This window comes from Stegodyphus dumicola, chromosome 1 (assembly GCF_044657685.1).
Source record: "Stegodyphus dumicola isolate Sdum_Otavi_A_Nest chromosome 1, ASM4465768v1".
Classification (NCBI taxonomy): domain Eukaryota; kingdom Metazoa; phylum Arthropoda; class Arachnida; order Araneae; family Eresidae; genus Stegodyphus; species Stegodyphus dumicola.
The window spans coordinates 117,806,349-117,940,389 of NC_140768.1; the positions used below are offsets into that span (position 1 = coordinate 117,806,349).

Genomic DNA, 134,041 nt, shown 5'->3' on the forward strand with positions numbered 1-134,041 from the left:
TTACTTGTACATTATGTAAACTTGTATTTTATGCCAATCAGTCCCCCTTCCCACACAGGTTGATGTCAGCATTTATTCGTATTCCTTACATTTTACAGCAATGATTCATAAGTTTGTCTAATGGATTTCTGAGGTAGGAAGGAATATGTGAAGAACACGTTCCCCCCCTCTTCGGCGCCGAATTTTGAAAACGTTTGAAATTGGTTTTTAGGTATTCATATTCCATACATTTTAAAGCAAGAATTTTATGTACATCCGTTTCTTCCTTATATGAAAAAACATAAAAACACGTTTTGCCCGCCGAATCTTAAAAAATCGCTGCTTAAATGACATCTTCGGTACAAAAGGAATAAGCTCCTAAGTTTTGATACCTGTATCTCTAATAGCTTTGGGCGATGATCTGTAGGTGAATAAATGAATAAATCAGGAATTCTTCCTTTATGTATAGATTTATAATAAAACATCTGAACAAATAAATATGTATGCCATTTAAAAAGAAAACTATTTCAGAAGAACTAATAAAATAAATTAATTTACATTCAGTAATGCGCACCAAGTTCGTAACGTTTTAAACGCGTGGCGTTTTAAAAAAATCGGCTTTGATCACGCCTAGCTCCTTAGAGTAAACACGCTGCGCGTGAATCTGCGCAAATGATCAGGGAGGAAACTAGCATCTGAGGGGCTAGACGCTTCTGACAAAGAATGTCTATGTAAAGCAGGAAAGGTTCCATAGACGTAATGTAAACCGGTTTGCCTTCTGCGCCGCTATGAAGTAGAGGGAACATTCGCCAAGAGATTTGGCGACGGAACCTGTTGGCGAGAATTTCCCCCTCTGTACCAACGACTTCATATAACAGGTAGACGGCTCACCCACAGAGAATTCGTCTGCTAGGATGTCTCCAACATATACCACGTGACTTAAGCTCTTGGCGCTCTTGGGGAGTGATAGCTTAGGCTGTTTATCGCCAGTTTTGCGCGCTTCTGATATGGTTAGTAGTGCTTTTTATTTCCCTTTGCTGGCAGTCGGCAGACAACGGCCTCGAATTAGGTTATTCGATTTTTTACAATAATTTTTAGGTATAACTTAACCCCTTTTTTCCTGAATATTTTATCTATATTTTTAATAATCGCTTTAAATTATTTGCGCCATTATTAAAGATGTTTAGGTTAAATAATTTTAGGAAGAAAATCTAAAATAAATAATAAAAAATTGAGAGGAAACTTTAATTTTGAATAATGTTTAAAAATTAATTGAACTACTGTTATAATATTTGAGAAGGTAAAAAATTCTCGTTTATTTTTAATGCATTGCATCCTAAAGAGAAAAGAAAATCACATTGTATGTATTTATGCTATTCATGAAATATATACTTACAGACTGTTAACTTTCAGCTGGAACTATAAACTATTACTATCCAAAGTTATAATATAGTTTATGATACAAAAAGATAAATTATACTGAAATCTTATTACAGAAAAATATTTTACTTTCTTATATTTAAGTAAACATAATTTTACTTAATTTAAAGTCAGAAATAGTTTTCGGAACAATTTCATTTACCTTTGACCTTTCAGTGTTACCAATAGTACTTGCATTTTGGAAATTTACGATAGTAAATAAAATGTTTAGTTTTAAAAAAATCTTTCACTGATTGTAAATGCCCATTTTTTTTTTTTTTTTTTTTTTTCAGTTACTTGCATATTGAAGTGCTTATAAACTTAGCAATATCTAGAAAATAATTTCATGCAAACTTGGAAGCTACTGCCTTAACTGTATGCTGCTATACATTAAATTTAGTAAGATTTCATATTTTGCACATCAGCTGTAAAATGTACATTTCCAAAATAAAATTTTATTACAGAATTATAAATTCAAACATGAGAATACATATTATATTTTATTCCTCTATCCCAATTAAATAAACAGATTACGAAAATGTGCATTTAAATATAGTATTTACTATAAATATATCGGGAACAAATACCAAAAATCACCTACTCAAACTGGTAGTCAAGTATATTCCAAATTTCCTATTTTTGATACGTGAATAAGTAATGAGCTTTTTAAAACAAAAACACACAATTTGGCTGAAATATAGAAACTACACATTATTATATACTACATGAAGAACTTTATGAAATACAATACCCTATATAAGGCTCTGATATGAGAAATTTGACCTTTTTTTTTTTTTTTTTTGAGATAATATAAATTTTTTAAAAAAAAGTTAGCTTGTAAAACCATGGAAATCTTTATAGATATATAAAGAATGTGACATTTACTTTTAAAAAATCAATACACAAAACAGTGTAAATAAAATACAAACTACAAATTAAAAATACATGCTTTTATTTTAACAAATACAGGGCTTTAATAAAACTGACTGTTTCACAAGAAAGGAAAAAAAAAAAAAAAAAAAAGCTTTTATGAATAGAAAGTAAAAACTAGTAAAGATATAATGATGAAAGCCTCATTCAAACCTGCAAAAGTTCACTCAGATATAGTTTTGATGGGTTTTTTTTTGACAAACTATATATATATATATATATACTGTTTGTATGCAACAAAAAGTTAAGGCCTGTTTTCAAGAATTTTTTTTTTTTTTTTTTTTTTAATTTAACTCCTACTAAATATCTTAATACACACGTAATCCTCATCATAAATTAAAGAAAATTCTATAGTTATGATATATTTATGTTGCTAAAAAATAGTTTTAAAGGAAAAGGTTTTTAAAAAATCTTAAAATTAAACAAATATTACTATGAAAGCAAAAACTCTGCAATCAAATATTGAAGTGATTAATTTATAAATAGGTAGCACTTTTAAGTATACGCAATCTGTTGACATTAACGAGTTAATACCATTTTATTCCTTATAATGTTTGGTAAGTTCGAATTCACTGCCACTTTATTCCTGCTTTACCAGATCATTCTTATGCATTAGCTAAATTAAAAAAATTTAGGATTTATTCATGCATTATTAGCTAAGATATACTAGTATACAAATTTTCAGCTCATTTATAGATTTTGAATTAGCTTTTCTTTTTTTTTTTTAACAAAGTAAACATATCGCACAATCTTATCGCAATAATTTAATAATAATAGCATTTTTCTTTCTTTCTTTCTTTCTTTCTTTTCTTTTCTTTTTTTTTTTTTTTTTAATTGCAGGCAGTACTTGTTTATGAAACCAAAACGCGTACGATTTGGCGAAAAAAGGTTAGCGCCAATTGGCGCAGCTTTTTATTTCAACGGAGTACACGGAAAAAGAACATAAAATGCAATTATTTGTAAAAGGTGATTCCAGTAAATAATGTCACAGTATTTATTACATTTTGATGCTATTAATACATGCTGAAAATGTCATATACAGCGGCAATTTTCTTATACAATATGGCTGAAACTTTCCAACCAATTCAACAGAGATAGTAAAATGACAAAAATACTGGAAATAAAATAATAAATCATGCAGTTTTAACTTAGCTATGAAAGGTTACAGGTCTTCCTTTTACAAAACTTTCTTTACATCCATAGGCGCTGCAGCGGGTAACCATTTTTTATTAAATTTTATGTGACCAAGCAGAGCAGGCGTCTCTCGCTCGTCCCATAGAAATGAATGTAAAGTATTTCCGGACTTTCGGAATTCGACCAGCAGTCACATGACATTAATGTTGGAACCAGTCGGAGGTTGCTATAAGCTCTCTACCAGTATATATCTCGTTGCTCTGTACAGGTTAAGATGAATCGTTCTTTGACAAAACGTTTCTTTGACTTTTCGCGATAATTTAAACTCGGATTTTCGTGCCTTTTTTTTTTTTTTTTTTTTTTGCTCAAAATAAATAATCCATTAATTAATTTAGTGCGAAAAATATTTTATTTACCTTTACACAAAACGATATTCGCGTCAATAGTATTGTAACTAAATGCACTTAGATAATTTCATATAAGAAAATCTTTTATATTAATTCAGATTATTTTATAAATTTATCAGTGTTTTTTAAATATACTGAAGGGGATTTTTTTTTCACGATTCGCATTGTTTCTTTAAATATTTTCAAGTTATAGAACATACCAAATTACCTCATATCAAGTAAATAATAAAACCTCCAAATTTTAGAGTAAATTAAGTTTTGATACAATTAAATATTATATATTACATATATTTCTTTAAATTCTGTTCATATTTATATATATCTATAACAAAATCTTCTCTCTTTTTATGTAACTCTACATAAATGTTTTCTCACAGATGTTACTTTTAACACTCAGACAGACTTACAAAACTTTTAAAAAATTTCACAATTTTTTAAGCAATACTGAAGTTATAGATGAAATGCCAAAAACTATCATACCTTATCTCACATTCCCTATTTGCATATCTTTTTTCTGTATGTATACACACACACATATATAAATTTATACATTAAGTTTTGAATGCCTCGTTTGATATATTATGCAGACCGTAAAAAGATTCTCAGAAATATTACTACTGCAACTATATGTAATGTCAATCATTTATACTTCTAATATTTAATATAATCTGAAATTAATTGCAGAATTAATATTAGACTTTGCGCCCACTCCTCCTTTCTAAACTTCTGTACATATTTCCCCCTCATGTCGACATATTCTGTTTAATTTAAAGATAAACTTCATTTGGACGCCATTCTGTGTTATCCTTCACAGGATCTGTGCGTCTAGCGATGAAATCTCCATAGCTGGGAAGTTAAACGTGAACATCACGTTTGGAAGTGCCGCATACCATCACATGGCATATGTGGCGGATATTACGAATCCATGCATACTCAGATTGGCCTTTTTAAGGAAATACAATTTTTCTTTAGACTTCAAAAACAACAAACTGCTTTCAGCATCCGACATGACTATCCATCATCAGAAGGAATCCTCACCTGGAAACGCTGACATCTCGTTTAAAAGACCCTGCTCAGAAAGTTGCCAAAATCATACTGTGGTCGAAGAGAAACACCAGACTACTGCCCTTCTCCATCCCAGATGCTCGTCGGTCGAGAATTTCGTCTGCCTTCTGACCTCTTGTTTGATTGCCCTCCGCATGCAACTTCATCGCCTTCCAAAATGTTAGGGCCCGGTTTGAAGTGATGCACTGTTCTGCACAAGAACCGAGTCAACTTAGCGACGGAAAAGGTGAAGACCCGATACGACACCAGTACTGGACATCAATTCAACGAAGGAGACAAGGTGTGATTGCGGAACCCGATTCGACGAAAAGGGCTTAGTCCAAAACTACAGTTACCTTGGGATTATCCTTATCCGGTTTGAAGTGATGCACAACTTTGCACGAGAGCGAGTCAACTTGGCGACGGAGAAGATGAAAAATGAAGACCCGATACGACACAAGAGCTACTGAACATCAATTCTACGAAGGAGACAAGGTTTGGTTGTGGAATCCAACTCAACGGAAAGGACTCTGTCCGAAATTACAGTCATCTTGGAATGGTCCGTACACAGTCCTAAACAGACTGAACGACGTCATGGTTCGTATCTGTAAGTCATCGAACTCTAAACATAAAGTCGTTCATTACGACAGGTTAGCTCATTACTAAGGCCATAGTACGTAGTGTAAATAATTGCAAATAGTATAAAACCATGGTCCTTTTTGTTTCTAAATGCGTATTTAATTTGACTTGTATTTATTATTTGATAGCATTTGATTTGTTTTAGTTACTGCATTTATTGTTAATGTTGTTTGTTATTGCAATGTAATGTTTATTATTGCATCTATACCTTAGTTGCAAGTTTGGCTTCCTGTCCAGGTATTGCACTGCCCAGGACGTGCAGTCCTTGAGAAGGGGCCAGTGTTATGGTTTTTGTATTGATTTATTTAGTTTGCTATTTTTAATAGAAATGTTATTAAATTGTTTCATTTCCCCGTGCAATGCTGCACGCGACTTATTTGAAGAGAAAGCTACGCAGGAAAAATTAAAAATACAGGAGCACGGGCATTTAATAAATAGATATCTCGTAATTGTACTCTTGTGCTTTTCGGGAAAAATCGAGAAAACACCATACTATTCTCGTGTTGAATAAAAAGCTTATAAAAAGCCAGAGAAAGAACATCTCAGCTCAGTTGTTTTATGAGTTCGTTTAGAAAACTGCTGTTGTTTACAGTGGCGAATTCGCGGTGAAATCGGATTAGCTTTCTCTACTTTGAATTAGTTCTGGTGAATGTTTTTAGTAGTTTAAAAGATAACTACTGTGAGATATTGCAATATTGCACGAATATCTGAGGAAATTTAAGCATTTTGTTTTATTTGTTGTGATAATAATACATTTTTATTCACTTTTCATCGGAGTTGTGCATTCAATTTATTACGAACCCGTACGCACGCAACAATATATAAGCTAATTTTTGCTGTAAAGCCTGATATTCAGCGAACTTGACGAAGCAATCATACCTTCTAAAAATTAGAAATCTGCAGAATAGTGTTTTTTTTTTTTTTTTTAATTAAAAAAAAGTGTGGCTAAGTGCATAAAACTGTTGAATTTCAATGGCTTAACTCAAATTTAATTTCTGGATGGCTTTAAGGAGTATTTTCGGGTATAATGCGAGTATAAACCAGTATAAATGAATCCTTTTTATTGAAAATATCTGATACTAGAATATCTTACTAGAGATTTTTTGACGTACCCTACATTTTCTATATTTGACTAATCTCAAAATTTATCACTAATTATTCTTTTTCTTTCTGATACGGAGAAACATAGTGAAGCCATTCATTTCTTAGAATGCTCGAAAGTGTTTACTCAAACATATTCACAGATATCGACATGAACTTATTCTAATATTTCCGAATTAACGTTGTAACAATGTTTATGTTGATTTAAGCTGATGCTGATGTTGGGCTGAGCTCCGCCGGGACGTCACTGAGGCATAAACATGGACCTTATGCAAGGTCCTTTCTTATGTTTCCATGTGCATAAAGTCACCGCCAAGTGACTTCCCCGCGTGTTTGGGGATTTAGCACCAACCTTCTTGAGCTAGTTTTCCTGGAATTGGACTATTATCTATCCATACTTATTATATACACCGGCCTGGTACATAGATAAACTACTGCAAGATTCACTTATTCTCTCGATGAAGGAAATTAAGTTAACGACTTTTAGAACTTTAGTTTAATTTAGTAGTACCATTATCGTTTACGATATTTAGAAACCCATTGGCTGTCGCGAGTAATTTAAAAATGTTCGAAGTTGTATCTTATATGTTGAGCTTGCTAGGTAAGAACTTTTTTTTAAATAAAGATTCAATGTTATTTCTTTCATCCTTCCACGTAAAACAACATGACGTAAAAGTTAAACTTCCAAGTAAAGCAACAAGATATATTTTGAAGAGTAAAGCAGTTGCATATTATATAAAGTAATAATTGTGAATCCCCCTCAGAAAACATGCAGCATCCAAACATCCAAACCTATTAACTAGCGCACGTAGTGCTCGAAGATTCCTGAGGCACCATGTTCTCTCGTCGTAACATCGAAAGGTAACTGCTTCTGAGTCAATACAGAACAGAGGTGAAATTACTCAAATTGATGCCCTGAGAAATTATCGCCGGTGGAACATTTTGATGCCCTGGAGAAATTATCACCGGCGGAGCATTTTGATGCCCTGGAGAAATTATCACCGGTGGAAAATTTTCTACTTCTAATCCAATCTAAAATTACTAATTACGAATTAAATACAATTGCAAACAAGTATTAAGCCTCTGACTCATCGAAGGAAATAAGTGCTCTCAGGTTGGTCGACAGACTGATGAGGTGTGGCGATTTCTGGAAGATGTAGAATCCTACAGAGCGTAGGTTAAAATCCCAACCTGCCTTTTTACATGTGACAAATGAACAGTCTAATATTTTGATATCCCTTCTTTTAACAGAGAGCCACTACTTGAACTGGTGTTTTTCTAAGACATTTGAACTCGGCAAATTATAATTTAGACTTGATTTTGCCAGCCAGTAAAATCTTTTACACAGAGACAGAGGTTGGCTGCTTTATCCACTATTGGAGAGAGATTTCCAACAATGCATTGGTTGCATGTGTGCACCAATGGTTCTGCTATAAGTTTTAATAGTAATGCTGGTGCACGAGCTTACTCTCGGCACTTTAGCTTTAGCGGGCATTTTGGTGCAAATCGTGCCAACTATGATGCTGCTGTCCAACTGGCCTTGACTGAAATCAGTAAACAAGATGATCAAAACATTGCAATATTTATTAATTCACAGGCCACTATTAAAGCAATTTCTTCAAACTTGCAAACAATGGGTCTGTTCTAAATTGTCAGCTTGTGATAAATTTTCTAATAAATAATGGTCGCAATGTCACTCTGCAGTGGATTCAAAATCATTATGGAATCACAGGTAATGAGTTTGTTGACACTCTGGCCGAGGCGGGATCTGTCCTTCCAGAACCCAGTCCTCTCCTCCTGTTTGCTATCAAAGTGCTAAAAGAATCTCTGGAGCCAGATGTGGAGCTCATCTTAGAGAGAAGAATGGAGACTCTGTGAAGGTGAATATTTGAGGTTCCCTAATGGAGAATCCCATTCCTTGCGACCTACCTAGACCTGTCGGTGTCGCTAACTTTAAATGAAAATCTGTATATGACTACCTCACGAAACACATCCACAGATTTGGTTTAGCAAACTCTTCATCTTGCCTGTTATGTGATATTGAAGACACGTGCGGTGACCATTTGGACACTTACTCTGGATTTAATGACGTGGCAGCGGCTAATGCTGTCAAAAAGTATTGCACCTTTTTTAATGTTTTTGAATTGTATTAGGCTGTCCATCAGAAACTAATGGTGGTCATGCTTAGGTCTTGCATAAAATTAAAAAAAAATATATTTTATGTTAAAAATCGTCTTTTAAATAGTTGAGTAACATAAAGCATGTGTTATAAAAAGAATGTCAGTTTGAAGTTTTTTTTAAATGTCATCGCCGCACAGCATGAAAACCTTCCAGAAACTCCTGGTTTTTCATATTTCAAGATTGGTAGCAATGCATTATATACTGTCGATTCTTGTCATATTGAAGTTATCTCTTTCTTTGCATTTAGTCATTTTGTGCCATACCATGAGACTGGGCTTGTGGATTATACATGCTGTGGCAATATAATCAGGGCTTAATTTCTAAAATTAGAAGTGCCGGAGCCCTATGAAAGACCATCAGCAAAGAGGAACAAAAGTAAATAAATAAATAAAATGACTATTAAAATCATTAATAATTAAAAAATTAAATAGATAATTATTACTAAATTAATCAATTATTATTTAATTAATATTAATAATTAATATCTACCAATTATTATTTAATTAAATAAAATTAATTACTTATTATTAAAATAGTTAAATTATTAAAGAATTCAATAATTAAAATTAAAATTAAGTAAAATGTAAAGAGATAACTTTAACCCTTTGTAGCGTACAAATAATCTAGAGAAGTTAAACGAAAATGTTTGTATTTTTCTACTTAAAATAACTTTAGAGTAATAATAAAAAAAAATTATTTTATTCAAATTTCGTTTTAAATAATTGCTACAGTTTGTTCACTACAGTGGACCGCATGCATATACGTACATGCATACAAATCTATTCCCAACGATTTACGGTCATTGCATTCGAAATCATTTTGTTGTGAGTGTTTGTTTGCAGTGATCATTACCATCTTCTAAATGGTAAATCTACAACTGACATGTACATACAGATCCCCCAAAATACCTTCATTTCGTCGATTGTGATTGAATTCATTTTGCTACGATTTTGTAACCTGTACCTATTGGACTCAAATGTCAAATGTTCTAGAAATTCCTTGCCAAACATAAACATTTCCAGTGGTGTTTTGGCTTGATAAGCAATACATTTGAGTTTCAATATACTCTTTTCTGTAGATCTTTATCTACCCACTCCACAATTTTCTCAAACTGATATTTAAAATAAAATGTCTAAAATTACTAATTACGAATTAAAAGTGGCAGTATAAGAAAATGTAAGCAATATTATATAATGTTTACTATGAGAAATTGTACTAACTTGGAAACAGAAGTAGCAGCCATTTTCCAAATAGCAGTGCTTTACTTAGTGATGTTATACAGCCATCTATGATCGACAGTTGAAAGTTCTAATAATATAGAATGAATAAACACAGGAATGGAATCTGTTAAGGCATTTACAGAAGAATACACAAATTTAAACTTTTGTCTACTAGAGTGAGCATGATGCAACAAAGGACTAAATTTAATAAGCGATTTGTAATACAATTTTATTGCAAAAAATAAAATTTTCGAGATCAAATTTCTATTGAAATTGTTCTTCAGTTTCATAAAAGAAGCGCTGGAGCCTTCTTATTTTAGGGCTCCAGTGAGCTCCGGCTAGAATTATGATGTATCCCCAAAACTAAGAAGTACCGGAGCCGGTGCAATTTAAGCTCTGAATATAATGGGATGTAATAGCTACAAAGAATAGAAAGATTAAGATATAAATGTTTCTAATGATAAAAAGAATTTATTGCCTTTTCATTTCTCGTAAACGATATAACACATATAGCATTTACTTCTTTGGTTACATTTACTGTGGATGTTTGATTTTTATAATTTTTTCCTCCATTCTCACGCTATGTATCACTGTAGCAATATCTAAGCATACTTTGCCATATGCTTGCTTTCCCCTTGATCTGCCATGTATTACGAATAACAGACCAAAGTATAAAATGCATGTTCAAGTATACAACAATATTTCATTATTTGCATTTTATTTAAAATATATGCAGAAAATACAGTCATATAAATGAAATGCTACTAATTCTCAATTTTCGTGCAGGTGAAGTGAGAAACAAGGGAAGGAAATTTGTAGAATCGTTGCACTGTTCCATTAGAGTTGTCTTTCTGTGGCAAAGAAAGCGTTACTATGCTGTCAATAGAAGCACTTCCAGCAGAAAGATGAGTACACCAGGGGTATAGTGATCGAACTGAGAACAGCAAGTTGATCCCTGTGCCAGACAAGCATCTACGGTGCACTATCTGTGGCGAAGATGGTTAAAAGAAGGGAATGTGGTACGTTCCATACGTAGTGATGCTGCCAGAGTGACTTCAACACGCATGGACCTATGCATCTACAGGTCCACTTCCAGTGATATTTTACAGAAGGACACTACTGATGTTCTCATATCGACCAGGACCATTATACACCGATTTAGCCTACACACATGGCGTCCGTTAAGAAGACTACCACTGAGACAACGGCACAGGCGCCTCTGTTTGCGATGGTATTGAAAGAAAGCTGCAGGGACTTTATCACTGTAGCAATATCTAAGCATACTTTGCCATATGCTTGCTTTCCCCTTGATCTGCCATGTATTACGAATAACAGACCAAAGTATAAAATGCATGTTCAAGTATACAACAATATTTCATTATTTGCATTTTATTTAAAATATATGCAGAAAATACAGTCATATAAATGAAATGTTACTAATTCTCAATTTTCGTGCAGGTGAAGTGAGAAACAAGGGAAGGAAATTTGTAGAATCGTTGCACTGTTCCATTAGAGTTGTCTTTCTGTGGCAAAGAAAGCGTTACTATGCTGTCAATAGAAGCACTTCCATCAGAAAGATGAGTACACCAGGGGTATAGTGATCGAACTGAGAACAGCAAGTTGATCCCTGTGCCAGACAAGCATCTACGGTGCACTATCTGTGGGGAAGATGGTTAAAAGAAGGGAATGTGGTACGTTCCATACGTAGTGATGCTGTCAGAGTGACTTCAACACGCATGGACCAATGCATCTACAGGTCCACTTCCACTGATATTTTACAGAAGGACACTACTGATGTTCTCATATCGACCAGGACCATTATACACCGATTTAGCCTACACACGTGGCGTCCGTTAAGAAGACTACCACTGAGACAACGGCACAGGCGCCTCTGTTTGCGATGGTATTGAAAGAGAGCTGCAGGGACTTTGTAGTGGCATAATGTGGTATTTTCCAATGAGTCACGCTTTTGATTAAGCAGTGGTAGTTGCATCATTTCAGCAGCTGTATCATGACAGGTCCAAGCTAGCCGCGACTGTGGATTGCCACATTGCCCAACATCACACCAATATGGTTTGGGGCACAATAGCCTGCAATAGTAGACCACCACTAGTCTGTAATGCTAGCAGTATGATGGCTCCAACAGTACGTGGAGTACATGCGCCATCTGGTAGCACTACCCTTTCTTCAGGGGGTGCCAAACGCCATTTATCAGCAGGATAACCCCAGACCAAACAAGGTGCACATCAGCCAACATGCCGTACAAAGTACCAAGGTACTTCCCTTGCCACCAGTCTCCTTGGATCTCTCATCCATTGAACATGTCTGAGATGTGACTGGATGTCACTTTTGTGTGTTGCCACCGCCGTGTTCCGAAGACAAATTGTGGTAAATGGTTAGCAGGAAATAGACATGTATTCCTCAGGAGATATTTTCCAAGCTCTTTGCATCTGTACCTAGATGAATTGCTGCCTGTATTTTCTACAATTAACTGAGCGTATTGTATTTTCTACAACTTACTGAGCGTATCTCCTAACAAATGTATCATGTTGCAATGAATATCACTTACTGTTCGTCGCGGTGTCTTTCCTTTTGGCGATTTCCATCACTTTGTGCCCATCACTTGCATTCATTAGTGTTTTATTTTCATTGTCACGTAGTATATATACCCCCCTTACATGGCTTTTACTTTTTTCATTGTTGGTTGTAGACATATATTTCCAATTACAGAAGTGTTTTAAATGATGAAAATATTCATGTTTTGGAAATTCCAAATAAAAAAAATAATAATTTAAAAAAATTGGACAAATAACGAAATCTAACTTTCAATGCAGCCTCTTGGTTCCTATGCTTTTATCTTTTCCAATGGCAGGTACTAACTACCATTGGCCACTACTTAAGGCCGGAAGCAGTGGTCACTTAATTATGCAGATACCTAATAGGTGGGCCACCATTGCCTCCTATAAAGTGACAGACAATTTACACCCATGTCTTCTCCGGATTAGAAACCAGGCCCCTCAGTATGGCAGTCAGCGTCACTTTCCCGTCTGTGTGATTTGGTTCCTAATCGTATATTTAGGAAAAATATTATATTACTTATGAAAAATAAAAATACAAGAAGTTTGTCACCCACATGACAAAAATGACGGGATATTTAATTTCAAAATTTGCAATTTTTGATTTCATTTTCAGCTGGCCTTGAATGATCGGTTAAAGGAAGTGCAGAAAAAATTTACATAATTTAATAGGCACACAAGAAAGTCATGAGATATCCACATCAGATTTGTTAGAATATGTGCATGCGCTTGATAGTTCAAAGATTAAAAAGCATTGTAAAAAAATAGCAAATTTTTATAACGACAATTTTTAAAAATGCTATAATTTTTATCATGCCTGGAAGTGAATAACAAGTTTGTCAAACCAAAAGCAATCAGAAGTGCAAAAATTATTTAAAATAAGGCATACTATCAGTGCTTTTTTTTTTTTCCATATTTTCTCATTATCCACTATCAGTTTCAACATATGGTAGAATCAGGGTTGGATTAACCGCTAAGCTATGTAAGCACATGCTTACGGCATCAAGAAAAAGAGGCACCACAAAAAGGTTAACAGCTTTTATTTTTAAGTGTCATTTTGCAGAACAATATTTACTAGGCCATAAAACATAAATAACAACCACACAGATTACAAATTTTTTGAAAAATTTGCTTTTTTAGCAAATTGTTTGTTTTATATTATTTATGAGCAGTTCTTAATCTTCAAAATAAGCATATGAATACATGCAGGATCAACTAGGTACCCTTTTTACGTTCATAGAACTTTCGAGCTGCATGCAACTCGAACCTCCAAGTGATAGTGCAGACCTTGAAAATGCACTGGGAGCTGCTGCCCTGTGATGGCCCCATCTTTTATATCACGTGCACAGAATTTTATTTCGTGCTTTTGGTAATGGTTCAGAACTCATCTTATGTCCTCTGTAGCATCAGTGCCAGAAGGTGAGTCTTCATGAGCACCGAGAGGATTTATTGCATGGGATGTAGATGAAAAAAAAAACTTTTAATTTTTATTGTGTCCCTGTAGGATGCACCAACAGCATAGGGGCCGAGCTGTTGGTGCAGCACTGATAGACATTTTATTTTTGTACAACTTTCAAAATGAAATTGCATACACTGTCTATTAAATCAGATTAACAACTTCATTCTTCAGAACACTAAACTTGAAGAACATAAGATTACCACTTCCACAGTTTTGCTAATATTATAAGGGATTGTGGCCGCTTTGCTTGGAACTCTATCCTTGATCAGAAATAAATGTGATTGCTCGAGTGAAATCCCATTTTCCCTCTCTTATTTCGAAACTGAGCTATGAGCAAGAGCGGGCTTGGGTTCTAAGTGCTTGTGAATATTTCAGTGATGTCATCATGATATCCCATCATAATATCGACAGTTTGAGTGTGAAGTGAAACAAAGACACACTTCAGTTAATTTTTTTACTTAGGTACAATAAAAGCCTAACTATCCTGCATTTAACTAAACCAACAGTTCTCAACCTTTTTTCCCTATGCACTCCTTTCACCATTGTTAGAAGAACATCCCCCTCAAAGTCAAAAAATACATATACACTTATTTAAATTTAAATTATTTTTAATGCGTTTCATAAATTAAAAAGAAAATGTATAGAAAATGTTGATAAACACCAAAACTTGAATAAGAGTATTTTTTCAAACTAAATACTTAACACAGGTAAATAAGACTGACTACATTCTTGTCTGAAACTATGAACTGAAAAGCTCAAATAACCAGAACATATTTGAATTAAAAAAAAATGTGAAAAACATTAAGCAAATAAAGGATTTGTAACTCCATCATAAAGCATGAATAGGAGGACAACTCGAATCAAACAGAACTGCAAAACTGTTTCCATACAGTGTAATTTAGCACCAATAACAGGTAAGCGTGATGTTGCTACAAACAATCATATGATCTTTGTCTTGGCTTATGCAAACCTGATTAATTCTCGATAAGGCAGTTTACTTTTTGTAAAAAGCTGCTATTTATCTGTTTTTAAATCACATTTTGAAAAAAGGATCAAAATTTAGGACGTGCCTTCAATGGTAGAATATTTTCAAAATTATGGGTTGTGATTTAAGTTTTTTATATGCTACATCTGTAACTTGTATATATGTTGATTATCTAACTGAACAAAAAGCAATCTGTGCCTTGTAACTTCTGCTGGAAAGATCAGTGCAAGTTTGGCGAGATCTCCGTCAATTTTCAAGGCCTACAGAAGCTTGTAATGAATGCCGTATTTTAGCATTTATGTATGAAATGTTATTGTCTTTTGAAATCTCACATAATTTAAATGTAAATATTTGATATTCAATCTGACAACGAACAAAATGACTCTTTGTAATTTTAGGCAAATTTTTACTTCCATTCCTTTCTACTGATTTTTCTACCATGAATTGCATTTTTTATACGCTCAGTAATCTGGAATTTGGCATTTTCCAAGCTTTCTGGATAGAACAGCTTTTACTGTATTTATGTATTGATATTTAGAATTATTCACATCGAATACAATTCAGTTTAAAGTGTTTTAGTTGTTTACTAATAGGAATTTTTTAATTACTTGTTATGTTTTTACTGGCAATAGCAATATACAGGAAGTATATTTCACATGTTCACGTTAAATATAGAATGTAATTTAAGAGAATAATTCTGTGAATTTCTGATTCTCGTATATATATGTATTTTAATTTATTTTTTTGGCAATGTGTTTTATATGCATTATTAGTTGAAAGTAATAAAACTAATGCTTTTAATTCTGTTCTTGAATAAAGTATTGTCATAAATGTCTATAAATGTTTAAGCCTTTTATATTGCACTGATGTCTTCACTTCCATCTGTTGAATTACAAGTACTACACTTTTGAAAAGATTTTAATAGTCTCACTTTTAACTTTCTGCCAGGAATTCTTAATCTACTCACAAATACTAGAAATTGACAGCCATTTCATCGTTCCCACTGGTATGACATCATGAATTGGCACCCCGATCCACTTTATTCATTCTCCATATATGAATTTACCATTTTTTTAGGAAGTACTGTTAAGGAAATATTAAACTGCTGCCTCCTAATGGCTCAAAACCTTAACACTTTTATGACTTGCAATATAGCCATCTATTTTCTATGCCTAATGCAGGAAAAAGTATTTGATACAATTTTTCCTGGCAAATCAACTTGCATTTTAGGGGAGGAAGTTATACACTCTGCCCATAAGATGCAGGCTAATTTTAGGGTACATTTTCGAGTAAAAAAAATGCATTGAATGGGCCAGGAAGAAAAGTGCAATATAAATGTTCAATGCTTGTACAACAAGATATTTCCATATTTTGGGTTTCGCTTGAGTTGTTTTTACAGTTTCAATGTTATTGTACTCAAAATTGAAAGAAATAACATTCTATAAAAGAAATACATACAAATCATGCTGCCACAAGCCTACTTAAACAAACAAACCTCAAACTATCATCTCACAAGCAACAAATAAACAAGTACAATACTACGAAAACAGCGCCATCTTGTATCACGTGATGAAATGACATCATCAAACTTTCGTTTTTATTCTGTGGCAACGATTTTATGTTTTCAAAGTTTTTATTTTTTGTGGCAACGAGCTCAGGAGTCACATGTTTGGCATGACATCACTTTTAATTTATTATTTTTAATTATTTAACACGTGATTTATTATTTAATACGTCATTAATTTTTAATTATTTACTCTTTTTACTTTCTTGTACGAAGTAAAAAGGAAGTATTGTAATCGCGAAAAGTTTCAGGCAGCATATTTCAACGAAAATATCCATTTTGACCGCTATCGAATGCAATTTAACGATGTTTTTGCGTCATATCTGTACGTAAGGACAGAATAAAATACTCTTTTCCTTCAAAAAAATTATAAAACTGCTTTAAAATTAATTCTGAAGAGAATTTTTCGTGGCGTCTGTACGAACGTATGTACGTACGTGCGTACGTACGTATCTCGCATAACTCAAAAACGAGTAGCCTCCGAACGTTGAAATTTTGTATATAGGACTGCTATAACATGTAGATGTGCACTTCGTATTTTGGTTGCAATCGGCCGCACCAAACGTATATAAATATGTTTATATATATATATATCCACTCTATTACCCGGCTCAGTGATCTCAGTTTCTTTACTCTTATATGTTTGTAAATTGTACATTTTTTGCTTTAAAAATGATTGAATATGTTGTTTTTATCTTCCAGTTAAGGATTTTATGCCTTTAGTAAATCTGTGTGCAATATTTTTAGAATTATCAGCAATTTTAAAGTTGTTTAATTGCCGCTAGGCCTGTTTTTAATGGCGGCCATTGATGTTTACATTTGAAACAGGAGACTAGTGGATTTGCTGCCAATCTAGAGAAACTTAGCTTCGCAACAACAAAGATAACGCCATCATTTATTATTGCCAATTAAATCATGCTTAATTCTTTCTGGAATTTTTTCGTTTGAGATTTACTTCGTAATTTTTAATATAGATATTTTGAGTTTTTATGTATTTTTGCCTTCTCGCGAAGTGAGAACTGAATTAATTAAATGAGAAATACTCAATCGTCTGTGAAAAACTGTTTCTGTTTTGTTTTGTTTGCTTAATTTCTTTTATACATCATTCTAGCTTTATTATAGTATTTGAATAGAACATGTAGCAACGATTAGATAATTCTTTAAATGATATACATTTTGTGCATTCTGAGTTACAATATGAATGAAATATAATACTGTTAAGTAAACCTAGCGCCAGAGTGTCGCTATGGTAAACAAAGTGAATTTTAAAGAATACATTTATTCTATTGTGGTTTATGCGCTGTCGGCGAAGTAGGTTTAATTCAATCTAATAAGTTTAAATAAAATGCGTATAATTTATTATTCCGTACAAGGAAGTCATGTGGTGTACACATCAGATTTTTTAATAAGTATCTTAGTTATTTAGTACGTCGTTATTTTAATTATTACCTTTAATTAAATTTTATTGAATTTAATATTATTTTTCCTGAATTTTAAAAATAACTCCACGAGTGGGATTCGAACGTTACCACACGTCTACCCGGTTGTTTCATCAGACTTGTTATTTGCAACCCTCTTTGTCCCTTTGACTTATTTGCACCATTGATGTCATAAAGGCTGAAAGTCTGCGCATGCGCTTTGACATGAAAACCGCGTCACACATTTGTTTCTACACGAGGGCTAGGATTTCTTTGGGCTTCATAATCATTACTGTTTTAAATGTAAGATTTTCTCACAGTTTAATTTTTTCATCTCATTCTTACTATTTTTTACGTTATTAGTTAATTTATTAATTTTTGATTTAATATGTTTTTCTTTTCCCAAACATAAATTTTATTTTTAACTTTCGCAAATTGACGTTTATTTCTACAAAAGTGAATTTACATTTTCATCTTAACATTTTTACTTTGCAAAAGGTTTTTTTTTTTTTTTTTTTTTTTTTTTTTTTTTTTTTTTAAATTTATTCGATTTCGCATTTTTACTTTATTTCTTTTATATTTAATTTTCTTTTTGGTTTTACAAAAGTAATATTTATTTTTACGAATTGAATTTTTCCTTTTCACTTTTTTATTTTACAAAAGTTTTGTTCTCCAAAATTTATTCGTCGTATTTTTACTTTACTTTATTTTAATTTTTTGTTTAAACTTTTTTTTGTTTTACAAAAGTAATATTTATTTTTACAAATTTAATTTTTCCTTTCCGCTTTTTATTTTAAAAAAAGGTGTTACTACATTTTTAATTTTATTTATTTTTACAAAAGTAATAGTTGTTTTCATAAATTTAATTTTTTTTTCAGTTTTTTTGTTTACACAAATGCAGTTTTTTGTTTTTTTCCCTAATGTATTTTAATTCCAACGTAAATTTTAGTTTTTTTTCTTTCCTTTAAAATTTTTTTCTTGTCACATTTTTATTTTACCCTTAACTTCTTCCCCTTGTTTTAAATACTATATGATGTTACATTTCCATTTCTCCAAAAGTAAACTTAGCTACATTTCTCTGTCTTTGAAATTTTAAGCTGGAATTTACATGCATACAACTTCACTAGATAATATATTCTGTAACTTTAAACCAATATGCACAATGTTCATTCTATATAGTTTAACTGGAATACCAGATTTCTTACTTTTTTAATACTAAGTTGGAGATTCTCAGAACTTTTCCTTCTAATGTATCATACTAACTATTAATGACAGTATTAACTTTTTTGGCCAACTATACAAAACTTTGTTGATTCCCTTTTACACGTCTTACTTTTATTCAAAGGATTCACCAAACTATGTCTGACAAATGTAATTTTTACACTTTCCATTTACACATTTACCCTTATATTTAACTTATAAAACATATTCATGCTGTAGTTCTGATTCCTTTTCCCCATAATAAATACAGACTTACACATGTTTCTTTATTGTAAGACCTACTGACTTTAAACAAATCTCATAAGGAGCAATAAATTTTCATGGTATGAAGCCCACTCAAACCAATGCATGCAGCATTTCAGCCCATTTGAGTTTAGATACGTACCAGTAGTACTTCATTTCTTCTTATTTTACTCTACAGACATTTATACATATATATTCAGAACACTCCCTTTTATTCAGCAAGATTCATTCATACTACTAACACAAATTTTTCTAACTCTTTGAAATATTTTACAAAAATATCTTGTATTTTCTTGCACACATCCTACTTAAATCACAAACATATACTGAACCTTGATTTTTCCTTCATGTGAAAACGTCACTCGGATTCTTAATATGATTCCACCATTTACCGCAGAACTTTATAAACACTACTCTATTTGAACTTATGACAGCCTTACTCTCTTAACAAGGTACAGAAGATTGAATTATATTTTAACCACAGAGAAGAATATCCACATTATAACGTATTATTTTAAATTTGAACTATAGTCACATTTTGTGAAGTTCTCCTTCACAAAATGTCTATAAGACACATGGAATTAACATTCAGCCATGGAAATGAAACTTTATCGGCTTTTTCGAAACTTGGAATATAAAAATTTGTTAACTTGCAATATTTTTAATGTATTCATTGTAACTTAACTGAAAAATACCCATATTACACATTGTCAATAATTTATTTAGCACTGAAGTCTTACAGCCTTTTGAGAACGAAATTTAATTTATCATACCTGACAAGACTCCTACATAGTTATGATACATTACACGAAATATTGAGTAGAGTTCCAAATAATGATCTAACATAGTAATTAACATAAAAGACCTAACACAAATATTTTTAAGATAGAAATTTCAAACTGACATTGCTTAATAATGAATTTTTACAGCTTTCTTGACATTTAACTTCTCATAGATAGTAAATAAAATTACACACAAATAATTATACAAAATAGGTAATAATGACAGAAAGTCCATATAATGATCTACTATAGTCACCAACTTTTAAAGCATTTTAACATGTCATAAGAAAGACCACACTTTTTTGAAAAGCATTATTTTAATTAAACATTGAAACCACACAGTCCTGCGCACATGTAAAACATTTTTATTTATCATGAGCATGACACATAATAAGTAAATAAAGTTTTCACAAAGTACGAAACACATTTTTCTTTTAACTGACTGTACTCTTAAGAAAAATGCAGTAAGGAATGCTTAGAACACTCAGTGCCACAGTTCCTCATTTCCCTACGCATTGACCAAAATATACATGTACTCTAAAATCAATTAAACAAGTTCAAATGTTAGTATTCAAACAGGAATGCTTCACAAATTAGATAAAAGAGAGGTACACAATCATCTTGAGTGATAAATACAGAAAAGCATGTAAGGACCGAGAAAAAGATGTATTCGTGGAGAACTATTTAAGATAAACTTGCTCTATTTTTGCACATGGGTTATATTTTGCATTTCAGATTAAGGAAACATTCAAGATAATTCCTGTATAACTAGGGATTTTATTCACACTTGTTAGTAATGTAATTTATTAGAACATTCGCAGACGTATAGGACAAGTATGCCATTTCCAAGGAAAACAATTTTCCCAAGCCAGACTTTAACAGTAAAATATAAAATGGAATAAGAAAATATCATATTTCCAACAAAATTAGTATCTGAGTATGCAAAAACATGAACAAGAAACGAATATTTTTTCTGAAAATGTTCCGAATGGGATAAGTCAGGACTAGTTTCATGAACAGAGCATGAAAAATAATGATGAATTTTTAATTTTATTTAGTCTATAGTACATTTACTTATGCTAAAATTTTCCAGTTAGTTGACTGTACTCTGCATTTAGGCACAAGATGATAAATCAGAGTGATTTTGTATTTTAAAGCTTCAGACTCAGAAATACTACAACTCAAAAGAAAAAAGATTAAAACGACAAGAGAATATACTATAAGCAAGCGAACGTGATAAATGACTTTTTTTCGCTGATTTCCATGAATTCATAGATCGGTAGCAAAGTTTTAATACACTGTATATGAACTATTTTTTTCAAATATAACGATCACTGTTTTCCATTTACATAGACGTTAAGGAAACATAGACCTTACATAGACGTTAAGTTAAATGTTAATTTACCTTTATTCATGAGATTTATCTACGTATATACTTAATTTTTGCATTTTGTTGACAATTATAATACCGAAAAAACATAAGAGAATATTTTTCTTGAAAATATCCATATTTTCCCCCAAACGTTATTTTTTTCATAGTTTTGAAGTAACCTACTACACACATAGTTATCTTGTATTGCCCTGACAGCCGTTGGTCTTGCCAAAGTCTGAGGGAAGTCACGAAGCTAAAGAATTTAAGTAATATTTTACCAGTACGAAGAACTTCTTACGGCTTCTTCTTTTTGATGAAAATTGACCGAATTTAGTAGTTCATTACTAACCTAGGAGCCTTTAACGATTTTTATTCGAAAAAAACACACTCGGAAATTGTAATCAAGATTTTCCATACAGATATATTTTTTCTACTTCTCATTTCCAGCGAAAGAAATATGCAGACAATCTCCTGAAACTCTAAGTGAGCACCTGATCTTTGCTCTTACAAAAGTTAAGTAGAATTGTAAATTCTACGTAAGAGCGAAGATCAAACGCCCACTTAGAGTTTCAGGAGATTGCTGGCATGTTTACTTTGTTGAAACCACTTTTTGTGGAAAACCGCCTTATAACTAATTTTGTTTAATTATCGTTCAGATTTTGCAATGTACTTGATTTTCATTATATCTCTTTTTATTAAATTTACACTTTATATGCTATGTAATTCCAAAAATAAGCTTGGAATAGGGTGACTATTTGCACATTCTACTGATTTGCCTAGATCTGAAGAATTTCTTTTACTTCCAGATTTTTACCTTATGTCTGCATAACCTGCATGTATTCCATTCGTCTTCCTACTACCGATAGGAAAAATTACAGTTCCTTGAGAGATTTGGAATACTGAAGTTCATATGAATGTTGAATACTGGGAACAAATCCGTCATTCTGTCATAATTGAGTAATACTCTGAATAATAAAATTTTAAGAAAACATCAGTTTTATTCACGTGAATAAAATAAATACATTTTCCAAAAACACTTCCAGGAAATCTATCACAAGTGTCAACATTAACGATCTACAAATATATTTTTAAGTATTTAAATAACTCATAAGTTGAAAATAAACCAAGAGAAAAAGTATATTCATTGGTAAAGGTAAAATAGTTTCCAATAGCAAAGAGAAAACAGTTTCAAAATGTCTAAAAGACTACCGAGAGCACACTCTCAAAACTTTTGCGAAAAAAAGATGACATCACAAATACAACAATTTTACGGAATATAACATTAGTTAAAAATTTTCGTTCGAAATTTTAGTTCTGATATAGGAAAATACACATTAAATAATTAAATGTGGGTATTCGTGTAAATGTTTGTAAAAAAAAAAAACAAATATATAAATTTTTAGGAAAATTTTGCATGTTTTCTATTTTGGTAATGATACTGGTAAGTTAGGAAAATTTTCTGTACTGAACATATATATCTACGAAATTCTTTGGAAAAAGCGGAAAGTAAATAATCATTTCGATACTTCACTAGAAATCAAGTTTTATAGTTGAACAACGATTTAAAAATTAACCAAGAGCACAAAGAAGTACATATATAAATTATTTTGCTAATCGGTTCTGAACTTTTAAGTAGGATATATCCAGAATCTTCAAAATTAGTAATGAAACGTTCAATTTAACACGTGAGATTTTACTAAAGAAGTCTCTGTAATAGTAAAATGTTGGTTAAAATTGTGCCAACAGAAGGAAAAAAATATGCTTTTTTTTTTTTTTTAAATATTTGCATGATATGTAATAAAAATGAAAGCATGGCCCCGGTTCTGCATGCAATAATACAAGGTTTTAAGTAAAAACGTTTCTAAACGGAGTTTTGTTTTGTCACGTACGAAAATTAGCAATATATTAGCAGTGGACTAGGACAAAAATTTTCAAAGATAAATACTGTGGTATGAAAATTAATCAAAAAGTATAACATTTTTCTTCGCAATAAGTTATGAATGTTTTCGTTTCAGTAGAATGAAGTCAGAAAGTACAAATTTGGTAAAGAAACAAGCGCTGATTTTCTTATGAATGTGAGATATTTTCTTAGATATGTTTCTAATGAAATTAATATATAAACTTCTTTTAAGAAAGAAATAGACTTTATGAGAAAAATCTATGACAATGCAATTTTTGGTGACTTAGAGAAAATATTCAATGTCTGTATGATCTGTGTTAAAAGTCTCCATTATCTACTACATTCGAATACATCAGTGCTAGAAAAAATTAATCTATTCCTGTAGTATACTAAGATAAAAAATTCCATTTCGTTTTTTAATTTCTGATTCAGTGTGGTAGTGTTGTTGAAGTTAAATCTTCCAAACGTGTAAAAAGTTATTAAATCATACCATATAACTATTTAATAAAAATTTGTTCCCAAATTTTTACAAGGACTTGTAAAAGATAAATAAGAAAAATATTTGAAAAATTAAATGATTTTCAGTGGCCGAAATATTCAAAGTTTCAAAAGGTACTTCAGAAAAAAAAAAAAAAAAAAAAAAAAAAAAAAAAAAAAAAAAAACGGTTTATGAAAACACGAACACATCACAACCACCCACAAATAACTTCCGTCACAACTGAAAATTTTATACTCAAAATTTACATTGAATGCAGAAAAAGAAACATTAGGGGTTTCAAAATGAAAATTCTCATGTAAACTTTCCGGAATGAAATGTACAGTATTTCAGGAAATATTCATTTAACTTCCAACTTGTTTGCAGTTTTGTTAAATCATATGTAATGAGCGTATGTGCACGAAATGCATTCGTATGCGAAAAAATAACAAACATTTAACTATCTGACAATGAATCAAATTTCATTGGAATTGTAATGGCATGAAAAGTAGTACAATATATCTGTATGGAAAATCTTGATGATAATTTCTGTGTGTTTTTTTCGAATAAAAAAATAGTTAAAGGCTCCTAGGTTAGTAATGAACTACTAAATTCGGTCAATTTTCATCAAAAACGCCGTAAGAAGTTCTTCGTACTGGTAAAATATTACTTAAATTCTCTAGCTTTGAGACTTCCCTCAGACATTGGCAAGACCAACGGCTGTCTGGTCAATACAAGATAACTATGTGTGTAATAGGTTACTTCAAAACTATGAAAAAATAACGTTTGGGGAAAAAATATGGATATTTTCAAGAAAAATATTCTCTTATGTTTTTTCGGTATTATAATTGTCAACAAAATGCAAAAATTAAGTTATATACGTAGATAAATCTCATGAATAAAGGTAAATTAACATTTAACTTAAAGTGTATGTAAGGTCTATGTTTCCTTAACGTCTATGTAAATGGAAAACAGTGATCGTTATATTTGAAAAAAATAGTTCATATACAGTGCATTAAAACTTTGCTACCGATCTATGAATTCATGGAAATCAGCGAAAAAAAGTCATTTATCACGTTCGCTTGCTTATAGTATATTCTCTTGTCGTTTTAATCTTTTTTCTTTTGAGTTGTAGTATTTCTGAGTCTGAAGCTTTAAAATACAAAATCACTCTGATTTATCATCTTGTGCCTAAATGCAGAGTACAGTCAACTAACTGGAAAATTTTAGCATAAGTAAATGTACTATAGACTAAATAAAATTAAAAATTCATCATTATTTTTCATGCTCTGTTCATGAAACTAGTCCTGACTTATCCCATTCGGAACATTTTCAGAAAAAATATTCGTTTCTTGTTCATGTTTTTGCATACTCAGATACTAATTTTGTTGGAAATATGATATTTTCTTATTCCATTTTATATTTTACTGTTAAAGTCTGGCTTGGGAAAATTGTTTTCCTTGGAAATGGCATACTTGTCCTATACGTCTGCGAATGTTCTAATAAATTACATTACTAACAAGTGTGAATAAAATCCCCAGTTATACAGGAATTATCTTGAATGTTTCCTTAATCTGAAATGCAAAATATAACCCATGTGCAAAAATAGAGCAAGTTTATCTTAAAAAGTTCTCCACGAATACATCTTTTTCTCGGTCCTTACATGCTTTTCTGTATTTATCACTCAAGATGACTGTGTACCTCTCTTTTATCTAATTTGTGAAGCATTCCTGTTTGAATACTAACATTTGAATTTGTTTAATTGATTTTAGAGTACATGTATATTTTGGTCAATGTCTAGGGAAATGAGGAACTGTGGCACTGAGTGTTCTAAGCATTCTTTACTGCATTTTTCTTAAGAGTACAGTCAGTTAAAAGAGAAATGTGTTTCGTACTTTGTGAAAACTTTATTTACTTATTATGTGTCATGCTCATGATAAATAAAAAAGTTTTACATGTGCGCAGGACTGTGTGGTTTCAATGTTTAATTAAAATAATGCTTTTCAAAAAAGTGTGGTCTTTCTTATGACATGTTAAAATGCTTTAAAAGTTGGTGACTATAGTAGATCATCATATGGACTTTCTGTCATTATTACCTATTTTGTATAATTATTTGTGTGTAATTTTATTTACTATCTATGAGAAGTTAAATGTCAAGAAAGCTGTAAAAATTCATTATTAAGCAATGTCAGTTTGAAATTTCTATCTTAAAAATATTTGTGTTAGGTCTTTTATGTTAATTACTATGTTAGATCATTATTTGGAACTCTACTCAATATTTCGTGTAATGTATAACTATGTAGCAGTCATTTGTCAGGTATGGTAAATTAAGTTTCGTTCTCAAAAGGCTGTAAGATTTCAGTGCTAAATAAATTATTGATAATGTGAAATATGGGTATTTTTCAGTTAAGTTACAATGAATACATTAAAAATATTCCAAGTTAACAAATTTTTATATTCCAAGTTGTGAAAAAGGCGATAAAGTTTCATTTCCATGGCTGAATATTAATTCCATGTGAGTAGTATAATTTTAGGGGTTCTGGAACAGTTGAGTTGTTTTGCTCCTGCTGCATGGGAGTTCTGGAACAGTTGAGTTGTTTTTTCCTTCTTCTCGATGCGAGTGACGTCAGAGACCACGCCCCTTTTCAGAGTTGAGCTGTTTTCTGCTGGTTATTTTAGCGGAAATGACGTCATAAAGCATACTCATTTCCTAGTTTAGTTGTTGTACGATAGCTTCTATACCGGAAATGACATCACATCGGCATGGTATGTTTTTCGTTCATTATAATTCTGGTGTATGGTAACAATAGGACTTAATGAAATTTTACTTTGGAACAATGCTCTTGCTCTATAATTAAACATTTCAATAAATAATATGCGTCATTGAAGCAGATAAATTTTAATTATTATTTATATAAATTATTTAATTTATAAATATGAATTATAATTTGAATTGTATTCGAACATAAAAGAATTCAGCGGTGGAGCATGACGACATTACTTTTGCGGGGGAGCATGACGTCATTGTTTTGCGGTGGAGCAAACGATGGAGCATGACGCCATTACTTTTGCGGTGGAGCATGACGTCATTGTTTTGCGGTGGAGCAAACGATGGAGAATGACGTCATTGTTTTGCAGTGGAGCAAGCGATGGAGAACGGTGGCATTCATTGTTTTAGCGGTGGAGAACAAGGTTATTACTTTAGCGGTGGAGCATGACGTCATTGTTTTGCGGTGGAGCAAGAGGTTAATGTTTTAGCGGCGGAGATTGATGTTATTATTTTTGCAGTGGAGCAAGTTGTAAAGAATGATGCCATTGTTTTAGCGGTGGAGATTAACGCCATTATTTTTGCGGTAGAGCAAGCTGGGAGAATGAGATCATTGTTTTAACGGCGGAGGACGATATGATTCATTCTGCGGTGGAGCAAAGTTTTCAGCGTACAGATGCTCTGAGAAATGACGTCATGGATTTAGCGGTGGAGCAGAGTCTTCCAGTAAGAAATTCATCGCGACGTCATGAGGGTTTGTCCCACAGCCAACTCTATAATGGCCTTGAAGCGCAAAAGTCACGTGATCAAGATGGTCGATGTACTTTTGTGGTAGTTTGTGGTTGTGAACTCGTGGTCGTGGATTTTTTGGATGTATATTTTGCTATTAAGTGATTTTTAAATCACTTATGCTAAGGTAAATAATATTTTTATCTATACTTCGTTTTATACTTTTTTAATTTTTAGATTTATTTGGGAAAATTTGTAGCTGTTCTCAATCCTATTCAAGTATTTCGTTTTAACATAACATCAAATACATTAGTTTGGACGTTTCGCGTAGTATTGTTTTGAATATTTGTTTGGAATAGTAAATTAGGAATTCCTTGTTTTGATTATTTCTTTCTAATAGCATATTTGACATTCTGCCCCAATAAAAGAAACTTTATCACCACAAACGTTTCAGTCATTAATAACAATTACAGATGCATTCAATTGATTCCATGTTTGTTACAAAAGTATGAAGCTGAATACATATTGTTAGGAAAATTTCAATGCTCCTGAATCAAGTTTTGAAATGTATCGGCAAATGTCAGGTTCAGATTATTAAATAAATGACCTACAATTATTAGAAAATGAGAAGAAGCTTCGTTTTAAAAACAATATTATAATTTCAATCAAATATGAATGTCCCTTTTACCAGATTATGATAAGGATTCTATCTTTACTTTTGCGAATATTAATTGATTATTTAAATTTACTAATTAATGATTTTTTTATAGAAAATGTTTCTTCTGATATTTTAGCAGTGCTAGTTTATGTTTCAGGTTATGATGCCATGAAAAAATTAAGGGTGATAAAATGCAATATTTGACGGGACTGGTTGCAAAGTATTCATTCAGTAGATATAGCAGATCATATTTTTGGTTTTCTTAAAGAATTAGATAAGGGGGAAATTAAAAATTTTCCATCTGAAGTTACTCTATTAAAATCTTCAATTGTATATTTCTTGTTTGGTGAAATTCTTAAAAACATGGAAAATACATTTCTTATGCCAGGAAAGCAAATGGATATTTTATATAAGTTATCTTGGATACGATTAGTACACCATACAGTTACTTTAATTTAACAGATTTTTGCACTTGTGGAATGACTTTACAAACTCGGTTAGAAAATATGTTTGATAACTTGTAAAATAATGTTAAATAATTATGCAAAATATAAAATGTTCATATAAAAATGTTAAAAAATTTAATTAATTTCAGTTAATAACTCAATTGTTTATTTTGATTTATGCTTTGTTTCTGCATAGATTATGTAAAATATGTAGCATGTATGTATATGGTACAGCTTCGAGTTTTATGAATTTATTTTTAATAGTGGAATAGACCTGTAATTTGGAGAAATCAGTTTAAAAAAAACCAAGCCTAATCACTTACCTCTTGGATGGTTTGGAAAAAGTGATTTTGATTGGAATTTGATTTAAATTGGAACTAGTACAAATAGATGGCTGTCCTTTTTTATGAATGCAATTAGCATTTAGTTCTTTGATATTATCTTGAAAGATTTATTTATAGTACAACATGCATGTAAGTTCATCTTTATATTCAAATTTTCTATCATTTAAGGAATTTTAATTCATTTTCCTGTTTTGATAAAATTGAGATATGCAGATTTTATTAGTGAATGGAGTGAAGAGAGATGACTATGGGTATTTGTCTTCTAAAAATTTATATAACTAATGCGATGGTAGCGGCATGGAGTTTTACAAAATAATTCTTCCCTTAATATTTATTTACTAGTATGAAAATCTAAAATTTACATACATAAATCTATTGAATTCCCCCCCCCTATGTGGATTTTATATTATTTTGACAATAAATTTGATTCAGATTACGTAAATGGATTTCATTTTTATCAAAATTACATAAATGAAGTTTGCATGTAGTGATTCTCAATGATATTTTTAGTTACATAAACGAAGTACAAATTGTTTTAAAAATTATTGAAGATATACATTTTACAAGTTATCAAATATGTTTGATAACTTGTAAAATAATGTTAAATAATTATGCAAAATATAAAATGTTCATATAAAAATGTTAAAAAATTTATTTAATTTCAGTTAATAACTCAATTGTTTATTTTGATTTATGCTTTGTTTCTGCATAGATTATGTATAATATGTAGCATGTATGTATATGGTACAGCTTCAAGTTTTATGAATTTATTTTTAATAGTGGAATAGACCTGTAATTTGGAGAAATCACTTTAAAAAAAACCAAGCCTAATCACTTACCTCTTGGATGGTTTGGAAAAAGTGATTTTGATTGGAATTTGATTTAAATTGGAACTAGTACAAATAGATGGCTGTCCTTTTTTATGAATGCAATTAGCATTTAGTACCGCCTTTAAAATATTGCAGTATGAAAAATTTAATGTAAATCATACGACCTACTCACGTTTATTAATTTATATTTATTCTAAGACAAACTATTATTTCGGTAAACTTTAATTCCGGGATTATGGTAAAGAGAAAGAGATCGACTATTTCGATCACGTGACCTTCCGAAACTGATTTCGCTTCAAGGCCATGATACAGTCAGCTGTGGGTTTGTCCGAACATGTTATGATTACTAAATAACGTCATTGCTTTTGTGGTGGAGAACCTTTTTCCAGCTGAGAGGGTTTCTGAAGATCGATAATGTCACCTTTGGTGCAGATTGGGAAAGAAACTCTTCCCCCTCCCCAGGGAAAATAGAAACTGTTGATATTGTGCACTTAGCTCTTTGTGACGTCAGGAAGGATTTCTTGAATATAGTACATTACTTTGTTCTCCCTTCCTCCAAACAGATGTATAAAAATAAAGGAATAAAAGAATGGCTTTCTCACAGTACAATGCTTTGTTCTCTACTCCTTCAAGCAGGTGTGTAAAAATAAAGAAAAAGGAAAGGTGCCATTTCATGGAAGCCAATACCTTTGAGTATAGGCTGCTGAAGACACTATAAGAGATTCCCTAGAGATTCTTTGGTTATAACAAAGCCAAACTGCAGCGGTATCACACGAGCGATATCACACGAGAGCCAAGTATACTTATTTTGGCGAATCTAAATAATTAATTTTCGCCAAAAATGGTAAACTTGTACAGATAAGATCTAGTGTTAACTCTGACCACGTGACGTATCTGTCCACCTGACCACCAATCAGCATATGATAGAGCAATTTCCTTTTCTGACCTAAGATGCCTGTAATTTCAACCGCTGTTGACTGTACGACTGAACCTGGTGCTGAGAGGCGCTTCAAAAGGCTGTTGTCCCTGTGCTTTCGGTGAAATACAAATGGCTGGTAAATATTTTAAGTATTGTAATCTCTTCTGCGTTATTTGATTAATATATTTTGATATTTTTTGTTTCTTATTTTAAGACTGGAATCTTTTTAACCAGCCAGCATGTGTTTAATGTAATATTTGTGCAATAATTAATAATCACAATACAAATACGAGATAAAATTCTATACATATTATTATTATTATTATTTTTTTTTTTTTTAATTCTGTATAGAGATTTTTTGCGAAAATGTGTCTCTGACTCTAAAGAGAATCATTTTAAATGTTTAAAAGTACGATTTCCCCCCCCCCTACGAAATTTTGATGTTTAGCACAAATATAATGTTGATATATTTTGATGAAGTTAAATGATGAATTTTTTGGTTTATTATTCATGAATGTGCTCGAAAAGTAAATAATTATTTAAAAATTTTTATTTTAGTATCCCCACAAGAAGCTTTGAATTTAGCCTTAATTTAATACTATTTTTCCCAGCATTTTTAAAATTTACATAATTTTTCAGTACATTACAACAAGTAGAAAATACCAGTACTTTTAATTGTTTATCTGTTATTTGATATTTAAAGAACTATCGGCATAAACATAGTTAATCATTTAAGTTTTTCATCTAGTGTATAATTTTTATGCTTCTAAATTACTTCGCTAGTCATAGTTCGTTTTATTTTTTAGTTTACGAAATAATCGAATTGTTTTCGAAAATTTTAATTTAGTAATAATTTTCTTAACATGCAGATAATGTATGTTATATGATATGATATGAAATGTGCAAAAGACGATAGGAAAGAAATTAAACACATTTTTTAAACCATCTAAAGCACTTCACTAAATTTTTTTTTGTCTTAATTTTTGAATTATTTCATTTTTTTTTTATCAAGACAGGTACTGAGTTCAGAAACGGGACATTTCATATACGTGAAACGGTTTATGAAGTTTGAATACGTGAATGGGTTTGCGTAATCAAGAGATGATAAATAATCGAAAGTTGGTGGCCAACAGATTAACAAGAAGAACAATCTAACATTTGTTGGCCAGCTATTTTTAATTTATTTGTTATCATTTCATTATTTAATTTATTTGCAGCGTACTGCGAGATTTTAAGCATTAAAAAATTTTTAAAAAATTGTTTAAAATCTGAAATTTTTCAGATTTTATATTACGCCCAAGGGGTTAATTTTTTTTTTTTTTTTTCATTTGCACATACATATGCATTTCGAGAGCATCTGGGCTAAAAATATTTAAAAACAGCATATCTTTAGAATGTGCAATAGACAATCTCGCGCGCTGGAGGTAAAAATATTTTTTTCTATAGTGTGTGGCCATTGCTCACTTCGAAACCGTTGAGTTCTAGTTCCCCATATTCGCGTGGAGGTCTACGTTATTCAGAATTTGATGGCTCTAGGTATCGTTGTGTTTTCATAACTCAAGAAACATAAATTCATGAAGATACTTTATTATTAATGTCTTCATATATAATACTTGGCGATAATATTTGGTGGCAACAATTTGAAAAGTGATACAGCCATTTATAGTGATTCGACGCAAATGCCGTTCGAGAGTAATAGCCCTTCTTATCTAACGCCCCTTCGGACTAATCTTAATTCTGAACTTTCTAAACTTACATATATATATATATATATAAATTACATAAATAAAAAAATTTTCAACTATCATAATCAAGTAAATATTTAAAATTATAAAAAATATGGCGTTACCTTAAATGGAAGGTAGCTTGTAATGAGATTGGAAATTAAACTTTGAAAAATAAGATACCTCGAATCCTAACTTTATCAAAGGGGAGGTTGAGTAAAATTTAAAATTAATATCTATAGTAATATAAAAGTTAATACCTTGTTTTCATGAAATTATGGTAATTTGTTTTCTATTAGTTCATTAAATACTTTGTGAGTTTTAAATAAAAGTTAATTTTGTAAAAACTTTTAAAAATATTATTTATTGTATTTTAGAAATATGTATAAGAATGGTCTTTCCTATTGCGCATGTAAAATTAGACAAAATTCAATATTGGATTAGTATTAAGTTTTATATATAAGCCCATTATGCACAAGGAAATCCGTGATTAATTTTTTTCTGATTTTAAATTTTATATTGATATATTTTCCCCTGTGAAATTCTGTCAAGTTTTAGCATCCTAAAATCTAAAATAGCTTTTCAAATGAAGATTTAGGTAGACGCTGATATGGCTACTCGTGTAGCAGAATCGTTGCAATCGAGCAGGTATGATGAAATAATCAGTTTCTACATTTCAATAGGTCTGTAAAAGCGAGTCACTCTTTGTGGTCTAACATTCAAATCTGTATTCAGATGAGCTAAGTACGTACCTGAAAAAAGAATGCAGTTTCTTTATGAATATCTTTATTTGTAATCTAAAAGACTTGAAGCCCTTTTGTTGGCCTTAATCAGAGGAATTCATCTATGTCATAGTGTCTCACATGGAGGTAAGAAGGGAAGGAGTGGCCAACCGGCACTAGAAGTGAAGCACTGCTTCGAAGCTTCGGTCACCAGATGGAGTGTTCTTTGTTCACATTCAGAAGCTCGCTTGACAGTGTTCTGATAGTATTTCGACACACGACAGTTCCATACAAATCGGAAAAGGGACACTTTCACATGAAAGAAACATTCATAGTGTGATGGATAATAGCAATTTGTATAGTTTAGTGACATTTACGCAAAAATCACATCTTGGTTATTTTTCGATAACTAACAACAGCGATTTTGATTATGAATTTGTGTTATAAAATTCTAAGCTGTTGAACTACAAAAATATAAATTTTAACAAAAATGTTATGCTTAAAGAAAGAAAAATACCTTACGGTACCTTTAAAATTGTATACGTCTTTCGATACCCTTTATAGAGTATTCGCTACTTTTATTTTATGTTCCAAATACCAAAATGTTTTAAATAAAATAAATTTTTTTCACATCCATATATTATTGTAACATGTACCTTCTAAAATTTTTTAGAGGAGAGGCCTCCATGCTGTTGCTCATTTTAAACTCATCATTTTAATTTTATATATCTGAAAAATAATCCCTTTAGGCTTACACGTTTTACTTATGTCATTATATTACACGTTAATTAAAAATAAAATATAGTGAATGCATAGAAATTAAAGATTTGCACATGCCGGAAATGAAAAATATGAAATATGTATGGGTATTTATGCATGTGCTAGCAAAAAGCATGTATCTGCCTTTAAAAAATACATAAATATTTATTAAATTATTTATAAATGTATTTGAAACGAAGAATTTATTCATTTATAAACAATTGTGAAGAAATCTTAATTAGTAAATGTATCTAACTTATAATGATTATAAATGTTATCTAAATATATAATAACCTTAATATTGAATTGTAAACATAAACTGAAATCCTGTTGACAAATACGTTATAAAACTATTTAAGCAAGAATTGTTCGTATTGGAAAGCAATCTCTTAAAAAGTATTGTAAAGCAAATGCTATGAGATGCGCACTTCAGAAAGTAATAAAGCGTTTTGGAATATGTACTGTTGAAATTAATGGTAAAAAAAAATCTGGTAAGTATAATTGTATAATTGGCACAGCTTTAGTATAGCCCACCCGGAATTTTAAAAAAAAAAAAAAAAAAAAAAAAAAAAAAAAAAAAAAAAACCACCAAGAGCGGCGATAAATGATATGATCTGGTAACCCATACTATTCGCCAAACGCAATGTAAACAAGAGGATGGAATTACGGTTACAGCTAATTTAGTAGTCAGTTACATTTATTCAATTTCAATACAAATTACCGACATATCCGTTTACTCAAAGTTTAATGCACGTGCCCTGTATTCTTACTTTTCCGGTATAGATTTCTCTTAAAATTTGTCTCACGCTGCGTTGTAGGAGGAAATACAACATTTTAAATTAGAACTCTACTAAAATTAATATCTAAATACACAATTCGTAGCACTGTTATTGGCGATTGTTTAACGCTCAGATACCGTGAATACTATTTTGTATATATATTTTTGGCTACTTGAGGTGATATTTTTGCGTTTAGTTATTGCTTGCTCTAAAACTGCTGTTAGTGATGTTGTAATTAAATATCAGGAGATTATAAAGGAAAATTTAAGGTGGGAGTTTTCAAACAAGCGTAAAATTTTGGGAACAGATATTTTATGTATGAATTAACAATAGTATGAACTTTTTAGAGGATTTTTGATGGATTGTCGATTATTGAAGGATAACGTTTTCTGTGAAAAATGTAAGATACCATGCTGGTTAGTTAGTCAGAAAAAGTCATCGAATGGTAGTATTTGCAAGAAATGTACGGCTGAGAAATCAATTAGGCTAGGATCTTGATTCGCCTGTAGTAAACTCAATTTTTCTAGAAACTTTTTTTTTTTTTTTTTTTTTTAACGCGAATCAATGGAGTTGCTTATGCGCGAATTTCTGCAATTCTCCGATTTCTTTTAAGTGAAAGCAGATTTCTTAGTATATGAGCAATGCAGAGTTTCAATTTCTGAATTTTAAGTAAAAAGAGATCGCCATATACATGGGCAAAGCCAATGCAGTGCGCAATGCCGAGGTTGTGCGCGGTGCCTAGTTTCTGCAATTCTAAGATGTTTTTTTAAGTGAAAATAGATCGATGTGTACATGGGCAGAGCTAATGTAGTGCGCAATGCCGAGGTTGTGCGCGATGCCTAGTTTCTGCAATTCTAGGATGTTTTTTTAAGTGGAAATAGATCCATGTGTACATGGGCAGAGCCAATGTAGTGCGCAATGCCGAGGTTGTGCAATTCTAGGATGTTTTTTTAATTGAAAACAGATCGATATGTACATGGGCACAGCCAATGTAATGCGCAATGCCGAGGTTATGTGCGGTGCCTAGTTTGCGCAATTCTAGGATGTTTTTTTAAGTGAAAATAGATCGATGTGTACATGGGCAGAGCCAATGTAGTGTGCTATGCCGAGGTTGTGCGCGATGCCTAGTTTCTGCAAGTATAGGATGTTTTTTAGGTGAAAATAGATCGATGTGTACATGGGCAAAGCCAATGTAGTGCGCGGTGCCTAGTTTGTGCAATTCTAGGATGTTTTTTTAAGTGAAAATAGATCGATGTGTACATGGGCAAAGCCAATGTAGTGCGCAATGCCGAGGTTGTGCGCGGTGCCTAGTTTGTGCAATTCTAGGATGTTTTTTTAAGTGAAAATAGATCGATGTATACATGGGCAGAGCCAATGTAGTTCGCAATGCCGAGGTTGTGCAATTCTCTGATATTTTTAAGGTGGAAATAGATGGATGTGTACATGGACACCGAGCTTTGATGTTTTTCGGGCGAATATGGATCGTTGTGTACAAAGGAAAACGAGATAATGTGTGATGACGAGCTGTAATGTAACGTATTTTATATGCAATGTTTAACATATCGTTTGTGTATTTTAAATTTGTATTTTTGTTTTAATTGTGAATTATATTTAAGACATCATTTTTCATTTAAATTGTATTTTTAATTTTTGGGTTTTGATATGTTTATAATGCTTTCCGACTTACTATATATATCGATAGCCCGACGATCTACTCAACAGTAGCAAAACTGTAAACTTTGACCCTATAAGTAACTTTTATCTCATTATTATAATACGTAGTTTTTGCAATCGTAATCGCACTTGATAATATGAGTTCTTTGATAATACAGTGTCTCACAAAAGTGATGGGACACTTGTGCTTTACAAAAGGAAACTGTAATAAAATAAATTAAAAAAACATGTAAACATTTTTTGTGGGTGTGTTTCATACTTAAATTTAGTAACAATTATTACATCACATACATTTTCTCAAAATATTAATTTAATAAAAATTTAGAACGGAGCAAAAAATGGTTCACATAAGTGGTGGGACACCATTAGATACTACTACGTACTATGCAACAAAAATCGTCTGAAGTAAGCAATAAAAATATTTTTTGGGGTTTTTATTTTTACTCAAAAGCTATTGGCAATAATTTATCGCAATCGTCTGCAGTATTTCTCTCCAGTTTGTTTTGGAATTCTTGTGTTTTTTATCTCTGTGCAGCCATGAATGCTAAACGAAAAGAAACTTTGCCTGAAATTCGAAAATTAGTTATTAATTTGCATATTGAACGTGGAAATTCTATTAGAGAAACTGCTGAAACCGTTAACCTGAGTCATTCAACAGTTTTTAATATCATTAAACGATATAAAAAGAATCAAATGATTCAGGATAAAAGAAGACCTGGCCGACCATCAAAGCTATCCAATGGACTAAAGCGAATTATCGTTCGAAATATTAAAAAAAATCCGAGAATGAGTGCTCCCAAAGTTGCTGCCTGATTTACAAGCATTATATGGAGTAATTGTTAATCCTGAGACTATTGGAAGAGTAATTCGATCTGCTGGATATCACGGTAGAGCAGCCAGGAAAAAATTCTTCGTGAGTGAAAAGAATAGAAACCTCAGACTGGCTTTGGCAAAATCCAACATAAATAAGAATTCTGATTACTGGAATGAAGTTATATTTGCTGATGAGAGTAAATTTAATATATTTGATACTGACGGTAGAATCTTGGTGTGGAGAAAACCCAGGGAAGAATTTCGCAAACACACCATTTCTTCAAAACAACAATTAAAATCGGTGCTTCAAGAAGAATGGGGTAAAATCACTCCAGAAATCGCAAAAAAATTAGTCGAATCCATCCCAAGAAGATTAAATCATGTTTTAAAAGTAAAAGGAAATCCAACAAAATATTAAAACCTTTTATAAAGTAAAATTTTTGGATAAATATTTGATGGAAAAGTAAGTGTCCCATCACTTATGTGAGATATTTTTGGCGCCTTTCTAAACAATTGTATTTTTATTAAATTCATATTTTAATATTTTGAGAAAATGTATGTTATGTAATAATTGTTACTAAATTTAAGTATGAAACACACCCACAAAAAATTTTTACATGTTTTTTTTTTTCATTTATTTTACTACAGTTTCCTTTTGTAAAGCACAAGTGTCCCATCACTTTTGTGAGACACTGTATGTGTGTGTGTATGTGAAGCATTGCTTAGTGTTCCTAATTTGTAGTATTTATTTTCTTATAATATTTTCTTTCATTGCGAGAAATTAAATTTTTTATTTATTTATGTGTAGAATTCTAGTATGCCTGCCTACAGAGAATATAATGTGATTTAGAAATTTAAGAGCCTGTTTTTCATTAATGTGAAGTTTAAAACTTTTAGAAAATAATGAGTGAGTGAGTGAGTGAGAGATTATGGCGCAAAACCATTAGAAAATAATGAAAATTGTGTACTTACTGGTATATAAGGGATTATGTTGTTACGTAACAAAACGTTAATTTGTAAATATGATAAAATTGATATGTTCCAGAGTATTAATTAAAAAAATCTGTTTTTATTTGTATAAATGCTAAAGCTTAAAAATCTTTGAAAATATGGAAGCTGTATGAAATACAAGTATGAGAGACTGCGACGTTCTTTATCGTTGTAATAACTGGTAAAATTCGCTTACTGTATCATGATAATAATATAAACAATTTATTATACTTATTTTCAGTTACGCCTTAGCTCAGAAATGTAAATTTAAAGAATTTGATGTTAATTTACAATAATAAATAATTCATTATTTTTTTTAAAGAGAAAATACAAATTACGCGTAGCATGGAGAATACATTGTGACGTCACACCAAATTATTTATTAAAGGTGAAATAGCTAAAGGTTTCCGGTATTGTTTTTAAAATTACATCCTTTTAACCTTAATCATTTTTATTAATCATTTCTTAATATTTCTTTCTCTTAAAATCGTGTATAATAGTCGTAAACTTATTTCTATTATCCACGATTTCTGGTGAAATCAAGATTGCCGCCATTTTTTGAAACATGGAGTTTCGTCGAAAATCTGGATGGCAACCATTTTTCAAAACAACGTATTTCATGTGCTTTGGCGCCAAACCAAATTCGCCAAACTTTGAAGGTGGGCTATACTAAAGCTGTTCCGTATAATTAAAAGAATTATTCCCCTTATATTTTATAAAAACTCAGTTACAAGTTTTAAATAATACTTAAAAAAATCCTTATTTTATTCCCTTTCAGAAATGTTCAGAGAAAGTGAAGTACTATTTAAAGTATTTCGCTAATTTCTAATAATTCTCTAATGTAAAATGAACCGAATAGAGCATTAATTATAAATTGACTTATATTTTTTGATTTAAAAGATGCCTCAGAAGCCAAAAAATCATGTCATATTTAAGAAAGTATTTTAGGAAGAAGCTCTATAAATAGAAAAGAAATAATGCATAATTTTAATATTAATAATACATTAAACTTTGATCTTAATTTTTGTACCTTAACCGAATAAAATCGAATTACCTTAGTTATTTTTCCTAATGTAATTAAAGAAAACTTGTGAAAATATTTCATTCAAATTAAACCATTCTGAGAAAACTGTTCTGCGAAAAGTATAGCATTTAATTCCGTTCAGGATGAAATGTTGCTTAAAAATATGTTGTTTTCATATACCTAGGACTCTGAAGTGTTGTAGAAAAAGAAAATATATACATTTATATGTATATTTACGACGTAATTACAAAATATTTACATCCGATCTCGTCAAAACCTATTGAACTTAATGGTAAATGATCCAATGGTAAAAGTTTACAATTGGGTGCTTCTTGTTTATTGGCGATTTTTTTTGACGCCAAGATAGGCGCCAGGAAGTCACAATTTCAAGATGGCCGCTACACAAAACCAAAATAAGAAGTCGAAGAATTGCATAAGATCTGTGTCCATGGTACACATCGATCTGTTTTTACTTAAAAAAAACATCCTAGAATTGCACAAACTAGGCATTGCGCACTGCCTTAAATATGTCCATGTACACATCAATCTATTTTCATTTAAATAAAATCGGTAAGCTAAAACAAAGTTAAAACTATCGTTTAACTTCAGAAGTGAGGTTTCATCGCCAAAATAATTTTAAAAATATTTTGGCGACATTTATTAAAAATGTCGCCAATCGAAGGGGCACCCAATTCTACACTAAATCTGACCCAATGTTTCGGTCACCACGTAGGCATCACCAATGCTTCAGAGCAGGGTACGGGAGAAACCTGTTTAGGGCTACTCCATCTTACTTCCTACCTCCATGGTGTCTCAAGACAAGTAATATAGCTGCCGGAGGGTGTTCCGCCTCGGGCAGCATTGTTTGTGCGAAACATCATTTATAGCGATCAGGCGAAGAATAATTAGCTTTTAAATTGCCATACTATTGCGAAGAAAAAGAATTTTACTCTAGATAATGTTGTAACGCAAATATTATCAAAAATACCAAAAAATCAGAACTACGCCGAGGCTACCCGTCAACGGTTGTTCTGCACAGGTTCTTAATATACGTGTATAAACCTTAATAATAATTAGACACAGTGAGTCTACTATTAGATTATCTGTTTACAATTTCAATATTTATAGAAAAGAAATAAATCTTATCTACTTGAATTCTGCACATGCTTCTTCGAATAAACACTTTAATACTCGACATCAGCATTTTCACAGTTTCTTTGAAGTAAAGCAGGAACTAGGATATTATTCAATGAACAGAACACAAATACAATATAATAATTCAATTCATATCAACATTAAATTCATAGAACACTTCTATTACTAAGCAAACACGGATCAGAACGTGCATGGCAACACCGAAAACTGATGCCATCCACAAAAACTCGCGTCATTAAAACATTAATACATTAAAAGTCTTGTGTTCATTCAATAAAGTTATTCATAAAACAGTCTCGTGGATATCTTCCGAAGTTTATTGACGGCATTACGTAACAAATGTATTCAAAGAGTCACCACGTAATTTCATACGTTGTACCTTTTTATTCCGTCGAAACTTTAGAGCGCCAGTTTCGAATATCAACTAAATTAAGATCACGATGACATTAATAAGGAAGAATTCTTCGTTAAGAGAGAGACATATTTTGGGTTTTATTTCCATTATTGGTAGGGAAACCGAAACGAAGGGCGGTCTTTTTGAATTTTTTGCAATTTATTCTTTAATACAATTTTCAGAACAAAATTCCAAATATTGTAATACTAGAGCAAGCTTTCCTTTCAGTTGCTAAGTGTTGCTAGCCGTGAAAAGCTTTTGCTAAATATTCATTTCAGAGCTACAAGTGTATATTTTTTATTAAAGAAATCTTTCACTACTGTCGACATAACAGCAAGAGCAGTCAAATAGATCTCCAGAATATCATGGATGGTTTTGCGAATAAAAAAACAAGCAAATTAATTATATAATTCTAAAATGCTATAATTAAACTTTGTTTCCAGAAATAAAAGTAGTTTTATTTCCCAAACATGTCATTTTGACATTTTTAACAGGCGTTTGTTTCTATATGGAGAGCTTCGCAAATTCTGGGATGGCCCAGAGCGGCAAATGGTCTGTAAGTTCTACGCCACTGGCTCTAAGAGCATCTGTTAAAAGTACAATGTCCTGGGATATGTGAAGTTGTTGATTTTTAGATGTCTTCAATTCCTATTAGGAAATTCTGGAACAAAAGTCGAATTACGTCCCGTGATGACTTTTGCCTGCCCTATACGTGCGTTTTCTTTGCAGGCAAATAGGAAGGTTCTTCAAACTGCACAAAACTCTCTGTTAGACAGATTTCAAACAGTCCTTGGCATGCCCGGATCAATAAAATATACGAAGAGCTTAATATCCTGCAATTACATATCGATTATATTAAGAAGCTCAGAGAGAGAGCCAAAATAGCATTAATTCAATTTACAACAAGTTCCTTTACAACATTAAGCTACGTATGGCTATTCTGTATAATCAGCTTTAAAGTGTGTTATATAAATATATATTTCATTGCTTAAATTGTATTTTTCTGCATTATTTTTGTATTATTATTCTCCACTGTAAAACACACTTACATCAGAGGCTCCCAAAGGGGTCGTTACTGAGCCTGAAATTTTTAAGGGGATCAAAAAGTCAACTGCAATGTCGATAGCCGGCAGTGGTTCAGTATAATCAAAACCCATTAATTACAAAAAATTGTGATAAAAGTGGATAATTAAATGTTTATTGATATCATGTAGTAAGGAAGAAATCATGTAAAATAAATATAATAAAAACAATATACTGAAATTATTTAATATATTTAAAAATAATTAACATTCTTAAAAATATTTTAAAATAGTAAACTTCACCATACTTTAATATTTTTTTAAATGTGCACATTTTTATACAATAATTGCAATATAAGAAAGTAAGATGAAAACATACCTAAAAAAAATCTGATGTGTACACCCCATGACTTCCTTGTACGGAATATTAAATTATATGCATTTTTTCTTGCATTTCATTTAAACTTATTGGATTGAATTAAATCTAATTCGCCGATAGCGCATAAACCACAATAGAATAAATGCATTCTTTAAAATTCACTCTAGTATTTGTTTACCATAGCGACACTCTGGGGCTAGATTCACTTACAGTATTATATTTCGTTCATATTATAACTCATAATGCACAAAATTTATATCATTTAAAGAATAGAATTATCTAATCGTTGCCACATGTTCTATTCAAATACTATAATAAAGCTAGATTGATATATAAAAGAAATTAAGCAAACAAAACAAAAAAGAAACAGTTTTTCACAGACGATTGAGTATTTCTCATTCAATTAATTCAGTTCTCACTTCGCGAGAAGGCAAAAATACATAAAAACTCAAAATATCTATATTAAAAATTACGAAGTAAATCTTAAACACTTATTTCCTCGAAAAAATTTCGGAAAGGATTAAGCATGATTTAATTGGCAATAATAAATGAAGGCGTTATCTTTGTTGTCGCGAAGCTAAGTTTCTCTAGATTGGCAACAATTCCACTAGTCTGCTGTTTCACATGTAAACAATCAATGGCCGCCATCAAGAGAAGTATTAGGCTTAGCGGCACTTAAACAACTTTAAAATTGTTGATAATTCTAAAAATATTACATACAGATTTACTAAAGGCATAAAAACCTTAACCGGAAGATAAAAACAACATAATTCAATCATTTTTAAAGCAAAAAATGCACAATTTACAAACATATAAGAATAAAGAAACTGAGATCACTGAGCCGAGTAACAGAGTGGATATATATATATATATATATATACTTTTGGTACGGCCGATTGCAACCAAAATACGAAGTGGACATCTACATGTTATAGCAGTCCTATATACAAAATTTCAGCGTTCTGAGGCTACTCGTTTTTGAGTTATGCGAGATACGTATGTACGTGCATACGTTCCTACAGACACCAGGAAAAATTCTCTTCAGAATTAATTTTAAGCAGTTTTATAATTTTTTTTTTGGAGGAAACGAGTTTTTTATTCTGTCCTTACGTACAGATATCACGCAAAAACATCGTTAAATTGCATTCGATAGCGGTCAAAATGGATATTTTCGTTGAAATATGCTGCCTGAAACTTTTCGCGATTATAATACTTCCTTTTTACTTCGTACAAGGAAGTAAAAATACGGAGAATTTAAAACTACAATGAAAAGCAAGCACCAGGTTGCATATTCTTAAAACACGTGATTTAAATTATTGTGACAAAAATTTAAATTAAGCAGTTCTAAGCTAAATATTAAAAAAATACTAAATCGTCTGTGAAAAACTTTTTTTTTTTTTTTCGTGTGTGTGTGTTTGTTTAATTTCTTTTATATATCGTTTTAGATTTATTATAATACTTGAATAGAACATGTGGCAAATATTAGATAATTCTTCAGATGATATAAATTTTGTGCATTCTGAGTAATAAAATGACTGTAATAGTTCGGTAATTAAAATATCTAAGTTCTAAGTTATAAAATGAATGAAATGTAATGCTGTTAAGTGAACTTAGCACCAGAGTGTCACTATGGTAAACAAGTATAGTAAATTTTAAAGAGTGCATTTATTCTATTGTGGTTTATGCGATATCGACGAAATAGATTTAATTCAATCCAATAAATTTTAAATGAAATGCAAGAATAAATGCGTATAATTCAATCTTCCCCTTAGAAGGAAGTCATGTGTCACATCAGATTTTTTTATTTAACTTACTTGATTCCTTCTTTCTCATTTCAAAATTTAGGCTCAATCCAAATAAAATTCATACATTTTTTATGATTTGTTCTTAAAATTTATATATTTAGTAATGTTTATAAATTTTTCGAAAAAAAAATTGAATGATAACCTGTGAAAGTTTTACCATCCTTTTAAAATAGATATATTTCTAAGCATAAATGCAGAAATTTAGAGTTTTTTTATTCAACATTTCCCAAGATATACGTGAATTTATACATTGGCGAGTTTTGAAATTCGGCATATTCGTTATAAACGATAACAACATCAAATGTGGTTTACGCACTTTGTTAAAAGTACTTGAAAGAATGAACGATGCACCTTTTTTGTCCGCTTAGGTACAATGAAAGGGAAAGGAAAATAATTTACCAAAAATTAAGAATTTCGCTAAGCGAATTATTCTTGGCGCAAGCTGAAAAAAGAGCGCCAAGGTAAGTTTTTAAATTTCTCGGTAATTTTCTTCTCAGATTTTACAAAATTTAATATTTAGGTACAATCTGAGTCCAATAATCGAAATATGGGAAAAAAAAAAAAAAAAAAAGAAGAAGAAAGAAAAGAATTGGTATGCCATTTCAGGAAAATATTGATTTTGTGTCAAAATATCTATGTTAGGACAAAGGTATATATAAATCTAATATATATCCTAAATCGTGCTTTCGAGACATGAGAAATCTAAATTAAATTTCATCAATCGGCCCAGTAAAGAGAGGGAGATATAAAACTGCCCCCCTTTTCGCACAGATTGTCCGTACGTATAGACGTCACACAAAAATCCCCTTTGAATCCATTTTATAATGCGTTTTAGAAAAGGGAGTCTTTTATTCTCTCCGTACGTACAGATATGACACGAAGTAATCCCCCAAATGGATTCGGAAGTGGCCAAAATGGATATTTCCATTGAAATCTGAAACTCGAAGCTTTTCGAAATTACAATACTTGCTTTACATCGTACAAGTAAAGGAGTAACAAAAAAAAAAAAAAAAAAAAAAAAAAAAAAAAAAAAAAAAAAGCAACCCCTAAAAGGGAATTCAAAAGATATGCAACTTTTAAATATCTTACGATTTTGCTCTTGAATTGTGTGTGACGTATGGGCGAAGAAAGCGATGTTTAGTAATACAGCTAAAAAGAGAAAAGTCGTGTTAGCAGGAGTGAGCCCAAGATCAGAATGATAACCACAGATGCTTAGCGAGTGCATAAAAACCTTAACAAACCCTCTGATACGACGTTAAAAATCTCAATCCGTTTAGGAAAAAAAAAAGTATTTTTCATGCACCTGTATTTACGTGGAAATCTATTCATAAATCTTGCATTTTCTTTTTCAGATAAAATGATTTCGATGCGGTTGGAAGATGTTAAGGAGAAGATACGAAGTGCTCTTCCTCTTGGCAGGAAAAAATGTTCGCTGGATGAGTTCAATCGTCGCTTCCGAAGCATAATCGGGCACAGATTACCTTTTAAAGAGTTCCAATACCAAACAGATGTGGAATTCTTAAAATCCATTCCAGACACCGTTTCCATCAACCGTATTAAATCCGGAGAATATTTTGTACAAGGAGTTAAATTAAAAAGGACAGATAGCTTTGGTTCTGATTTGTCTACACACTGCAGGCTTTATGGTCTTACTTCCGCACATTGCAAATCAAGCGGTAAGTACTATTTTTGTTTTATCCACAATTTCCTCTGAAGCTAAAGAATTAAATGTACTTATGTATTATCCTGTGGACCGTGAATCTATCCCCAAGCAAGGCGATTTCTCATCAGTTGTGGATAAGCGTGAAGTAACAACAACACACTTATAATATCTGTGCTTTTATTTGATGTGACACTGATTGATTAGCGATATAAGTCACTTTTTTTTAATCTACAAGGAGGCAAATAAACTTTTATTGCCTTTTTTTTCTTGCATTTTTTGGGGGGGGATATTAAAATTTGCGGCTTACTTTCCACAGAATAGCAAGCAGTGCATTATTTACAAAGTTATAGGTTTGGTTTATTTAGTTATGGCAAAGCACTAGAAGGCTATCTTCCTAAAGGGAGGGATGCCTTTGTGGAGGACTTTCTAAGAGAAACTGGCTGACAAACACGTTACACGTGAGAAAAGCCACAAAAACGTCCATGCAGCCAGCTCGTTCGCCGGGATTCGAAATCCAGAGCGAACTAGCAGTGTTAAGCGACTTAACCGCTCTGCCGCTGGTGGGCTCAAAGTTGTAGGATCATACTATCCAAAAATTTGTATATTAATGGACACGATGTCGGCAGTTGCGTAAGACAAAACAATAATAAATTTGAACAATTACTTGCAGGAAATTTGTACTCACAGCGTTCGAAACATGGTAAAATAGAAGGACCTAACAAAATAGTAGATATCAATGCCTTTTAATGAAGCGCGAAAAGGAAAGGTCAATGAAGGGCAAGCCTTTTAATGAAGCGCGAAAAGGAAAGGTCGAATACTGATTGTTTATTAAATAAACAGGCCCCAGTTTCTTCAGAATTCCGCAGGAACGATTGGCGCATCTATGGCGGTTCGCAGCCAGCTTGCATAATACGGTGGCAGCTAATTTTCCCAATCGATGGGCTAATATGTAAGTGGCAAATTAAATTTCTGATTAAAGGAAAAAAAAAAAAAAACTAATATTATTTCCTTGCGTATTCCTCCCCCCTCCCTAGGTTTTTTTTGAAATACAGGTTCTGAAAATTTTAAAAAGGTTCATGTTATATTTCCTCCTCTCCCAATACACTCACAGAACGAGCTCTCTTAAATTTTAAAATTTATTCGTCCACCTAGCGCTTGTCTTCATCTCACCAAAAAAGACAATCCTCGCAAACTATCTGTGAAGATCACTTCGAAACTGTCGACTAACTGTTGAACTTTATGTCTGCATAATACAACAATCGACCCAACACGGCGAAGAAAACACGAACTGGCATTCAGTCTATGATTTCGCTGAATAGGCTGCGCATTCATCTTCGCTAATTATTTTTGGATGAATGGAGGCCTAAGGAGTAGCAGAGACGATAGTAAGAATGGAGCAAGATTCAAGCTACAGAGAAGTAGAAATGAAGATATCTTATTAGATTTTCTAATGTTAATATTTCGATATATTCTTATTGGAATATAGGTTTCTGTTAAAGAAATAAAATTGTGATCCTATAGTTTATCCATGTTATTTTCCTACTGCAACTGTGTTCTTCGGTAGTTAAATGATTCACCTAATTTTCCCCTTTCGATTTTCGGACGATAAAATTAGAAAAAAAGGGCGGAGAAATATTGTATTTATGCATAAAGACTTTCTAAGTTACACGGTTTTAAAAAGATAACTATTTTAAATTTTAAAACTGTGTTATGTATCGTGCATTGAAATTATTAAAATATATTTTTTTTAGCTGTGAAAAAATTCTCAAGCAAATAACATTAAAAAATAGACAACTGGGTTGCTAAAAATAGCGCATTTTAAAATGAAAATTGTGAAGTGAAATTTTGAAACTTGTAAATAATCATTCTTACATATCGTATTTCCTGGAGTAATCCCCCCTTTTTTTAAGCTAATTTTATCATCCAAAAATTGAGAGGGGAAAATGAGAATAATTTATTTTCCAAAGAACGCAGTTACAGTAAGAACATAGCAAATGAGAAGTAATTATGGATAAATGCTGGTAAATTTCGCAACACCATTTCTTAAAAAAAAAAAAAAAAAAAAAAAAAAAAAAAAAAAAAAAAAAAAAACTTGTATTCCAATAAGGATATATAGCAATATTAATATTGTTATATCTGACGGATATTGAGCCGATGTCTGACGGTAACTGATTGGGCTCAATTATCTTGTAAAGCTCCAGAAGCACCTCACACGAATAGGGCTTGATCGCAGTTTCCGAGAAGGACATCGGAGGAATGAAGGGGGGGGGGGTATTGTTCTTTGTTTGTACATAGACGTTCTTTGACTACAGTGAGCTGGAATGTAAACAACAGAATTAAGATGAAAACACATTTTGTAAAGTTTCTTGAGTGTGAGAACACCTGCCATGTCCGGGTAGCTTAACGAAGAATCTGTACAAAATACGATTAAAAAATAAATGCAAGGACAAATGAAATGGACGAAATACTTATACAGAAATGCAAATATAAATTAAATGCACTGAATAAAAGTAAAAATAATAGAGGGAATACAATTTGCCAATACACTAATCCTTAAAGGGAAAAACTATGTACAATAAAAGAAAGGGAAAATTATGCGAATATTTGAAAAAAAAATTAGGATCAAACGATAAAAAGTTAGAGAAAGAATATACGCAATCAAATCTTGAACTCTCTTCTCGTAAGCAAATCTTAGATTCGAACCTCTGGAATACGCGCTGAGTGGTATCATTACAACAAGAGGATATGCTGGAAGGAGAGAGAAAATACCTAATATACTCCCCCTTTTAAAGAGCGACTGAGGATTAGGAGACCTAATCTCCAATTCCTAGTGGTGATGAATTTTCGTCCGCCATCTTTTAGTTCGAACGCCACTGTGGTTCTTGACGCACTATTTCAGTTTGTGTCAAGAATAATTCCCTTTGCGGAATTCTTTATTTATTGTAGCCTGTTTTCCTTTACTTTTTTCATTGTGCACGAGCGGAAAAAAAGAAGCATCCTTCATTCTTTCAAATAATTTTAACAAAGAACGTAAAGGACATTTAGCCTTATTATCGCTTATAAAATATATGCCAAATTTAAAAAAAAAAAAAAAAAAAAAAAAAAGCCAATATATAAATTCGCGTATATCTTAGAAAATTTTGAATAAAAATCTAATTTTTGTGCCTAGAAATACATCTACTTTACGAAGATGGCAAAAATTTTGTGGGTTAATGATTTTATATGTAAGAAACAAAAATTTATAAAACTACTAAAAAATAGAAATAAAAATAAAAATAAATATAAAAGACCTGAAAGTTTTCAGATTTTATAAACGCCCAATGCGACTTTTTTTAACGTTTTGCGTGTTACCTTTATTTATTAAATATCATGTTCTTTGCACTTAAACCATAAAATTCAATTCAAGAGCAATATCTCAAAATAATTTTAAAATGAGCATACTTTTAGAATTTCCGATACACAGTCTCGCGCGCTGGAGATAATCTCCCCCGTAAAGTGTTGCCATTGCTCACTTTGAAATCGCTGAGTTTTTTAATCAAAAATTCGTTAAAGTTTTGCAAAATATGAAGAGATCTTTAGAGGTATGAAATAGATAATAAAACAAATTATAAATTTTCTCTTCCAGATGCCCATATTTGGGTGTAAACCTACGTTATTCAAAATTTGATGGTTCTAGGTACCGTTGTTTTATCGCAATGTGAGAAATATCCATTTATGCAGATTCTTCATTATTTAATTTCTTCAAATATAACACAGGGCGACAATATTTGATCGCAACAATCTTCTGGGCTAACGCCCTTTGGGCTAAAAATAAATCAGAAAATATTCGCGAGTTTTATATGGGTGTAATTTAAATTTTGAATCGTCAAAGAAAGAATCGTGTTAATTTAATAAAAAAAAAAAGAATAAATAATAAATACATACCAAATTCAATCAACATATAGGAATTAAAATTTTGAGAGCTAATTTTTGGAAAACTATTCATGCGATCTTTACGAAACTTATCAGTTAATTTGAGTTGTAGAATTGAAATAGGGAAAGCAATCGGTAATGTCATTTCAGAAAAAGTCCGATTTTGTGTCAAAATACCAATGTTTGAATAGTCTAAGCCTCACAATGTCGTCTTTATTATTATTATTATTGCAGAGTGTACATAGAATAGTAATCTTCGAAACGTTTGCAGTCTTTTTTTAGTTTTTTGAGGAAGAGTCTCCATATTTAAATTTCAAAATTCAACCACAACGGCTTTGGGACAACTAAAAGTTAAACTTCAAAACATCTGTAATACACAGTAGTAAAAGCAGAGAAAATGAATGAAAACCTTGTCTTTTTCTGTAATGCTTCAGGCAAAACTTTGTAAAACTCTTTAGAGGTCTGAGCAAATTATACAACGTGCAAAAAGACATGGAAGTACGTTGCACCAAAATTCCTATAAGTTCAAGTTTTCAACGAATAGAAAGACATCAAAATGGCGCACATAATACGTTTACACTGAAAAGTTCAGTAGTTAACAAACATCGCCCGTTAAACCAAGCTTAACTTCGAAAAATAAAGTGTTTCTTTCTAAAGCTAAAAGCTTTTATAAATCTAAAAGTAAGCAGGTAAAAATTAAGCGTATAGTTAAAAAATTGAAAGGCGCAAAGAATAAGCTATATGCACTTTTAGAAGAAAACACAGTGGAATTATCTAAATTTGAAATTTAAGTAAAAACATTTTATATCTTCTTGATATAAAAGTTACGAACGTTTCATAAGAAATCTTTTGCATTTTTGCATGTTATGAGAAGTATGGTAATTTTCTCACTCCTTCCATCCTGACTTCGTGGTGTAACGGTTACCACACTCGCGCCCGAAATAAAAATGATGGCGGATGATGATTCTTCACCACCAGGATTTGGCGAGTGGGTTCCTTAATCCCCAGTCACCCTTTAAAAGGGGATGTATGTAAGGTATTTTCTTCCTCCTTTCTGCATGCCTTCGCAGTGTAACTGTAGCACAGTCGGCGCGTATTCGAGAGGTCCAGGTTCGAGTCCCGGCGAAAGCATTGCTCATTTTTCGTCTTTCCAGCTTCTAAGAAATGTAATAGTCTCTGCAATTATTTTATATTGAAGTAGTTAAATTCCACTGTTGTTTTGAAGGATATTTTTTCCCCTTGTTTATTGTTAATAAAATAGCTTGGGCAAGCATGATCACATTAAATAGCGCCTTCTATAATACATTCCGCCAATGCTGATATAGTAGGATTGTGGGAATTTCTTAGAAAATTAGCTATATAACCTTGCAGAAGCAATATGTTTGTGTATTGTATATGTTAATTTTTTAATATTGCAGATTTTAAAGACAGCACGAAACCTCCATTTGCTTCTATTCATAAATCAGTTGCATCATTTATGAGCGAAGTACCTGAGGAACCAGAAAGTTCTAGTGTTGTTCCAGAAGATGTGAGAAGAAATCTTCTAAAGGTAATTGCTAATTTTAAGTACCTTTGAGATAATTCTAATAAGAGCACACATAAATACAATCCAAATACAACGTTATCTCGGCACACGTCATTAATCCGTTCCAGATCCTTCGACGTATATCAAATGAACTTTTCCTGTAAGAAATAAAGGGAAAATAATTAATCCGTTCTTATAAAAAAAAAGTCCTATTGTCATAATTATAATGCTGCTTAATAATACAATACTAAAATAACAATGCAGTTGGTGATATACAGGGTGCTTCAGCAGTTCGGTTAACAAACTTTCAGGAAAGGTAGAGAACACCTAAACGATGGAAAATCACATAGCAGTGCATGGTCGGAAACGCTTTCCTGGCGCGGTAGTGACGACAAAAAGCACAAGAAAGAATGGACACAAATAGGGTGAGAAAACATGTTTATTATGTTAAGCGCAGCTAAAATGTTGAGAATGTTAAATTTTTGCATACGTGAACAGCCTTGATGTGCGTCTCCACTTTAATGGAACGTATCCTTAACATTGGATCGGCAGGCGTGGTCCGGTGTATTGGCCAGCAAAATCTCTACACCTCACTTGCATTAACTACTATACGTCAAGACAATGGTGAACGAAAGCCCGTTTAACAGTGCATATGAACTTGTCGCACGCATCATGGCAGTTGCTGAGGAAGTCCGAGAGCCAGATATTTTTCAGAACATCAGATCTTCCATGCGCCGGAGATGTTAGGCCTGCATCACGATCCGGGGCCTTAATTTTGATGTCGCAAAATTTAATTCTTCTTTTATGACAATTTTTGTTTTTATTTTTCTTTTCATTTCTTGGTTTCTGCTGCACTGAGCATAATAAACATGTTTTCTCACCCTGTTCTTGTCCATTCTTTCTTGTTTTTAGTGTCATTACCGCGCTAGGACAGCGTTTCCGACCATGCATTGCTATGTGATTTTCCATTGTCCAGGTGTACTCTTATCTCTCCTAAAAATTTGGAACCGAATGATTGAAACACCATGTATATAAATGAAGCATTACGTGTAATACTGTACATCAGTGCTAATCCAGACCAAAAGCAATTTCCCAACATGCTTATATTGTCTCTGAGCTTTGTTTGGTTCTATTTTAATAGCGTCTTTGGTTTTTATAATGAGAGATAGCGTCGTACTCGGCATACGGTATGCAACAGCCGAGTCCTGGATACGCATGCCATCTTTCTACTTTTCAGCAATCTTTTTTTTTTTTTTTTTTTAAACCCTTTATATTACTGTAAACCTTGCCGGTTTCATTGGGAGACTCCCGCTTTTTCATCACATCTCCCGATTTCCCAGTTTTTAATTTTTTAGCCTTTGCTAAATGTTTCTCAGCAATAAATGAAATTTATTAAAGTAATGAAACTTAAATTAGTCAAATTCCAGCTCTCTACCCCTACTGATTTTCAAAATAATTTTCTTAATTATTTTTTTCATCTGAACTGTATATTTTCTTATTAAATTTTATTGATTTTCTTAATTTTTTCATCTTAAAGTTTATTTGATGTGAGTTGTCTTAATTGAATGCAGACATCTGTAGATTTTTATATGAAGATTCAAGCAATGTTTAAATAGTTAATATTTGCATTGAATTTTCTTTGCTTCAGTATATGTACATTGCCATGTTTACCCACACAGATATTATATACATTAAATATTAATTTTGTTTACATCGCATTTAAAAGTTCTTTGACAAATAAAAGCTTCCCTACACTGCTCATTATAAAAAAAATTTTCAGTGTAAAAATGTAGGGAAATTAAAAAATAAAATAAGCTAAAGAACTTAAAATCGAGAATATCCAATTAAATGCCAATATATTTACATCGGAATTTACTTGCAAATAGTTCAATTCAATGACTTGAATCATGCATTATAAAGTGAGCTGAAATCAGTTTGGAGTTTCTTGAAATGGTGTTGTCCTGTAAGCTTCCCGGTTTTCTCGCAAAATTTTTTTTTTTTTTTTTTTTTTTTAAGATTTCAAGGTAAGCAGCTATGGCTTTAAGATGATTCTAACAATTTTCTTCATTCCTTGACATTTCTGATTAAATTTCTTTAAACTCATTGTTAATAAATTTACAAGAAATTACAAATTTACAGAACACATAAAATCACTTTATTTTACTTTATCACATTTAAATTCTGTGCTTTATCACGGGGCGTTTAGAGAACATTAGCAAACAGGAATACTGATGCTCATGAGCAATCGTAGCGTTGTCTCGAAAAAGTGAACAATCGTAATACGCGCGCAGTCGTGATTCATCAAACTCGAGCTGTATTCCAAACCAGAATTTTTACGTCTACAACAGGAACGTTGGATATACAGTAAATTCCCCTTCATACGAACTCGCTTAAGGCGAACGCTCGGTTTCGGTCCCGCAGCGATGTTTATAATCTTGTAAGAAGTTTTATAAATTAACGCGAATTTAATGACTGGGAAATCCTGAAATGAGACGTAATCAACACTATTGCCAATTGAAAGAAAAATTTGTCAAATGTCAATTTGGAGATCGTATAAAGTCAATAACACTGTTTTTGTAGAAAAAGTTTCACCGTGAAACTTATCGCTAATCTATAAAACTCAGATGTTTACGGTATTTTCTCGCGTATTTTTGCTCTTAGCTTTTCTCACGATTGTAAAATTTTTTTTTAAATAAACGTGTTATTTCCCCTTCCTTCATGCTTTCTGAAAATGACCTACCCTAAGTTTTAGAATTCTTAATAACAAAGACAAACCCTCGCAAACTACCTGTGAAAGTCATGCCTAACCTTTTCCCATCTATACCAGCCGAATAGAAGAACCGACACATCACAGCGAAGTAAACACGAATCCACATTCAGTCTTCGCCGAGTCGGCTGCACGTTTACTTTCTCTAACTATTTATGGAGGGTTTGAGGGCTAAGGAGTAGCAGAGGCAATAATAACAACGGACGAGATTCAAGTCACGCGGAAGAAAAAAATGGAGATACCTTATTAGAATTGTAATGTTAATATTACTATGCATTCTTATTGTAATGTATATTTCTTCTAAAGAAATAATATTGCGATAATTACCTGTAGTTTATCCATGGCTACTTTTTATTTATTCTTTTTATTTGTTATGTTCTTTATTTGTTATGTTATTATAGTAACCAGGTCCTTCGGAAATTAAATTACTTGAACAATTTTCCCGTTTCGATTTCGGACGATAAAAATAGTAAAAAAAAAGGGGGGGGATATATGAAGAAATATGGTAATACAAAATGTGCATTATTTTGTTAACTTTGTAACCGATGAAAATAATTCTAATATGATTTTTTTCCCTTTTATATAGCTTCTTGAAATGTACCCCTGTGGGATGTGTGCTTCCGATTTTCCTTCGCTTTATGAAGTATGTTTTCGTAATTTTTGTGATTCTTAAAATATTATTTTTCTGTTATATGTTCACATATGTTGTTTGTTTCTCTTGTTGTTTGTTAACATGAGTCTTTTTCTTCTATTTTTGTTCATACAATTATAACGTCAAATTTGGTAATGGCAACAGTGCTTATTACACGAGCTCCTCGATCTATCTCCACCAATAATTGAGTGGGTAAAACCGCTGAAAATTGGTAATTCATCCTTGTTTAGGTTCGAAACTAAGCGACCCCGAAATCAGTTAAACTGAGAATTAAGTTTTCACAAATGTTACACTAACTTGAAACGTCAGTTGCTTTAAGATCCTCGGGGCGCGGATAACCGAAATAATAAAAGAGAAAATTACGCAAATATTTAAAAAAAATCTAGCTCAGGTGTAAGGTATTTGCTCCTATTCCATATTTTACAATGGAACATAATTTAACACTTAATAATAAATCTTAGGATATTTTCTAGTTTCGAATCTAAAAAAGCACTTGAATTTTAAAACTTATCATTGCTAATTGACTTTTTTGTTTCCTCCTATTTTAAGCACATTTAATTGAACTTCAAATTGCCTTGTCATTTGTTTAACGCCATTCATTCTGGCTAACTTCAAAGTTAGTACTAATATAAATTTTGCTCTCAAAAAAGTTAGAAACAAAAGAATTGTCTAAAATCGTGAATGTCGTTATCACAGATGTTACGCTTGTCCCGGGAACGGATATATAGATAATAGTGCATTATCATTCCTCCCTGTTGTGACTTAAGACTGTAATTGAACTCCTGCAAGAAGATAAAAGAATAACATTCAATCCTTGCAACTCTTCTCGCGAGGAGAGGTATTCATTTTTGCGCAATATAAAGACTTTTATGAACACATCCTGAAGATTAAATCTTCATAGGATATACTGTGTATATTTTCTGCATAATTATTCCACAGACTTGCTTACTATTGAGTGTGACTCCTACTGTTAGATTTGAGAGTATTTGGGCTCGTATTTTACAGCTAGCTCTGTGGATTCTAAAATAGAATCTGTACTTTTCAAATTCGTGCGTGTCAGTCTGTCTGTTTGTTTGCTTGTTTGTGGCATCACCTCCTCCAGAAAGGCAGAGAGAGAGTTGAGTTTCGGGAGAGGAACCCCGGATTTAAAAAATTCGTGGGAACCTATTTCGCTCATTCTCATCTTCGTGCGACTTTAATTAGTTGAGATATTAATAAAAACTCTGAAAACGGTAGTTTTCCCACTCATTTTTTCAAGTGGCAACAGTCTTGGCAGTCGCTGGAGATAAAAAAAATCTGCTTTATTTCGAAAAGTGTTGCCGCCGCTCGCTTTCAAATCGTAGAGTTCGTTAGTAAAAATTTGTAAGTTTGTAGAGACATTAGGTATATTTTTGGTAGCAGGAAAGATGAAAAATAGCTACCGCCCTCACCGGGAATCGAACCACGGACCTCTGAAACGAAGGCACGCTAGGAAAGCGGTTGAAATACCTTACATACTCCCCCTTTTAAAGAGCGATTGGGGTTTTTAGCGAACCCAATCGCCAAATCCTGGGTGTGGAAAGTCATCATCCACAACCCTTTTAGTTCGGCCGCCACTGTAGAGACATTAGGATTTTTTTTAGAAGCAGGCAAGAATGAAAATCTGCAACTGCCTTCGCCGGGAATCGAACCGCGGACCTCTGGAATACCGGCTCAGCTGCAGAACCACTACACCACGAAGGCACGCTAGGAAAGCGGGAGAAATATCTTACAAGTTTTACAAAATATGAAATAAAAATAGCATTTCCAAACATTAAACGCATTATTATTATTTAAGGTCATGTTCTGACGTTGAAGATAGCACACGATTTCATGTGACGTCATTTTATGTCTACAATTTTCTTTAATGTCAGAATTTGGCAACTTTTTTCTTTCATATTAAGATGACTAAAATGGCATTTTATTGTGACGTTAATTCTTTTAGTGTTCTGGGGAAAATGTTGTTATATTAAATTTAATTTAACTTGTGATATCATCTATATACGTATTAACCTGAAGTATCCAAAGTTTTATTTCCTGGTTTGACAAAAAAAAAAAAAAAAAAAAAAAAAAAAAAAAAAAAAAAAAATATTTACGAATTGGTTGTTGCTTGGAATTTAAAATGAACATAGAACTCATAAATTGTGCTTTGGTCGCAGCTAGCAACTTTGTATACAGTATGTAGGATTTATATTTATTTTAACTAATATTTATTTTAAGTTTAAACTATCTTTCCTGTCAAGCCTTACTTTTCCCTGGAATTGCCAATGCCAGAGTATGTAAATTTTAGTAGAACGCGCAAGGATTCAAATTATCAGCGGAAGTATTCTGAGTTAAATAGAAAGGAAACGAGTTCGAAAGGGTGCTTTCTTGCTTCACGAGTGTGGAGGTGGCTAGTTAGAAATTGAAGAACCACGCGTTTCGGCTTGTGTGCTTGCCTCGGCCAACGTAATATTCAGAGTTTGCTGAATTATTGCGGTATTTTAGAACGCGGTGAGGTTAGTTACGTTTAGAGAGCCTCGTAGTTAGTCACTTGTTAGTATCTCTTTTTAGTTTCTTATTTTTATTTTACCGCCGGGTCGGCGTAGTTTGTGAGCGTCAAGAGCACGCATTTGTAACTTCTAAAGTTGAATAAAAGGGATTTAAACCCTTCTCAAGACTTTGGGCTGTTTCTAGTTCTCAGCAGTCACCACTTTGTTGCGTGCAGGTTGGAAGCGCGCAACTTTGAAAGTATATTAAACTAATAGTTCATTTTATTTTCAGTGCATAGAACTTATAAATATTGCTTTGGCCGTTGCCCGCTCAGCCGGTGGGCTTGCCCGCTAGTATGCCAGTAATTTCTGCAAACGAGTTATAGTGATGGAAAAGAAATTTCAAGGTTCATGCAGACAATCACACAATAAAATTAAACTTAAATTATAAAGCGTCTGTACTTGAGGATTAGCATAAAAGTATAGGTAACTGTTTGCTTGATTAAATACTCGTTTCAGTATAAAATATCCATATCTCAGTTTTGTTCTGGGATGAACCACAAACAGGATTCTCCGGAACCGGTCAGCAACATTCGCCAACAGCTAATTTCTGGCGGATTCTAGCTGCGCTCGCTTGCTTTACCAGACATAGGTACAGGCTCGGACTGACACTCTTCAGACATATAACAGCTAATTTTACGGTTCCAATTAACCTACATAAATCATATGCTAGTTTCAAAAATCTGTATAACCATCCGTAGAAAACGAGCTGCAATTGTGGAAGTAAGAAGTAATAGTAAAGGTGCAAATTAAAACCCAACTTGTTAGTAAAATAAACTGAATTGTCACAAGGGTATCCCAACCGAATCTCCGGATCGCTACACAAGGGAATAGCGAGTTTTTATTGTGAAAACTCATTACAAGAATGGTATGATAAAGCAAGTTCAACAGCAGACATTAAATCACCATGCTGTCGATTCAGGCGGCTTATAGAAAATATTGCTATTGCCCATTACAGTGCTATTGGAAGTCCCAAAGAATTCGAATTTAAAGAGTAAAAAAATAAGAACTTAATAAGGAGATTCAACGTGTCATTAGTACCTCGACAGGCAGATATATGAGAACGTGATCACGTATTTCGTCGAGAGAGAGCAGTGCTGTTGAAGTTGTGATAGACATATGCATGGCATTATTTTTCATTCTTAAATCCGAACATTTGCCTGTTGTAAGTATATAAAATTATTTTCCACATTCTAAAGACTAATCTATTACCTAAAGACTAGTTAGTGATATACTATCACTTGAAGCTTCGTTTCGCATTTTTTGATCCACGAAGAGAGAGATATTCTTGCTTAAATTTGAAGTCAGAATGAGCGGGATGGAAATGCATTTGCAATTTGAGAAGTTAAAGAAAATGGTCGTTCTTGCAAAAGAGAAATTACGTGGGGAAAAAAGTTTGCAAATAGTATGATAAAATACCAGGCGGAAAAATATGTAAGTCAAATATGGTATTTAAAAATAGTTTAATATTTATATTTTGATTTAAATACTATCTAGATGTATCTTCTGGATGTAGCTTCATTTCACTTTTGCACAAATAATTAACACGTATATCATAATTCTAATATACTTTGATATTCCTAAAGCTTGCTCTCAAAACCTGCACGCACCAGCTGCGACTTTATTTGATTGCCAAGCTGTTTGTTGCAATAATATTTATTAGCCTTCAAATTATTTTCGCCTGCATTTCTGTAGTAAATTTCCTTGTAGAGTTTTTTGAAACGGGGGACGTGAAAAATGTACAGTACCCTCGCCGAGTCTCGAACCCTGGAACTCTAGAATGCCCGTCAAGTATGCTTCAAATTACTCTACAAAATCATGCGGAAAGGAAGGGGAAAATACTGCATATTCTCCCCCCCTTTTAAAGGGCGACTAGGCATTAATGGACCCAATCGCCGAATCCTGGTGATTATCGTCCACCGCTTTTAAGTTCGGGTGCCACTTAGTTTTTTTATTTATTTATTTATTTATTTTTAAGCAGGAGACATGAAAAATGTGCAGTGTCCTCTCCAGGACTTGAACCCTAGAACTCTGGAATACGCGTCGAGTAGGCTCCCAGCTATGCCACCAAGGTATGCGGAAAGGAGAGAGAAAATACCTTATATCCTTAAATCACAAATCTGAAAGGAAGTTCGTAGTGTATAACGACACAAATAAAACACTAGCTGGGTGACGTATATGCTGTTACACTGCGTCACTCGGCTGTTTACTTAAAATTTGTTTCAGTGTTTGGGTTTATGTGTTACATATTACATTTGCGTCATTCTAAGATTGATTTTTAATTAATTTTTAAAGTCTTGTTTAATTTTAATGTAGTCTCTATGCTAATTAAATATCTGTTCTTTATATGCGTTATGAAATGTTGTTTATATCATGGAAAGATTCTTTTGTCAGTTTCTAGAACTAGTTCTTTTATTTATTTATTTATTTATTTTACCTTGTAGGAAGTTAACCATGTTACATTTGATCATCGTGGATTGGGATTTGATTGCCTGGCAGATTTCATAGATACAGTTTCAGATATATTCAAAAGGAAACATATTGCTGAAATTAAAAGAGATTGGTTAATTGTACCGGCAGATATGGAAGGTATTTTTTAAAATGTATCAGTTTATGTTCAAACTGTGTGGAGAAATCCCAGTAAAACACGTGTCAGAGGTAGAGAAAATAATATTAAATTATCTTGTGCCCAAAAAATAAATGTCGCACATAATAAAGAATGTCCTCAGGTGTGCGATTCAAGTCACAACGCCCCGAAATCTATTTAGGATATCCCAAGTATCTTAATTCTTGTTATGTCCTTAGGACGTTGTACTGAGGTTGTCTTCTAAACATTTATTCAAGGATGCATATATCTATGTATAAAAACAAAGTTTGGAAATTTCAGATTTACCTAATAAATTATTAAAATCGCGTAGTATGCTGCGAATTCAATTAAATAATAAAGAGGAAATATTTCAGTCAAGAAAAAGGTCAGTCTTTTCATCGTAAGTACACATATTAAAACTGAAACAAAAACAATTCAATGAAATGGAAACAAAAACAGTTCAATAAAATATAACTAATACCACATAAGAAATTTTAATTAAAGAACTTTTAACAACATTTTAATTTTATTGAACTGTTTTTGTATCAGTTTTGATACGTTTACTTCCGATTACAAGACTGAAAGTTCTTGATTTAATTTATGATGTGATTTAATTATTATCTCTTTATTATATATATATATATCCTCTCAAATTTTCCCTTTTCTTTATTTTTCATTTTTATTTCTTTATTGAAAAAAACTTTTTTTTTCATAATTTTATCATCGAAAAATTCAGAGGGGAAAATTATTATGCAAGTCCTTTAATTTCCGAAGAAGGCGGTTACAAAAAGAACATAACAAACGAAAAATATTCGCAGATAAACTTCTGGTAACTCACATTATTATTTCTCTAAAAGAAACCGCAATCCCAATGAGAATATCATCAGATATCGTAATTTTAATATTACTATTAACATTACGATTACTATTATTACTCAGTTAACATTACTATTAACTGAGCGGGACACGTAGTCCTATACTTTTTAATGTTCATGGGCATCTCCCATGAATGAGCCTTGACCGCAGTTCCCGAGAGGAATATAGGAGGAACGAAGGAGAAGGAAGGTGAATAAAAGACCCCGACTTCGAAAGATCGAACACATCAGCGATAGATAAGGCTACATGGAAAGTGAAATCAAATGTTTTGAAAGTTTCCTAAGAGTGAGAACATTGCTATGTCCGGGTAAGGGAGATCTGCACAAAATACGTTTCAAATAATAAATGTAATGGAAAATAAAATGGATGAAATGCTATACAAAGTGCAGATACAAATTGAATAGATTGAATAAAAATAAACATAATCAAGGGAATCCAGCTTAACAATAAACTAGTTATAAGAGATGAAAACTACGCAAAATAGAGGAAAGTGAAAATTATTACATTTTTTTAAGGATAATTGTCAAACATTCCGAGGATGTTTATTTTCGTTTCTTTGGTTTTCCGAGTTGGCTATAATGAAAGTATACATTCTGTTTAATTCTCATATCAGTTTTCAATGAATTGTTTCTAGAATGTTTTTTGTTTTATAAATAACATATATTTTTACATACTTTTTCCATAATTAGTGCAATTAAAAGTGAAGCTATCAATTAACAGGATATGACATCACGCCTTCTCATAGTCGCTTTGTTGTATTCATTGGCGTGTTAAGTCATTACTAAATCTCCCGTTTTTGTTTTAAAACTTAAGCTCAATGATTTTTTTTTTTTTTTTTTTTTTACTTAGTGCATAAAACGAAATCCTAGATAGCAGCCATGACAAGTCATGACGTCACATTTTTAACATTTCCTTGACTTCATTTTCTTAACGTCATGCTTACGCTATTTATTTTACCCTCCTTCGTCCTATTCAGTGTGTGATGAGAGTGTATTAATTTCCCCTAAGATTTGTATGGTTGTAAGGCAAAATTGTGCTAGCCTTTATAAACTTTTATATATATTATATATTTATATTTATAAAAGATATTCCTTTATAAAGGATTTTCGTCCAAAAGATTTAAAGAATGCAGAACTTCCCATCCAGGAGACAGAACTTTGAAATAAAACAAATCGCACGGATAAAAATTTTCTACTTCCTAAAAGACGAATCACCTGTATAGTTCCAAGGTCATAAAAATCTATTCACTACTTTCCCTCACTTAGAATATAAAAACTTTCAAAACCTCCATATCACCAGACTTTAACAGAGTTCCGTCTGACAACTCAGTCAAGAAATTTGAATGGAGTCAGGGAACACGTTCTAGTTCTTTGATTCACTGGTCATAGACACCATAAGGTGTCCTAAGATATGCTTATTGTGTGTCCCTGTTCTCAAAAAAATTGCCTCGCCTAGCCTTTACTTAGAATAGAGAGAAATATGTGAAGATATAAGGAAAAGTAACTTAAAAACATTGTCCGGTATTCTAAGATATATGTATGTAATAATACATGAAATTAGTTTTATAATTTATTATTTACTTTTATGCTTTTAGATCAAACTTTTGCTAAAAATGCTGATTTGTCTAAGGACAACTCTCTCGTCGTTGACAATGTTATTCAGAACATCCGGAAAATGTTAGTAAAATACTATCCTGGAGGCATCCCTTTAGATAGTTTTCTTCATGTATACACTGTAAGTATTTATGTTTTTATACATACGCCGTGACCACAAAAGTCCTTGCCCGGCAACCACTGGTTGCAGGCAATAAGGGCTACTTGTAAAAGGGGCGAGTAGTAACATTCATGTTAAGCAGCTGTTTTTCAAAATTTTGTTCATCAGAATTTTCACCAAACATGATTTTCATGACGGGCACTATTACGTCAATACTGTCAATGTTCTGCCGAAACGAGTTGTCAGAGGTATCATGCAAGCACATTTTGATTTAAAATAAGTAAATTGATCTTTTTTAAAATTATTTTAACTATTTATTTTATATATGTATTAAGTTTTAAGATGCTGCTTTAATTTTCTTTCTGTTTTTTTTATAAATCAATAATAATGTTCGAAACTATACGATGGGGCAATTTACAACAAAATCTCATGGTAAGTTGTAACATGTTAGGACTTGCCCCGAGACCATGACTGGCTGAGTTAGATATTTTATTTCAGCGTCAACATGCAAATTACTTTTTTCTATTTTTTAATTGCCTAAAATAGAAATATCTGAGATGCATACCACATTACTTCCTTGTAAAGGCTTAAACTTATTTCCTCGAATTTCATTGGGAGGGAGGTATCGGAACGCAATCAAGTGTCAAGCTGTAGAAAGAAATAAAGAAGTTTATAACTATATACACATAAAAATCTGTATTTTTGTTCGTGCTACGCAGAAAAATTTAATAAATAAGAGAAAAGGACTAAATTATTATTATTTATCCTCACGTTTTGTCACACTTGGTAAATTTTCTTTGAAATTTTTGGAATTTTTCATAATTTGTTTACTTTTTGTGTAAATGAAAATTAGCTTAAATAATTTAATTAATTATTAAATAATTTTTATAAAATAATTATTTAATAATTAATTAAATATGTGTAGAGTTTTTAAGTTATATCGAGAGAGGGACTTGAAAAATTGCAATACTCTCTCCGAGATTCGAGCTTCGGATATCCCGAATACGCATCGAGCATGCTTCTAGTTACATCACGAAGGCATGTATAAAGGAGGGAGAAAATGCCTTATATATTATAATTATTTGAAAGAAACGGTCTGAGAACTTCATATTTATAACTACTTATTATACTTCATATTTAGCTGTAAATATATCTGAATTACAAAATATATGAGTAGCCCACAAAACTGTCTTAGAAAACAACTATAAAACCAAGCAATAGATTTAAGATAAAAAATAAATTCTCTACCTGACACTGAAAATGCAACACCAAGAAAGAGCGGCCCGAAAGTTATACAAATTTCAGGGTAGACGCACGTTAGCGAGTTATGCGAATGATGTCAAATGCGCAGCTCTACAGCGCACGTTGAAGAAGGTATAAGGAAAGGAACTCGGAGAATGTTAAATTTTCCTGCTGTTATTTCTGCTAAGGAAATGATCCTAGAAAATTTGTTCTTGTCACAGAGGATGCGGTAATAGAGATAGTAATAGATAATAGAGAATGTCAGATCGTAATCAACGGAGGCAGTTCTAGCAGATAGACGATTTTACTAGGGGCATGGTCGTCGGACTGAGAAGGGCAGGTACATACAGCAAATCTCAGCTGACACACACCTGGATACATCCACAGTTCACAGGCTGTGATGACGAGGGTTGGAACAAGGAAATGTGGCATGTTCGAGGGTGCCAGAGTTATGTCAACACGCGTTGATGGACTTATCCGCTGACAAGCGGTGGAGCATCAACGATACGTGTATAATATATTGGGGCTAGTGACAATCCCCTACTCTCTCAGGGAGTGCTCAGTGTCCTTTATTAGCAGCATAACACTCGATAACACACTGCTCGCATCAGCTAACGTGCTTTGCAAGGTGTATAGATGTTTCCATGGCCACCGTTCTCTCTTGATCTCTCACCAATTGAACACATTTGGAATGTGATTGGATATCATTTGTAGACCCTGCCATTGCTGCTTTCAGAAGATGAACTGTGGTAAATGGTTGACAGAGAATGGAAAGCCATTCCTCAGGACACCATCCGTAGTCTCATTGACTCTGTCCCAAGATGTGTTGCTTCGTGTTTCGCCGCCCAAGGTGGTCCTACAATCTACTGAGCTGATGCTGTTATCGCTCTGCATTGTGCATATCATTTCGATATAAAGATAACTTACTGTTCGTTGTTGTCTCTCTCTCTCTCCGTTTGCCGAGTTTCATCACTTTCTGGCCACTCCTTCTTGGCACTGCATTTCCAATGTCGGGTAGTGTATAAACTATATATTTTAAAAAATAAAAAAGATTTTATTATTACTATTGTTTATATACATTTTGATAAATATTTAAATATTTAGAGAGAGAAATTTGAATTTTTAAAATTTTATTAATAATGTTTTCCATTAAAAAAAATAAATTCTGGCCCATTAGCTGTTTTCAGATCGTGCATTTGGCCCGCATGCAATTTGAGTTTGAGACCACTGCTATACAGCATAATAACATTGTTACGAATTTGGTATTTAGATAGATTATTTTAGTAGAATTATAATTAAAATTGTTGCATTACCCCGTTCAATGCACAACGAGACAAATTTTAAGAGAAAGCTATGCTGAAAAAGTAAAAATACAGCAGCACATGCATTTAACATTCAATAAATGGGTATCTCGGTAATTTGTATTGAAATTAAATAAATCTAATTGACCTTCATGTTAGCTGCAACTGTAATTCCATCTTCATATTGTTTTCCAATAGCAGAAAGTACAATAAAAATCTCGTGACCGGTGAAAACTATAAAAGACTGGAGAGAGAGAGTCTGAGCGCAGTTGCTTTGCGAGTTGTTAATTGCGCATGAATTGAAAAATCCGAGTTAGCTTTCGCTTTAGATGTGCTTTGTATTGTGTTGTAATTAACGTTTCTCGTAGTTTGAATTATCACAACTGATTATATTGCGTGATATTGTGAACACTTGTACGAATATCTCTGAAGAAAATTTCAGAGTTCTGATATATTTCTTTTGATAAGAATAAATTTTATTAACCTGTTATCGAACTTGTGCATTCAATCTATTACGAACTCATACACACGCAACAATATTAAAAATAATTGCACATAAGTGAACTAAAGCTAATAATTAGAGTAAGAATATAAACAAATGCTTTGAAGAAACTGGTTTATTCGATTTATGTGCTATTATGTTTTGTATTATTATCAGTTGTTTAATTTTAAAAATGTAAACAAGTTTTTGAAGGAAAATCACAGATTCTAATTACGCCAAAGTTCAATTTTAATTGAAGTGATGCTTACCCTCGGTGAATTAATTTAATTCTTTTTAGTATTTGGCACAAAATTGCTTACAATAATTCTTAATTCACCTCGTTCAAAAACTTTTCTTCTTTTGTGAAGTTATTTACTTTATTAGAGCCTACTTGTGTTGTGGTATCTTCGTTCTGAAGCGTTGAGTCATTTAATTCACAGTAGTTGTCTTTTGATTATTTATTGAAAACAATAACAGCCTGATTAAAACAAATATGAAATATCATACGCGGCACAGTGCCGGATATATACATCTTACCATATCCTCGTTCCTGTGTTTTCTAACTGTAATTTCCCCCGCCGCAGGAAAAGCCAACATCAGTTTATCCCTTTAGGGAATTTTAGTTGGAACAACTTGCATTAGGTAAGATGTTGGAAACGTTAATAATGTTGATTCAGTACCAACTTTATTTTGCCCACCAGCGGCCGAGCGGTAAAAACACTGAACACGGCTACTTCGGTCCGAAGTTCGAGTCTCGCGAACGGGCTGCCTGCAGGGCCGTTTTTGTGGTTTTCACCATGTGTCCACCAACGTCTACAAGACAGTTTCCCTTAGAAAAAACTCTACGAAGGCGTCCCTTCCCTTAGGGCTTAGACAGATAGCCGTCGAGGTTTTGCCGTGATCACATTAACTAAACCAACTTTATCTTGGGATATTTCTCTTCGAAGACATTTAAATTCCAAAATTTATCGCATCCACGTGTTGCGAATATGATTTGGTTTTGTATGATGTAGTTTTATATGAATGAACAATTAATTAACAATTTTATTAGTTTTTTTATACAATTTTTTTATAATGAATGGGATCTTGATTATGCGGATCAATGGCTGGTACGTATTCGGCTGTTGTTCTCCATTTGACTTCTTAGTCAGCTTAGACCCCTTTTAAAACTCTCAGGGAGTCTGTACCGATCCTCGTTGAGAACACCTGATCTAAAACTTTAACACACATGGCAGCATAAGAAAATCAATTCAATTTATTTTATTCTACAGATGAACTACCAAGACATAATCAGCTTCAGAGATCTGGGTTTTGACAATATACAGTGCTTCCTCTCAAGTATCTCTAAATATGTGCCTCTGCGAATGGACAAGGATAACAGTAAGTACCACTTTTAAATTTCAGAATAAATTTATCGCCTATTTCGTGCTTTGTTATTAAGATATTTATACGAGTAAAATGAATATATTCACTAAAGCATTTGTTCTCTGACATACATAGCTAGATTAGTAGGGGGTCCGCCCCGGTCGGCAGAATTTTAAAGGCGGACTTTGTTGCTTGAAACGATATTTTATCGGAGTTAGGTGGATCTTCGAGGCAGGTGAAGAATAATTAGATTTTATTTTGCCCTAGGAAATTAAACTGAGAAGGGAAAAAAAAAGTTTTTCTCTTGATAAAATATTAAAAATGTCACTATGTGATTTCAACACTTACATACTTTTGTTGTACCGTCGAAACTTTTGAATTATTTTTTACCGTTCTTGTTCCGTCGAAACTTTTGAATGCGAATTACGAATATCAATAAAATTCTGACCAGGATGACATTCATAAGGAAGAATTCCTCGTTAAGGAAGAAGTATTTCAGAATTTTAGTTCGGTCATTTTTAGGGAATTGAAACAGAGACTTAGAAGAGCACTTCTTTTGAACTTTCGCAGTTTATTCTGAAATGCATGGTTATTCAAAACAGATGGACCCAATTCAATTACTGTGTATTTCAAGAAGTCTAAATTGGATATGAACAGTCCACATACCGAATAAAAGCGGAAGTTCTAAAGTTTTGTTTACCACAGCTGAGGCGGTGACCAGTTGAGCAAACGGCCAATGGGTACTCGTGCCTTGGTAGCATTAGGTTTCCTACTTTCTCGAGTTGTCAAGAAGTGTGTCGGCAGTTACAGAGAAGCGGGTATTTCGTCTTCGATTCGGTGTTAACCCACCAACCAGAAAAAGTATCAAACGTTGGTCGACGTAATTTCAAGAAATTGGATGTCTCGGCAAAGGAAAACGCCCGTGCCGACCACGTGTGTCAAAGGATGATTTTATATGAATAGAAAACAGTTTTATGTCGTAGTGCAAGAAAGTCAACTAATAGAACTACTACAGAACTAGGAATACCTCAACCAAGTATATGGCGTGCTTTGAGATGGCGTTTGCTGTACAAGCCCTACAGCTTACAACTTGTGCAATTCACACTGAGAATGACAGAGAAGAGTATTGAATTTGCGGTGATATGCTAGAAATGATATAGGGTGACGCGTTTTAACCGCGTTTATTTTTAGCAAAGAAGCTACGTTCTATCTTAGTGGTGACATAAGTGAATTGACATAATCTTCGCATATGGGGTCTGCACAATCCCCGTCCAGCATATGTCCAGCACAACATGATAGATACTCAGAGAAGCTAAACGTTTTCTGTGCCGTATCACGGATAAAAGTGTATGGACCATTCTTCTTTGGCGAAAGCACTCCAAGTATCCAACGTATCTGGATATGATGGAACAATGCCTTTTTCCTCAAACTAACGAAGATTCACATGACTTCAATTTCCAATAGGATGGATCTTCGTTCCATTGGCACACTGATGCCCGAAGATTTTTAAATCAATCCCTTCCTGGGATTCGAACCCATGTCCTTTGCTATGGGAGCAGTGTCACTAAACACTTTTCCGTCCGGCGGCTATTTTACGACATGCTAATTGCCTTTCTGCCTAATTTAAAATTCTGCATTTGTATGTTCTTTTCCAGTGAAATAGGTATGCCCTCCGAGTACTAAGATTACGGTTTTAGCATCGGTCAAAGAATTTCCAGACATGAGTGGACTGCCGCATTAAAGATATGATAAACAGTTCATAAACAATTTTTTGCATTTTCTTAAAAAAATTCTGTGCATATTCTTATTTATATCTTTCTTGATATATATTTATATGTTTCTTGACATATATTTATATTAAATTAGTAATAACATTTTTATTAAATTAGTAATAATATTTATATTAAATTAATTAAATTCCATTGCTGTTTTGAATGATATTTTTTCTCATGGTTTATTGATATCAAAATAGCTGTGAACTAACATGATCATATTCAGCGGCTAATATGTAATGTAAATCAAAACCTTGAGAATTTAACTCAGTAAACATGTTTTAGTAAAAATCTGCAAAATTTATTTCTTAATGAACTCTCTGTATAAGAAGATCTAATTAGTAAGTTTAATATTCAATAAGTATTTAATCTTCTATCGAAACACAGATTTCTAAAACTAGCTCTCAAACAATTCGTAAATATTGTTTGGGTTAAGCCATTTGATGAAGCGAAATGAAAAGCATATGAATTTCAGGAACGGTATAAATATGGAATTTTATTGCAAAAAATTTTTGAAGTTTAATATAATTTTGAAGTTTAATAATAATAAATATAAATTTGAATCTAGTTCTTATATCTTTTTGAGCTTTCTTGTTTCCTGCACTGAAAATAAGATTTTTAATTGGATTGCATACTGCTATATTTGTATTGACGTTGATTAGAACTATTCTAAAAATTAGGTTTTATTAATCTATAAGTTGTTCAGTTTTAATTAGCAGTCTGAACATCAGTGTGATCTTAATGTCTCGCATAGTATAAGATATATGCAGTGATACTGATTTCGCTGTAGCATTAATCAGATACTTTATTACCATACAGATGAAACATTTTCGCGGTACCATTTGTCTCATGAAAATTCAATTTTTTAAGCTAATTTTCTGAATGAAAAAGAAAATTGTGATCTGCGGCATCACAAACATAAATTTGCAAATTAGTAACTACTAAATGACGTCTATTTCCTCAAATTGTTACTTAAGTGTTCTTAAACTGTTTTTGCAGAGGGTGTTTACACATTTTTAGAACGATTTCGGGGCCATTTAATTAATGCTTAAAAAATAGCATATTTTTTAAATATTCGATCTTATAGACTTTTTTTTGAACTATAAATCTGCATCGTCATTTCCATGATAGAAGAGATTTTCATAAAATTTCCAGAGTTATTAGTTTCCCTTCCTCTTCCACGTCTTTCCTGAGCCCAACCATCGTGGTGGGTTTGCACTTAAAAAGTTTTCTTTTCAAGAGACGACACAATAATCCGTAGGTGAAACGTCAAAGGACTTTTCATACAAATTATCTTATGTTGAGCCACATGACTCGGCAAAAGCTGGTGAACATTATGTTTTTTAGCTTTTTTAAATTGTAAATCTTATTTTGTTTATTGTTGCTACAGCTATATTTAATATATTTAAAGACTTTGCAACTGATTTTTCTCTCATTACCAATGATTTAACTTTAGAGACGTTAAAAACGGTTCGAAATGTTTTCTGGTATTCCTTTGGTCTCTTCTTTCTTTCTATGTAGACGCAACGATTGACGATTTTTTTCCCTTTTCATAATTTTTCTTATTTTTCACTTAAAAATTTAAATACTATGCATTTCACAACGTTTTCGAAATATGGAATGGGAATATTTCTCTTCAAAAAGTGCAAAAATACATACTTTTTATTCCACAGCTTGTTTACATGCGGTATTTTGAAAGGACAACAAATTTAAAAGTTGCAGACGATATTTCTCATTTCAAATAATAAGTTTGTTGACAAAAATTATTATCCTAAAACATTTGCTTTCTTTCTATTATCGAAATTGTTCTAAAATTGTGTAAATATCTTCTGTAATTGTGAAATATTTTTTTTTTTTTTTTTTTTAAATGCTGTTTTAAATGTTCTTAAAAATTTTCCTTAATTACATTTTAGTTTGCAAATCTTCCTATGTTTATTTTGTTACCGATGCTGCACCTGAAATTTTTGGAGAGGAGGTAAGTACATCTAAATTTTTATTGAAATACTTATTTATATTTATTTTTAAAATTAAAGTTCAGAAATTTCCAATTGAAGATAATGAATTAAAATCGCCCAGTATGGATTGAAAATTCTTTGATTGCTCCTTATCTCACGCGTTCTTGTTTCGAAAATTCTTTTTATGATTTTTATTTTTATTTTAGAGTCACTTCGAAGCACATATCTTGATAATTAATTAAAATTTGTAAAAATTTAAAAATTTATTTTATTGCACTTCCAAAACATTTTAAAGAATAATTTTTATTTTGCAACTTTCTTTTAATTATTATTTCAATAATTCCCAATCATCCAGATATAATTCAGAAACGTGTCTCTGTTGAAAATTCTTCGGCTGCTCCTTGAAATAATAATAATGTGTCTAAATACCTATATTAGAACAATGTTATATACAAATCTAATACATATTCTAAGTCGCGCTTTCGAGACATGAAAAACGCTAGTTGAATTTCGTCAATTGGCCCAGTAAAACGCAAGATATAGAACTTTTTTTTCCCTTGCGCAGTGTAAATAAATAATTTTAGTGTATTTTCTCCCTTATACATATTTTGTATTATTTCTTCCTTATTGCATGATACGGCTCATTCATTAAACAATTAATTACAACTGTATTAATAATATTTTTATAGTCAATGGGATCTTGATTCTGCCGAACAACGGCCGGTGCATATTCGGCAGTGGACCCACAGTTCATCCCTTGATGTTCAATGACCTCCTTTTAAAATTTCATCGATTTCTAGAGGGGTTCAATAACCGACTTCATTGAGAACTGCTGCTGTAGACATGGCAGAACCGTTCAACTGATATCAGATTAGAACAATCCAAACTTAACTCATGAATTATCACCTACAAAAAATTTTTGTAGAGGCTGATAGAGCTCTATCTAAATTTATACAGAGCTCTGTTGAAAGAGAAAGAGTTCTTTTAGCTTCTATATAAACTTCAGTAAGAGGTCTCCTATTGGTTTTCCAAATGAAGTTCGTGAAAGACAGACAGGGTGTGAAGAGAAAGGTTAACTTAGAGCGAAGTATCCTAGGAAGATCAAACAATGCGCTTACTCGAGCTTGAACTCTGGTTCTAACAGTGACTAACTAGTGCTTTAGTGCTTTTGCCATCATATATTTTAAAAAACTTAAAGTTTTGTTATTTTGTTAATAAAACCATCGATGACTTTATAGAGGTTTACGTTATTGTTTGAGCTGCTGCTACGTAGCCTCAACAAAAAAGATTTCTTAAATGCAGAATAAACATTTGTAACTCATAAATATTCCTAAATGAAAGCTCTTCTCACAACTAACAACAGTTATAGCAGTTCTGAGGAAAGTTCGCAGTAGTACTACAATTATTTCACACGTTATTATGGAGATTGTATTTTAGAATAAATTGTGAAAGATTAAAAGGATGCCCTTCCACGTTCCTGTTTCGTTTTCCCTAGCAATAACGGATTAAATAAAACTCTGAACACTTCTTTCTTAAATAGGTTTGATTTGGTGGCAAAGCAGTCGATGTCTGTCTAAGGGAAGAGATACCTTCGTGGAGGACTTCTCTTAAATAGGAATTCTTCCTTATTAAAGTCACCGTGATCATAATTTAGTCGACATTAGTAATTTTCATTCAAAATTTTTGATGAAATAAAATATAGTAAGAGTATGCCGCTATTGAAATTTAGTGGTGACTTCTTTAAATATTTTGTCTAGAGTAAAATCTATTCTTTTTTTTTCTCAATTTAATTCCGTACGGTAATTCAGAATCTCATTAGCCTTCATTTTCCTCGATGATCGAAGCGAATATCCCCTATAAAATAATGTTTCACGCGAAAAATATTACCCCCAAAAATTTGCTGCCTGATTAGGTTCGCCTCCTCTCTAGTTACACCATGGCTTTCCGAAATGCTGAAACCTTCCTTATACCATAAAAGTAAATGTTTCAATTTCTAACGTTCTTGCCTGCGTGAAGACACCTGAAATAGTCTACAGAAATCCTAGGTGAAAAATCATAATTTCGGAATGAGTTACGCCGAACAATTCTAGTTTAGACATCTTTCCTCAAAAGATGACAGCTAGAAAATTCGACTAGAAATTCCTATAGAGCTTTATAGAAATTCATATAGAGCCTTTATAAAAAGCCTATATATCTATCAACCTCTATAAAAACTTTCTGTAGTTTATAAAATCTTCTGTATAATTCATGAGTTAACTTGGATTCTTCTAATAAAAGATTACTAGGTTAGAATTAAGTTTAACCCTTTGTATTTCTTCCCTCCCGGAAAAAAAAAAAAAAAAAACTGTAGTCAGTTGTAGACACATTAGGTAATTTGGAAGCAGGAAAGATGAAAAATGAGCAACCACCTTTGCCGGGAATCGAACCACGGACCTCTGCAATACCGGCCCAGCATGCAGAACCACTACACCACGAAGGCACGCTAGGAAGGCGGGGAAGAGCTACCTTACATGTTTCCTATTTATGTGGTACAAAATTTGAACCCCTACTATAGAAACTTTTCTTTTTATCGTTCAGGCAGTGTTCAGCATTGCAAACTTTGCCTTGCCATTTTGTGCGAAAAGGTTTAGTTTTTGTACTGCACAAACCCCATTGCAAAGATCTCCCATATGTTGAGACATGTGCTCCTTCTTGTTGGCGAATCTGAGATGGAACGAAATATTTGTATTTTCTGTCACGTGTATCGATACCTTCGCCTTTTTTGCCAACGTTTTTCACGTTTTTCACAGTGCTATCAAACCTCACGCTACAGAAATTCGAAAATCTTTCAGTCGTAAGAAATGGTCTTCACTCCTCGTAGATAACAAAATGTTGTAACTGTCATCTCAACAAAGTATAACAAAATATCAAAATACACGAAGCCACCTACGTTGAGAAAATAGTTTACCAGACATTTCACAAAAGATATTGAAATTTGATTGCACAATATACGCAAAAAGCGAGGCTATAGCATTCTACAAGTGGTATCAAACCAAGAAAATGCCCATACTGATAAAACTTTGTATTTTATCATTAAATTTCCGCTACGTGTCAAAAGATGCGATACTGAAGTGTTATTCCGGTGAACTACTACTTAAGCAGTACTTCCTAGAGCAAATACAAAGTTCATTATAGAGTCTTAGAGTGATGGTACATGAAATGTGCCCCTCGTAGGAGGTATTGGATGGTGAAAAGAAGAGAAGAGCCGCTTTGATTCTATAGCAGCTAGAGTCGTCTCGCGTCTGGTGCCATCTATAGCACTAAGAGAAAATCCATGTAGGCGGCGGGGAAGATAAGTATTCCCAACTGTGAGAGTAGCGCCAGCTTCCAGATGACGGTGTCCAATCCAGGCAGCAGGAAAGGAAAATATACAATATTTTAAGAATTCACATCATGCAACATAATAGGCAATTGGGTTATGGTAGTTGAGGAGTGAAACTGCATGTCAAGTGACAAATCCTTCTTGCCGCAGAAGATGTACAGCATATGTACGAATGAAAAATATTGTCGACTAAGATACCATAATTTAATTATCATGACTTAATATCATAATTTCCTTCATCATGTCAGCTTTCAAATTATGGTGCAAATATTCCATTTCCTATAAAGTAAGGGCACCAGTGATAATCCGTAACAACTTGTTTCGCAGGACTTGCAATTTCTTCAGTTCATTTTCTTTCGCCCTTTCACAGACTGGTGACGCGTTGAGTAAATATCGGGCGTCTTATAAAGACGTAACTTATGGGCAAGATTGAGTCCTCAGTCACTTGAGTGTAATGGGAAAAGTTTGCAAGTGATACCATATGACTTTCCACGTACATTGAAGATCAGGTGAAAGACTTGTTGAACCAAACTCCTAAGCATTTATCCAAATCTACAAGCAGAATATGCTTTCGAAAGAGAGTCTTTTTGCAATTTAGTTCATTTTGAACTTTATACTTTCTAATAACTAAGATTTGGGATTTTTCGACGTTGATTTAAATCATTCATTTTTGGAACCATTTTTCAGTCTCCGGAATCTAGTCCTGAATCCTTTTAAGAGAGTAATTTGGCTTTCTCCTTGGAGAACACCAGCATACACTGTGTGTGGGAAAGAGATGTAATCGCCTTAAGACTGAGAAAGACCTGTTGTGAAGAAATGATGCAATGATTGGAACCAGTATCCGCGCAAGATCCATCTGTACAAGGTAGTAAATAAGTCCTTTATTTCAGACGCGGTCAAAGGCCACATCTTAGCATAAGGTTTAGCCACATTTCAGCATAAGGATAGCTGCACTAGATTTATTGTGCAATGCTGCTGCCAAAAGATTGCTTCCTTTGTTACCTATTTATGCATGCGCAGACTTTGTGTGTCTCCCAGTAGAAATGTTTAGCAAATTCTCTGCGATATATTCCCATCAGAATGCAAGACAACTTTCCCTGACCAATCACTACACTGAGGTTCGTGAGCAACCAGTGGCAACGCGACTACTCCTGCACTGACTGCAGATGTTTTGAACTGGAATCACAGCTACAGTAGCTGTGATTACGTGACGTAGATGAAATTCTAAGACTTCAACTTTCCTTAATGCCTTTTCTTAATGTCTTAGGCTTTTTCTCATACCACTTACTCTTAGGAGAAATTTCGAGTCAGGAAAAAATCTATTCTGCGATCGCTGCGATATTTATCTCTGAAAGCCACAAAATAGCAAGCAATTCATTTGATAATCGCATGATTAGATTTCAGTGTTACACCACTGGAAGCGAAAGGGTTGATCAATATAAACCTTTTCAGTACATAAAAACCTAACTGAAGCCAATATTTACGATTTTATTTTATTTTCACAGAAAAACTGTTCTTTACTATCTTGTCTTATATTTTCAAACTGTCTTTTACAGACTCTTCCGCATGATATTGTTCCTCCAGATTCAGAATTCTCGTTACAAGAACTTCCATCTAACATAGATTATTCAAAGTATTTTGCAGTATATCTCTCGCAGGTATATAGCCCCGAAGATTTTTACATTCAAATAGTAGGACGAGATACAACTGATGCCGTGGAAATTGTTCAGGATAAATTACAGTAAGTTTAAATAGTTAACGTGATTTTTATTATCTATTGTAGCACTAATTAAATCATATTGACTCGAAGGTAAGATTTATATATATATATCGAAATATATACAGAGTGTTCCGTAAAATTTGGGACAAACTTATGGGGGAAGGTAGGGCACATCATAAGGATTGAGAATTGAATAGGAACCCATCCCCGGAAATGTCAGGGATAAGTGGTAGCAGAGGCAGAAGATGGGAAAGGAAACAAGAGACTGATTAATTTGAAACATTTATTGGACATGAATACAAATGGTGCACGACAGCTTAAAGGTTACAACAGATGTTCGATGTTTGCATCATCAGACGCCAAACATGCCTGAATCGACGAACCATTGATTGTCGGACATGTTCAAACACACCGTTAGTTTTTTTTTTTTATTGTAACAGCTGCACAGGCAAATCTTGCCACGAGATCCATTCATCGGTCAGTTCATTGACAACAATGCTCGTTTCAGCACTCTTTTCGAAGCTCTATTCAATCAGTGTGCCCACTTTGGGCACACCCACAGAATTAAAACGATAAGTGCTATCTTCACAAAATTTTACTTGTGTACTCCTCTAGGCCTAATTAGACTGCCTACTTTTTTTTTTTTTTTTTTTTTTTTTTTTTTTTTTTTTTTTAATTCAAAACCCCGACTTTAAAAGGTAGCGTGCCAGAAAAGGTTAAACGAATTTCGCACTCTGTGCATGTCCAGAGGGGAATTTGGCGCAATTTTTAAAAGAGGATAAATACGATATATTGTTGATTTCCTGTTATCTGGGCGTAAGCAGTTTGGGTTTTTAAAACTTGTTAGTTTGTAAGTTGTTTCATTACTTAGAGCGTAAATACCGATTGTAAATGAGCAAATTTTCGTTTAAGAAGGATTACAAAACAGGAAACATTGCAAAATATATTAGCTGAATATTTATTGATTATACTTCTGAGGAATAAAAGCGATCGAGTATTTGCCATACGTTTCATTCGCATATATTTTAACAAATTAAGGAATAAATCCAGTTTAAATCACTGAAATAAAGTTAAAGAAATTTTTAACTAACTGATATTAAATGTAATGTTTATGCACAAAATAAACCAAACTGAAATGAAACAGAAGCAAATGCAATAAACAGAAACAAATTTCCATAGTATTGTAAACAGTCGATAAGATCTACATGATGAACAGACTTACACAAGGTTGCTTATGCTTATGTCTCCAGTATTTATTTCCTTCCAGGCCAATTACGTCTCTGAGCATGCGCACTAAGCGGAATTCGTTAACATTGATCAACTCAATATGCGGTTTGCCATTACGCGAACCGGCAGGCCGCATTAAAAGATACATTTCGTTATTTGTCCTAAATGATCTTCTTCTTTTCTTTTCTTTTTTTTTAATTTGACATTATTGAAACGAATATTTTCGTCATTTAAAACAGTTCTGTAACTGGAAGCATACGACCAACGATTGCGGAAATAAAGACCGGGTAAGGACTTTTAAGCGAGTAAAAGGTGTGTGCTATATATATATTTATATAGAGAAAGAGAAAGAGAGAGAGTTTTAATACTACCAATTGCAACAGAAAAGAAATTTGCACAACTAGTTTTGTAGCAGCCTCATGTACTAAATTTCAACGTTCGACGATAATCATTTTTGAGTTATACGTACTCACGCAGGTACGTACAGTCATCACGAAAAAATCCATTTTTACAATCCATTTCGAAATTAAGAGTCCTTTATTCTGTCCGTACTTACATCAGGCAAAAGAAGAATAAGAATGTATTCGGAAAGGGTCAAAATGGATATTTCCTTTGAAATCTGAGAACCGAAATGTTTAGCGATTACAATAATTCCTTTATTTAGTTCAAGGAAATAAAAAGTGATCGTCAAGTTATACAAAATATCAAGTAATCGGGAGTCATGTTTGCCAGACTTCACTTCATTAGAAAACTAATTTATTACTAATCTTTTTAAATTTTTTATATTAAACAAAAACATACCTACTTTTTTAAATTTAAAGAATATTACTTTAGGCAGTTTATCTTGGCGAGCACTTTCAATGTACCTAAATCATATACCATATGAGGTTTATTTCATGCACAAGCTGTTTTTCTTTGCTAGGAAGCGCTGTCAAACATGCTGGTTTATTCATTCAGAAGTCAAACAACAAAAATCAGCGTTATACCTACAAAATTTTCACAGGACTAGTTTCGATGGTTTTACCGAACCATCATCTTCAGCTGCAAAACCGCAAATGAACAAATGAAAAATTTTTGTTGTTTGACTTCTGAATTAGTATTTATTCGGCGTGTTATTGTGTCTTAATGCTGGTTTATCTTACATGTGTATCTTACATATAAGGTATTATACAGTGAAACCTCGTTACAACAATATTTTAGGAACCAAATAAATATATTGTAGAGAGGCATAATGTTATATCGAGGGCCCACATATTTTGAGCATTTAATAAGAGATTTTTTTTTATTATTATTAGTTTAAGGTGCATAACATACTACTTTTAAGTCTATATTTAGAAGAAATTAATTTGTAAAATACTAGTAATAGTGGTTTAAATACTAAAAAAATAAATAAATAAGATAAATTCAGAAAATAAGCACAGAAATATTCACATACCTGAAAACACTTTTTATTGAAAATAATTCAATATTTTTGTTTGTTTATTGATTTTTTTAACTGTTAAGTTCACCAATACTGTATGCATTGAGTCTAGTGCACGAAAATGTTCTTCATTTGTCGACGGAAGGCTTGAAAAAAATGTCCGTAGAGAATTCACAGATTGAAGAGCTTCCTGGGATGACAATAAGGACTGCGATGGACCTGTATCATCATCATCATCATCATCATTGTTTCCTATCTCATCAGTAATTTCAGAGAGAATATCTTCATCAGTAACTCCTGCGAAAACCATAAGATCATCATCTGCTGTTAAATAGTCTTCTATACTAATTCCAAACTTTTTACCGCTTGTTTCCTCAAGTTGGGATAAGGATTTTTTGATGTGCAAAACACATTCTTGATCATCTGAGAGATCATTGTCTATGGAATTTTCATCATTATCAGATTTCTTATCTTCCATAACACAAAGACCGGCCTTTTTCCAGCAATTCCGAATGGTTTTTTCTGTTACTTCCCATCAACTTCCAGTAATATTGTCACACGCTTCCTTGACATTTACAGCTTTGAAAGGGTCTTCTACTTTATTTTCAAAGTTTACAAGTATGGAGTCCACCAACCGTTTTCTGTAATATCCTTTGAAGCACTTAATTATGCCCATATCAAGAGGCTGTAAAATTGAAGTGCAATTGGCAGGCAAAAAAGCGATTTCGATATTTTGTAGCTTTGGAAATGACGTGTGAGCACCGCAGTTATCTATCAACAAAACGATTTTTTTCTTTCTCTTCTTCATTTCATTGTCTAACTTCTGTAACCATTCGGAAAAAAATTTAGACATCATCCAAGCCTTCTTATTTGCTTTATACTCCACGGGAAGACTTTTCACGTTCTTAAAGCACCTTGGCTTCAAAGATTTACCAATGACGAGAGGTTGTATTCTATGCGTTCCTGTGCTATTTGTACACAAAAGAACAGTCAGTCTCTGCTTTGATTTCTTCCCTCCATAACACTTTTCACCCTTGAATGCCAATGTTCGATCGGGTAGGAGTTGGAAAAACAGCCCAGCTTCATCTGCATTATAAATGTCTTCTGGAGTATACTTTTCTAAGATTTCTTTCATCTTGTTTTGCCGCCATTCATTTGCGTCGTTTATTGGGGCTGACTTTTTCTCTCCGTGAACTTCTTGGAAAGTTATTCAATGACGATCTCGAAAACGCATTAACCAACCATTGCTAGCTTTGAAAGTTTCGTTCAATAGCATTGCTGCAAATTTCCGTGCTTTTGCACATAATAAAGGTCCATTTATTGGGACATTTGTTGCTCTCATATCTTGAAACCATTTTAAAACAGCAGCATCAATGTTTTCATTTGTGGCAACTTTCAGTCGTTTTCGCTCTGGGTTAATTTCATTTGAAGTTACAGCATCTTCGATTTGCTTTCTCTTCTTTAGGAACGTTGCAACTGTAGATTGCGATAATCCATGTTTCTTAGCCGCATTAATCTGCTTCATTCCCTTATCAATATCATTCATAACGTTCAGTTTATCTCGAAAAGATAGTTGCTTTCGCCCTGCCATCTTAGGGAACAATATCGCGTGAAAGAAAGAAAAGTTTAAACCAAATGTTTCGCGTAGAACTCAACATTGTTAAAGACTATAAAACAACCTTTGAACTCACTTTTCAGTACGTCACTTAACAACACCCCGCCTCCATCTCTCCCTGTTCCTCTAACAAAGGGCACTTGTTCTGTGACAAGGTGACCAGACAGGTCTAGATGTCCTTAAACCTTATCAGAATTCCAAAGCTTACTGGGAAATGAGAGACTAGACATACATTTACACTTCACCCCCCTCACCCACTCCGATTCCCAAAAGGGTGGTCTTCATCTGTTTTGAAATCTGAACAATAGCTATTTATTCAGGGATAAGTTGAATATCCATAATGCGTCTTAATAGACGGAAAAAATAACAAAAAAAAAAAAAAAAAAAAAAAATAACAAAAAAAAACGGGAAGGGAAAAAAAAAAAAAAAAAGCATTTGAAAATCAAAATATTATTATAAAGGGAGAAAATAATACTGAAATTTAGATTGAAAAAATCGTTTTACAGAGGTTTATTGTTCTAGAGAATATAGCAATATTGAGGGGAGATTAACATTAGTTTATATGCAAAATCACCGGGACCACAAAACATTACTGTAGTAGAGGGAGTTATTGTTGTATCGGGTATCGTTGTAGCGAGAGTTTACTGTATATTACAGATATTTTTCAAGCATCGTAAATATTTAGCCATCCAAATTCCTGCTCTTGAATTTATTACACATATATAGCGAGCCCTCTTACTCGCTTAGGAATCCTGAGCCGGCCTTTATGTTCGCGATCATTAGTCGTAGTTATATGCTTCTAGTTACTGAAATATTTTAAATGACGAAAACACTCATGGTTTAGCAATGTCAGATAAAAAAAATATTAACTTTGGGCAAATAACGAAATTTAACTTTTAATGCAATTTCACGATTCCTGTGTTTAAATTTGGGAAAATTTTATACTCGTTATGAAAAAATAAAATTATGAGAAGTTTGACTTCGTACGACAAAAATTTCAAAATTTGGAGTTTTTGATGACATTTTGAACTTGCCTCGAGGGGTCGATTAATTAAACTAGAATAATTCTAGGTAATAAGTCTGAATGAAGTGCAGCAAAAATTGTACAATTTAATAGGCCGTACAAGATAATCATATGGCGTCCACATCAGACTTTTTTAAATTATTTTCGAACCAAAAATTAATTTTTATTACTATTATAGAAGAAAGGGTTAAAAATAAATCATCATATTTCAAGTTGCAATTTTTTCTTTTATTTAATATCTTTCAGTGATACTACTTTATAATTTACTAGGGTGATTATGTTGTTTTTAAATTTAAAAATCTGTTTTATAAAATGTATTTGCTAATCTCTTTTTTTTTTCAGTCTACTAGTTCTTAAAACTTTACTTAACAGAATTTTATAATCATTCTAAAAACGAAAATAACGAAGACTGATTTCCGTGCCACAAAAATAAGCCAAGATTTTAATTTCAACATCTCAGATTTTTGCTTCCTTCTACGAAATACTGCAAGTATTGTAATCGTAAAAAAATTTTGGGTATGAGATTTCAACGGGAATATTCATTTTGATCGTTCACGAATTCATTTTGATTATTTTTTGCTTAACGTTTATACGTAAAGGCAGGATAAAAGACTTTTTTTCTAAACGGATTTTAAAATGGATTTAAACAGATTCAAAATTAATTTTTTTGCTTGACGTACGTACATATATACGCATGTATATATCTTGCATTATTCAAAAACAGTTAGCCTTAGAATGTTGAAATTTGGTACATGGAAGTGATTTGTAATATCTAGTTATGTACCTTCTTTTTTATTGTAATCGGCAGTATCGGAAGTATATATATATATACTTTCGATACTGCCGACTGCAATAAAAAGGAGGTGCATTTTTAGCTTATTTATATATTTCCATATATATATATATATATGTAAGAAAAATAAAGGATATGTAAAAGATTAAATTAGCAACGTAAACTTCTCTTCTCTATTCTAAAAATAATAACCCCTCCCTGCTCTGCGTCATTTCGAGACTATTCTATGTCATATGATTTTTATGTAATTATGATGATGTAAATGGAACTAAAACTCAACCAGCCAATAGTAATTTTACAGCAATATTAACTGTCGAATCAAAATGCTTTGAAAACCAAAACTAACTCAGTTTGACTTGAGATTTCATCCTGAACATTACGGCATTTGCTTTCCACGCTTTGGCCTAGCTACACTGCTGTCTGTCTGTTGCTGCTTTCTAGCTACAAAGTTAGCAAAAATGTAAGCCTTTTGCAACAGGACCATTTAATGTGCCGATTTGTGTGTAGCCGCAACATCTTGCTGAAAATAAAACTGAAGATTTAATCTGCATCGCCCCCAATTTCCTATCTACGCCATCCAAATTCCTGCTCTTGAATTTATTACACATATATAGCGAGCCCTCTTACTCGCTTAGGAATCCTGAGCCGGCCTTTATGTTCGCGATCATTAGTCGTAGTTATATGCTTCTAGTTACTGAAATATTTTAAATGACGAAAACACTCATGGTTTAGCAATGTCAGATAAAAAAAATATTAACTTTGGGCAAATAACGAAATTTAACTTTTAATGCAATTTCACGATTCCTGTGTTTAAATTTGGGAAAATTTTATACTCGTTATGAAAAAATAAAATTATGAGAAGTTTGACTTCGTACGACAAAAATTTCAAAATTTGGAGTTTTTGATGACATTTTGAACTTGCCTCGAGGGGTCGATTAATTAAACTAGAATAATTCTAGGTAATAAGTCTGAATGAAGTGCAGCAAAAATTGTACAATTTAATAGGCCGTACAAGATAATCATATGGCGTCCACATCAGACTTTTTTAAATTATTTTCGAACCAAAAATTAATTTTTATTACTATTATAGAAGAAAGGGTTAAAAATAAATCATCATATTTCAAGTTGCAATTTTTTCTTTTATTTAATATCTTTCAGTGATACTACTTTATAATTTACTAGGGTGTGAATAATATATAACTTTGTTACATTTGGTATTCCGAAAGCAAGTTTGTGTAAATAATTTAGAAGCTTTCTTGTGCAAAAAATACATTAATAATGCAGAGATGTGTAACTTTTTATCTTTAACTAATTTCAATTAGTTATTATGTAGGTAACCCTCTTATAATCTGTCTAATACAATCAGAAAATTGTCCTCGTATATCAGACCAACACAGTTTCATTCTAGTGCTTTAATGGATATGCGTAATTCACCTTATAACACTTTATGCATACATACTTCGATAACACGATTTTTATTCTAAATACTTACAAAATTAAGTTAGATATAAGTTTACAACATATCTTCTCTTATGATCCCTAACGCATCCGTTTATTTTCCCCTTCGGAATTAATGTCAATGTCCCCTTCTTGACCGCATTTGAAAACGCCACCAATACCATTGCGTTACCTATTTATATATGCATGCAAAAATAAAAGACAACACCAAGCAACACCGCCGCAAACAGTTGCTGCTAGAATGAATGGTCATTATAACGAGAGTCGAATGTATTCAAGAGAAGAAAGCTTGTAATTTTCTTTTTCAGTGATCCTGTTTTATATGCAAATGTAATATATACTTCAAAATGTATTGCAGCAAATTCTGTCGCGGACCCTGGAGCTACAATTATAAAATGAGAAATGCTCACATAAAGGTGGGAGCAATATGTGCTGCTTTATTTACAGATAATTTTTGGTACAGAGTAAAAATTGTGTCTATACCTTCAATGGAAATGGTGGAGGTAAGTCATTTATTGTAATTTGAATGTTTTGTAATCTAACCCTTAGATTCTGAAGCATCTTATATTGTTAGGACGCTCTCTTAATTTTAATATCATAAATAAGAAAAGGAGATTTGCTAAAATTTATCTAAAAAATGCCTCACGCATTTCGCCCTACTTAGCCAATTTTATCGTCCGAAAATCGAAAAGGGAAAATTATACGTATAATTTAATTTCCGAAGTTGCGGTTACAGTGAGTATTTAAAAAAGGAAAGTAGTCGTGGATAAACTACTGGTGACTATCACAATATTACTTCTTAGGGGAAAAAAAAAAAAAAAAAAAAAAAGACATTCCAATAAGAGTACATTGTAACATTGAGACGCCTCAGTTACCATTTAAAGGCCCAATGGCACCTCACACGACAGCAGTTCCCAAGAAGTATTATCTACGCGAATGACATCCTATATACACCACATACCACTCTTGCGATGTACGCAGATGATACGACAATTCTTACACAAAGTGCATCTTTCGGCTCAGCCATACAAGAACCACAAAATCATGTCCTTGCACCGGATTCATGGCTGATTGCCTCGAAAATAAAAATAAATGTTTAGAAGTCTGAAGCAGTTCTCATTACTAGGAAAAGAATTATTGATCTTAGTCAAATTCATATGATCAACGTTTCCATCCCTTGGACTAAGCAGTCCCGTGACTTAGGTATTATCCTTAACCATTGTCACTTCCCTCGCATTACACAGCTCTTTGCCAAGTTCCGAGTCCATCATAAACTTACACTTATCCCTTTAAATGCTCGAACAGCTTTCTCTCTGACAAGAAGATACTCATTTTCAAGACCATGCTTCGTCTCATAATCACCTACGCTTGTCCTGCCTGCGGATATGCCTGCAAGACGTCAATGAAAAAGTGCAGACTCTGCAAAATATCGTACTGTGAGAGGCAGTGGGCTGGCGATGGTTCATTAGGAAGTTATGTTCATCTCTAGTGTTCCTCAACTGTTGTTTTCTGGACCAGTATGTACGCAAACCTTTCATGTAATATATCTGCTACTTGTTATTTTGTAAATGTGTATTTGTATAACATATTTTGGACTACTCTACTAGACAATTATCGCACTTGTACTTAAATCCTTGGATATGTTTATTTGCTGAATGATAATTGTTGTATCCTTTTATGTGTCATATCTGCTGTTTGTACCTTGAGATTGGGAACTGTATTTTGTAGTATTGACATTCGTTTTTTACTCGCCCATCTCTGACTGTCAGTACGACATAGCAAATTTGTTTCCGTCAGTCCTCGCAAGTCTTCATCTGAAGCTGTTAAGCTGCTCACACGCCGGACTTCGTACCCGATTTGCCTAACGCCAAGAATCTTGCTTATCCTAAGAGTACTTGGGGTATTTTATTAGAAACGCACATGAATTCGAAAATCGTCAAAATGTTGCTACACTGAGTTAGTTTCCCCGCGGGTGCCCAACAACAACGAACTGCGTTCGCCTGAGCCCAGGAAGGGCGAACAAAAGACCCGGATTTCGGAAAACGGAACACATTAGCAGTAGATAAGGCTACATTGAACCTGACTTTAATAAAAGGAGGTGAAATTACTTGGGGAAAGTTTTTTAAGTGTGAGAATACTTGCCACGTCTGATAACTTAACTAAAAATCTGCACAGAATAAGTTATAAATAATAAATGCAAAGGAAAATAAAATGGATGAAATTCTAACCCTCCCCAAAAAAAAGCAAATAAAAATTAAATATATAGAATAAAAATAATAAAGACTTCTAATAATTAAAACTTGAAATCTCTGCAAAGTCGAATTTTTAACAAATATATAGTTGAAACGTCTTCGCGGGCAGCACACAATTTTTTTAAAGGCCTCTATCTGATATCATCATTTTTCAATTAACGGTTTAGCAAATAAAAAAAAGCTATTGTCTTTAACTTAAATGTAGTTTGTTTTTTCAAGTTCTCCAATTTTTTATGATAATATTTTCCGTGTTTAACTGCTTCCAAACATTTATGTATGTGCCAGTTTTCTCTACAATATTCCTTTTTAAAAATGTTTTATCAAAACTTTTGATTTTTAGTTTTAATAATTTGGCAAATATTATACTTTGTTAATTAAATATTAAAGCGCACTTTTAATTACAGGTCTACTATGTTGATTATGGCAGTAAATCCGTAATTCCTGTAAATGATCTGAGGTACTTACGGTAAGTTGAATTTTTAACCATATAAGATATTGTTTTGCTATTTTACATGCAAGGCATAACTCATTTTTTTAATTGGCTGTATTATTTCTTTAAATATGCTACATATAACATCCTTTTGTCTCAAAAAAGAGATACGGACGTTATCTACTTGGTATCATGATAAGCGTCTGGTGATAGAAACAATGCCTTGATTGACATGCAGAACATTTGCAAGATGTTGTATTGAATAAGTCCTGTCTTAAATTGAAGAAGCGAGACATGCTTTTTAAATTTAAGACAGGACTTATTTCACTGCGAATCAGTTTCAACTATCCGCCAACAGTTGATCTAAATCGCAAAATTTCGATTCCAGACTTATCAAGATACATAACAGGATATGTTCCCTTCACAAAGTTTTTCTATAAATGGATTTATAAGAAAACGATGATAGATGGAATGTCCTTTCAAGAAAACAATTCCATATTAAATTTCCTGTAACTAATATCATTGTTTAAAAAAATTCTTTAGTAAACAAACTATTTTGTTCTTAAAATTTGTAAAATTATGAATGCATTTTTTGCACTGGGAAAAATATTTGCCACCTCGGCTTAAAATATGAATATAATAGTAGCATATTTACTTCTTTAATTTCAATATTTTATTCATAAGCTCACGTCACTAACTTTATTTTATCAGCATATAACCTTATGAGCATAAGGAGTATAGATTTAATGAAGACATTACTATTATTTTTATGATGAATTTTAAGAATATTTGAGGGACTTCATGGACTACATGAACTGTGGACTCGATGAACATTTTTTTAATGCAACTGCAATTTTATTTTTAGATTTTTTTATTTATGTTTTTTTTTTAAAGCTAATACTAGCGGGCTGCAGCCAAAGTAAAATTTGTAAGTTATGTACCCCTGAAAATTAAATGTTTAAAAACATTTCAATATGAATAAAAACAGTTTATGCTTTCCAAGCCACAACCAATTCGTAAATATTTTTTTTATTGCTAAACTGGGAAACAATAATTTTTGACATTTCAGGTTAATACATATGACGTCATGATTTAAATTTAATGTAATATAGAAATTTCTCAATATCAATAAAAGAATTAACGTGGCAGTAACATATCGTGTCAACTATACTAACCTGAAACAAAAAAGTTACCAACAGCAGCTATTTATAATGCTGAGATTAACGAAACATTTTCGACATCATGGACCTTATAAGAAATTGACCAACCCAAATGGGTTTTCTCCCTTGTCTGACGCGTTCCCGGCTGTCACCTTGATCACATCCGGAGGAGTAGGGACGACTTGCAGAAATTTAACAGTGGTTGCCTATTGCAGCATGTATAATTGTCAAGAAAAAGCTGGTTATAGCGCCTCATTTCACAAATTAGAATCTCTCCATATTTTTATTTTTGAAACTGAGATTGATTTTTAAAAATTTAGCATATTTATCAAGCATAATTAGCGTTCCAAATAATTATAAAGCTATTGCATACTGTCAGGGCCGGATATTTTTTTAGCATTTCCTATGCGGTAAGCAGAGTTGCCAACTCTCCCGATTTAGGCGGGAGACTCCCGATTTTCGACAGCTCTCCCGCCAACCCGATTTACAATATATTTCTCCCGACTTTTTCTTATTCTTAAAATTTCTCACGATTTTTATGGAACTTGGCTTAATACTTCGTTATAAAAAAAATAAATAAATAAAGTGATTTTGGACGTCTGAAAGCAATTGAATTTTCTCTAGATTATATCTAAAACAAAACCTTGTGAATCAGATGAGAACTGCTTTGTGAGTGAAAGCATATACGTATCAAGAAACGTCGTTCTCCAATGGGCATCGAGCTCCACTGCGTGTCATCTGGTATATATTAGCCAATGAGCACAAAGCAAGCTTTATTTGGATGTTCTTTAGTTATTTCATTCATCTTGTCCTGAGTTGTGTGAGTACACGTGCCTTCGGGAAATAGTTTTAGAAATTATCATCTTTTGTTATGTTTGCGAGAAAGGTGAAATACTCATGTACGTTTCAAAAATCGTACACATTTGACTTTCCTTCCATTACTTCCTCAAGGAAATGTAATAAATTTGCGGTGTGTACCGTCTGTCATTGCGATTTTTCGATTTCGTATGAGGGAAGGGCGGATGTTCTCAAACATGTGCGTACACAAGGACAACATAAATAGTTTTGAAAAAAACGAAAAATTAAATTTTTCTTCGGAAACAAAGGACTAAAAAGTTATGAATGTACAATGTCTGTTCTCTGCTTTTTTACTGGAGCACAACCTGCCACTGAATGCATTGGATCACGCTGCAGCTTTATTTAGAAAAATGTTTCCCGATGGTGAAATCGCTAAGAAATACTCAAGTGCAAGGACCAAAACAGGTGCAATTGTTAAAAAAATGGGTTTGAAAAATAAATCTTCAGTTACTGATTGCATTAAAACAGCTTCATTCTGCCTCTCTACGGATGGAAGTAGTGATACCGATTCAAAACTGTATCCAATTGTTGTTTCTTTTTTTAATCTAGAGTCTTCAGAAATTGAGTACAGTTTACTTTCTGTCCTCACTTTAGAAGGACATTCGTCAGGCTTTAATATAGCACAGCTAATTATGAAAACTTTAAAGGAAAATGCAGTCCCTCTGGATAATTGCTTAGCACTTGATGCCGATAATGCACCAGTAATGGTAGACTTGAAGATTGGTGTTGCAGGCATCTTAAAAGAAAGGAAAATTCAGATTTGCAGATTAAAAGGTGCACCTGTCACCTCTTAAATTTAGCCGCTGAAAAAGGAGTAGCTTCTTTACCAATAAATGTGGATAAACACATTGTTGATATTTATTATTATCTTGAAAGGATTTCTAAAAGGAAGGAAAAATTGAAACAGTTCCAACAGCTGCATAATACTGAAATGAGAAAAATTTTGAAACGTGTGTACATGCTGGCTGTCTTTAAAGAAATGCTTATCTAGAATCCTCGATCAATGGAACCCACTTCTTGCATTTTTTAAAGAAGAAGTAAATGCTTCGAGATTTAAAATAAAAGGCTCTATTTAAAGTTATAAAATACCTAAAGTAAATGGAGATGTAGTTACTGCTTCGATTGTTAAAAATAGGTTTGAGAAAAATAAAGTAATTTCTCCACCATTCACCAATTCAACTGGCTGTTCTCAAAATAATACCGCAAAATATAAGCGTAAAGCTGATACAAATGTTTCTCAAAATAAAAAAATTGCTCAACACACGAAACATTTTCCGATTACTGTATGTTCGTCTTGTGAAGAACGAATATTTATGTTTTTTCTTCGGACCATAACAAAGCATTTTGCTTTTTTTTTTTTTTTTTTTTTTTTTTTACAATTCATTTTGCCATCATTCGATGTTCTTAACACAGTTCTACAAAGCAGAATTCCATTAATTCATGTTTTGCAATCAATGATTTATGATCTGTTTAAAGACATTTTATCAAAATTTGTAAAACCAGTCTGTGTTTTGCCTTGTAATTTTGTATATGATGTGATTTATAGTGAAATAGAAAATCAGAAGAAAGATGAAGATTTGGTAATAGGAGCTGCAACTACAAAAGTAGAACTTTCAGAAGACAAAAATAAGTTTTATCTTTAAGTTAGAAGTTACTTCTGTCGAGTATGTGATTACATACTACATAAATTTCCAGTCAACGATGAAGTGATTTTGCATGCTAAAGTTGCTGATTTTTCTGCTCTAGCAAATGCATCTTTTTCTGATATAAAGTACTTTTTGAACAGATTTCCTGTGTTACTTCATTTAGTCATGAAAGATGATGATATTCATGTTGCCATTGATAATATTGCAGTCGCAATTTTGTAGTTTACGATTAAAAAACTGGATGAAGTTATAAAATCAGCTAGGTGGTTAAAAGGTGCACCTGTCACCAGTCCAGTGGAGTTTAATTGAAAAACTGAAAGGTTCTGATGGAATTTTAAAATATATTGAACTGTCTAGAATTATGTTGGCCATCTTGATAGTTCCCCCATAGTAATGCAGAATGTGAGAGGATTTTCAGTGCTGTTGCGAAAATGAAGACTAAATTTAGATCTAATGTTAGTGATCACACATCAATAAAACTTTTATTAGCTAAAGCAGGCCTACATAGCAATTGCTATGAACAAAATTATGAAATTTCTTTTTAAATGAAAGCAAAATCTGCCACTGTTCATAACATTTGTACGAAAACTGATTAAAGTATGGTTCCCCCCCCCTTAAACGATGCAAGTACTAATTTTTTTTTTTATGTGTAAGGTATTTTTGTGTTGCTTGCATTTAAGAATTAGTAACTATTTAAAGTTAATTCATTATTAAAAACTACATTTTTATCATTTAAAAAGTTTTTTTAACATTGTGAAAAATCTCCTGATTTCTTAAAAAGAATCTCCTGATTTTTGAATGTCATAGGTTGGCAAGTATGGGTAAGGAAATTTGTAACTACTTCTTTTAGAAAATAATATTTTAAATCTGAACTAATAAAAAGTTTCAAACAAGCAATTTTTCTTCCAATTTTTATGCTTTTTATTGGTGTAAATAAGTAAAAAATACTAAAATATTTAAAAACGAATTTTCGAAAGTTTTGTTTAAAATTCTAAATTGTGCTGCTTTTTTAAAATTATAGATGAGTATTATACCACAATTTCTATAAAGGAATTTTATTTCATTTATGTTTCATAATACATCATAGTGATAAACACTTTTGAATCCTTAAATTTTATACATTTAATTCTAAAATTAAAATTGTATTTAACCGTAATAATTAATTTTGCTTGTATTTTATAGTGATTATTTTTTAAATTTATTTTTAATTCTGCATAAGATTTTTTTTTATTTACTGTTAATTTAATTTATTAGCTAGAAGCGGCATTTTGCGCTGGTTTCACTATAAATGTCCGTGTCTCCTTGCAAATTGTTGTTACTAAATATTATGGCCCTGTATTATATTTTAAAAAAATAAATAATGAAGAATCCGCATGAATACATGTATGTTTCTCTCACTGTGACAAAAGCGATGGTAGTATCTAGAGCCATCAAATTTTGAATAATGTAATCCTCCACCCGAACATGGACATCTGGACGACCGAATTTCGAATTTGTTTTAATCTATTTCATATTTTGTATAACCAATTTTTGATTAGCAAACTCAACGAGTTCAAAGCGAGCAATGGTAACACTGTACGGAAAATAACATTTTTATCTCCAGTGCGGAAGTTCTAAAGATATGCTGTTTTCAAATGTATGCGGTTTACGGGCGAAGAACATGATATTCGATAAATATAGGTAACGCACAAAACGTTAAAAAAAAGGTTCCTTTTGGGCGTAATATAAAATCGGAGTGCTTCTAGATTTTATTTTATCTTTTTTTTTTTTTTCCTTCATTACACTCAGAAAATTTTATGCTCCGAATTTTATAAATTACTAAAATAAATAATCCACTTTAATGTTAATAATTTAATGATGATATAATCAAATAAATCATCGTTTTGTAATGTTATAGTTTTGAAAATCACTTCCTGAAAATGTTCATTAATTTTTTAAAAAAAATTATCAGATCTTGTTTAATTTTACCTTATTTATTTCAAAGCATCACGTACTATCAAACTTACTTAATTTTACTTTATTTTTACGCAAAATTAAGTTCATAAATTTTGTGCTTAGTTTTTACCGTTTTACCAAAGTAAAGATGTTTGTATAAGAATTACGCGTGAAACAAATGTGCAAAATGTAGTAAAAAGTGCTTTAATGAAATATATTAAATCCTATTTGAAAAAAAAAACTGTGACTTTCATAATCTCATCACTATACAACGTATCACATTTAATAATTAAAAACAGTTATGTGATACAAACGCCATAGGTTTCAGTGTTAAAGTAAACCAGATCGTCCCTACTCTTTCTTGTGGACATGTCGGTGACGCGCTCCCCGCCCACTGGGTTAGTCTATCTCTTATAAGGTCCATGTTCGACATACAATGACGTCACGTGCAATCGCTTGCTCTCTTCATCATCAAAATATGACCTTATAAAATAATAATATGACTTACAATTTTTTATCAACAAACCCTATGGTTTGAAAGAGAGCAGAAGCAACACTTTTCAAAATATAAAGCATTTTTATCTCTAACGTGCAAGACTGTTGCCACTCTAAAAATGAATGCGAAAATTAGTGTTGTCAGAGTTTTAATTAATGAGATACATTCCGCAGGAGAACATTAGCTGTGCATAAGTCTTGCTTGTTTACATTAGCTGTACATAAGTCACATGATCTCCGATGCCATCAGCATTGTTTGTTTAAAAAAGGTATACATAAGTCACGTGATCTCTGAGGTCATCGGAATGTATCTAATATCTCGGCTGTTTTAAGTCGTAATACGACGAGAATAGTCAAAATGGCTTCACACGAATTTTTGGAATCCGAAGTAATATTTTAAATGTTAGGCAATACTCTTTTTATTTCATATTTTGTAAAACTTACAAACTTTTTATTAACAAACTTTTCAGTTTGACAGCGAGCAGTGGCAACACTTTTCCAAATAAAGCGGCTTTTTTACCTCCAGCGTGCGAGATTGTTGCCACTCAAAAAAATGAGGGCGAAAGTTAGCGTTAACAAAGTTTTAAATAAATATTTCGGTTAAGTCGTATGAAGATGAGAATGATCGAAATGGCTTCCCACGAATTTTTAGAATCTGGGCATGCCTCTCTCGAAACTGAACTCTCCGCCGTTCCGGAGGAAATAATGCCACAAACAAACAAACAGACTTGGAGATTTTAATAGTATAGTTGTTTCAAAATTTATACTTTTAAATTATGTGTTGTAATATGAAAAATACCTGTTAGCCGGATCTGTAAAGACCAAGTGTCCCTATTCATCATCACCTAAACTGAATTATAATTCAGTTGTATTTTTTGCTGTGTACGACGTTTATCTTACTTTGAAAATGGGTACTGTTAAATGCTGCCCGCCTTGTAATTCGATTTCCAAAAAATCTAAGCTCTGAATTTTGTTTATAGGCAAGAAGACGTGGAACTACCTGCTCAAGCTTTGAAGTCTCGACTTGCTTATATTAAACCAAAGGGAGAGGTAAGCATATTGTTGTAGACTTCATTATTTCTGACATTAGAAATTTTCTCTGTTTTAGTGTCTTTCGATGGCTTGATTCGCAATGCATTACGTTGCGCTATCTCAGCACTAAATATTTAGATCAAAAGTTCTCAACCATGGGGGAATTTCTCCTCTGGGGGAGGGAATTTCGTAGTTTCAAGGGCGGAATGTGTCAAAATTTTATTTAACCGTTAAGTATGTTGTTTTAGTTTATGAATATAAAAACTACTTTCATTTAAGTGTTGGTATTTATCAATATTTTCTATACTTTTTGTTGTTCAATAACTTATAAAACAAATTTAAAAAATAAATCTAAATAAATGTATAATTATTTTTAGCGTTTGGGAAAGGAAGGCGGAGCTTGAACGTCTAGCGATAGTGAAAACGGTGCATGGGACAAAATAGATTGAGACTCACTGATTTAAGGTGAACTTGTTAATTCCCAGTTCTGATTGTTGTTACCATTCCCTAGACGTGAGGTTTTGAATTCGTTTCTAAATTTCAAATAATAGGTTATTAATCAGTATACAGAGGAGATGTTTACACATTTTTAGAACGAATTCGAAAAATGATTAAGAGACAATAAATGTTTTGCAATACAGCTTATTATTTGAAACGAAAAATATCACCTGCTACTTTTTAATTTATTCTTCTTTTAAAAATGTTGAAAAAAGTTGTGGATTGAAGGACATGCTTTTCTACTTTCCAAAGAGAACTATTAACGTTATAAACTGAATTCAAAACATTATGAAAGGAATGGTATTAAACTTTCGAGGTTCTAATAAGCAGCATTGATAATCAGAAAGGGAGAAACCGTCAATCATTACTTTCACATGAAACGAAGACTCCAAACGAATACCTAAAAAAGGTATCTACTTTTTTTAATGTCTGTAAAGTTTTGAAGATTCACTTATTCTGATTAATAGTTAACTTTTAGTTAAAGCAACTTTCCTTTCATTTTTATTTCATACAAGCTTTCCTACCAGAATGCTCAGAGAGCGCGTGTCTATTCAAATTAACTAAAGAAGTGCTCTTAAGCGAAGCGTAATATCAGCGATTTTAGACCGTGTTATGCCTTTCTGAAGGCCACGTTGTTGCTTTGACTTACTAGCCATTTGATTCTGTGGCATTGCGTGCTTCTAACCATTACGCTTGTTTCCGCTGGTTTCTACGAGTCAGAGCCTTCTTAGGCGTTTAAATTATCCCGTAAGCCGTTAGGCTAGTTCAATTACATAAAGTTCAACATTACTTAAGCCAGAAGTATTGTTTTATCTAAGCCCAAGTGGGGCCGTATGTCCAAATTTATGTGATTGAATAAAGGGTTTTTTACACTCTTCTGACTTTGTCTGTTGTTTTAGGACCTGAAGATAATTCCTCATACAGTCGTTAAGAGCTCGATCTTTAAGAGTCGTTAAGAGTTTATGCTACCAAAAAGAATGAGCTTCTGTAAAGTTATATCAATGGTAATAAGAGAAAATCCGCCGACGCAGAATTCGGTCTTTAAATATATTTGTAGCAAGAATAAATAAAATAAAAGACCAAGATTCAATGAAAAAAGCTAAAAAATATAATGTTTATTACATAGTGTTATGAGTCCAACCCAGGGATGGGCAAACTACTGTCCGCGGGCCAAATTCGGCCCGCCGAAAGGTTCTATCTGACCAGCGGATAGAATTCTAATTTTTCGATCCGAGGCAAATTAAAAGAGATATTTATTTATATATTATATATCCATCTTCTTTTCTACTTTGTTTAAATATTATTTTTTCTTCCTTTTTTTTCAAAGGACTGATGATCTTTGTACTTTCTCTAGTTTTGTTCTACAAAATATAAATCGACGGAAATAGCAATCACAGACAGCTTTCAATCTGTAAAGTGTTAAAAGCGGAAGCTCTTTGTTAGTTATCGCTATAGATTGGCGCCAACAAGCGTTATTTCTTTCTCGGGGAGCAGACATATGGGAATCCAATATAGGTGAATTAGACGTCACATATGGCAGACTGCGCATTTTAAGATCCAGCCAGCGGCTTTTTCTTTTGGTGCGAGTTCTAATATTATTGATTGTGTATGGAAAGGTTGCGGACATAATAGCATCATTGGGAATAGTGGTAAAATTATTAAAAGTATAGCGTAGCTAGTGCTTGTTTGGGTTATTCGTAAAATATTTCAACCCCAAAATGAGTACTTAAAACGTAAAGTTGATTCAGAATGCTGTGTTTTTAATGATAAATGGACCTGGAAATATTTTTTACAGTTGTAAAAGATAAACCTGCAATGAAGATAAACCTGGTCTCATCTGCAATGAAGCTGTAACAGTCTTCAAAGAATATAACATTTCCCGTCATTTCACATCTAATTGTAAGAATTCCATTTACCAAGTAATGTCGAATATGAAAGAAAACAAAATGCAGAAAGTCTTTGTAAAAAATTAGCAGGCCGACAAAAGTTTTTCAAGAAGGTAAACAGTATCCAAGAAGCAGCTACACCTGCAAGTTACATTGTAGCATATAATATTGCTAAAAATAATAAAGTTTTCAGTGATGGGGAGTTCATTAAACAATGCGTGCTCCAAATTTGTGATGCTTTATGTCCACGCAAGAAAAATAATTTTGAAACTGTAAGCTTTTCTCGAAAAACGGTGATATCTAGAATCGAAGACATCGGTAAAAATTTGACATCACAATTAGAGTCAAAGATTGGCCAGTTGAAATTTTGCTCCATAGCTATGGATGAAAGCACTGATATAAATGATGCTGCTCAATTAGTATTATTTATAAGAGGTGTTGATGAGAACTTTGAAATTACTGAGGAAGGGGCGTGCATGAGTTCTTTAAAAGGAACTAAAAAGGGATGTAATATTTTTCGTGAATTTCAGGAAAGGCTTTTAACTTTGAAATTGCCTATAACAAATATATGCAATATTACAACTGGAGCACTAAATATGACAGGAAAAAAAATCTGGATTTCTTGGAAGCTTTAATCAAAACTCTTCCGGGAACAATGTTGTTTTTCTACATTGTGTTTTACATCAAGATGCTCTGTATAAATCTGAACTGAATATGAAACCCGTGCTTAATGCAGTCATGAAGCTTGTAAATACTATTCGATCTCGTGGGCTTACTCACAGGCAATTTCGAGATTTTCTTCAGTCCGTGCAATCTGAATACTCTGATGTACTGTATTACACGAAAGTAAGGTGGCTTAGTGCAGGATGTGTCTTCTAGCCAGTTTGGCAGCTGAAAGACGACATTATGTCGTTCTTCCAAGAGAAACGTTCTGCGAAGTGCGAAATTTTAGAAGACACAGAATGGCTTTCGGACTTTGCATTTTCCACAGATCTTCCTTGTCATATGAGCAACTTAAATGTCAAGATGTAAGGGAAAAATTAATTCATCGACTATATCTGGGCCCATATCAAAGCTTTTAAACTAAAACTTAATCTGTTTGCTGGGCAGCTAGCTAAGAATGACTTGTCTCATTTCCCGAGGTTAAATTCAATACTCTCAGTAAATGAAGAGAAGCTTAAGAATTATGAAGATGGCTTGAAAAAACTTCATTTTGAGTTTGAACGCTGATTTCAAGATTTCAGTGCCATTCAAACAGAATTGGATATTTTTACCATACTTTTCAACGTAAATTGTGAAGCAGTGAGGTCAGATTTGCAGCTTGAATTAATTGAGTTGCAATTTCATTATCATCTCAAGCAGTTGTTTCTAAATATGCCAAAGTTAAGAGTTTTACAAATTATTATCGAAAGTAAGTTTCCCAAATTTAATATCTCACGCTCAGAAAATCAGTGCTAAAGTGTTTTCAACTATGAACCTTGGAAAGAATTATTTCAGTAGTAGACTGACGGATGAGCATTTAGCCTCGTTCCTTAGAATCAGTACATCTCACTTCGAACCTCAATATAAAATGAAATCGCAATTTCATTCATCTCATCAACACATTTAAATTGTAATACTTGTATATTGTTTTTAAAATTTTAGAAAATTTATCTTGGCCCGCCAACTTTTTTTTTTTCGATTTTTGGCCTACGAACAAATAGGCTTGCCCATTCCCGGTCCAACCCGCCGAAAAATTTATAGGAGCGAAAACATAGAGAAATTAAAAAAAAAAAAAAAAAAAAAAAAAAAAAAGAGAGAGAAATAATGGGGAAATAAAAGAAAATTGAGTAGATCGAAACCAAAAACAAAACTTACAAAAATAATAATCCAGTACTTTATACTACATGCAAATTTCTTTTTAATCCCAAAATGGAAATAACAGAAGTATATGCAAATTTTGAAAACATATAGGTTGGGTTAAAAAAATAACAGCATAAACAAGCAAAAACACTTAAAAATCTAATAAAAATTTACATAAGCTACGAATTTTAAACTGATTGAACTTAATGAATATGATTAGAATTTTAATTTGTGTATGTTTTTTTGATGCTATAATTTTGCATTTTTGGCATATTTACCTCGGCCTGTAGGAGTTGGACGCACAATTACTTTGATTGTTTTCCTAAGATTATTCTTAAATTTTAAATTTTAAATTTTGTGTCTTTGTTGACTCAGAAACAGGTTGTTTTATTTATTTACTTCCTTCGTCGCACCAGCCCCCTCATGACAATGCAGCGAAAGATGTAAATTCCATTTTCATTTTTGCTTTTCGACATGTTCCTCATTCCCTATATTAAATGGCTGTATATTATTTGATATTCATATATAATATATTATTAATATACTGTAAATGGATAGTATAGGTTTCCTTAAAAGCAAAATAAGCATTTGTAGTTCTTAAATGGTTTTTATTTAGAAAACTCTTCTCACTTACAGCAATTATGAAAAAAGTTCGCAGTAGTATTACAGTATTTGGAACTTTAAAAATTGTATTTTAGAACAAACTACAGAAATTCGGAAGGACCGCTTTTCCAGGTCCCGTTTTGTTTTCTGTTGCAATAATAGAAATAAAATTCTGAAAAACTTCTTTCATAAGTAGGAATTCTTCCTTATGAATGTCACCCTGATCAGAATTAGGTTGATATTCGTAACTGGCAATCAAAAGTTTTGACGGAATAAAAAGAGGTAAAACTACTTTGAAATCCCACGATTTCTTTAAATATTTTGTCTACAGGGGAAAAAAAAGGGGAGGGAGGGAAGGGGGAGAAAGAAAAAATCCGAAAGCTTTCAGATTTTATATTACTCCCAAAGAGGTGTTTATTAACGTTTTGTGTGTTACCTTTACTTATTAAATATCATGTTCTTCGCACTTAAAACCATAAAATTGAATTCAACCGCAATATCACAAAATATTTAAAACAGCATATCTTTATAACTTCCCTAATTGCAGTCTCGCGTGCTAGAGAAAAAAAAAAAAATTTCTTTTTTTTTTTTTTTTTTTCCTTTCCCGTACTGTGTTGCTATTGCTCGTTTAAATCGTTTAGTAATAATCAAAAATTCTTTAATGTCTGGCAAAATAGGAAATGGATAATAAAAAAACAATCCAAATTAGGGCTTCTAGATGTCCATATTCGCTGGAAGATTACGTTATTCAAAATTTGATGGCCCTAGGTACTGTGATACTTATTTCGTAATTTGAAGCAAACTCCATTGATGGAACACACAAATATTTTTATTTAACACTCAAAATGGCGACATACAAACAAGAAGAGAAAACATATTCTAACATTTAAAAATACCCTCTTCGTGCGAGATTCTAACATTTAAAATAACCCTCTTCGTAATTAATTCTAATTCTAACATTTAAAAATACCCTCTTCGTGCGAGAGCCACACGTGGCTCTCGAGCCTGCGTTTCAAACATTGCCGTTAACATATACCTTAATGTTCATCTATTTAAATTACAAGATTTTAATAACAATATTTAAAGCTGTTACAGTAACGTTGTTTTATCACAATCCGAGAAACATATAAACATTTATGAAGATTTTGCATTATTTAATTTCATTAAATATAACACATGACGATAGTATTTAGTGGCAACAATTTGAAAAGTGAAACGGACATTTAAAGTTTTCAACGCAAAATGCCGAAATGAAATTAATATCTTTTCTGGGCTAAAGCCCTTTGGGCTAAAAAGTATTTTTTCTTCTGAATTTACTTCCGCATGGTAATTCAAAATTTCACATGACCAACCCCTATAAAGTAATGTTTCACATGCAAAATTCAGTCTTCAAAAATGTCGCCTGGAGCTGAACTTCCAATCCGACTTCCTTTACTTGCACCATTCCCAACAGTATCTATATGTAAAGTGTTATCTCATTGTTCACAGTTAAAAAAAAAAAGTTCAAATTTTTTTAAGTTCTAAAAAGCATTATTTCTTTTAGGCTTGGCCCGCAGGTATGAACAAGAAGATTGTAAGTTACACTAACAATACTGTAATGATGGCTAGAATAGAGGAGTGCATGGTAAGTGTTATTTTTATAGACCGCATTTCCATGTTTATAATCTGCACCCTATATATTTATCTGTGATTTTAGGAGATGTTTGTTCTTGCTTAGTTTCTCAAGGAATCTCTTTGGAAATCTTTATTGCTTTTAGTAAGTGAATTGAGAATTCTAGAAAATTATAAAGTATTGCGATTTGAATTAGCCCGTGCGCAAGCGTCTAGTCTAGACGAAACAACACAGTTATGTCTTGAACGATTTAGTCTTTTCTTTATCAAATAAGCATGCAAATTTGCATTTGCAGCAATGCGCCGATATGCTGGAAATTTGTTTCTATTCTCTTTAGTTTACGCTTATAAAAATTCGACTATGGAGTGAAACTTCGGCTTACGAATTTAATTCATTCTTGAAAGCCGTTCGTCAACCTAAATGTTCATAAATCGAAACAAATTTCTCCATAAGAATTACCGTGTTTCATCGTGCGCCTTTTCCCCAAGCTTTGTTTAGAGACAAGATCTGAAAATTATTGAAATATACTCATAGTTTTCCCCTTCATCTGTGCCTTCAGAGAACTAGCTCGCTTAAATTTTTAAAATGATTCGTTTACGTGGTTATCGTTTTCGTCTTACTAATTCTTCCGCACTACCTACGCAGGTCACATTGAACTTTCAACTGTTTAACATTATACCTACTAATACTAGAACCGACAAGTGAGGCAAACACGAACCGACATTCAGTGTACGATTTCGCCGAATCGGCTGCAGATTCGCCTTCTCTAATTTTTATGTATGATATCTGACCTAAGAAGTAACAAAGACGTGCCTTTGCTTCTTCTTCTTTAAGAACTTGCTCTTTAAGAACAGGGGAGATTACAAGGAACTAGAAATGTAGATATCACTTTTCGAAAAGAGACATAACCGATGACAACGCAAGTATCAATTCTTGCTAAAACCGTTAGATGGCGCTCTGATAGTTATTTCTTTAGAACAGTGTTTAGAATTATTAATTCAAAATGAGTGCGTTCTATATCAGTTTTCCGTGAATGTTTCGAAAATGCGTTTTCGGAAAAACTACCCCATCCCCTTAAATGAAACCTCTTTACATTGCGTAAGGCCCAGACAACGATAGGTACTTCAACAATTTTTATATATAAAATATATTTGCCTTAATTTTTATTTAATTTCCTTCGTTCTATCTTTTATGTAGGCTGACGGAGTTCTATCGCTGACTGTTTGTGATACAAGAGGAGAAAATGATATCTTCATTAATAAAGTCCTAGTTGATGAAGGATTTGCAGTACCTGATGTGAACTCCTCTGAAATTGTTACCCAGGTGAATGTACTACACTACCTACTACTTGCAGAACAGTGAGTGTACACGTACAAATTCAGTTCAGTTAACCCATAAGTATGCAGAAAAATGCCTTAAGAGAAGGATTGAGAGAGATATGATAAGAAATCACATTACGTTAAAAATGATACGCTTTGGAGGAAATAGCAGTGGCATACCTACAACTTTTCTCGCCCGGGACGGTCCCTGAATGTACCGCCTGCGACGGTCTATGAATTTTCTGCCCTTCTTACTGTAGATAGAAATAATTACAAAAACTATTAAAACGACATAGGGAAATAAGTTAAAACTCTACGTTTATATCTGAAGAAAAACTTTTAATTCCAAAGTTTTAAAATTATATTATTATTTTCTTTGTTTTCCGTTCGCGAAACCATTGATGTAATTGTAGTGGTCTGCTATATTGCTCCTGTTGCTGTTACGTAGCCAGTAGAGAAATATTTCTTAAATACAAAATAGTACATGTTCTTAAATGGATTTTATTTGGAAAACGCTTTTAACTAGTAGAACTTAAAGTAATTAGGATGAAAATTCGCATTCATATTAAAATACCCGGATTTTGTTCTCTGGATTTTATTTTAGAATGAACTTCAAAAATTCAAAAGAAATGCCTTTCTACGTTCTTTTTTCCTACCAATAACTAAAATGAAACTTTGAAATAATTTTATTCTTTTAGGAACTTTTTCTTATGAATGCCATCGTGATCATAATTTAGTTCATATTCGTAATTTGCATTCGAACGTTTCGACAGAAAAAAAAAAAAAAAAAAAAAAAAAAAAAAAATGTATGACAAAAGTTTGTAGAGTCATTAGGTTAATTGAAAAAGCCGGAGAGATGAAAAATTAGCAACGCTTTCGCCAGGAGCCGAACCACGGACCTCTGGAATACCGGCCCAGTGGGCAAACCACTACACCCCGAAGACTCGCGAGGAAGGCGGGAGAAATACCTTATAAGTTGAGTGTGTTGGAATGACATGGTGATTTCTTTGGATACTTTAAAAACTTTTCTGTATGTATCTCGCATAACAAATCAGGGTCATGATAAATAAGATTATACAAGGGTTCTCAATCTTTTTTGCCCCCGTTTGCATCCGTTTCACAGTTGCATTTTCACTTCTCTCCATTCCCCAATTCAAAATATAAATATAAATATTTGTCTAGCTTTAGATGATTTTTAACATGTTTTATAAATTAAACAACAAAAAGGTGTAGAAAATGTTGATAAGTACCAAAACTTGAATAAAAGGTTTATATATATATATATATATATATATATATATATATATATATTGATAGACTAAAACTAAGTGCACATTTTTTACAACAAAAAGTGTAGGAAATGTTGATAAGTATTAAAACTTGAATAAAAGTAGTTTTTCCCCATAAACTAAAACTAAATAACAGCTAAATAAAAGGCTCATCGCATTCATCCTGAAACTGTGAAATTCTCCCCAAGCGAAATTCCTCCCTATTTGAGAACACCTGAAATTCCTGAAATTGCAATCCTTTGCCAGGCTGCATAAATAATAAATGAACAGCAGTGTAATGGGTGCAACGGAACCCGAGAGTACGAAAAACTGAAGACCGAGATTTTCTAAAACTTATCTAGAAAAGAAGGATAATACAGACTGCGCCACAAATTAATAATCTTCTCCTTAGTAGTAATTCAGGTCCAATAATTAATGTTATCCTAATATAAGTGTAAAACAATTTTTAGCTCAAAAAATAAATTTAAAAAGTTTACTTAGCGAAAATTTATTTATTGATTTATATATACGGGGATTGTAAATTAAATAGTGTCAACTTAACCTTGAAACTCGCAGAAGGGCGGGCATGCGGAAATAGGGTATGGGAGCAGTGAGGTGGCGCTGTTGTCGATGTGTAGAGTGTAAAAAACAGTCGATCTACTTAGAAGGGTAGTTGTTGTGTGGCGTTAAAGTGAGGAGTTTCGTTTCAATCGCTCTAAAGCATATTTTCAAAAGGCGATCAGCGGTCGCGGCTTAAAATCGAGGTTGCCCGTGGCAAAAATGCAACAGAATGCTATTAAGGATTACTGGAAGCCTGTATCACAGATGCTTTACCGTATAGGACAGTAGCACAATGGGATAGCATTTCGTTCCGGTTGGAATGAGACTGCGGATTTGCAACTCACAGGTCGGCCCTCCATTCCTCAACAGAAGATTGACATCCTGAGCGGTCTCCTTACCATATACCAACGATGGACTTTCCGTGAATTATCCTTAGAGGTTGTTCTGAGTCATAAAACGGTGTGATTATTACACATGCTGTACCTGAAGGACAAACTGTCAACGTAGATTACTATTGCCGATTTCTACAGCACCATCTGCGTCCGGCTATGCGGCGCAAATGTCTACGTTTATTGCACAACGATCTCCCTATCGTATTGCATGACAACCCTCCTTGCCAGGTCGCAAACAATGTCACTCTAATTTTGCGACGGTGGCAGTGGGAAATCCTGGAACACCTTCCCTACTCACCCGACATGAGTCCTTGTGACTTCGATCTGTTTCCGAAGTTGAAGGAACCCATCTCAGGCCACCGATTTCATGACGTTTCATCTGTACTCCCCGCAGTAGGGCGGTCGGTCGCTCACATCAACAGTCAACACCTTGCCACTGGTCTACAACGACTTCCCGACATTTGGCAAAAGGTTATAAGCTTTGCTGGTGATTACATAGAAAGAATGTAATGCAATTGTACTTGCAAGTTCATGAAAAATTTATTTATACCTATGTTGCCATTACTTAATTTACAGCCCTCGTATATTATTTTTGGTTCCAAACAAAAGAAAAATCTTCTGAAAGAATAGAATCCAATCAGAATCTTCATAGAGAAGTTCATAACGTTAAATACTTAAAATTCGGAATTTACATTCTGAAAAATAGCGTGTTAAGTAAATACTTTTAGCAATACACTTATAATGCAATATATTTGACACTAGATTATGGAATAATTATTTACTATGCAAATAGTGCATGTATTAGATTTAACTTTTTCCCCCTTTTTAGGTTTCTGGTGGAAGTGAGACACCTTCACTTCAAGTTGGGAGTGCTCAGAATGTTCCCAGCTTAATTCCTCATGTTGCTGGAGCACCACACATAGCTGGAAATGACGTAATTCTTAGTTTACTGCAGAATTTAGCCATATCCTACGCACATAATCCTCAGTTATTTCAACAACATTTACAAAATTCAGTCACCGGTTCACTTTTTAATGCACCTTCTAACAGGAGTTCTGGAAATCCAAGCATCCAAACGAACCCATTTTCAAACACTATTGGATTAGCCAGTCATCTTCCTATACCATATTTATCTGGTCCAAATGGAAGTAATTTACCAGGATACGCTAACATGCCTCTTACGAGCCAACATGTGAAACCGGAAACTGCACCATTTTATGCAGAGAAAGTGAAAGAAATGAAGAAACCATCATGTGATGATACTGAGTATTAAAATTTTTTGTCTCGAATTTGTTTTTGATTACCTATTTTGATACTGATAAACCTGTATGTAACCTATTAAAAAGAGAATTCAGAGAGACTAAAATAATATGCTATAGTGTAGTCTTAATTATTTGCATTAAAAGATGAGTTAGAAAAAGTTGTTCCTTAAGTAAATCCATTACTTCCGTAATTATGCAGTATGCGATCTACTGCTTTTAGTTAGCTATTTATTTTTTGGATGGCGGCATTAAAATTAGCTTTTATTTAGCACCAGGCTCTAAACTGTTTGCTATTGGTCTCGAAACTTACTTTCCAAATCACTTTTCAAATGGTTGCCGTTCGGCAACCATATATTTTACATATTTCAGTTTTAATTCACAAACGCGGCTATTTGAAAGTGACTGTATTGCCTATGTTCCACATAAAATATTTATTATTTCAACGCACCAGCGTGCTGTCAGTCAGCAAAGCATTAGATATTTAACTTAATCTTTCCGTTATGAGTAGAAAACCAAGTGACTGGAAAACAATCAACATAGTTCCTAAGACTTTTATTTGTTTATTTTACGTTTTAATTGGATTGATTTAAATAAAAGATGCATTTAAATCTCTGAATGCCTAATTAAATATATCATTATTTTTATGAAATGACACTAGTTGGATTCCATTTGATGATAACTCTTTTTAAGCAGTTGGCCGCTAAAGCGCCTAGTTTCCAAAGAAATAATATAGCGTATATAAAAATATGTATAGCAATCCTTAACATTCTATCAGCAGTTCTAGAGATATGCTATATTTTTAAATATTTTGTGATTTTGTTATGTGACGTAAGTGCGAAGAAAGCGTGCTTGAATAAGCTAAAAAGCCAAGAAAAAAATTGTGTTGGCAGGAGTGAGTCGAAGAGCAGATCGATAATATGCGACGCTCAGCAAGAGCATAAAAAAACCTAATAAATTCTCTGGTGAGATGTTAAAATCTGAAACCTTTAAGAGTTTTTATTATTTTTTTATTTTTTAATTAAAAAATATAATCAATTCTTTTTCCTGCTGTTTTATCGCATGTTCGAAATTAAAAATAGCGTTTTAATGGGAACACCTAAGAAACAAATAGCTTATTAAAAGGGGTAGATCGCATACTACATTATTACAATTACTTCTTCTCTTCTCCTTCTCTTAACTTAACTATGCAACTTATAACTAATTTATTATACGTATGATATATGCATCGCTATTGCATACTATGTGTGCTATTGCATACTATACTCCTGACAATTACCTTGTTAATACCATTACTCAAGGGCAAGCTCAAGGCATTACTAGAGTCTTCTGAAAATATTGCTCTTACGCCTTAAAAATAGATTTTCTGTAAATAAAAAGTGTTACCAAGTTATTACCAAATTACCGAATGCCAGGCCGAATGGTTGGTTTTTCAATTATTAACACTGAATTAATATTATTATTATTATATTCTTTATTTCTTCTTGAACTTTCTTTACAATTTCAGCTTCATCTTACTCCATTAAAAGTGCACACCGAATATTACACTAATTAAACATGCGCAAAAAATAATCACTAAGTTAAAATTATGCAAAATACATAATAAATAAACTTAAAATTATAATACAAAAGTCACTAAATAAAAAAACAAAGTTAAATGCGCAGCTATGCAAAATGCATAAAAACTAAGATATAAATTCAAATATCTACATAAATTACAACACTGCTATTTTGCATTGGTATAATAGAAAGCACGATTATTGTATTACACTAGCCCACCAGTGGCCAAGTGTTTAACACAGCTAACAAAGGAGAAGCAAACCAGATTATGCAGAATTCTTTGACCCTTTGCCCTTATTCCAGGTGGGAAAAAATGCATGAAAACATTTACTACGTTTGCTTTTTTGCCTAATTTTTAGATTTAACTAAGCATGCTTTGTTTCAACGACAGATAGCCTCCAAATATGAAGCTTAGGGTTAAGCATGAATCAAATAATTTCTAAAAAACAGTTCATAAATATAGGTAAGCCTTAAAGACACTACAAGAGTTTATAAACAAATTTTTGCATTTCCTTACTTAAATTAATGTGAAAGTCGTTATTTATATGTTTCTAGTTATATTTATATTAAATCAGCTAAATTCCATTGCTATTTTGAAGGACATATTTTTTTTTTCATATTTTAATTTTATCATTCGGTTAAAGTTATAAAAGTAATTGTGGACTTTTATAAATTTACTTTTATAAAAGTAATTGTGGAAGTAATTATAAAGGTGATCACATTGTGTGGCACCTACTGTATAATCATCTCATATGTCAGGCACTACTTAAACTAATTTAAAAAAAAAAAAAAAAAAAAAAACTACAGAAAATAAGGTTTGGGAATTCTTTTTCTGTATATTACAGAGGGTGTTTATTTGCAATAAAGGCTTTTCAATTGAGTTCTGCGTCCGCAAGTTTTTTTCTTGTTAACAACGATTTAATATCAGAAACAGCACATGTCTTTTTCGGGTATTGTTTTCGAGTCTTCTTTCCATGTAAAAATAATGATGGACAGTTTTTTCCTTTCCGTTTAATAATGTTGCTTATTTTGCATTTAAAAATTTTAATACCATGAATTTCACAACATTTGAAAATTATGGAATAAGAGGATTCTCTTCGGAAAGTGCAAAAACATACGTTTCCGTCCATAACTTGTTTACATAAGACATTTTGAAAGAAGAATGAATTCAAAAGTAGCTGACGATTCTTCTCATTTCAAATAATAAGCTAAAATCCGGAATTTTTATCCCAAAACGTTGCTTTTTCTAAACTCTTTATCGAAATCAATCTAAAAATGTGTGAACACCCTCTGTATTACATTTTTAAAACTTTGATGAAAATGAAATACCTCTCTTAAGATATTATCAGTCTATGGAGATTCCTTGATGACACTCATACTTTCTGTAATAATTAACAGAATGTAGAGTCATGGATGAAGCCATGTACAAAAAGTGCTCAAATGTTTGGTTACATGAAGTTACAAATAAAGACATTAGCTCCGGCGTCTCTTACACTGCTATCAAATATCGATTTCCTTCTCAAGAACAATTGTTTGAAATACTTTTTCCATCTGATTTATCACTGAAAGAAATACGTACGATATTTTCCTTCCTTTCGGGAGAAAAAAAAAAAAAAAAAAATTGCAAGTTTTTCATTTTCAACCAATTAACATGGAACCCCTAATCATCCTAATGAAGAACCAGTTTCCCTTTTACATGACAACCCCAAGGCATTATGCGATGATTGACTTTTTACATCATGTGAAAAAACACAAAAATTGTTCTAAAAAGTTTATTCTTCCGAAATGTTTTGAAGGTGTGATACAGCCTTTAGATACCGGAGCTATGAACACATTTTATTCCTGTGGCATAAATAGTATGTTAATGCTTTTTATTTTCTACAATTAAATTTTTTATTCTAAATTTTCATTTGCTGACATGTTCGGTGCTACATTTTGTTTTTTATGTCTGAATTTCAGGCCAAAGACTGTAAACAAGTTTGATGGTTGCACTGAAATGTTAAAATCGATAGAAAATATTGATAAAATTCAGCAGTACCTTCAGGAAGCTCAGCTACACATAAAAAGAATTAAGAAATTTTATAGAAATTTTTATTAGGGTAAGGAAATAATTTTCAAGGTAGCTATTTTATTTTAATGATTTTTAATATCAAATTTCCTTAATTGTCTAACATATATTCAAGTAGCTAATATAACTTTTATTTTTAAAGATGTGTAATAATTCAATGTTTATAGTTAGAAAAATATTAAACTGGAATTCATACGACCAAAAACATTGCTTATTTTGATATCTTAAGGTATGTTTGAGTTCTCTGTTTTTATTTTCTGCTCTAAGCTAGATTCGCTTGATGGCTTTCATGCTATTATTATTATTTCAGTTTCACTTATCAATAGTTCTGCATTGATAAACTAAATTCAGGGTGTTTACAACTCATAAAATAATAAAGATAGATTAAAATTAATAACATAAATGGTTAGATATACTCATAAAGTTTCATGACCCTTGTCAATGAACTTCCACGTGTGCCCCCTTCGTCGTACGGAGAATATCAAGTCGATATTCAATTTCACGCCAGGTACCGGCAAGCATGTCGGCATCCACAGAGGCTATTGCGGTTGTAATTCTGACTTTTAGGTCATCAATGTTCGACACTCTCCTCCTGTAAACGTTGTCCTTTACAAATCCCCAAAGGAAAAAGTCCAGCGGAGTTATATCAGGTGATCTGGGTGGCTAAGGAATAGGACCTCCTCGCCCAATCCATCTTCCTGTAAAATGGTCATTCAAAGAACTACGAACAATGGTACTCTAACGAGGTGGTGGACCATCTTGTTGCAAAAAGACATGTGGCTGAAGCTCTTCTAGTTGTGGAAATACGAAGTTTTCCAACATGTCTAAGTATACGACTGATGAGACCGTCTTTTCTGTAAAAAAAAAAAAAAAAAAAAAGCCTAATGACTCGGTCGTGCATTAGTCCACACCACACATTAACCTTTGGGGAATCCCTTTGTGCCTCACGGTATTCATGGGGGTTTTTCAGATCCCCATATGCGCACATTATGGCGATTAACAATGCCAGAAAGATGCCAAAAACAAAAAAGAGAAAAATGCAATCAGTAAGCAGACGATATTTAGAAAAGTACAGATATTTAGACTGGAAAATGAAATTATCTGAAATTAACCACACGCGCAGACGATATTTACAAAAGTAAAGATATTCAAACCTGAAAAGGAAAATATATAAGTTATTCCATCAATAAACGCCATAAGTTTGTTTATATCTTCATTATTTTATGAGTTATTAAACATCAAAATGGGTCCGGGACTTTATAAACGCTCTGTATATCTATAATTTATTTTGAGTACTACGTATTTAAAATAATCTATTAAGAATAAGGTACTTACGTATTATGCCATCGACCGTTGGCGGAAATTTCGGCAACGGTCGCCAGTCGTTCCTACGGAATTCTAAAGGAACACGATTATCCATAATTGGCGGTAAATCAGGTTTAATCCTAGTATACGGTGCGCGTAATGGCAGACCGCACATTGAGTTGAACAGTGTTAAACGAATGTCGCATACTGCGCATGCCCAGAAACAAATTTGGCGTAATTATTATGTTGGCGCGATTTGAAAAGAGGATAAATACGGTATGTGGTAGATGCACCGCCATCCGATTGTAAACAAATCCGGCGTTTAAGTCTTCGTAGAGTATATGTGCAATGTAGAGTAATTACTGTGTAAAATTAGATTTTTTTTCCTGTACTGCTCCAACAACTGGAAAGTTGAACTATACTATCAAGTTTAAATTCGATTGAAGAGTGCAAAAAATGGGTAAAGGAAATCAGCGTAAAAGCAGATGCTCCAGTGGATAGCGCGAGCTTCAAACCAAATGCTATTGCAAGATTGTTTTCAGGTATGTATATATTTTCCCATTTCAGTAAATTTGATATGTTATGTGTGCAATATGTGATATATTGTATTTTAACACATATACAGTTCATTAACATTTCCTAAATTTCTATATAATGTAGCATTAAGAAAGATGTTTTAAGAAATAATTTGTTTCCTTACTGTTTTAATTTTTTCGAAAAGAAACATCATTTTTGAGAAACTTCAAGAAGAAAGTTATTAGTATGTACAGCGTAATTTTATTACAGCTAAAACTGATGCAAGGTACTTGAGTCTTTTATCTCCAAATGTGTTGAAATGTTTTGGTTGAAGTTAATATGATATAAAATAATGTAATGAACTCGTAATGTAATGAATTGTGGTATAACTGTAAAGAATTGGTAAAAATAAAATATAATTAGTTCAAATTTACTTAACTTCTTATATTATCAAATATCTATTGAATAGAAAAACCTGTTGAAATATTAAATGTAACATGTTCTATTTTTAAGATGATTGTACAGCATGTAGGAATTGATGATGATTTTTAATAATCCTAAAGTAATAGTAAAATCAACAATAAAGTATATTTTGATGTATGTAATTTTCATCAATGATTACATAACATTGCACTTTAATGTAAAGTATGCTTGGCTTGTTTTCATGTGTGCTATATATTATTGCAAATTAGTTCTTCATAAAATTGTATATTTCTGCAGTGAAAAAGTATGTATGCGATCATGCAAGTTGTAGGAAAACATGTACGTGTACTGCACATGTACCAGGAAGACAAGATAACAATTATGGCTGTCAATCATCATTTGCTGACTGTATCTGTCAAGCTGACTACACAGACTATAGTAGCCAAAGATAAGATGTAGAAAGTGTGTTTCAGAGTTGAATATATGAATTAAAGTTAGTAGGATAATTATTCTTAACTAAATATTAAAATTTAAATAAAATAAAAATAAAACCCCTTATTTCATTTCTTATAAATTCTCTTATTATTATGATGTGATTTCACAACCATTGACCCTCTCCTATTGTTAAATAATTCATTCAGCACTGAACAACATATTATTTTAGTGGTATAAAAAATAATATATTTTGTGTGTATGACCAAGTTATGATCTAAGATTTTTCAATACTTGAATCATCCTTTTAAAGATTTTTATAAAATGATTTTTTTTTTTAATTTCAGGCATTGGCACAGTGAATGGCAGCTGAAAAATTTTGACCCTTGTTTCTGGAAGTGAAATGTTAGATGTAAGTAATGATGTCTGAGACCCTTATCACACATCAACATGAACAACTTGTTTCGGACAATTTTTCTGCCTGGTTTACTATTGAAAGAAAGACATGCGACTTTTTCCTTCCTTTCTAAAAAAATTGCAAATTGTTCGTTTTCAATCAATCAACTATCAGCGTGTTTGTAATGGGGAACCAGTTTCCCATGTTAACCTCAAAGTGATCTATGATAATTGGCTGTTGTGACAAAGCAGAAAAATTGTTCCAAAGAGTTGTTCTTCCAAAACAAACCGACGTGTGATAGCATCCTTACTGTTAATAATACTGTGAAGCACTTAATTGTATGCTTTGCTAATGAATATGTACTAGGCAATTGTGGTTATTATGAAAGAGGTGAAATTTCAAATACAGTTGTTTCAGTTACAATTATTACAGATATTATTTAATTTTGTAATAATGCTAATTAAAAATATGAATTAAGAAAATGCAAAAATTAGTGTATAAGCATACTAAGTAGTTCAGAGTAAGACTTGTACTTAATTTATAGTAGGCACTCATTCACACATATGATGACTCGTACACTGATATAAATTTGGTATGCTTTTATACTGTTTACATGTCTTCTATATTCAGATTTGAATCATCATCTGCCAACAAATTCAGTTAATCAGGCATTGTTGACCTTATTAGTTTCTTGCAGATGTGTGAACTTTGGAAACATTTTTAGAATTAGTGTAGTTTTTCTTTTTTTTTATTTCAGGTTTTCACATAATATCAACTAGAAACATTACCTCTTCATTTTAAAGGCCAAAGAGATTTAAAAAAAAAAAAAAATAGTTAATATCATACTTAAAATGTTCTTTTATTACACAACTATTATTTAAGCCATCCAAATGGGCGCAATATTTTTAGAATACTTTTATTTAATTTTCCAGTATATGTTATTGAAGCCATTCAAATCCCACTTGGGCATTTTCAAGCATATTAGTTGTTGAATATTATGTCTGACTGTAAACACACAGGCAAAGTATGTATAATTATTATGTAATTTAACCTATCTTTCCTTCAAATATTTCTTTAAAATTACAGGAGACAGGCATACATTTGAGCTTTGATTAACAGACTTAGTGTAGTTGCCATGACGGATAAGAAAACAGATGAATAATAGACCACCCATAATCACCAACATATAATGCAAGGATTTGAGAATAAAGATTGCTTATTAGCATAATAGTGCACTGAATATTAGATATAAAAATTATAGAACTGAAAGATTTGTCACGTATCATCTTCACTTATTATTATATATATTGAAAATAAACAGTCTGCTTCTGCAACAGAATAAATATCGAGTGTCTTGAAATGTTTTGTATATCTGGAGCTTTACAGTTCAGTACATTATAAAAAGAGCAGTATATATAATGATTATCAGGTCTGCACAGAAATTTTTAATGGAAAATTCTTGTGTTTAGATTTAGTTGATATTTCGTATCTTGTGTACAGATTTAGTTGATATTTTGCAAGACACGACAATATTTCAGGCTTTTATTCTAATTACTGTGACAAATCAATTGTAGTATATTACATTATGTAGCTTATATTAATACAGTCAAAAGTCTTTAATCCAGACTCGTCGGGACTTCAGCGATTCCGGATTATCGGTTTTTCCGGATTATAGATCATCAATTTAAATCTGGTAAGATGGCATGCAAAAATTATAAAATTAAAAATATGAAACAGTAATTTATGAAATAAAGAGCAATTATGATCTAAAAGGTATCAAAACTTACAGAAAAAATCTTAATATTTATTTATTTACTTTATTAAACATTTCTTTCAACGCACGCATGCGTAAAACATACATTACGCATAGTCGAAATTAGAAAATTGCAACCAGAAAACTATTTGATGTGTATTCGTGATATTTATAATGACGATGAATTTGATTTAAATCATATCAAAGACGGAGTACATCGAGATGAAATACTACATTTAGTAAGGAATTATAAGCCGAATAAAATAAAAACATCTGCCCTGAAGATAAGGATAGTGCTGACAGGTCAACTTCCAGTTCATTGCACGCCGCGACGTTCCCTCCCCCCGCAGAGCAGCGTGAAATTGATAAAAAGATTTCGGAACAGTTAGAGAAACAAAGGATATGCCTTTATCCATTTTTTGCAGCAATTCCACTTTTTGTTTGATGGACATCGAAACATGCTTTCGCTTTGTAGATCCTTTGGCGGCTCCAGAATCGGAAATTCTTTTTGACATAATCGAAAGTTCAAGGTTACTTTTATAAAATTGCTCTAACAGTCTTCACAAAATAATAAGCTGGATCCAATTAGAAGATTAAGGAACAACGCAATCTGCAACATTAACTGAAATAGATAATTAGATAATTTTAGCTTAGCTTATACCGTCTGTTATACATTAAACGCGCATGCGTAAACGTATTATGCGCGCGAGTAAACGCATATGCGCATTCGTACAGGTATGCGTTTACGCAGGCGCAGAAAGTTTGTAGCTTTGAGGTCCGGATTATGGACGTCCGAATTAAAGACTTTTGACTGTAATTTTCATACGTGTATATGTAATATTTTGGCAGGCACAGGAATGACGAAAGCTTGACAATATAACTACATCATAGGCCGGGCATTGTTATGGCTGAATAGAAGGTTGCAAAATGATGACAAAGAAGGATTTAGCTTTTTAGATCCCACATCTTTATTCAATTCTCCCAGCAGATCATTTTGCCTTTAGATGAAATTCTCAAAATTATATATTCAATATTGATTTAAACTAAGTAAGATTAAATTTAGACTGTATGTCATATCTGCTTTAACAAAAGAAAGAACAAGATGGGAGGAGCAGCTGCAAGGTCTTGTAGCAGTGGTAGAAGAAAGCAGTCTGACGAAAAATGGCATGTATTCAGTATGTGTACTAGCGGTTATATAACATGCCAGAATGTTCTCGAAAGTACTGGTCTAGGATAAGATCCTGAAACTGCGGTAAGTTAATTATAGGTTGTATGCTCGCGCAGAGCAAAGCCACTGTATTTTCTATATTTTGCATGTATGTAATACATATTCTTTGTGTCTTGGTGAATACATTCTACCTCGCTGGCAGGTAACAGAAATTGACGAAAAGATTGATGAACATTTAATAATTTTAATGAGATTATCTAGGAAAGTAAAATAGTTTAAAACATATTTAATGTGGTTTTCCAGAATGTTTCCTACCATAGTTTTTAATCTCAGACTAAATGATACACTTTATCTGGAAGTTCATATTCTTGTGTCATAAAGTATGCTTTATTGTAATTAGTCTTAGATTGTAAAGTTAAATTTATGAAAATATGATGAGTTAAAAATATATTGCAGATATTAAACTAGATTTTAATTATATGCAATTTTGAAATTTTAGAGATCTTGCTTCATGTAATTATTTTTAATGTTTTTATTAAATTCTTAATTAATGCTATTATGCATGCATTAGAAAGTGAAATGAAATAATACTTAGGGATATCATTTGGCTGCATTCTGTTGTTTCTCAGTTAAACTATTCTGCATTCAAAAAATTACTCAAGGATTCTCACGAATACCAGCTCAAACAGTTCCGAAGTATTTCTGCAAAATATACGTAATTACTTAAGAATTGTATCTTTTTGATAATATTTTTTTCGCCTTTACAAGTTACTGCCAAAATTATTTTGTAAATCAGAAATCTTCGAGGGGATTAGTGTGTCTCGCATAGTTACCCTGGTGCCACACGATATCACTGAAATTGATAGATGTATAATTGAATGTTTAATCAAAAATGTCTAATTCCTCTTTTATGATATTTCAAGAATTGATACTACTGAAACAAGAAATATTGGTACATTAACATTTTCTTAATATTCATTGTGTATTTGTTATGATGCATGTATTAATGTCATTACAAGTTAGCATTTGGTAATGTTTGCTTCAACAATTTAGGGTTTGATGAAGTGCCACAGAGGTTATCGCTTAAAGAATGTGTGCAGGCCAACCACCAACACAAGATATTAAAAGAGCAATGAAAATGAAGATTTAACTATAAGGAAAAATCTGACTAATGTTATTACTCATAACACTTAATTGTTTCATTGTAAATTTATGCGAGTTTTCTTGTATTCTGTTTATTTTGCAGCTTATGTTATTGTAAATTCATGTATGTTTTCATTCTTGCTCTGTCATGCATTTCATACAATAATCGTTTGTTGTGCATATTAATTATATGTGTATATATTACATCATTGAATCACTGTATTTGAATTTTAATAAACCTTTTTACCATTCAGTAGTACTTTTCCATAAAACCCTGAACATTCTAAACATCCCATATCACTAATCCTCAATTCTAAATAATACTTGAGTTTACTTAATTCATGTATTAATAACGAATTTGAAAAATAATACAATAGTTACATATTTTGAGGTAAAACAAATACTGCTCAATTGGACATTTTAAAATGTTTTTCCTTTTAATAGAGGAACATTTTTTAAGGATTTAATTATTAGTATTTGAATATTGTATTAATATATGATTAATTAGTATATGAATATATTGTGTGTAATGAATAAGTAAGGCAGTGAATAAATTTTGAAGAATAATTTCACATGAGGAAATATGATCTGCCTGGGTTAAAAAATTAATCTTTAAATGCTATTTATGAGATTATATGGCTGAAATCTGTAGCCCAAAAGCAGTTAAAGCAACCCATCCCCAAAAAAGAAGACATTTTAAATAGTTTCTTCCAAAACTTGAAATATTTAAACATTACATGACCCTAAATTTCTAGAGAATTTAAAATACTCATTTCATTCACTTCAGCTACTGGCCATTATATGAAATTTTCCTATATTAAAATGTTCCTCATGATTTTGCAAGGTGAAGACCACAAATATTCTGCCCTCATAACTAATGATGATATAATAAGCATGAAGTAGACTTCAGTGTAAAGAATATGGAACTATATATTTTGCTCTTTGTTTATTAATTAGCTCACTTTTAAAAAATTCATATCATATAGTAAGTAGTATTCATAATTTTTCTCATTTTCTTAATATTTCATTGAAGTATTTAAATGTTAATTTAATTAGCAATACCTAATAATGTCAAATGCATATATTATTATACAGAATGGGATTCTGACCATAACACTCGGGCAAAGTGATATACATGTTAATTTTTCAACAAGTTTCTGTGTTATGCTTTTTACTCTCTACACAGTGTTTAATTTTTAATTATTATTTTTTATTATTTGTAGGACCTAACAGGAGACCTATGTTTACATCTTGTATTTTGAATTTACAGTTTTCTTTTGTAGATTACAGACACCATATATTCAAAAGAAATTAACATGCTGCTGGATATATGCATGTGTTTTTCATATTTACAGCTGTCGCATGTGATGTTACGTAATCGGGTAAAAAATGAAAGAATTAAGTTTATTGACACCAAAACAAATGCATACTTCGATATAAAGGCTGCATAAAAATGAAAATGGCTAAATTAAAATAGTGAATTGAGGGTTGTAGAGTTCTCATTTATTTTTATTAACCAGCTATTTTATGATAATTAGCTTTTCTTTCTTCCTTTCCATTTTCCTGCCAGAATGCTAATTTTGAGTGTATTCGAATGAGGTAGAAAGCAGTAGTATTGAAAGGAAGAGGTTTTAGATGGGAGAATCTATTTGAATATCATACTACAATATTAGGTCTGAGATAATTTGTGCAGTTTCTTTCTGTGTAGCCTTCAGACTAACTAAAATTTACTTAGTTGAATTCATTTCGTTACTTTTGATTTACGCCATAAATGCTGGCTGATTCTGTATGAACACGCTGTGCACTCTGTTAATTTGTCCGAGTCTATAAAAGGTTTTTTTTTACACATATTCCAAACCTCTGTTGTAATTTCCAAAACATAACGAGAAGTCTCTTAAGTTTTCCAGAGTTCTCGCACAGTATACATTACCAAAGTGGGTGAAACTCGTATAAGGTGTAAGAAAGACCAAAAGGAGATTTATTAAATCAAGAAAAGTAATCGGTGGAAAGGGCATTTAATCTTAATAATGAAAAATTGAATTTTACACCAAATATTCAAACTTTTGTAAATGTTTTATATTTAATTAGCGAGAGTTAAAAATAAAAATTACCTTTATATTCATAACATAGGTTACATTCTGTTAATTTCCCATAAATAAACATAACGAATACATTGACAAAATCATTGTACTAAGCTATTTTGGTAAAATAAAATCTACTATTTTCATTGTACTTCCAATTTAGGTTGTTTTCATAAAATTCTTTTATTAAACATTAACTTATACTTGATAATCAATCTTCAAGTTCGAAAATAAGTTAACTGTAATTACATTTGTTTTATGATCAAATATTTTAATTTGGCATTGGAGCATTTCTTTTTCTGTTTGACATCTCTGCTCTGTTAAGGTTATAACCAGTTAAATTGTTACTGTGTCTCTGAAAAATCAACAGCATTCTTAAACACCATTTTAAAAATATTTCTGTGTGTAGTATTTTATCAGTAGAATTTTTTCTAACTAAATAAGAGCTTCATAGCCGAGCGGTCACCCCTCACTACTTCGCTACTCATAGCATTCAGGGTTCGATCCTCAGCAGAACCTTAAACCGCAAAGGACTTGTATATATCGCATCACGTGACCTGCAAAAAATTTTAATTTCACCTCCAGTGACCATATGGATAATATTACTCTCCTCACCACTTCCCTACGTTCACCACACTTGATATACTCATTTTCTCTTATGCAACAATTTCACTTTCATCCTTACAATTGCGGTAACCTTTACTACATTCGTCCTGCTTATTAAACTCCAAGACGCTTATTACTTCCACCGTTAATAGATGGTGACACGCTCGCCTTCCTCCTGTTCTTAAAGACGTTAACATGCTCCTTTTTTAAGGAAAATTTATGCGTACCAAGACTGCCCCAGTAGGGGAAATAATGTAGGAGTAAAGACCCTCGGGTCGAAGACTCGTCAAGACCGAAATTCATTACAATTCTAAACAAATACAGAAGTTGTTATAAAAACATTTGAAAGTACATGTCTTGAAAGAGAAACAGTATTCGTAATGTCTAGTCAATTATGATATATTAACAGCTATCATAACTTTGCATGTATGTTGTATGCATTATATATATATATGCATAAAGATCCAATTTTGGCAATAAGTAGAGCTGTTACAAAATAATCACGAAGTCTAATGGAACGTACTCGTCACACATACTGGGGGGAATCAAATTTATGTACGTATTTGCAAGTCTTAAAGAATTTGGGGGGGGGATTACAAATGTACCAATTTCTTATTAATATAAAATCATTTGTTAATATTAAAGAAAAATTTATTTCTTAACTTACGAAGTCAGCTAAATCATAGACCGAAATATGTGTTTCTGCAAATATTCAGAACTTCCGGAACTACGAATACATTCACAGTTACAAAATATGTAAAATATTGTGAAATATATTTCTTTTAAATGCTTGGAATATTCGGAAAAATATCTAAATTCAAAGAAATGGTAAAATACGTTTCACTTGCAGATTCTTTGTTATTTATTTGATTATATCACCATTAATAACAATGTTCACCCCCAGAATAAAAAATATATTGTTTATGTACTGAAGACTTGGTTTGTTTCCCTTGACAAGTCAATTAATCTATCATCAATGACAATAGCTACCTTTTAAATACTTTTAATTTTGGTACTTAAAATGTTTGCATTTCAAAATAATATTTCTATGCAGCTTTTAAATAATTTTTAATGCAACAGAAATCTAAATAACATATTTTCCACTGCGGTGGAATTCTAAATAACTTCAAATGCTGACTAAAATTCATTCCAATAATTCATCGCTTTAAATTTCTGTTCCTTGCAGATGATACAGGAAAAACCTTTTCTAATAATATATTTCTAATTCTACCAGGATATACTGACAAATAACCCGATGAAAAAATTGATACAGGCATAGATGGAGGAGATGTAAATAATTATTACGAAATAATGTGAAGCAGTGTTTGCATTCAAAATGTAATATGTTATACTTATGAAATTCTGCACTTTACTTTGGAACTGTACGAATTTTCGCTCAAAAGACTGAAATTTAGGATATATTAGTTGAAAATTTATTCATTACACTTTTAAGGAATAAAAACAACTCAGAATTTACCATACGTTCCATTCGTACATACGTAAAAAATATAGCAAGTGTTTGCAAATAACATTGAAGAAATTTTACAATTCAAAAATGCTGTTTATTTAATTCTTTTAAATAAGAAATAAAAGCGCGAATATACGTTAACAAACTAAGCGGGAAAATCCAGTTTACATTACTGAGAATTATAACATGTAAACAAATTACATCTAAATAACGAATTATTAAGCACAATATATGGTAGCAATTATTAAATGCACTGTTACACAAATTAAAATGAAACATATATTAGAAAAATAAGCAAGTGCAAAGGGTATGAACGTTAAAATAACTAATAAACAAAGTTCCACAACATTGCAGTTATACACATCATTCGCCCACACTCGACAGCCATGGAAATCACGAATAAGCTAGCGTAGGGTTGCTTTTAGTCGCCAATATTTCTTCCCGCGCCAAAGGTACACCATCAAGTATGCGCAGTAAGCGAAATTCGCTTAACACTGTTCAACTCAATGTGCGGTCTGCCATTACGCATACGGTGCGCATGGGATTTGGCGTTTTTGGCGATATTATGATGAGCAGTAAATGAGTCATTTTGGTGTTGGCGACAGTTTTCAAAATCGCGCCAAGGCCGTCCCGTGTACTAAGGTTTTACCCTAAATCGCGCTATTTGGACGGTCAACAGGCTAATACGTATGTACCAAGAATACTTTTAGTTCTGTTTATTTAATGCTTGCGTGCATTCCATTACAATTTAAAGATTAATTTTTAGTTCATATAGTCTTATACTTCTTTTAATGCACTCAATTTTCATTAAAATATTTATATATTACGTCAATAGTCTCAAACTCAAATTGCATACGGCCCGAATGCACGATCTCAAAACAGCTGAAGAGCCATAATTTATTTTTAGCAAAATGAAAAATTTCTTACCATCAAAATAAAAAATAATTTAATTAGATTAATTTCGCTTCCTGATCATTTATGAAAATATGCATAAACAATAACAATACAAAGAGGAAAAGAAATTCAAATTTATATTTATTTTCTGAAATTTAAAAGTTTGGTATCTGCGAAACATATTTGTTGGTTACTCTTTGTAACTCAAACATGCAGCTAAATATTAATATTTCATACACATTTATTTCAAATAATTCTAAAATGTCTAATTAATAATTAAATACCTTACTTTTGACCTAAACTAAAAATCAACAAATTATAAGAAGTTTCCAAGTTTCACAAAAAGCTTTCCAAATGGAACAAAACTTGAATGTAAATAATGATAAATTAGTCTCTTTATCTTATTTACTGAATTTTTCTAGAACATATAGATTAAAATACGTATGTTTGCATGATAATAATTAAAAATTTTGTATGGAAATACACAGTTTGTTTGTATAGTGTTCGTGCGCTGGATAAAAATTACTCGGATTGTAAATGCTGATAGGTCAATCGAGTTTTTTTAATATTAATTTTCAATGCAAAACTGGGAAAATGCGTTCCCAAGCAAAACGGTTTTAATGAGTGCAAAAGTTCGTAACTGAGTACTTATTTTTTGACGAGTACGAATAAAACTTAATCAGATCTGTATCTTCAAATCTTTGGAAAGATTTATATCATATTTTAAACTTACTAGTTCAATTTATAGATTTTCTGGTGAATTATTCACGTTCGTGTTTAATGATAATAATAATGTAAACCCGGACTTAAACTTGAAATCTTTGCAAAAAATATCTAAGTGAAATACATTCGCGGGCCGCCATTTTGAGACCACTGCACTACATGACCAAAAATATCTGTATCCGTTTAGTCATACCCGCATGTACATGCCTACATAGGAAGAATAATATGGACTGTATCCTCCTTCGGCAGCAATGACAGTAACCATTTCTGTTAGGAAGAATTTTGGAAGTAACTCCATTCTTGCAGAAATCACTTCTGTCAGCGACTTCAGAAGACTGACTGACTTCAGAAGTTGAGGCAGTTCTTTCAGCGACTAAGCAATGTAGGCAGACTTTCTAAAGGTATTCCAGTTCATAGCATAGCTATACTGTACTATACTGTAATTAAGCCCTGGTTACAAACATACATAGCTATATCTTGTAATTCCGCCTTTTTTAAAGCATTCTAAGACAAAAAAAGGGGGAAAAAAAAAAAGTTTTTCTTCCAGTTTTTTTCAACTTTGAGTAATTCAAACAATTTAATAATTTCAGTTCATTGAACAATTTAATATAATTCCTGTAATCACACTGTGCTGCAACGTCAATTTGTATTTTTTCAGGTTTATTTGTTTTTTTATTTTTTTCTTCTGATTATTAATTTTTCCACTTTTTTCCCATTAGGAAATGCAGGTGCCTAATGTGAAAGAACAGCGCATTTGGACGGGTATTTTCGATCCTCACGAACATTATTTTTTGAAAATATAATTTATTTTATTGTAATTTATGGACTAAATCAATTATATACAGTTGCTGTTTGTATAACTCTGTTGTTGTTTCTATAACTTTGTACAACTGTTTTAGCAAGAAAGATACAAATATGAAACATGGAAAGTCTGTGATATTTCAATTATGTTTGCATTTCTTCTTGTAATATGTTACAAATATTTTCAAATATTATCATTAAAAGAAAACTTTATGTAAAAATAAAATTCAGGTTTTACTAAATCAGTAATACTTTTATATTCATTAATATACTGTGTTGGATTAAGAATGCCTTGCTCTTTGGATATATTTAACAGAGATGATAACAGGGGTTTTCATTTTAATGAGCGTCTAAATCATTATATAGGCAGGTATGACCAAACTTTAAGACGATGGGAGCCGCAAGTTCAAATTTATATCGTTTCAAAAATGATAAGACAGTTTTTGAATATAAACGTTTGAAGTAAATTAATGAATATGTGATTAACAAGATTACATATAAATACATCTTATATCTACTGTTTTGTGTTTAGAAAAGTGAAGTCCCAAGAAAATAAAAATTTAACTGTTGTACTGAGCAACGGAACGTTTTATCCTCAGGTACAGAAACCAAATATTTTCTACTGGTTTCCTTTATACCGTTTATAATTTTTGTTAATTTATTTTAGCAAAAGTAAAATGAATCGGAAGCATATTCATCAGCCTACAGTTACATAGAAAAATGTTATTTGAATAAATTTTAAATCATTATTTAAAAGAAAATTCAGTGTTTTTTTTTTTTATCAGTCTTTTAGAAAGAATAAATTAAATCATACATGTCAACGTACACTGCAGAGAAACTGTTATGCGAGATAAAATACTTATTAAAAATTAGCTATTAACTTGTTTACACTTTTGCTTAAAAAGTACTTTTGTTCCTCCACACAATTAACATAAGGGCCAACATCCTGAGATCATTCGAATTTTTGCATCCTCACCTAAAAACCGTTAAACATTTTTTCACAAAACTTTGGAATAACTACTTTTACTGATGATCAGTATAGAAGCATACACCAAATATATATATATGATCGCAATTTCAGTGGTATTTGAATAATCAGTATCTCTCATGACAGCCCTGGCTGATACAGTATTTTAGCGTGGCAACCAGCGGAGAATCTACCAGAATGTTTTTAGTAATCAGTACACTACGCATCATTGAAAATTCTTGAAACTAGCTCTCGAATCGTCCCGATAATTTTGGCTATAGATAAAAGTTCATGCGCATCGTTGAAAATTCTCGAAACTATCTCTGGAATTATCCCGATAATTTTGGACATAGAAAACGTGCGCATCATTGAAAATTATCTTCTTGAATTATTATGATATTTCTAGACATACACAACCGATTGCTAATAAATCAAGTAGTAATTGCTGGGCTATATAAACGGTTCGTCGAACACATATTCCATCTGTCTACCAGCCGCCGAAGACTTCAATCTAGCTATTTAATTTTGAGCTGTTTTTCAATTACATGGCAAATCAAAATGAATGACACAGAAAGAAAACATACCTGTCACTACTATAATGAACTTATTTCGCGAATGCAGATATAACATGAAGGCGTAACTTTTCATATTTCTATGGACATGCACATATGCTCGATGTAGAGTCCATTTGTAATACGGCAGACGTCTGCGCAATAGTTTAGTTTCTAACCTCTTGCAAAATAGGTGTACGGAACCGCCATATTCTAAATGTTGGACCCATAAAGATAGTCAAATGACTTATCGTTTCGTCTTCAATTTCTAAGTGAAATAACACAGAAGAAAGTTTAAAATAAATTATTGTCAGCCTAACTGTGTAAGAATTATGTTAATTTTCCTAACAGTTAAATTTTAAGTTCCTTTTCCTATCGCTCCTTAATTTCAACTTACAACTTCCTGCCAGAACGTAGTTTTAGAATCCCGTTTGAATGCAAATTTGAGGAGGAGTATTTAACCGCGAAGTTCTACTGTCTTAGTCAGAGAGAACCAGAGATTCTGGCTAGCAGACGTCCGCCTCTTCAGGCTACTCTCTCTTAAGCTATTATTACGCTCAGCCGTACTTTAGGTCCTTGATAGCTTCGTAGTCAATTAGCGTTAAGGGGGCCAACTCTGTTAGAAGTTTGATAGCTTCGGCTATATCTTTTTAGCTAATGTTAGTTTAGTTTAGTTCTTAGTTTCTTAAATTCAACCCCGAGTGTCGACTTTATTGTAAAACTCCAAGACGGAGTTCTGTTAAACTTTAATTTGGAATAATAAAGGGTCTTTAACCCTTTTTAAGTCTTATTTACTGTCTCACAAACTCAAGCGATTATTCGCTTATCAAGTTTTTTAGGTTCTTCAAATTCAACTCTAACTTAAAAATACACAGTACAGAATCTTACAACTGTTAAGCAGTACAACTTTCCATTGGTTACAGGTTAGTTCAACCTAACCTGTGCACAGAAAATAAATCTCAAATTGAGTTTGAAATGGAGTCTCTTGGCAGAGGGTACTTTAGGAAATAAAAGATAGGACTAAAAATAAACATTTACACGAGCAATATTTTACATTGTTGCCTGAAATTTGTAGTGATCAAGCAGTGGATCATTGTACAACTTTTCGTTTGGGTACTAGGCTTTCATGAAGGACGTTTCAGACGTACATGATGATCGAAAATTAGGAAGACAAAAAATGTCGAAAGTTTAAAAGAAATAATCCTGGCATCAGAGCCGGGGCAGCCGCAGAGCGGCAGTACTAAGGGGTGAAAAATTTTAGATATGTCGGGCAGCAAATTGCCTCTAACCTAGTGCCATATTTACCGGCGACTCTAACCTAGTGCAAGGTAGAAAGAAAGGCCATCAAACAAGAAATCGGAAAATACGAGAAAATATCACAAGCGAAAGAGATTTCACCAATATCAGTACGCCGATTTTAACAGAAACTTTGGAGAAGAGAGACGTTTGTGTTCTGTTGATCCCTCATTGCTTGATGCAACGTTATTGATATGAAGATTTGATGATTAAGGTGAAAGATCGCTATCTGGAATAACAATATTTGATAAAATGGAGGTTGAACATTTTGACTAAAATGCATATCGTTGTTAAACCAGTGATTCTTCCTATGACTCCAAATATTTCAGCATCCACAACCATTGTGAAATAAATTATGATCTTTGCCTAGGAATACCAAGGAATTATTACGAAAGATAAGAGTTTCATGTGGGAAAAGTGTTCATTAAGCATATTATTATGCATTGTTGAAATGTGAAGCAACTGCATAATGCCTGACTTGCTTAAGGATAGGAAATTTAATATGGAAGGAGTTCCGCAGAAAATTGAAACAACCAAGTAAGAGGCTGAAGGTTCACTCTACTAAAATAAAATCTTCATAAAATTCTTCTACAGATTAAAAGAGGTCTTTATGGATTGCAAGACGAAACAGGCTTCTTCAGCAGTTACTATCGCTATTCAATAACAAGTAGTACGCTACAACGAATAAAATTAGTACTCTAGAACAAAGCAAATCTTCCAGGTGGATCACAACTGTTGTAAATAAATCACACAGGAATTTAAGCAGATACTGCCTGAAATAAAATTAACTTGAGAGAAAAATTATTAAGGAGAAGAATTAAATAAAAATATCAGCGTTTTAGATTAACTTCGTATTAGAGTATTCCGATGACCCTTACATGTTCAAAAAGTAACATAATCGGAACAGTAATTACCAGAAATGGAATTATTTGTAATTTTGCGTATTTGTTGCTCTGACGATAAGCTAGCAGTGGACAGTTTGAAGTCTGTTAAATTTTTACATATATAATATTAGATATTAAATTATCGGTTAATTTCCACTTCAAATTTCATTTGTATTAAAAATTAAACTACATTTATTCAAAACAACTCGCATTATTAATTTAGAAATCAAACAACAAAAATCAGCTTTATATTTGCAAATTTTCGTAGGACTAGTTTCGGTGGTTTTACCGAACCATCATCTTCAGCTGCCAAAGCTCCAAAACATCTTCAGCTGAGGATGATGGTTCGGTACAACCATCGAAACTAGTCCTGTGCAAATTTGGAAATGTAACGCTCATTTTTGTTGTTTGATTTCTAAATTAATACTTGTTCAGCATATTATTTTATCTTAATTACAAGTCGCATTGCAGATGGCAAAGGATCGCAAGTAGCTCGCGAGCTACTTGCGATTGTTAAGGTGTTGGAGAATCGCAGTTTGGCCATGTCTGATATACAGAAATAGATATAAATTAAATCAAAAGAAAAAAGGGTAAAAAAGATAATTAACTGAAAAATTGAAAGGATTTAGCACTAGGAGGTTTTCTAAGGGTTTTTTTTTAAATGCTCTCGCTGACCATCACAGGGTTGCCAGTCTGCTCTTGGACTCACCCCTGCTCACGCTCTTTTATTTTCTTTCTTTCTTCTCCCTCCCCCTTTTTTTTATTTTTCACTTTATTAATAAGAATCGCTTTTTCGTACTAACTAATACAATTCCACAGCAAAATCGAAAAACTGTTTGAAGCAGAATAGTAGCATATAGTTGCGCGCGTAGGGGTTCATAATGGATTGAATGAACACAGAACAGATGATAGCTTTAAAATTTAATTTTTATTTTCCCAAAAGAAACCTTTTACAGTTCTGGAACTTTCTACAAAAGCACTCGTACAGCTCTTTTCAGTATTACAGGACACAATCAGTAGCTACACTTCAAACTACTAAGAAAGTTAAACACAACGCAATGCAAAGCACTTCTAAAAGGCGAAGCTCTTACGGAGATCTCAGTACTCCGAAGTCAGCTCTGAAGTAAAACGTGAGAATGGATGCTCTCTCCTGTCTTATATATTTTCCACCCTGCCGCCGAAAAATCTCTACTACCTTCCATTTCTCAGAATTACTGAAATGCATATAGGGTTAAAGTCACATATAAGGGCCGGATACGGTTACAGTTACATATAGAGATCAGTTACAGTGCCAATTAAGGGGCCATCATATATAGCGACGCTCGCGGCTTGGCGGGACATTTCCGAGAAACTAGATTCTAGTAGCACTGGTTTAAAGGGGAGGTTTCCGAGAAATGTTCCATCTAACCGAGGAAGAGGTGTCCCGGCTATGAGGAACAATTTGAAACTTTTCCGAAATTGTTCCGTTCGCAGCTGTGTTCCATGTAGCGATCAACCAATCAGACGAAAGTTCTGCTTCTAAAGGATCATGGGTAATTTTCAATATGGCGTTGGCTGCGGTTCTAGGGAAAAAAACCCACAGGAAAAATGCTCACAGAATAATGCTCGCACGAAAAAAGGCCACACAGAAATATGCCCTCATAGAAAAAAGCTCACATGGGAAAATGCTCACTTAGAAATTTGCTCACACAAAAAAAAAGCTCACAGGGATATATGTTCACATGGAAATAACTTCACTAAGAAATTATTCAGCAAGTTTATGTATTTATAACTTTTTGAAAGATATATTTATAATTTATATATAATTCGGTATTTTACGTAATTTAAATATAAAATAACTATTTATGTTTGCTTATTCCTCTAAGCGTTTATATTATAAAATGTGTAACTTATATTTACTATTATTTTATTTTTTAACAATTAAAATTGTAACAATTTCTTTAATGTATTGTTTCATTTTTCTTCCTTCTTTCTCTCCTTTCCCTAACTCAAAAAGGCTCATTTTTTAATATTATCGCCGCATTTGGCAATCTTAGGGCGCATATAAGAGTAGAGCCTAAAAGTATTTACAAAAACATATACAAAAGATCATTACAAGAATCGGAGTAAAAAAAAAAAAAAAAAGAAAAAAAAAAAAAAAAAGAAAAAGAAAATTTAAAAATAACAATTAATGCAAAAAAACACATGTCATTTTGCCAAGGTATTGAGCCAACAGTATTAAAATAATGACAAAATATATTTTGTATATATACGGAATTTGAAAGCAAACATCTCTTTCACCAATCTGAGCGATAACTGATTCCTGTTTGGCTTTCAAATCTGCTTACCAAATGAAGATGGTAAGCCGGTTTCGTGGGAGCGCAGTTCCGAGAAATGTTTCTTTCGACATCGTGTTCCGGCAACAAATAGCGTATGTGATAGGAGTTTTACAGTTATATAGTGACCGGAGTAGTTTATTACGGTTGCTAAGCTATACAGATATCCTAGTAATGGTAGTTTATAACAGGCCCTCGTTTCCCTAATCGCTTGCTTACCAACTTAAGATAATATAATTACCCCATACCGTAGATGATATCCCACACCTTAGATTATTTCTTCTGATAAGGTTGGATATATCGGTATTATCCTGGAAAACACGAGAAATGTATTGAATATATGGAATATGCATAGAATTATATTATATAAAATGTGATTTTTTTTAACAGTTGAATGTATTTACTCAGTAGCTGAGCATTCTGGTCTATGTCCTATATTTAATATAGATTATCCAACTTTTCTTCTAGTTCGCATTGTGTAACTGTACTATTATGTGAAACTTATGGATATTGAGAGTATGTATGCGCTTCGAATATGGCAATTAAAATGTTTTTGCAAAGTAAAAAAAAATAAGTAATATGAGTATAAAATTTAATTGATTCAATGTAATAGTTTGCATATGCAAAATATAAACTTCTGTTTCGGGGAAAAATACCAGAAATGTATGAAATCATGTGATGAATCTGAACCGTTAACATGTCTTGTAGTTCGACTGAGGTGATACGACTTCGGAAGATACATGAGAATATCAAAAATTTTTTATGGGAATTGAGATTTTGAAAATATTTTTCAAGGTGTTTCTTGGCATGTGAAGTCTTCAGGCTTCTACGACACGTCGTTATTATTCATAAATTTTCATGAAAGATGAAACGTATTTGATTTTTTCTTGAAAGTTTCAGTGTAATTCAATAAGCACTTGCAATTAAACTCAAGTAGCGCTCCTTAATTAATATGAAATGAAACATTCTTTGAAAAATATTGGGATATGTCTTAAGAATCTATGAAATAGTGAAATGTTTGGTATGAAACGATAAAATTCTTGCATGAAGTTCAGTATATTATCACTCTCATTATTGAAAATCTCTTCCTAAATTCTGAAATAGTAACGTTTCTACTCTTATTATTTTCAATATTTTGCATTTTATATCTTATATAACTGTATAAATGTACTAAATTTTATTGAAAATTTAAGTATTTTATTAATTGGCTGAGTTCATTTAAATGTTTTAGAAGTACGAGTAAAATAGCAACATGTTAGGTAGTTTCTGTCAGAAATATATTAAAAAATAAAATTTAAAAAAAAAAAAAAAGAAAGAAAGAAAGAAAACCGTATTTGTAAGATACTATAGATAATTCGCCTAACTGATATTGATCTAAATTTTTAAAAATATATGGGTGATATGATGTTATGTTATCATCTGGAGTGTCTCTGCAAATAATGTTTAAAGTTATCTTATGAATTGAATCTTCTTTCTACAGCGAAATTTATTAGTATTTCTAGAAGAGGAATTGGAAACAATTTGTATGTTTTTATAAACAATAATGTAGTATCCGGTTGTTATTATGGTAGAAAGTGTTGTACTCAAATATTTCAGAGTGGTAAGATATGATTCCGAAATGAATTTTTCTGAAAATAATTAATATATTCCTCAAACCAACCTCAAACAAATAGTCCTCAAACAAAAAAAACAAAAAAAAAAAAAAAAAAAAAAAAAAAAAAAAAAAAAAAAAAAAAGAAAGAAAACCTACCTGCCAGGACATTTCGATCTATAGTCCGACGACAAAACAGTACTGTGCTCTCTGGCACTCACTCCATATTCGAATCGGCGACTTGTACCGAAAATTCGAATCGGATGACTGACTGACTTTCCGATTCAGCTGATACTTCCAAGATACCGGATTCCGGATGTTAAATAGTTCCGGATGTTAAATTACATTGTTATGCAATGTAATAACTACATAGCAACCCTACGGGAGGCCACTTTGGAATAATGAAGACCTAGTGGAGAGTTGAGCGCTTCTACTGGGAAGGCTCAACTCTCCACGTGGAAAAATGGTGTCGATCTTGCGATGCTTGTACGGTTCGGAAAGGACTGAAGAAACGCAGCTGAGGCAAGCTGAACGTTTCAAGGTGGGACCACCTTTTGAACGTATCGCCTTTGACATCTTGAGACCACGAACTGCTAATGGCAACAAATACATACTCGTTGTCATAGATGACTTCTCCAAGAGGCCTGAGGCATACCCTATCCCTGATCAAGAAGCTGTCAGAGTAGCAGAGGTAATGATACAAACTGGATTTCCAGGTTCGGAGTGCCCTTCAGTTACATTCCGATCAGGGAAGGAATTTTATCTCGGATGTAATCAAAGAACTGCAAGAGAATCAAAGAACTTACTTCCCCAGTTGGAGTTGGACGGCATAGTAGATAGGTTTAATCGAACCATCCTTTATAACCTCTCATTAGTGGTTTCCAGTAACCAACAGGACTGGGACAAGAAGTTACCACTGTTTTTAGTGGCTTACCGCAGTGCTATCCACGTGACTACCGGCTAATCCCCATCTCAGATGCTCGTGACATTCGTCTGCCTTCTGATCTCTTGTTTTGTCGCCCTCTGGATGCGCCTTCATCGCCTGAGGAATACATCCAAGATCTCCAGGCCCGGTTTGAAGTGATACATAGTTTTGCACGAGAGAAAGTCAATTTGGCGACGGAAAAGATGAAGACCCGATATGATAGAGTTACTGGACGTCGATTCAACGAAGGAGACAAGGCGTGGTTGTGCATTCCGACTCGACGGAAAGGACTCTGTCCGAAACTACAGTTACTCTGGGAATTCCCCCCCCGGGGTTGACTCAGGCGAATGCCTGGGAAGTACTGGTTAGGATCTGTACCTAGGCAAGGGCTAGAACCCGAGTATTGTACTCAGGTTGGTTCAGGCTTGGCAGGGACCGTACTAGTACTGTCTTGTTTGTTCCTCCGGCTGTAGTGGAGCTAGATCGGAGATCGTCGACCAAGTCCCCGGGGGTTTTGACCCCATTCAGTTCTCGTGGCGGGGACTGACAGAGTGAACAGAGCACTCACATCAATGTATTTTTGCCGATGGAGTAGTGCCCGGAGGCAAGGTGATTGAGTTTTAATTTAGCAAAGTTTCGTTCTGCCCAATGCTTTGTAAAAGCCGGGCGGGGACTGCGGGGGTTGCGCCCGCGAGGATGAGGTCCCACGGACTATAGACATCTAAACTCTGTATGGGTCCTCTAGAATATGGACCTAAGTCGGAGATCTATCGTCTGGTTTGTCAGTCACTCTGGAATGGTCTGTACACAGTGCGACGACAGTGAACGACGCTGTGGTTCGGATACGTAAGTCATCGAAATCTAAGTCCAAAGCGTTCATTACGACAGGCTAGCTTCTTACTAAGCCATAGAACGTGGTGTATATAATATAAATACACTCATGTCCATAAATTAAGGATAATGCAAAATCAGGCAAAGGAAGAGTTAGAAGCAAAACAAATTTGACTTATTTGTAAAGCTTATTTATTAAACAAAAGGTAAAGAGCAAAAAAAGATGCTATATGTTTGATATTATTAAAAAAATTAGCGATTTTTTCTCCCTGGAGCAAATTACAAAAAAAAACCTATTTACAAAAAACCAATATTACATGGTTGGTATGATTGTTAATACATTGTATGTCTCCCAGACGATGCAATACAGTCCGTACAACGCCTAGGCATGCTGAGTATCAAATTATCGATCTGATCTTGGGGGATATTACATCACTCAAAAAGCAATGCTCTCCGAAGTTCCGGTAGACATGTAGGAGGAGGTTGACGGGCTGCAACTCGTCGGCCAAGCATATCCCACACGTGCTCTACTGGATTCAAATTCGGTGAGAATGCCGGCCAGTCCATACGGATGATATCCTCCGATTGAAGGCATTCGCTTACGATGTTTGCACGGTGAGGACGGGCGTTGTCATCCATTAACACAAATTGTACGCCCATGGCGCCCCGAAACAAACATACATGTTGTTCCAGAATGACGTCCCGATAGATTTCGTTTGTCATGGTTTCAATTTGAACATGCAGGTCAGTTCTGGAACCCAGAATAATTCCACCCCAAACGAGCACTCCTGCACCACCGTAACGGTGTCGTTCAGTGATGTTTTCTTGTTGGTAACGGGTACCTGGAGCTCTCCATATGAAAGTCCGGCGAGAATCAGACTGCAAGCTAAACCTGGACTCGTCGGAAAACATCACACAAGCCCATTGTTGCGGTGTCCACAATGCATGCTCTCTACTCCAAGCTAACCGCAGGCGACAGTGAGTTGCAGTAAGTGGAACGCATCTGACAGTTCTACGAGCATATAGACCAATCTGCCCTAAGCGTCTGTACACGGTCTGCCTTGAAATTGTCGTACCAGTGGCTGAAGAGAGCTGACGAGACAGGTCTGAGGCTGTGCTCCGTCTGTTTCATTTGGCAGTAACTGCCAAATACTGGTCCTCATTCGGCGTTGTAACTCTGGGGTGACCTGTGTTGTAACGTCTACTCACATTACCATCATCTTGGAATCGTTGCCAAAGCCTGGAGATGACACTCTGGGCAATTCCAAGTTCGTCTGATACTTCCAGTTGGGTACGCCCACATTTCAGACGGCCGATAATTCTACCATGTAAAAAATCATCCAAATGCGTCTTTTGTGTCATAACTATTCGGTTATTGCACTGAAATGCTTATAAATGGCCTGCGAACAATTTTACTTCTTTGCCTGTATTCCTTATACATCACTCTCTTACACCCTCATCATTGAAGTAAGTATCTAAAGATGACTGAATTCTGCAAACTGTGGGCGGCTAAATGTTGTATAGAAAAAATGGCTATCAGAGTTGTACAGGGTGGGGCAAATAAAAATGGCCCGGAGAACAGAGTTACTCTTTTTTGTGGGCCACTTTCATTTGCCCCACTCTATAGTAAGAAATGAAGCACCAAAAAAAAAAAAAAAAAAAAAAAAAAAAAAGGTTCTTTTGTAAACGCATTTAGAAACGCTTACACCACATAAAACTCAACGCCCAAATAATAAAAATATTAAAAAATAGCATAACAGAATTCTCGATAGCGTATTAGGATGTCATCCATTTTTCTATATTAGCTATATCATTTCTTTAAAATCTAGCCGGTTGAGATGACAGCCATCTAAAACGGTTATCATAAAAAAAAAAAAAAAGTATATGATGATTTTAATGAGTGCACTTGGTGTAATTTCACAGAAATATTTAATCTTTCTGATTAGCTGTCTGACGATTTTAATGTTTTGTATTAAATCTATGACATAAAAAACAAGAAAAAATATTTTTAAGAAATGTGTTTATTAGTCTTAAATCGCTTAGTTTGTTTCTCAGTATTTCACATTAAATAAGAAAGTTAAATATCTTAGGCTTTGAACTGAATGGCAACCGATGGAGCATGGAAAATGAAAGTATCTAACTTCCGGTAGTGGCAATACGCTGCTATCAAATATCCGAGTTTGTTGATTAAAGACACACTTCTCTGAATGGCAACAATCTGGAGAGCTGGAGATAAAAATGCTTCATTTTGAATAGGGTTGCCAGTTCTCTCTCCCAAATCACCAAGTTTCTTAAATAAAAGTCTGTTAAATTTGTATAAAACATGAAATAAATCAAAAATATATTCAAAATTTGGTCTTCGTGGGGGCCACATTTGAGTGGAGGACTACGCGTATTAAAAATTCGCTGGCTCTAGCTGTAGTCGTTTTTCCAGGGTGGGAGGAACATGCATACTGATTCTTGATTATTTATTTTTTTTAAAGTACACTCTTGATAACTTTGGCGGCAACAGTTAACGTCACAATCCCTTACCTGTTATTAAATAAACAATTTTTATCATTTCGCCATTTCGTAGCGGAACCAATGTTCCCATCATCCGAAAAGATATGACTCAACAACTGAAAGTTAAACTCATCTGGATGCCACCTGCGTTACCCTCCAGACAGCGAGACAGTGTCCGGGGATAAAATCGTCATTGATGGGAAGTTAAAAGTTTACATCACGTTTGAAAAAGCCGCCAAGCGTCACACAACATATGTAGCAGATAATACAGACCTCTCCATATTCGGATTAGACTTTTTAAGGAAATATAATTTTCCCTTAGACTTTAAAATAACGAACTGAGTTCTGATTCTGAGGACATAACCGTGTTTAGAATAAATGATAAAATAGTTAAATCCGTCCACCAAATCATAGCTCAAGACGATATCACAGTACCAGCAGTAATTGGATCCATAGCTGTAAAGAGAAATTTCCGAACGGCACAATAGAATATCCCAAGAAATGTGAGAGCCTGAAAGGAGTACTAGTAGCCTCGACACTCGTCGACCTATAAGAGAAAAGACGGTCATCTCTGTGAGAGATGGCCAACGTCAGATGGCCAACGTCTGTGAGAGATGGTCATCTCTGTGAGAGATGGCCAACGTGAGAGATGGCCAATGATACAACGTCAGTCATAAACCGAAGGTTATTAGGAAAGACGAAGTGATTGCAGCATGTACTCCAGTGACCTGCCTTGAAATAACCAATAGCCTGCCAATCTATGTGTCTTCGGAGAGCCTAACATCTGTGATATTGTACAATACAGAACTAAAGCAATGAAGAGAGGAGTGCTA

At 32.6% G+C, this 134,041-nt stretch overlaps 1 protein-coding gene across 1 annotated transcript; it reads left to right on the plus strand.

Annotated features, from left to right (window-relative positions):
- Nucleotides 1–30,504: 30,504 nt before the first annotated feature.
- On the plus strand, nucleotides 30,505–121,560 carry LOC118204950 (tudor domain-containing protein 5-like). Its single transcript, XM_085819733.1, has 17 exons — nucleotides 30,505–30,878; nucleotides 45,335–45,658; nucleotides 50,976–51,106; nucleotides 54,436–54,492; nucleotides 59,495–59,639; nucleotides 62,108–62,247; nucleotides 66,522–66,630; nucleotides 70,301–70,362; nucleotides 75,260–75,444; nucleotides 83,319–83,463; nucleotides 85,617–85,678; nucleotides 92,717–92,786; nucleotides 99,141–99,221; nucleotides 100,407–100,532; nucleotides 103,579–104,015; nucleotides 107,528–107,667; nucleotides 121,265–121,560. The coding sequence occupies exons 1-16, from the start codon at nucleotides 30,872–30,874 to the stop codon at nucleotides 107,664–107,666; spliced, it is 2,220 nt and encodes a 739-aa protein (XP_085675859.1). The 5' UTR covers nucleotides 30,505–30,871; the 3' UTR covers nucleotide 107,667; nucleotides 121,265–121,560.
- Nucleotides 121,561–134,041: the final 12,481 nt, after the last annotated feature.

Excerpts from the sequence above, each read along its gene's own strand:
- LOC118204950 (XM_085819733.1), top strand. Across the intron at positions 66,631-70,300 it reads GCGAATGGACAAGGATAACA|TTTGCAAATCTTCCTATGTT; the intron begins GTAAGTACCACT and ends ATTACATTTTAG. Across the intron at positions 100,533-103,578 it reads CCTCTGAAATTGTTACCCAG|GTTTCTGGTGGAAGTGAGAC; the intron begins GTGAATGTACTA and ends CCCCCTTTTTAG.